This window comes from Ornithorhynchus anatinus, chromosome 1 (genome assembly GCF_004115215.2).
Source record: "Ornithorhynchus anatinus isolate Pmale09 chromosome 1, mOrnAna1.pri.v4, whole genome shotgun sequence".
In the NCBI taxonomy this organism is placed as follows: Eukaryota; Metazoa; Chordata; class Mammalia; order Monotremata; family Ornithorhynchidae; genus Ornithorhynchus; species Ornithorhynchus anatinus.
The window spans coordinates 34480866-34619428 of NC_041728.1; the positions used below are offsets into that span (position 1 = coordinate 34480866).

The following is a 138563-nucleotide window of genomic DNA, read 5'->3' on the forward strand; positions in this document are numbered from 1 at the left end:
AGTGTTTAAGGGTCTCAAATCAATCAATGGTATTTATCATTACTATACCTATACTATACTACATAGTATATACTATATACAGAGCAGTGTACTAAGGGCTTGGGAGTACAACAGAGCACATCTCTTTTATTATTAATAATAATAATAATGATGGTATTTAAAAGCCTATCTCTTCCAAGAGGCCCTTTGCGACTAAGCCCTCATTTCCTCTTCTCCCATTCCCTCTGGGTTGCCTTTGCACTTAGATTTTCACCCTTTCTTCATCCCTCCCTCAGCCCCACAGCACTTAAGTTCATAGCAGTCATTGATCTATTTCTATTAACATCTGTCTCCCCCTATAGACTGTAAGCTTGTTGTGGGCAGGGAAGGTGTCTACCAGCTGTGTTACATTGTGCTCACCCATGTGCTCAGCACAGGGCACTGCACAGAGTAAGCGCTCAATAAATGCAGTCGGCCGATGGATTGAACAGAGTTATCAGACACGTTTCCTGCCCATGACAACCTTACGGGCTAGAGGACTTTGCAGGACACGTTTCCTGCCCACGACAACCTTACGGGCTAGAGGACTTTGCAGGACACGTTTCCTGCCCACGACAACCTTACGGGCTAGAGGACTTTGCAGAGGGAATGCAGAAAAAGAGATGCGTGTGAATTCTGCCCTGAAAGCTTATCACACCTAGTCCAGAAGGAAGATGATAGCACCAAAATAGGAAAAGTGGAGGGGATTCATTCATTCATTCAATCATAATTATTGAACACTTACGGTGTGCAGAGCACTGCACTAAGCACTTGGGAATGGACAAATTAACAATAAACAGACTCATTCACTGAACTTCAAGTTTACAGTCTAGAGAGCGAGACTGACATTAATATAGATAAAAAACAATAGGCTCTGTAGGCCCCTAATTTCATTAGGAGCAGATGCCCCTAGCCAGTTGGTTTGTTTGTTTTATGGTACTTGTTAAGCATTTATTATGTGTCGAACCCTTTTCTAAGCACTGGGGCAGGTCCAGGTCATTTAGGTCTGACACAGTCCCAGTCCCACATGGGGCTCTAAGAGAGGGAGAACAGGTAAGGAATCCCCATTTTACAGTTGAGGAAAATGTGGCCCAGAGAAGTGAAGTGACTTGCCCAAAGTCAGACAAACAATTGGCAGAGCAATTGACAGAGCTGGGATTAGAACCCAGATCCTCTGACTCCCAGGCCCACGCTCTTTCCACTAGATCACGCTGCTTCTCTATAAGCTGGTGTCTTAATTGTGGTATTTGTTAATGCAGTGTGACCTAGTGGAAAGAGCCCAGGCCTGGGAGTCAGAAGGGCCTAGGTTCTAATTCTGACCGCCTCAGCCTGCTGTCTGGCCTTGGGCAAGCCACTCAACTTCTCTGGGCCTCAGTTTCCTCATCTGTAAAATGGGGATGAAGACACCTCTCCTTCCTCCCCCGTAGACAGATCTACATCTGCTCTGACTATCCCATATCTCCCACAGTGTTCGACCCATGGAAAGCACGTAACAGATACCACAGTGGTGGTCAGTCAGGTTAAATGTCCAGGAGATAGGCAAGTTGGGAGCCATGTGGCCAGGCCTGATTGGGTTTGGGTCTGGGCACTCTGAGATTTTTGCCTAGCCTCCAGGGAAGGGGTTCTGAACTGGGCTTCAAAGGCTGGGATGGTGGAGCTTCTGACTGAGGGGGCAAAGTGTGAATGAGAAGAATTTTGAGTTGTTTAGTCACTTGGAAAAGGCTGGGGTAGGTAGCTGTGGTGGAAAAAAAGACCAGGAGGAAGGGGAGGTGGAGGAAGGGAGGAGGAGAAAGACGAGGAGAAAGAGGAGAAGGGAAAGTTTACCGACTCCGTTATTTTGTACTCTCCCAAGTGCTTAATACAGTTCTCTGCACACAGTAAAGCACTCAATAAACACGACTGATTGGATTTTTTAAAATGGTATTTGTTAAGCGCTTACTATGTGCCAGGCATTGTACCAAGCACTGGGGTTGATTCAAGCTAATTGGTTTGGACACAGTCCATTCTCAGTCTTAGTCCCCATATTCCAGATGAGGTAACTGAGGCACAGAGAGGTGAAGTGACTTCCCCAAGATCACGTGGCAGGCATGTGGTGGAGCCGGGATTAGAACCCAGCTCCTCTGACTCCTAGGCCCGAGGTCGATCCACTAGTCCCTGCTGCTTCGCAATACGATCGGATTGATTGAGGAGGAGGAGAAAGAGGAGAAAAATGAGGAGGAGGAGGAAGAAAATGAGGAGAAGGAGAGGGAGAAGAAAAGAGGAGGAGGAGGAAAAGAAGGAGAAGGAGGAAAATGAGGAAATGAGGAGAAGAAGGAGGAGGAAAAGGAGGAGGAGGAAGAAGAGAAGGAAAAAGAGGAAAGGGGAGGAGGAGGAAGGGGGAGGATAGGATGGGGATAATGGGAGGATTTCTTACAGTCCTCCTCCTTTTCCTCCTCTGCAGCCACAATAGCTTCTGCTATTGCACTCAACTGCCCCAAGCTGAGGTTCAGGGGAGCATTTCATCAAGGCCAGAACAGCTTATCCCTGGAGGCTGGAGTCAGAGTGAGGTTCCCTTCCCTGTCTCTTTTTCCCTGTCTTCTCTCTTGCCTCCCCATCTTGCTCTGTTCCCCTCCCTCTCTGTCGCCAACACTCCTTCCACCCTGACCTCATTCCCTGGTTGCCTTAAATAAGAGGAACGAGGAAGGAAGTTTTAAGATTACTGACAAGGCGCTGTGAACACAGGCAGTTCTAACATGGGCAGTTCTCCTATTTCACAAGGGTCACCCTCTCCGGGTTAATTTGGTTTTCAGGAAAACCCAAGCTCTTGTATTTACCCTTTCTAGAGTGCCCGCATGGGTACAAGCATTTTTTTTCAAAGACACGGCACATCCTGAGCCTGAATAGGTTTGGACTGGGAGGAAAAACCTTCCTTAATTCCCTCAAAGCATCCTACCAAAAATGTCTAGGGAGAGGGGAGAGGGTAGGGTGGTGCAGTGGAAAGAGCCCAGCCTGGGAGACTAATCCCGGCTTTGCCACTTGCCTCCTGTGTGACCTTGGATAAAGCGCTTACTCCTCTGTGTCTGAGTTTCCTTATATGCAAAATGTGGATTCAATGCCTCTTCTCTCTCCTAGAATGTGAGCCTTCTGTTGGACGGGGATGGTGTCCAACCTCCTTATCTTGTACCTACCACAGTGCTTTGCAAATAGTGAATGCTTAGCAAATACCACAATTATTATTATTTCAGTGAGTGTACTGAGCACCCAATAAAATATGCCCAACTAGACAATAGTCATCGCTACCACCCTCTTCACGAATGTTTCTCAAGTGCATGAGTCTGTACCCTCCCCCAAGGAAGAGAAGGGGAATCAGACCTTTCAGAGGGGGGTGGGCAGTTTGCCATCTTGGGTCAGAGTAATAATAATAATTATTAGATTAATCATAGATATTATTAGATATATTTGAATATAATTAGAATTATAATATCTAACAATATTGGTAGAATAATAATAATTGTGGTATTTGTTAAGCGCTTACTATGTGCCAGGCACTGTTTTAAGCGTTGGAGTCAGTATGTCAGGTTGGACACAGTCCCTGTCCCGCATGGGTCTCACAGTCTTCATCCCCATTTTACAGGTGAGGGAACTGGGGCTCAGAGAAGTGAAGCGAGTTGCCCAAGGTCACCCCAGCAGACAAATGGTAGAGCTGGGATTAGAACCCATGATCTTCTGACTTCCAGGTCCTTGCGGTACTCTGAACTAGTCAGCGGGCTCTGACTGCTTCGGCCTAGTTACTACTACTACTACTAATAATAATAACAGTACTTGTTAAGCACTTACTATATGCCAAGTACTGTTCTAAGTGGTGGGGTAGATACAAGTTAATCAGGTTGGACATAGTCCCTGTCCCCCATGGGGCTCACACTCTTAATGCCCATTTTACAAATGAGGGAATTGAGGCCCAGAGAAGTTTTGTGACTTGCCCAAGGTCATCCAGCAGACCAGTGGCAGAGCTGGGATTAGAACCCAGGTCTTTCTGACTCCCGGGCCCGGGCTCTCTCCATTAAGCCATGCTGCTTCTCTCATTTCCAGCCTGGCTCTCAAAGACAGTGCTCGGTACATTGGAAGCATTTAATGAACACCACCCTTGTCGTTATTAGTGGAGCGATCAGGATGCCCCAAGGTCAGGTCTAGAGGAAGAGCTCAGTTCCAGTAAGAGAAATGTCATGTGGAGAGGGGAAATGCATGGAGATTTTAACAACTTATGCAAGAAGTCTTAGACTGTGAACCCCATGTGGGACAAGAACTGTGTCCAACCTGATTATCCTGTATCTACCCCAGCACACAGTACAGTGCTTGGCCTGTAGTAAGTGCCCTTTTATGGTATTTCTGAAGCCCTTACTATCGTGCCAGGCACTGTACTAAGAACTGTGGAGATTTTAGCAACTTTTGCTAGAGATCTTAGACTGTGAGCCTCATGTTGGACAGGGTCTGTGTCAAACCTAATCATCCTGTATCTAACCCAGTGCTTTGTAGAGTGCTTGGCACATAGTAAGTGCTTTCTTTTAATGGTATTTCTTAAGCTCCTACCATGGTGCCAGGCACCTTACTAAGCACGGGATAGATAGAAGCTCATCAGGTTCACGGAGGCCGCTTGTCCCTCATGGAACTCAGTCTTAATCCCCATTTTACAGATGAGAGAACTGAGGCCCAGAGAAGTGAAGGGATTTACCTAAGGTTACACAGCAGAAAAGTGGTGGAGTCAGGTTAATCTGGGTTAGTCCTCTTGATTTTCGGGCCCAGGGTCTATCCACTAAGCCACGCTGCTTCTCTAAAGTGCTTAATGAATACAATACACAGAATTGTACTTTCCAAGCACTTAGTACAGTACTCTGCACACAGTAAGCGCTCAATAAATACTATTGAGTGAGTGAGTGAATCTTTCTTCCCTCTTGTCATAGAGATGGCCATCCTCATCTATAGTTTTGGGGGCATTTATTGCTTCATCTTTGTTTGTCTGTCGCCCGTCTCCTCTTCCTGCCCTTATTCTCAGCTTGCCTATCCCTTGTGGGCCCCGGGTATCTTTAAATTATCTGTTATAAATTACTTATTTATTCATATTAATGACTGTCTCCCCCCCAGACTGTAAGCTTGTTACAGGCAGGGAAGGTGTCTGGTAATTCTGTTGTATCATGCTCTCCCAAGCGCTTAGTATAGTTCTCTGCACGTAATTGAGAGCTCAATAAATATGAATGATTGATTAATTGATATCTCATTTTCATTGGGGTATTATTAAAGTCAAGCTTTTCCCTCCTGAAACAGTAGAGGCTAAGCACCTCCAGGTGCTATTTTGAGACTCACCATGGCCTAGTGGATAGAGTCCAGCTCTGGGAGTCAGAGGACCTGGGTTCTCATCCTGACTCTGCCACTTATCTGCTATTTGACCTTGGACAAGTCCCTTCATTTCTTCTGGCCTCGGTTCCCTCATCTTTAAAATGGAAATTAAGACCGTGAACCTTATGCTGGACAGGGACTGAGTCCAAACTGACTAGCTTGTGTCTACATCAGAGCTTAGTACAGTGCCTGGCACATAGTAACCACTTAAATGCCATCATCATCATTATTATTATTATTATTACACATTTCAGTGCTGGTGTTGCTGGGTGGACAGATGGTTAGCTTTAAAGAACTGTCTCCAACCTGATTATCTTGTATCTACCCCAGTACTGAGTAAAGTAGCATGGCGAGGTGGATAGACCCCCAACCTGGGAGACAGAAAGTCATGGGTTCTAATCCCGGCTCCAGCACCTGTGTGCTGTGTGACCTTGGGCAAGTCACTTTACTAATCTGTGCCTCAGTTACCTCATCTGGAAAATGGGGATTAAGACTGTGAGCCCTGCATAGGACAGGGACTGTGTCCATACCAATTTGACTGTATCCACCTCAGCGTTTAGAACAGTGCCTGGCACATAGTAAGCTTATGTAATGTAACAAATATCACCATTATGAAGAGCTTGGCTGCAAGAGGCTTTGATTCCAAAGCAACCAGCTCCCCTCTTCTCTCTCCCTGCCCCCCTTTTCTCACCCCCAAAACTCCTGGCTTTTGCAAGCAAGCTCTGCTCAGACAGCAGAGACAGCGAAAACCCCTTTGGCCCATCAGCCCTGACCACGTTTAAAGCCCGGAGTCAGCGAGTAGAAAATTCCCCTCTCTAAATGGGATGGGATTTTATTCTATTAAAAACCACAGGCTTGGAGTTCTGGGCTAGGGTTATTAATATTTACCAGGGGAGAGGAAGCCAGAGGCCTCTGAACTGCTCCGAGAGGTGCGAAGGGGAATGTAAAATCCTCAGATCGTATAAATCATCTTACCTATCTGGAAAAAACAAACAAACCCTCAGTGCCAAAGTGGAAAGAGGACAGGCCTGGGAGTCAGAGGACCTGGGTTCTAATAGCCTTCCAACACTACTAAATGGCCGCTACTTGGGATGCCATGAAGATACACCCAAAATAGATCTCCCCCAAACAGCTGTCGTACATGTCCAACGTCAGAGGGGATGGAACTACGGTGGCATTGACCTGTCTCCTGACTGACTCCCAGCCCTTGGTTTTTATTTATTTAGCTGTTTTTACTGTATTTATTAAGCACTTACTGTATGCCAGGTAATGTATGCTTAGTACAGTGCTCTGCACACAGTAAGTGCTCACTAAATACGATTGAATGAATTGTACTGAGCACTGGGGTGGATAAAAGCCGATTGGGTTCGACACAGTCCCTTTCCTAAGTGCGGTTCCCTGTCTTAATCCTCATTTTATGGATGAGGTAGCTGAGGCCCAGAGAAGTTAAGTAATTCGCCCAGCGGACAAGGGGCAGAGCAGGGATTAGAGGAAGGGGCTGGAGGAATCACAGAGAAGCAGCGTGGCTTAGTGGAATGAGCATGGGCTTGGGAGTCAGAGGATGCGTGTTCTAATCCCCCCTCGGCCACTTGTCTGTTGTGTGACCTTGGGCAAGCCACTTAACTTCTCTGTGCCTCAGTGACCTCATCTCTAAAATGGGGATTAAGACTGTGAGCCCCACATGGGACAACCTGATTACCTTGGGGACCAATTGATCAGTCAACCAATGGTATTTATTGAGCACTTACTATGTGCAGAGCACTGTACTGAGCACTTGGGAGAGTCCAATACAACAGAACGAGCAGACACGTTCCCTGCCCGTAACAAGCTGACAGTCTAGTGATTAAGCAGGGTGTCTTCTCTTGCTAATCAGAGGGGGTCTTCTTAGCTTCAGGTCCAATTTGCGGGGTGATGATCGATTTCGGGTTGTGTCTCTGAGCCTCTGGAGGGTGCTGACTCATTACTAACTGGGGTTAACTCTTGCGAGCCCCCAGAGAAGTAAACATCATTCCTAGAAACCTCTGCTCTGCTTGGTGCCGTCCCTTCAACGGAAGTATCGGCTAAAATGTTTTTAGCTAGAGGTGCTTGCCGGAACTCGGACATCAAGTTCATTGAGGAGGGAACTGGTCAAATAATGGCAACTAGAGAAAACTGGTTTAAATAGAATAACCATATTACATCATTATATAATAGTAAGAGCTTAATTGTTACTACATAAGAGCAAACCTGTAATTTTTTTACGGTATTTGCTAAATACCTTCTAGGAACCAGGCACTGAACTAAGCGCTGGGGTAGATACAAGCTGATCAGGTTGGACACAGTCCCTGTCCCACATGGGGCTTACAGTTAGGCTCTATTTTACAGATGACGTAACTAAGACTCAGAGAAGTGAAGTTTTTTTAATCATTATTATTTTTTAATGGCATTTGTTAAGCGCTTACTATGTGCCAGGCACTGTTTTAAGCGCTGGAGGAGATACAAGGTAATCAGGTTGGACCCCATCCCACGTAGGGCTTGCAGTCTTAACCTCCATTTTAAAGATGAGGAAGCTGGGGCTCAGAGAAGTGAAGTGACTCACCCAAGATCACACAGCAGATAAGTGGCAGAGCTGGGATTAGAACCCAGGTCCTTTGGACTTCCAGGCCCCGGTTCTGTCCACTAGGCCTCACTGCTTCTCATCGTCTCATTATTCTATTTAAACCAGTAGTAGCACATAGGGATTTAATTATTATTAATTAAATAATATATAATATAATAGAGAAGCAGCGTGGCGCAGTGGAAAGAGCACGGGCTTTGGAGTCAGGGCTTATGAGTTCGAATCCCAGCTCTGCCACCTGTCAGCTGTGTGACTGTGGGCAAGTCACTTCACTTCTCTGTGCCTCAGTTCCCTCATCTGTAAAATGGGGATTAAGACTGTGAGCCCCACGTGGGACAACCTGCTTCCCCTGTGTCTACCCCAGCGCTTAGAACAGTGCTCGGCACATAGTAAGCGCTTAACAAATACCAACATTATTATTATTATTATTATTATTATATGTGCCAAGCACTGTACTAAGCACTGGGGTTGAAACAAAATAATCAGATGGTACCCAGTCCCCGTCCCACTCAAGGCTCACCATCTAAGAGGGAGGAAGAACAGGTCTTTTATTCCCATTATCTAGATGAGGGAACTGAGGCCCAGAGAAGTTGAGTGAGTTGGCCAGGGTCACACAGCGGTCATTTAATTCATTCATTCATTAAATCAATCATATTTACTGAGCGCTTACTATGTGCAGAGCACTGTACTGATCACTTGGAAGTACCATTCAGCAATAAAGAGAGACAATCCCTGCCCACACCGGGCTTGCAGTCTAGAAGCGGGGAGACAACAGACATCAAAACAAGTAAACAGGCATCAATATAAATAAATAGAATTATTATGTACACATCAAAACAAGTAAAGCGGCATTAATATAAATAAATAGAATTATAGATATGTACTTCTATACATAAGTGCTGTGGGGTTGGGGCGGGGGAGTAGAACAAAGGGAGCGAATCGGGGCGATGCGGAGAGGAGGGGGAGCTGAAGAAAAGGGGAGCTGAAGAAAAGGGGAGCTTAGTCTGGGGGCTCAAGTGACAGAGCCGGGATTAGAACCTAGGCCTCCTGACTCCAGTTCCCTGACCTTTCAGGTAAGACAATACTTTTACTGTGCCTTCCCTTTGGAGTTATTATTAGATCTGGCCCCTTTACAGTGCACAGAGAATGGAATGCACCTGCCCCATATTAAAATAATGAACCTTCTTATCTTCCTCTGCAACCTAAGGTTGTTGACAGGAGAAGTAAATAGGAAGCTGAAGTTGCCAAGTTGCAGGGCTGTGTTGGGTGGAGGTATAGCAAGGGCCTGGGAGTCAAAAGATCATGGGTTCCAATCCTGCCCTGCCACTTGTCTGCTGTACAACCTCGGGAAAGTCACTTCCCTTCTCTGGGCCTCAGTTACCTCATCTTTAAAATGGGGATGGAGACTGTGAGCCCCACGTGGAACAGGGCCTGCGTCCAACCCCGTTTGTTTGTATCCAACCCAGCTCTTAGTACAATGCTTGACGCATAGTAACTGCTTAACAAATCGTATCATTATTATTCATTCAAAAGTATTTATTGAGCGCTATGTGCAGAGCACTGTATTAAGCGCTTGATATTAGGGGTGGGGATGGAGGAATTCCTCTACAAGTTACCACTGTGGGATCCCAGATATTTTCGTGGGACTGCCCCTATACCTCGGGGGGCAGGGGGCAGAGTCATTTCCAAGCACCTATTTAACTGTGATATGGACCCTTCTTCCTGCTGATTGGACAAAGAAACGGAAAATGAAGGACTTATCCAAGTACACTGTGAGTCAGAAGTCAAATGGGTCTGGATTCTTGGCCAAGTACACAGGACCCTGAAACCGATTATAGTCCAAGTGGCTTTGATGTGCATTTAGCTCCCCGACAGACTGACTTAAGGGTAGATTGGCTTGTGTCATTCATTCAATCGGATTTACTGAGCACTTACTGTGTGGAGAGCACTGTACTAAGAGCTTGGGAGAGTACGATAGAGTGATAAGCGGACACTTTCCCTGCCCACAGCGAGTTTACATTCTAGAGACAAAGTGTCAAGAAGCAGTATGGCCTAGTGGGTAGAGTTTGGGCCTGGGAGTCATTCATTCATTCAGTCAGTCAGTCACATTTATTGAGCATTTACTATGTGCAAGCACTGTACTAAGCGCTAGGGAAAGTACGATATAACAATAAGCAGTGACATTCCCTGTAAGCCCATCAATGGGCAGGGACTGTCTCTATCTGTTGCCGATTTGTACATTCTAAGCACTTAGTACAGTGCTCTGCACATTGTAAGCGTGGCTCACCACCTGGAAACAATGGGCCAGCCGCCGCCGCCACTCACTATTGAATTCCCTGCCCACAGCGAGCTCACAGCCTAGAGTGAAGGAGACAGACATCAAAACAAATAAATAAAATGACAGATGTGTACATCAGGGCTTTGGAGCTGGGATGGGGGAAGAGCAAAGGGAGCAATGACACGTTAGGGCAGGGAATGTGTTTACTGTTATATTATTCTCTCTCTAGCACTTAGTACAGTGCTCTGCACACAGTGAGTTCTCCATAAATACGACTGAATGAATGAAGGGCTCCCAAAATGCCAGTCGCTGTATTGAGCTCTGGGGTAATTACAAGATAATCAGGTTCATTCATTCAATCATATTTATTGAGCGCTTACTGTGTGCTAAGCACTTGGAGAGTACAATTCAGCAACAAATAGAGACAATCCCTGCCCACAACGGGCTCACAGTCCCTGTCCTACATGGGGCTCCCGATTTTAATTCCCAGGGTGGGCTGGGATTAGGTCCTCAGGCTTTAGAAGAGCACTAAGGAATGGCACAATCACGTTGGGTTAAAATTAGAACATGGAAACCGGAAAGGCAATTTTGAATCTCACGAGACACAAGAGAGAACAAAAAGCATCCTTCAATTGCCTTAGGCTAAAGAAGAGAGCCGGGGAAAACATCTCCTCTGGATGGATGGAAAGGCAAAGCTAATAATTGCTTCCAGTAAAATGGCAGATCTGTTTACTGTATATTCAATCAATGGACCATATTTATTGAGCACTTAATGGATGTTGAGCACTGTACTAAGCGCTTGAAGTGTGCAGTTTGCAGCTGGTATAAGCACCGGGTTAAATTTAATGCCTTTCGGCCTATCACTTCCTGTGACCACAGGTGAGCCAGTTGGATAGACTCTGAGCCAAGATCAAACATTGACACACCCGCAAGGGTCCGGGCAAGATGACTTCTAAGAGCAGAAGGGACTGGAATTGGTAGATTAGGGCCATAACGTGGAAGAAGCTCGGTGTAACGGTCAAGAAGCATAGTATAAAGGGGAGGGGGGAATCGCCTGCCCCTGCCTTTCACCGTTATGGGAAAGGACAACCGAGTTTCCCCGGGCAGAGAGAATCTTTGGCCCCTGCTTGGCTGCTCGTTGTCCTCCGAAGGGAAGGAAGGAAGGGGGACAGCCCTGGTAGAAGACTTTTTGGCCGGGGAACGCTCGGGCCAGGCTGGCCCCTTAAGGCCCCGAACACCGAACGAGCTGATTGTCCGCAGTAGGAAATTCTTCCTTCCCCTATGTTGAGGGCTGAGATTGTCAGAGATCTCATCGCCCCTAAATTGAGGGATTAACGGAAGCAGGATCCTTTAATGTTTTTCTGTGTGTTAATGATTGTTTTCTTACTGTGATACTGAGTATCGTGGTTTATTCCTTTGGTAAAGCTCAGTCACAAACCCCCTTGTCCCTAATAGGCCTTATTGGGATGTAACAGCGCTTGAGTGAATACAACAGAGTTGGTAGACACCCTTTTTTTTTTAATATCGTATTTTTAAAGCACTTACTATGTGCCAGGTACCTTACTAAGTCCTGGAATAGATATAAGATAATAGGGAGCACAGTCTAAATTCCCATATTACGAATGAGGGAACTGAGGCTTAGAGTAGTTAAGAGACTTGACCAAGGTGCACAGCAAGTATGTGGGGAGCCAGGATTAGAACCCAGACCTGTGCTCTCTCCACTAGATCAAGCTGCCTCTCTACCTGCCCACAAGGAGCTTGCAGTCTAGAAGGGACATTCGATTGCTTTATTTGATTACTCTTCGATTCCTACTTGGATAGTGAATCTGTCAGAGGGAAGGAGGGCTTAGTCATGGAAAGTCTTTTGGAGGAGATGTGCCTTCAATAAGGTGGAATTTGAGAAGGGAAGGCATAACGCCAAGGATACGGACTCGTCAGACAGGTAGGATGGCGGTACTGTCTACAGTGATGGAAAGATGAAGGGAGGACAGGATTTGTGGGAGAGGATGAGGAGTTCTATTTTGGACATGTCAGATTTGAGATGTCAACGAGGCATTCAACTACAGAGGTTCTGAAAGCAAGAGGAGCTAAGAGATTTCAGGAGAACTACATCTCCAGAGTTGGGAATTATCCACATAGGGGTGGTAACTGAAGCCATAGGAGCGAATGAGCTCTCCAAGGGAGTAGGTACAGATGGAGAATACCGGGGGACCCAGAATTGAGACTTGAGGGACCTCCAACAGTTAGGAGAGGGAGGCAGAGGAGAAGCCAGCGAAGGATTGTGCTGTGTGACCTACGGCAAGTCTGTCAAATTCTCTGTGCCTCAGTTCCCTCATCTGTAAAATGGGGATTAAGACTGTGAGCTCCATGTGGGACAAGGACTGTGACCAACCTGATTAGTTTATATCTACCCCAGCACTTATTACAGGGCTGGGCACACAGTAAGCGCTTAACAAATACCATAAAATAGGGAGATTGAGACTAAGCGGTCACAGAGATGGGAGAAAAACCAGGAGAGGACAGTGTCAGTGAAGCCGGGATTGCACAATATTTCCAGGAGAAAGGGATGGTCGACAGGGTTGGAGGAAGCTGAATGGTCGAGGAGGATTAGGATGGAATAGTGGCCATTGAAATTGGCAAGACGGAGCTCGCTGGTGACCTTTGAAAGTGCAGTTTCTTTGGATAGAAGGGGGCAGAAGCCAGAATGGAGGGGGTCAAAGAGAGAACCGGAGGAGAGGAAGTGTAAGCAGCTGGTGTAGACAACTTGTTCGAGGAGTTTGGAGACAAACAGTAGGAGGGAAATGGAGCCATGACTGCAGGGCGATGTGGGGTGAAGGGAGGATTTATTTTAGGAAAGGAGAGACATGAGCATATTGCAAAGCAATGGGGAAGGAGCCATTGGAGAGCAAACAGTTGAAGATGGTGGTCAGAGAGGGAAGAAGGAAGGGGGCAAGTGTTTAGATAAGGAGTGAAAGAATGAGGTCAGATTTAGTATATTCATTCATTTGTACAGTCACATTTATTGAGCGCTTACTGTGTGCAAAGCTCTGTACTAAGCATAAAGAGACACATTCCCTGCCCACAACAAGTTTACAGTCTAGAGACTGAGACAGGCATTAATATAAATAAGTAAATGACAGATATGGACAAAAGTGATGTGGGGCTGGGAGAGGGATGAATAAAGGGAGCAAGTCTGGTTGACACAGAGGGAGTGGGAGGGGAGGAAGGGAGGGCTTAGTCAGGGAAGACCTCTTGGAGGAGATGTGCCTTCAATAAGGATTTGAAGGGAGGGAGAGTCGCTGTTGGAGGAGGGTGGAGGGGGTGGAATTTGAGAGGGAGCAGGATACTGCTGGGAAAGATGGGAGAGTCGAAGAGGGGGCAGGATGAGAGAGGGACTGGAGAAGAAGAGAGAAGCATCGTGGCTCAGTGGAAAGAGCCTGGGCTTGGGAGTCATAGCTCATTGGTTCGAATCCCGGCTCCGCAGCTTGTCAGCTGTGTGACCTTGGGCAAGTCACTTAACTTCTCTGTGCCTCAGTGACCTCATCTGTAAAATGGGGATTAAGATTGTGAGCCTCATGTGGGACAACCTGATGACCCTGTATCTCCCCCAGCGCTTAGAACAGTGCTCTGCACATAGTAAGCGCTTAACAAATACCAACACTATTAAGAGTGGACAAGATTGTCAGGCAATTTGATGGCGTTCAATTTATCAATAAAATATGCGGCCAGGTCATTAGGACAAAGAGCTCTGGGTTAGGGGAGGGGGCAGATGGGGATAGAGGATTTAAAGAGGGAGTCTGAAACACATGGCTGGTTCAGGCAATGAATTTGGGATCACAGGACCGTGTAGAATTTATGAGTAAAAAAACAGACTCCATTTCTTCTCTTCTGCTTGTCTTCCCCTGTTGCGTGGTAACTTCTCCTTCCAGCAAAGCGGGCAATGGCTTCTATGGCCTTCGTCCACCCATCTCCCTCCCCGACACCCAGCCTGGCCCTCGTCGGAATGGGCATCAGACTGTTGTAAATCCTGCGCTTGCTGATTTCTTCCCAAGTGCTCGACAACCGCCCCGGCTTTAGATTATTCTGTGATTGAATTAGTGCACTCTGCACTCTGGCTTTCTCTTCTCTGTTAAAAAATGCCAACCAGATCTCTATTCAAGACATATCCCTCCTGGGAATTTCCCAGCATGTTACCCCCAAACAGGATAGCAGCCAGGACCACCTTTGTTTTTTTCTCATGCTATTTGCTAAGCGCTTACAATGTGTCAGGCAATCGCATTACTGAGCACTTACTGTGTGCAGAACACTGTACTACATCCTTGGGAGAGTACAATATGATAGTGTAACAGACACATTCCCTATCCACAGAGACAAACACTGTACTCAGTGCTGGGGCAGATAAGAGCGAATCAGGTTGAACACAGTCCCAGTCCCACGTGGGGCTCACATTCTTATTCCCATTTTACAGATGAAGTCACTGAGGCCCAGAGAAGTGAAGTGACTTGCCCAAGGTCACACAGGAGACAAGTGACAGAGCTGGGATTAGAACCCAGGATCTTCTGACTCCAGGCCTGGGCTCTAAACACTAGGCCATGCTGCTTTTCACGCTTTTCCTTATGTGTTGGGAAAGACGGTCTCTAACTGTGGCAGAGGAGAATCGAGCCCCACTAGCCTTCTCTGGATTTGCTTGATCGACTCCCGATTCCTATGGCCCTGAAAAGTTCTTGGCACGCTTAACTCCGTCATTTTTCTTCCTAATGAACAGACCAAAAGCTGGTTCCCATGATGCATTAGTCAGTCCACAGCCCGCCAGCCATTTATCACTGCCTCCTCCCCCCGCCCCCCATCCCACCACCGGCTGCTCTCCTCTCTTCAGACTTCTGCTGGTGTTCCCAAACCCCAGCAATGAGCAGGACTCAGTATCCCCAAACACCGTCCCGCCTCCCAAGCCATTTAAGAACCAGTCTTATACTCCGCCACTTCCCCTCATCAAAATTTATTTTAATATCTGTCTTCTCCTCTAGTGTGTAAACTCCCTGTAGTTAGGGGTCGTGTCACCAAACCTTCTATTGTACTCTCCCCAGTGCTTAATACAGTACTCTGCACACAGTAAGCACTCAGTAAATACCACTGATTGGTAGTACTGACTCTCCCAAGTGCTTAGTACAGTGCTCCGCACACAGTAAGTGCTCAGTAGATACCATTCACTGATTGACTGTATTGTACTCTCCCACGTGCTTAGGGACCACTAGAAATCCCCTCGAAAGAGTCGCAGCTCAGAGCCAGGACAAGCCCAAGGGTTTTTTCTTTTAGAAGCAGCATGGTCTAGTGGGTAGAATACAGGCCTAGGGGTCAGAAGGTCCTGGATTCTAATTCCCAGCTCCTCCACTTGCCTGCTGTGTGACCTTGGGCGAGTCACTGTAAAAGGGAGATTAAGACTATGAGCCCCTTGGACTATGTCAAACCTGACTAGTTTATATCTACCCCACTGCTTAGTACAGTGCCTGGCACATAGTAAGTGCTTAACAAATACTATAAAAAAAGAAATATAAGAGAAGGCAAGACTCCTGAACTCCACAGAGGGGTGATCAGTGAGCATCTAGGGCTGTAGTGTGCTCTCAACTGCAGGGCCTCTCTCTTTCAACCTATCGAGACGATTCATTAAGGACCCGAGGGATTTGTCCCTGAATCCTCCCTTGCCAGATTTCTCCTTCCCATCTTGCATTGTCAGGTTTCATCCTCCTGCCCCTCCTTGCCAAATTTCTCCTTCCCATCCCTCTTTGCCAGATTTCTCCCTCTCATCCTGCATTGTCAGGTTTCACCCTCCTGGCCAGATTTCTCCTTCTCATCCCTCTTTGCCAGATTTCTCCTTCCCATCCTGAATTGTCAGGTTTCACCCTCCTGGCCCTCACTGCCAGATTTCTCCTTCCCATCTTCTTTGCCAGATTTCTCCCTTCCACCCTGGTTTCTCCCATCCTCAGCCCACGCATCCAGGATAGAAGATTTTCCTGCAAGTTAATTACCCTCCACCCCCATTAGCCCTAGGGCCTCTCCACCCCCACAAATCAGGGTGAAAGGAGGCAGGCATTTTGGGCAGCCATCTTCCTCAAGATCAGACCCGTGCACGGTTCTGGGCAGATTGCTCTCCTGTACATCCTGTCTTCACGAGATCCTCCCACCCCCATCTCTAAAACAGCCACCAGCTGCTGACAGGAAGCCAGCCAGACTAATGCCCGCAGCAAAACCCGAGCCCGGGGCCCTCAGATAAAGGGAATTTCCACAGAGGATGTGATCTTCATGATCCAAGGGCCTGGTAGAGAAAGGGAAAGAGAGGGTGGGAGAGAGGGAAAGAGAGAAAGTCAGGGAGAGAGGACGAGGGAGAGAGAAAGGGAGAAAGAGGAAGAGAGGGAGAGCTAGAGAGAAGAGGGAAAGAGAAAGGGGGAAAAGAGGAAGAGCTAGAGAGGAGAGAGAGGAAGGGGAGAGAGAAAGAGAAGGGGAGAGGGAGAGAAAGAGAAAGAAAAAGAGAAGAAAGGAAGAGTGAGAGGGAAAGATATAAAGGAAGGAGAGAGGGATGGGAAAGTGAGGGAGAGAGGGACAAGGAGAGAGGAAGAGAAAAACAATGAGAAGAGGAGAGAAGGGGGTAAAGAGAATGAGAGGGAGAGCTAAAGAGGGGAGAGAAGAAAGGGAGGGGAGAGGGAGAAAGAGAGGTGAAAAGGGGAGGAGGGAGGGAAAGGAAGAGGGAGAGGGAAAGAGACAAAAGAAGGAGGAGGAGCAGATCAAGCTGCTCCTACCTGTCAGACGAGTCTGGGGCAGTGTGGAAGCACAATGGTCACGGTTCTGCATTCGTCCATCTTCCTCTATGACCTTTCCCTCTGTCTAAACCTTGCTTGATCACTCTGGGTGTGCCTGATGGGTTGATTGATTCCAGGCTTGGTTACTTGAATCAATAAAGTCAAGCCCAGTAGTTTGATGAACCCAAATTACCTGGTTACTTGATTTACTCAAAGCCAAACCAATCAATCATTTGAATGATTCAAATAACTTGGCTATCTAATTGACTCAAATGATCTGAGTCAAGCAAATTACAACATGAAAAAACCTCTTCCTTGAACTAATCAAGCCTCTGGCCCTGCTTATCACCTTATCAGAGGAGGTCCAGGGCTAAACAGAAAACGCCCAGGGAAATACTGCTTTCTATCCTAAATTACTTCTCTTATTGCATTCTTCGGATCGTTGTGAATTCTGTACCAACGATATATAAAGAAACTCTTGAAACGCTTGAAGTTGAGCTGGCCTTGACTAGCAGGGGAATCTCTGCCCCTCAACACTTCTCCTTACTAGTGGCGGATGAAGCGCTAGTAGTAATAAAACTTGTCTCTGACTTACCCTTTTCTGAACACAACACAGAGTCTGTAAAGTTTTTCTTCCACAGAAAAACTCTCAGTGGGAAACTGAGAGGAAGGGGAAAACATGCTAACCAATGGCCTGGGGTAGTATTCTGCACACCCCGAGGAGCAGCATGGCCTGGTGGGTAGAGGCCGGGTCTGGGACTCAGAGGATCTGGATTCTAATCTTAGCTCCGTTGCTCATCTGCTGTGAGACCTTCTCTGGGCCTCAGTTTCCTCTTCTGTAAAATGGGGATTAAGACGGCGAGCCCCATGTGGGACAGGGACTGTGTCCAACCTGATCATCTTCTATCAACCCCAGCATTTAGTGCAGCTCTTGACACATTGTGAGTGCTTAACAAATACTGCAATTATTATTATTATTATACTATTAATAATAACACAATGGGGATCAAGACTGTGAGCCCCATGTATGACATGGACCCGATGAACTTGCATCTACTCCAGTAATTAGTGCAGTGACTGGGACATAGTAAGCACTTAATAAATACCATAATTATTAAAGGCCATCATTCTCATTAACATGGCTTAGTGGAAAGAGCACGGGCTTGGGAGTCAGAGGATGTGAGCTCTAATCCCAGCTCCGCTACCTGTCTGCTGTGTGACCTTGGACAAGACACTTCACTTATCTGTACCTCAGTTACCTCATCTGTAAAATGGGGATTAAGACTGTGAGCCCAACGAGGAACAACCTGATTACCTTGTAATAACCACAAAAGCTACAGTCTAGAGTGAGCATTAGCTTGTAATAACCCCAGGGCTTAGAACAGTGCTTGGCACAAAGTAAGCACTTAACAAATACTGTAATTTTTATTATTATTTCCCCACCTTTCTTGCCTGCATTTCCTGGAGTTGATATTTGTGGGGAATCAAATGAACTCAGGAATCCCCAAAGCCAGCAGCTTTCTAGCTCCATCACAGAGTTAACGGCCATGATCAGGCAGTGCTTGGTTTCCACCTGTCCTCTAAAAGATAATAATAATAATGTTGGTATTTGTTAAGCACTTACTATGTGCAAAGCACAGTTCTAAGCGCTGGAGCACTGTTCTAAGCGCTGGATGAGAAGCAGTGTGGCCTAGTGGATGGACCACAGACTTGGGAGTGAGAAGAATCTGGATCACTTGTCTGCTGCTGGAGAAGCAGCGTGGCTCAGTGGAAAGAGCATGGGCTTTGGAGTCAGGGCTCATGAGTTCAAATCCCAGCTCTGCCACTTGTCGGCTGTGTGACTGTGGGCAAGTCACTTAACTTCTCTGTGCCTCAGTTCCCTCATCTGTAAAATGGGGATTAAGACTGTGAGCCCCACGTGGGACAACCTGATTCCCCTATGTCTACCCCAGTGCTTAGAACAGTGCTCGGCACCTAGTAAGCACTTAACAAATACCAACATTATTATTATTATTATTGCTGTATAACCTTGGGCAAGTTGTTTCACTTCTCTGCTGTGTGACCTTGGGCAAGTCACTTACTCTACTTCTCTGCACCTCAACCATAAAATGGGGATTGAGACCGTGAGCCTCACGTGGACTTTGTCCAACCTGATTTTCTGTGTCCATCCCAGTGCTTCGTACAGTGCCTGGCACATAGTAAGTGCTTAACAGATACCGTAATTATTATTATTATCATGGCCCAGGAAACCCTCTCCCTTCTCCAAGGATTCTACAGACCCAAGCTGGGCCTGGCTCTGCTCTCTGACTCTCCCCCGCTTCAAAGTCGTATTGAAGACCCATCTCCTCCAAGAGGCCTTCCCGGACTAAGCCCACTTTTCCTCACCTCCCACTCCCTTTCCTCTTCCCCCCGTCCCAGCCCCAAAGCACTTAAGTCCATATCTGTCATTTTATTTACTCCTATCGATGTTGGTCTCCTCCCTCCTCTAGCGCGTAAACTCATTGTGGGCAGGGAATGTCACTGTTTATTGTTGTATTGTGCTTTCCCACACACTCTGCACACAGTAAGCGCTCAGTAAATACAACTGAACGAATGAACTGCAGGCTCGGGGAGCCCTGCTGCACATCCACCTTAATGTCCTGGAAATGGAGAGTGAGAGGGCAGAGTGGAAGGGAGGGAGTGGGTGCAGGATCCCTGTGCTGGGCCCTGACAGGAGAAGCTGCCAGGGAGAGGGGCCGCAGTGCAGGAGGATTCTGGGACTGGTAAGCCTGGCCTGAGGAGAGGCCACAGTATGGGAGGCTTCTGGGAGAGGCAGGGCTGCCTGGAGGAAGGGGTCACAGTTCAGGAGGAAGAATCTGAGAGTGGCAGGGCTGCCTAATGGAGGGGCTGCATTGCAGGAGGATTCTGAGAGTAGCAGGGCTGGCTGGAGGAGGGGCCAAAGAGCAGAAGGATTCTGGGAGAAGCAGAGGAGGGTGAATGAGTGGCAAGGACCCCTCAAAAGCCCTCAGTGTGTGCAGTGGGTCTCTCAGGCACCCCACCTGCTCCCCCCAGGCCCTGGTGGAGCAGGGGAATGAGGCAGGGAGGGACCAAAGGACAGGGGTAGATGTCCATTTGGAGACCATTGCTGCACAAGCCTGGGGAGCCCAGTTACCTCCCAGCCCAGCCAGAAGAGAAGCTTCCCGGCGCTCTGACTCTCTTAGGGCTTAGACGGGGGTTTGTCTGGGCTTGCAAATTCATCACACGAGACCAGACCATGAGGCCTCAGGATTGCAATTTCACTGCCATTAGCCACATCAACAGTGCAATCCAGCAAAGAGTTCCTCGCCTAATGATGTGCTAATGGGCCCCAGCAAAGATGAAAAAATAATGTTCTACAAGCTGTTCCTTCAAAAAAACACCAAAACAATCTGTAGCTGGTCTGCTCGGGGTGAAGTAGCTCAAAACAGGTCCTGGGAAAAAAAAATCCAATTTGCCATTCATTTACGTTGCTCGGTTGAGAGAAAATGAGCTGAATTTTTTGAATTTCTTCTGTTTCCAGTTCATCTCCCAGAATTCTCAGACACTGAATCAGGATTGCTTCTGCATTGGTCAAAACCACCACCATACATTTCCGTTTCTCCTCCTGCGAAAAGGGAGAATTTCTTCCTCTCTTAAGTCCAGGGGTGCAGAAAGCCTTCTCCAAAAAGGCTTGGAGAAACAAGCGGGGGATAAGTCAAACTACCTCATTTCACCAGCTCAGCTTCCATTTCCAGTCATTTTTTTATCCTGTGATTATCTATTAAGCACTTCCTAGGTGCCAGGCACTCTACAGAGCGCCGGTGTAGTTACAAGCTAATCAAGTTGGACATTCTTTCAAGAGAAGGACACTGTAAGAGTCTCATTTTTATCTGTGTACCTTTTCCCAGCACTTTTAAAAAAATCATATTTGTTAAGCATTTATGATGTGCCAGGCAGTGTACTAAATGCTGTGGTAGATACAAGCTAATCATGTGTAGAAGCAGCGTGGCTTAGTGGGTAGAACCTGGGCCTGGAAGTCAGAAGGACCTGGGTTGGGCAAAGGTGATACAGTAGATGGGGGGAAATAGGGTGGGGAGAAGAGAGATTAGTCAGGGAAGGCTTCCTGGAGGACATATTTCAGTAAGGTTTTGAAGACGGGAAGAACGGTGGTCTTTTGGATATAAAGGGGGAGGGAGTTCCAGCAGGGTGGAAGGGTGAGTAAGAGGTCAAGGGCAAGAGAGGAGAGTGAAACATGGTCTTTTTAGAATTATAAGTGAACGAGCATTGGGGTTGAGTGAGAGAGGTCTGGGTGAGATGGATGGGAGAATAAGGAAGAATTCAGCATGTGTCAGGAGTGCTCCTGGTGGTGATGGGATTCAGGGATTCAGGTTCTAAGAAAGGACGGGGACTTTACAAAAACTGGAAATCTGCTTATATGAAAAGTTCACAGAGAAGCAGCACCGCCAAGGAGAAAGAGCCCGGGCCTGGAAGTCAGATGACCTGCTTTCTAATGATGGCTCTGCCAGTTCTTTGCTGTGTGACCTCAGGCAAGTCACTTTGCATCTCTGGGTCTCAAGTTCCTCAACTAAAAAATGAGGGTTCAATCTCTGTTCTCACTCCAATTTAGACTGTGAGCCCCATGCGGGACATGGACTGTGTTCAATATGATTCGCTTGTATCTACCCCAATGCCTGGCATGTAGTAAGCGCTTAGAACACCGTTTGACATGAGGTAAGCCCTTAACAAATGTCATAATAATCATAATAACATTGGGTTTGCAGACCACGCAAAGACTTTTGGCATCATTTTAACACTAAATAATAGTAATTAATTAATCATTCATGGTCTGTGTCCCACCTGATTAGTTTGTAGCTACCTCAGAGCTTAGAACAGTGCAGGTAGTACGAGAGGGCGGTTTCCATGGAGCAAAAGGGACGGAAGCCAGATTGGATCCAAGTTTATCACTGTGGTCACAGTCCCTGTTCCACATGAGGCTCGCATTCTAGGTAGGAGGCAGGCCTCCTTCATATCTCTCCACACACGCATCAATCATTCAATCAATCAATCCTATTTATTGAGTGCTTTCCCTGCGCAGAGCACTGTACTAAGTAGTCAGACCTCCAACGGCCCCGACACCTCACCCGTCTGAAAGCAGATCATTCATTTCCTCCTCCCTGGCTTCTCCTTTGGGCCCAAGTGAAACAGGCGCTGGCCCAGATTCTGTGGAATTGGGGCCGCAGTAAAACCCTTCCTGGTATTCAGGATTCTCCCTTCCTCCTTAGTCCCGGATATAGCGTGGCCGTTCAGCCGGTTTAAGACTGGACAGTCTATGGCACACCACCTCCAAGAAGCCTTCCCTGACTAGGCCCTCCTTTCCTCTTCTCCCACTCCCTTCTGCGTCGTCCTGACTTGCTCCCATTATTCACCCCTCCCTAGCCCCATGGCAATTATGAACATATCTGTGATTTATTTCTTTATTTTTATTGATGTCTGTCATCCTCTAGACTACAAGCTCTGCACACAGTAAGCGCTCAATAAATACGATTGAATGAATGAATGGTCCCCCTGGGATTTGTTAAGTGCTTACTAGGTGCCAGACATCATACTAAGCGCTGGGGTGGAGACAAACCAATCGGTCAGACACAGTCCCTGTCCCGTGGGGCTCATGTCATCCCCATTTCTCCAGATGAGGGAACTGAGGCCCAGAGTGTAATAATAATGAAGATGGCATTTGTGAAGCGCTTATTATGTGCCAAGCACTATTCTAAGCACTGGGGTAGATACCAGGTCATCAGGTTGTCCCACGTGAGGCTCGCAGTCTTCATCCCCATTTGACAGATGAGGTCGCCGAGGCCCGGAGAAGCGAAGCGGCTTGCCCAAGGTCACACAGCTGACAAGTGGCAGAGCGGGGATTCGAACTCGGGTCGTCTGACTCCCAAGCTCTTTCCACTAGGCCACGCTGCTTCTCTGGAAAAGCGGGGCTTAGTCCGGGAAGGCCTCCTGGAGGAGGCGCATTCCCAAGCTCCCCGTGTCGGGGTGTGTCCGAAGAGTTTTTAATCGACAGGGCAGAGGGACTAGAAGCGGGGAGAGGGGAGAACCGGGGGTTCGAGCTCGCCCCCGGAAAGGGGCCGGGGCCGGCGGGCAGGCCCAGAAGCGGGGGGACGACGGTGACTCCCTAATAATGACGACGATGGTATCTGTTAAGCGCCTCTAGATGCCCGGCACTGTATACTGAGCGCTGGGATGGATCCAAGCAAATGGAGTTGGACACAGTCCCTGTCCCCCGTGGGGCTCACTGTTCCCATCCCCGTTTTACAGGTGAGGGAACTGAGGCCCAGAGAAATGAACCGACCCGCCCGAGGTTTTAGTTGCCCGAGGTTTTAGTTGCCATTGTTTTTACGAGATGTTCTTCCCCTCGACGCTGTTTATTGCCATTGTTCTTGTCTGTCCGTCTCCCCCGATTAGACTGTAAGCCCGTCAAACGGCAGGGACTGTCTCTATCTGTTGCCGACTTGTTCATCCCAAGCGCTTAGTACAGTGCTCTGCACATAGTAAGCGCTCAATAAATACTATTGAATGAATGAAGCTCGCTGTGGTCAGGGAATGTGTCTACCAACTCTATTATATTGACTCTCCCAAGCGCTTAGTATAGTGATCTGCACAAAATATGGGCTCGATTGATTGACTGATGATGGCTGGTGCCCAGCCTGGAACTGACACCTTTATGTCCCAGTATTTGTATATTAAGCGTCCAATCTCATTCATTCATTCAGTGGTATTTACTGAGCACTTATTGTGTACAAAGCACTGTATTAAGTGCTTGGAAGAGTACAATATAAGAATTGACACATTTCCTGCTCACAACAAGCTTACAGTCTAGAGCGGGGGACAGACATTAATAGAAATAAACAGACCATTCAATCAATCAAGCAATCTCCTCTGGTCTTGGTCTCTGTGTGGGACAGACAATAATATAAATAAACAAACCATTCAATTAATATATCTCCTCTGGTCTTGGTCTCTTTGTGACTAAGGCTCTGTTGGGTCAGAGGATTGTCTGTGGCTGGAGAGACCTGGGAAGGAAACCGGAAAGGGTGTAGGTGGGGGACCAGGAGGAGAAGGGAAGATAGAAGCTTTCTGGAGTAAGTGAATGATGGAATTATTATTATTATTACTAATTATTATGGTACATTTTAAGGACTTACTGTGTTCCAAGCTCTGTGCTAAGTGCTGGGGTGGATAAAAGCACATTGGGCTGGACACAGTCCCTGTCCCAGGCAGGGCTCAAATCTCCATTTTTCAGCTAAAGTAACTGAGGCCCAGAGATATGAAGTGGGTGGATAAAAACAAATTGGGCTAGACACAGTCTCTATCCCAGGTGAGGCTCCCCGTCTCAAACCCCATTTTACAGATGAGGGAACTGAGGCCCAAAGAAGTTAATCAACTTGCCCAAGGCCACAGAGCAGACGAGTGGAGGAGCAGGGATAAGAACTCATGACCTTCTGACTCCCAGGTTCGTGCTCTATCTGCTAAGCCACGCAGCTTCTCCCCTCCTGCTTCCCAACTTCCGGTGAAATGCTCTAAGTGGAATCGGGTGGCCTTCCCGAACACATTAACTATGATGTCATTTTTGACGGTAAGCTCCTTTCAATCAATCATATTTACTGAGCGCTTACTGTGTGCAGAGGACCGTACTAAGTGCTTGGAAAGTACAATTCGGCAACAGATAGACAATCCCTGCCCAACAACGGGAGCTCCTTGTGTCTACCCACACTACTGTATTGTCCTTGACCAAGCACTTAGCATAGTGCTCGACACACAGCAAACACTCCATAAGTACCACTGACTTCATTGTTTTATGGTATCTGTTAAGCGCTTACTATGTGCCAGCCACCATACTGGGTGCTGGAGTAGATACAAACCAATCAGGTTGGCGCAGTCCCTGTAATAATAATAATGTTGGTATTTGTTAAGCGCTTACTATGTGCCGAGCACTGTTCTAGGCGCTGGGGTAGACACAGGGGAATCAGGTTGTCCCACGTGGGGCTCACAGTCTTAATCCCCATTTTACAGATGAGGGAACTGAGGCACCGAGAAGTTAAGTGACTTGCCCAAAGTCACACAGCTGGCAAGTGGCAGAGCCGGGGTTTGAACCCATGACCTCTGACTCCAAAGCCCGTGCTCTTTCCAGTGAGCCACGCTGCTGTCCCACATGGGGCTCACAGACTTAATCCCCATTTTCCAGATGAGGTAAGTGAGGCCCAGAGAAGCGAAGTGACTCACCCAAGGTCACAGAGCAGACAAGTGGCAGAGCTGGTATTAGAACCCAGGTCCTCTGACTCCCGGGCCTGGGTCTGTCCACTGAGCCACGGTGTGATCAGGATTCATTCAATTGCATTTATTGAGTGCTTACTGGGTGCAGTGCACTGTGCCAAGCACTTGTCTGATTACTGTTGAACTGTACTCACCCAAGTGCTTAGTACAGTGCTCCGCACACAGTAAGTGCTCAGAGAAGCAGCGTGGCTTAGCGGAAAGAGCCCGGGCTTGGAAGTCAAAGCTTCTAATCCCGGGTCCTCCACTTGTCAGCTGTGGCACTTTGGCAAGTCACTTCACTTCTCTGCGCCTCAATTACCTCATCTGTAAAATGAAGATTAAGACTGTGATCACCACGGGGGACAATCTGATCACCTTGTATCTCCTTCAGAGCTTAGAACATAGTAAGCGCTTAACAAATGCCATCATTTCTAATAAATTTGATTGAACGACTATAATGATAGACAGATGCATAAACTGCACCTGACAAGCTCAAAGCCTAGAGGACCCCGTTTACGGTCTAGAGGATGGGGGACTCCATTCTGACTAAGCCCTCAAGGTGACCCCCCCCTCCCGGCGAGCTGGGGTGAGGATGGGTGAGGAGGGAGCCTCTTTCCTGCCTCCTGCCGGAACACGTTCCCCAGAGCGAGCCGGCGATGACGAGGCAGGGGTGTGCCCCCAAAGGATTCCCCAGCCCAGACTGACTATGGGGGTGCCTTTGGACACCCACCACCCTGCTCCTCCCACCGCTGCCCGGCCCGAGTGAGGCCGAGACCCAGGCAAACTTGCATCCCGGCATTCCTCACGGGGAGGAACGCGGAAGCGGGTCCGTCACCCCGTAAGGCCGCTTACTCATCCGACGCATCCGCACCCCTGCCAGACGTCTCACTGCCCCACCTCCTGTCCTAGCTCCCAACTTTTTTTTTATGGTGTCTGTTAAGCACTTACTACGTGCCGGGCACCGTACTAAGCGCTGGGGGAGATCCACGCTAATCCGGTTGGACACGGTCCGTGTCCCTCGAGGGGCTCACAGTCTTTCATCTGCATTTTACAATGAAAACTGAGGCACAGAGAAGTGAAATGACTTGCCCAAGGTCACCCAGCAGACAAGTGGTGGAATTAGGATTTTTTTTTTTAATGGGATTTGTTAAGCACTTACTCTGTGCTAGGCACTGGACTAAGCACCGGGGGAGATCCAAGCTAATTAGGTTGGCCACAGTCCATGTCCCCTCTGGGGCTCACAGTTTTTCACCCCCATTTTACAAATGAGAGAACTGAGGTACAGAGAAGTGAAATGACTTGCCCAAGGTTACACAGCTGACAAGTGGTGGAACCATGATTTTTTTTTAAATGGTATTTGTTAAGCACTCACTATGTGCTGGGCACTGTACTAAGCAGTGGGGAAGATCCAAGCTAATCAGGTGGGACACAGTCCATGTCCCTTTTGGGCTCAGTTTTTCATGCCCATTTTACAGATAAGGGAAATGAGGCACAGAGAAGGGAAGTGATTTGCCCAAGGTCACACGGCAGATGAGTGGCACGGGTCATGATTAGAACCCTGGTCCTTCTGACTCGCAGGCCCGGGCTCTAGCCACTAGGCCACACTCCTCCTCGGGCCGCTTCTAGCCCTGGATTCATGGTCGTCACCTTTGTCTTTCCTCACCAAAGGCCGGTGGGGAAGGGAAGATGGGGTGTCCTCCTTTTTCCTCGTGAAGTTCTCCGTCCCCAGGAGGGGGTGGTCTCTGGGCCTGTGCTCACTGACCTTGGGCGAGACCAGCCCCGATGGGCCTGAAAGTGCTCTGCACAGAACAAGCGCTCGATAAATCAGATCGATTAACTGACAAAAGGGGTGGAAGGTGCTAGAACGCAGCCAGTGGAGGTGATCAAATTGGACCTCGAAGTCTATTTCTTCCGTTCTCCAGCAGGAGGCTGTCGGCTCCTTAACAGCCAGCGAAAGTCCGCTCATTCTGTTGTGCTGGACTCTCCCAAGCGCTTAGTACAGAGCTCTGCACATAGAAGGCACTCAATAAATACCATTGATCGATTGACTGTCAGCTCGTTGTGGGCAGGGACTATCTCTACCGACTCTATTGTATGGTACTCTCCCAAGCACTTAGCTCCGTGCTCTGCACACTATAAGCGCTCAATATATATCATTGATTGATTGATTGATTGAGGCAGAGACCCCAGGGTCTGACCAGAGGGCCAGACAAGTCCGCCTAATTTTTGTGTTTGTTTTAATGGTATTTGTTAAACGCTCACTATGTGCCATGCCCTGTACTAAGCGTTGCGGTAGATATAAGATAATCGGGTTGGACACAGTCCCTGTCCCTCATGGGGTTTAGAGTCGTGATCCCTTTACAGAGGCCCAGAGAAGTGAAGGGACTTGCCCAAGGTCACACAGAGGAGGTGTGGTGGAGCAAGGATTAGAACCTGGTTCTTTTGACTCACCTTAGCTATGGATTCTCCCTGTCCTCCCCCTCTTCCCTTTCTCGTCCCCTCCCCTCCTCTCCTTCTCCTCTGGAAACCACCCACGCAGCGGTCATTGCCGTCACCACCAGCGTCTCCACCATCACCATCCCCAACCCCGCCACCACTACCAACACGTCACGACCACTGGTAGCGGGAGGCTGGTGGGGAGAGGGCGTATCCAGGAAGAGGGATGGGAGATCCGGGAGGAGCAGCGTGGCGTAACGGATAGAGCCCGGGCTTGGGAGTCGGGAGGTCATAGGTCCTAATTCCGGCTCGGCCACTCGTCTGCTGTGTGACCTTAGGCAAGTCACTTCACTTCCTCTGTGCTATCAGCTGTGAGACTTTGGGCGAGTCGCTTCACTTCTCTGGGCCTCAGTTACCTCAACTGTCAAATGGGGATTAAGACTGTGAGCCCCAGGTGGGATAACCTGATTACCTTGGATCTACCCCAGTGTGAAGAACAGTGCTTGGCACATAGGGCTTAACAAATACCACCATTATTATTATTCAGTTACCTCATCTGTAAAATGGGGATCAAGACTGTGAGCCTCACAAGCAAAACCCGATTTGCTGTCTCCACTCCAGCGCTCAGTACGGAGACTGGCACATAGTAAGTGCTTAACAAATACCACAGTTATTATTATTAATGATTATTAACTGGGGGAGGTGGAGCCAGTGGGCCCCGGCTCAGAAATATCTCAGGAGCCTCGGGCTGACAGGAGAGTTCAGGAGCTGGTTGAGGGGGGCCATGTTTATTCCACGGAGCATTCTCTTTCCACCCCAACCTGTCCCAGATTAATCTTTCATTTCCCCTGGCCAAGCTGCTCTCTGTAAGTGCTCAGTAAATACCACTGAAGGATGGATCGACTGACCTCCAGATACTTCTGAGACTTTCTCCCCTCCTGTTTATGCAAGGCCAATTCAGTCCCATATGAGGAGAGGACTGTGTCTTCTCTGATTCATTCAATCCATCTTATTTATTGAGCGCTTACCGTGTAAGGGCACTGTACTAAGCGCTTGGGAGAGTACAACACAACAACAGACACATTCCCTGTCCACAACGAGCTCATAGTCTAGATACAGGCCTCAAGGTTGCAAGCTCACTGTAGGCGGGGCACGTGCTGACTTACTCTGTTGTACCGTCCCCAACGCTGGGTACAGTGCTCTGCACACCGAAAGCATTAAAAAAATACCACTGATTGATTGACTGATTTTTTTTTTATTGAATGTATTCCACCGAGACGGGGAGAAGAGGTGGGGGACGGGAGCGGATTTGGCACGTGACCTGCCCACAGCGAGCTTGCAGTGGGCAGTGAGCGAGCCAACCTGAGTAGTTGCCAGTGGAATAGCCAAGTCACCCTTTCACCAGTGATACAGAACCTAGCTAGGCTAAACCAGACTCTGGGGATTTCTCCCTGAGTGGAGAGGCGATAACGGAAAACAGAAGCATCGTGGCCTGGTAGCTAGAGCCCGGGCCTGCGGGAGTCAGAAGGACCTGGCTTCTAATCCCGGCTCCGCCACTTGTGCACTGTGAGACCTTGAGCAAGTCACTCTCCTCTGGGTCTCAGTGTCCTCATCTGTAAAATGGGAATTAAGACTGTGAGTCCCCTGTGGGACAGAGACTGTGTTCAACCTGATTAGCTTGTATCTACCCCACTGCTTAGTACAGTGTCTGGTACATAGTCAGCGCTTAACTAATAGCATAAAAAAATGGATCTTGGCACATAGAAAATGCTGAATCCCCCAGTTATTGTGAGGAGCTCCCAGTGGGCTGAACCAGTAGGCTTTGGGCACTGGCAGCCAGGGAGAGAGAGTGAAGAATATAGTTGGGTTGGGGGGGTTTACAAGGTACAAGGTGTGGGGAGAGAAGATGATCCTGAGGGCAGGGCAGACCTCAGCCCCCTCTTCTCTGGACTTCCTCTGATCCTTCTCAGAAGGGGAGGGGTCTGCGGGGTCTTCTTTCCTGTCCCCCACCCCCACAACCACAAGTTGGGACAACTCTAATAATAATAGTTGTGGTATTTGTTAAGCGTTTACTATGTGCCAAGCACTGTGCTAAGCGCTGGGGTAGAAATGAGCAAATTGAGTTCATTCAATAGTATTTATTGAGCGCTTACTATGTGCAGAGCACTGTACTAAGCGCTTGGGATGAACAAGTCGGCAACAGATAGAGACAGTCCCTGCCGTTTGACGGGCTTACGGTCTAATCGGGGGAGACGGACAGACGAGAACAATGGCAATAAACAGCGTCAAGGGGAAGAACATCTCGTAAAAACAATGGCAACTAAATAGAATCGAGGCGATGTACAATTCATTAACAAAATAAATAGGGTAACGAAAATATATACAGTTGAGCGGACGAGTACAGTGCTGTGGGGATGGGAAGGGAGAGGTGGAGGAGCAGAGGGAAAAGGGGAAAATGAGGCTTTAGCTGCGGAGAGGTAAAGGGGGGATGGCAGAGGGAGTAGAGGGGGAAGAGGAGCTCAGTCTGGGAACGCCTCTTGGAGGAGGTGATTTTTAAGTAGGGTTTTGAAGAGGGAAAGAGAATCAGTTTGGCGGAGGTGAGGAGGGAGGGCGTTCCAGGACCGCGGGAGGACGTGACCCAGGGGTCGACGGCGGGATAGGCGAGACCGAGGGACGGCGAGGAGGTGGGCGGCAGAGGAGCGGAGCGTGCGGGGTGGGCGGTAGAAAGAGAGAAGGGAGGAGAGGTAGGAAGGGGCAAGGTGATGGAGAGCCTTGAAGCCTAGAGTGAGGAGATTTTGTTTGGCGCGGAGGTCGATAGGCAACCACTGGAGTTGTTTAAGAAGGGGAGTGACATGGCCAGATCGTCTCTGCAGGAAGATGAGCCGGGCAGCGGAGTGAAGAATAGACCGGAGCGGGGTGAGAGAGGAGGAAGGGAGGTCGGAGAGAAGGCCGACACGGTAGTCTAGCCGGGATATAACGAGAGCCCGTAATAGTAAGGTAGCCGTTTGGGTGGAGAGGAAAGGGCGGATCTTGGCGATATTGTAGAGGTGAAACCGGCAGGTCTTGGTAACGGATAGGATGTGTGGGGTGAACGAGAGGGATGCGTCAAGGATGACACCGAGATTGCGGGCCTGAGAGACGGGAAGGATGGTCGTGCCATCCACGGTGATAGAGAAGTCTGGGAGAGGACCGGGTTTGGGAGGGAAGATGAGGAGCTCAGTCTCGCTCATGTTGAGTTTTAGGTGGTGGGCAGACATCCAGGTGGAGACGTCCCGGAGGCAGGAGGAGATGCGAGCCCGAAGGGAGGGGGAGAGGACGGGGCGGAGATGTAGATCTGCGTGTCATCTGCGTAGAGATGGTAGTCAAAGCCGTGAGAGCGAATGAGTTCACCAAGGGAGTGAGTGTAAATGGAGAACAGAAGAGGGCCAAGAACTGACCCTTGAGGAACTCCAACAGTTAAAGTTGGACTCAGTCCCCATCTGACATGGGGCTCACAGTCTTCATCCCCATTTTACAGATGAGGGAACTGAGGCCCAGAGAAACAAAGTGACTTCTTCATGCCTTCCTCATTTCCCTTTTGCCTCCCTGGTCGGGCAGAGATGTCTGAGGGAGCTCTGCGTCTGTCAACTCCTCCCCACTCCCGTAACTTGGCCGTTTTGGTTACCTGCCTTCTCTTTCTTCCGTTTCAATCCCGAGGAAGGCGAGCGGGTTTCGGCGGCCCCAGGATGGTGGTCTGGAGGTGGAAGATGTGGCGGGAGCCCAGGTTTGAGAGGGAAAAAGCAGCTGGTTTTCTCCTCTGAGGAAAGGAGGGCCACAGTGCTCGTCGTGGGTAGGGAATGTGTCTGTTTACTGTTCTACTTGACTCTCCCAACCGTTCAGTACAGTACCCTGCACACAATAAGCGCTCAATAAATACCACTGAATGAATGATCTCTTGCAGACTCTCCTGCAGAGCCAGAACCTAGAGTGGGTCCCTATCGGTACAGGAAGCAGTGTGGCCTAGTGGATAGAGCCCGGGCCTGGGACTCAGAAGGCCCTGGGTTCTAATCCTGGCTCTGACTGCTGTGGGACTTTGGGCAAGTCACTTTGCATCCAGCCTGATGGACTTGTATCTACCCCAGTGTTTAGAACAGTGCTTGGCACATGGTAAGCACTTAAGTACCATAATTAATCTCTGAGTCTCAGCTATTTCATCTGTGCAGTGGGGATTAATTCATCTGTCAATCATGTTTTTTGAGTGCTTACTACGTGCAAAAGTGCTTACTAAGCACCTGAGAGAGTACAAGGCTGAGACCCTCATGTGAGACGGGGACTGCGTCCACCCAGATTAGCTTGTATCTACCCCAGCGCTTAGTACAGTGCCTGGCACAGTGTAAGTACTTAATAAATGCCATAAAAAAAGGGAGGGAGCATTCTGTCCCATTTTCCTCCTTCCTTAGCTCAGGGAGCTTGAGAAAACACCCAAAGAGCTAAACTTGCTGCTCTTCTGGAACCCTGAAATGGCTTAGTTTCCAGAGACAGTAGGCTGGGATTTTTTTGTTTTGTTTTTTATGGTGGTGAGGGGGAGAAACACAATCTCTTTCAAAGGGCAGAGAGCAAAGCTGATGATAAATGCTCCAGCCTGGCTCGTGCAAGCTCTTTGCGATGATTTTGTGGAATAGTTTCTCTGTGAAGTGAAGATGGAGGTGCCGGTGTCTGTCTGCCTCCTCCAAGAGACCTTCCCTGACTAAGTCCTCTTTTCCTCTTCTCCCTCTCCCTTCTGCATCACTCTGACTTACTCCCTTTATTCATCCCCCCGGTCCCAGCCTCATGACACTTATGTCCAGATCTGTCATTTATTTATTTGTATTGATGTCTGTCTCCCCCCCTACCCCCCCAGACTACAAGCACATTCTGGGCAGGGAATGTGTCTGTTTCATGGTCCTCTCCCAAGTGCTCTGCACACAGTAAACACTCAATAAATATGATTTACTGACTGACGACTGTCTGTCTTCTGGTTAGTATCACACTCCTTCAACTTTCTCCAATTAGCTTGGATTAGACAGAACTCCCCCCTCTAGACTGGAAGCTCGTTGCGAGCAGGGAACGGGTCTACCGACTTTGTTATATTGCACTCTCCCAAGCGCTTAGTACAGTGCTCTGCACACAGTAAGCGGTCAATAAATATGACTGATTGATCCTCCACCATGGAGGTCTGTGAAGAACAGAAGAAACAGTGGCAAAACCACCTTAGACTCCAAGCTCATTGGGGGCAGGGAACGCGTCGGTTATATCGCTCTATCGTACTCATTCGAGTGCTTAGTACAGTGCTATGCACCCAATAAGCGCTCAATAAATATGATTGACTAACAAGATTTCCTGGCTGGTCCAGGGCAACTTGGCATTGAGCAGGTAGAAAGGTCAATGGGTCCGGAATGCCCCGGGTTCTTGGTTTTCTTCAGGGGTGGGCAACCTGGAAAGACCCACCGGGAAAACATCAGCTCTTCGTCCCTGTCCCCCAGGAGATCCTCTCCTCCCTCCCGTAAGAGTGGCACGGAGGGCGGCAGTGGGGGGTGGCATGGAGGGTGGGGACAGACCGGACTCTGCCTCCTCCTTCCTCCCCCAGATCATGCAACTGCCCAGATAATGACATAATAAATACAGTACTTGGTAAGTGCTTACTATGTGCCCGGCACTGCCCCAAATGCTGGGGTAGATACGGTCCCTGCCCCCCATGGGGTTCACACTCTTAATCCCCATTTTACAGATGAGGTAACTGAGGCCCAGAAAAGTGAAGTAACTTACCCAAGGTCACACAGCAGACAACTGGCGGAGCCGGGATTAGAACCCAGTTCCTTCCGACTCCCAGGCCCGGCTCTCTCCATTTAGCCATACTAATAATAATGTTGGTACTTGTTAAGCCTTACTATGTGCAGAGCACTATTCTAAGCGCTGGGGTAGACACAGGGGAATCAGGTTGTCCCACGTGGGGCTCACAGTCTTCATCCCCATTTTCCAGATGAGGTAACTGAGGCACAGAGAAGTTAAGTGACTTGCCCACAGTCACACAGCTGACAAGTGGCAGAGCTGGGATTCGAACTCATGAGCCCTGACTCCAAAGCCCTTGCTCTTTCCACTGAGCCACGCTGTCTAGACTGTAAACTCATTGTGGGCAGGAAATGTGACTGTTAAAGTGTCCTCTCCCAAGCTGTTAGTACAGTGCTCTGCACATAGTAAGCACTCAATATATCCGACAGACTATCCCCCCACCCCGATACATCAATCAGTAGTTTTTACTGAGCACTCACTGTGGGCAAACACTGTACTAAGCACTTGGGAGAGTCAGATATAAGAATTGGGAGACAGATTTCCTACCCATCACAAACTTCCAGTCTAGAATATGGCTGTGGAAAAAGAGGAGCTCCTTCTAGACTGTCAGCTCATTGTGGGCAGGGAACGTGTCCCCTAAATCTGCTGTAGCCTACTCTCCCAAGTGCTTAGTACAGTGCTCCGCACATAGTAAGCGCTCCAACAATACTACCGATTGATCGATCCAACGGGCCGATCGGATTCAAGAGAGGGGTCCCACCCCAACCACGGGTGGTCCGATGCAGGAGAGGGAGAGGTCAGCGCTCCTCAGAGAGAGAAACTGAGACCCCCAGAGAGAGACAGGAAGCCAGGGAGCAGAAAAGCAGCTTCCGGCTTGGTGGCTCTGGAATCCCTTCTTCTGATCCTGGCTCTGCCGGGAGTGGCAGTGGAATGAGCCCAGGTTTGGGAATCAGAAGGTCGTGGGTTCTGATTCCACGTCTGCCGCTTGTCTGCTGTGTGACCTTGGGCGAGTCACTTCCCTTCACTGGGCCTCCGCTAGCTCATCGGCAAAATGGGGGTTGTGACTTTGAGCCCCACGTGGGACAGGGACAGTATCTGATCAGATTGGCTTGTATCCACCCCAGTGTTTAGGACAGTGACTGGGACATAGCGCTTAACAAATATCATCATCAGCATCAGTTTCCTATTCCACAGAGTGGAATTGGGAATAACTTCCCTACCTGTACGCTGCTGGGAAGAAGAGCAGGGTGGCCAAGTAGATAGAGATCAGGCCCGGGAGACCGAAGGACCTGTGTCCTAATCCCAGCTCCGCCACTTGTCTGGTGTGTGACCGTGGGCAAGTCACTTCACTTGTCTGAGCCTCAGTGGCTTCATCTGTAAAATGGGGATGAAGACTGTGAGCCCTATATGGGACAGGGACTGTGCCCAACCTGATTAATTTGCATCTACCCCAGCACTTACAACAGTGCCTCCTACATAGTAAGCACTTAACAAAATACCAAAAAAAAAAAAAAAGGCAAATCACAAAAATTCTACGCAAATACCCAGGGCAATACAGGTGTCAGCAAAGACATTCTGCTGACAAGAGACCCAAAGCAATGACCTTCGCAAAACAGCCAAGGTGACAGGGAGACACTGTTTTGACGATTTCATATGGGATTCCTCAGCGTATGATATACGAAGCCTACTTTTCCAAGTCACGGGACCTGTGTTTAAATCCCGGCTGTGCCGATTACTTGCTGAGTGACCTTGGGCAAGTCACTGAACTCCTCTGTGCCTAAATTCTCCTGTTTTCCCTCCTACTAAGACTATTAGCCCCATGTCGGACAAGGGCTCTGTCCGACCTAATTAACTTGCACCCACCCCAGCACTTAGAACAGCGTTCCACACATAGTAAGCATTTAACCAATACAATTTATATATTTATCTATGCCTGTTACCTCATCTGCAAAATAGGGATAAGACTGTGAGCCCCACGTGGGACAACTTGACTACTTTGTGTCTACCCCAGTGCTTAGAAGAGTGCTTGGCCCATATACCATCATTATTATTATTATGATATATACATATATACATATATATATACATAATTGAATATATATGTAATTGGGGTATCTATGAAGTGCTCACTATGTGCCAAGCGGTGCGCTAAACGCTGGGACAGATATCAGCTAATCTGGTCCCAGGGGGGACTCATGCTGGTATCAAATCCTCATTTTACGGTGAAGGAACTGAGGCACAGAGAAGTGAAGTAATTTGCCCAAGGACAGACAGCAGTCAGGAGGTGGAGCGGGAATTAGAAGCCAGGTCCTTGGCCTCCCAGGCCCCTTCTCCTTCCGCTAGGCCACATCGTTTCTCTAAAATATACACTTCAGAGTCTCGTTCCTCCTCCTCCTGAGTGCTCTGTGCCTAGCAACTTGGTCCCTGGGTTTCTCCCTGCTGCTTTTTTGATGGGGAGGGGAGGCCGGTGGTCTGCTCTCTAGACTGTAACCTTGTTATGGGCAGGAAACGTGTCTGTTAAATATATTCTAGTATACTCTCCCAAGGACTTAGGACAGTGCTCTGCACATAGTAAGCGCTCTATAAATACCACTGATTAAAGAAACACCATGGATTATTCTACAAGTTAGGGAAACAGAGAGTCAGGAGACTGGCTCAAGGTCACACGGAGGTTGAAGCCAGAGCTACATCCAGCAGCGGGCCTGGGGCTCAGGGGCGACGGGCGGGGGGGGGGTCCTGAGGATACAGGAAAATGGCAGCAGCAGGGGGGCCCATCTCTTGGTTTTCTCGCCATTCGGTGCTTAGAACAGTGCTTGGCACAAGGTAAGCGCTTAACGAATACGATTTTTATCATTTATCATTACGGGAGAGGGCTGAGCCGGGGTCCCCAGGGTCTGGGATGGCGGGAGATGGCAGAGGTCGGCCGTTGCACGGAAACCCACGCTTCTTTTGACCTCGCAGGCAGGGATGAGTTGAAGCGAGGGGGCGGGAGGGGGCGGGGAGGAGTCAGGAAGACGGGGCCCAGAAGCCTTCTCGCGGGCATCTTCGGAGGCCACCCCTCACCCTCCAAGATGACGCTGGGGGAGGGGCGGATGGGACTGGGAGTGGGATACACAGTCCGGGGGGGTCCCCCAAAGAGGGCAGGAGAACCGAGACCGCGTCCGTCTCCCGGCTCGCCTCGTGGCACCAGGGCCAATAGGGCAGAGGATGTCCAACTGGCCAGAGCTAGGAGAGGCAGGGCCCGGGCCAACTGTGAGGCGGAGGCGGGGGGGAGAGTCGTCCCTGATCTGGAGGCCTCCTCTCGGGAGGTGGGGGCCGACGGGAGGGGAAAGAGGGCAACGGGGCAGTCGGTGGCCAATTCGGACCCGGCGGGACCGAGGGGGCTTCTGGGAAGCTCTGGCCTCCACGGCGGGTCTTAAGGCAGGTGGGTCGGACGCTCAAGGTCGGTTCCGGGCCTCACAGGGTGGGGTCCGAGAGAGCCGACGGACGGGCGGGGAAGAGAGAGGCGAGGGAGGCGGCCGGACCCCCCCGCAAATAAGGAAATGGAGCCCCGGGAAGTTCAGCATGGACGTCTGCTTTCCTTTATGTCAGGGTCACAGCTCTACGTTCCCTGGGAAGCCGGCGTGGGGCCCCCGCCCGCCTGGGGCCGGGGCCCGCTGAGGATGAGGAGGGAGGAGCCGAGGGGGGGAACCTTCATCCCTCTCTAATACTGGCTACTGAGAGGCCGCTCCCAAAGCGCCATGCGGACAGGGTCACGCCGTTCCCGTTAGGGAGGTATCTTCGGCCCCATTTTACAGTTGAGGGAAACTGAGGCACAGGAACGCAGCGACTCGCTCCGCGTTCGGAAGGGCCGGTGGGAGGGGCGAAGGAGACCGGGATTGGGCTTGCAGGGATGGTTTCCCGACGCCGAGGCCGCTCGGGGTGAGGGGAATTTGGCAGCGTCCGCCTCCTGGTATCTCGAGTCGAGAGTCCGCAGACTTGCGGGGGGGGACGGGGAGCGGCAGAGAGGGAGAGAAGCGGGAGGGAGAGAAGACGGAACTGCCAAAAGACGGGACGGGTGTGGATCTTGTCTCCGGGCCCTGCCTTAGCACCACTGGGCATGTGGTCCCGGGCCCGGCCCGTGGGAAGGCCCGTGGGCCCGGTGGACTTGTCCTTTTACCCTGGGAGGGTCACGGTGCCCTTCCCCAGCTCCCGGAGTGTCCCCAGAGAGGAAAAGAGACCGGAGGGATCCTTTAGGCCCCTCCGCCGCTCGCCCAGACCTCTCCTCGGGGCCCACCGAGAAGGGTCACCTCACTAGGCTGGGGGCTTGGGGGAAGTCGGTGTGGCCGGGAGGGGGACGAGGCACGGGCCCTCTCACCCCCGGGCCGCCCCTGTGGCCAAGCCGCGGTCCCGGGGGGACCCCAAACGTCACGGGGTCGTCCCGAGGCCACGCGTCTCTCTGTGGTGGCGTCCCAGAGCTGGGCGGGGGGCTCCGGAGACCGCGGACGGCCGAGCCGGGGGTGCTGCCCTGTCCGCCCCGTCTGTCCTCAAAGTGCATTCTCAGTGCAAGTAGCGGGATCGGGGGGCGGGGGGCTGAGGGGCGCGGGAGGATCCCTGCCCGGGCCCCCAGGGTGGCTACGACCAGAACTCCCGCTGCAGCTCGAAGGCGGGAGGGAGGTGGGGGTCCAGCGCGGCCCGGCACAGGGGGACGGTGCCATCCTGGCTCTGCCCCTCGGCGTCCAGGTCCAGGAGGGTCCGTGCCGGGGGTACCGGCCCCCCGGGCTGCAAGCGGAGCAGGGCGGGAAGACCCCCGCCGCCTCCGCTGCTGCTGGCGAGGCAGGGGTCCCCGGGGCCGGGGGTCCCCGCGGAGGAGCTGGGGGCCGGGGAGGCGCTGCGGGCGAGGCCGGGGCCGGGCCCGGGGGAGGCGGACCACCACGGGTCGAGCCGCTGACGGTGGGCTGAGGGCCGGGGCCGGGGCGCGAACTCCAGGGTCTTGGGCCTCTCCAGCGTCGGGTCCGGCGGCGAGGTCCAGCGCCGTGGCGTCGGGGGGAAGACCAGGTTGGGGTCCGGGAGGCGGGGCACTTCGGAGGGGTCCCGGGCGGGGCTGGGGGTGGCCGCCGAGCCTGGACGGGGACACGGAGGGGCAAGGGAAGAGCGTCAGCAGGGCGACCCTCCCCTCCCACCGGGCTTCCCGGTCGTCGGGCCCCCCCAAACTGGGGCCGGGATTCCGGGCCCCAGACCCGCACCTTTTCCGGCATTGTCCGGGTTCCCCCTTCCCACCCCACACCTCTTGGGAGGCAGGAAGAGGCAGAGCTGCTGTCCTGGGTGCTCAGCACACTCCTCGGCACAGAGCAGTACGGTTTAGTGGCTAGAGCACAGCCCTCGGGAGTCACAAGGTGCTAATCTCGGCTCCGCCCCGGTCTGCTGTGTGACCTGGGGCGAGTCATTTCGCTTCCCTGGGCCTCAGTTCCCTCATCTGTCAAACGGGGGTGAGGACTGTGAGCCCCACGTGGGACAGGGACCGTGTCCAACCTGATCGGCTTGTAACCGCCCCAGTGCGCAAAACAGTGCCTGGCACACAGTGGGCGCCTAAGACAGCCCATCATCCCAGCTCATCCATCATCCCAACCCAATTACCTTGTATCCACCTCAGCGCTCAGTACAGTGCCTGGCACGTAGTAAGCATTTAACAAATACCACAGCTATTATTATTATCATTATCAATATATAATCAATGATAATAATAAATTACAAAAGGTAGATCCCGAGTCCCAGGGATGTGCCATCCCTGAGAGGGGTCTTTGAAGAGACAGGAGCATCTGATTCGATGTTCTGGAGTTCTCTCTTTAGAAGTAGGGTATAACATCCCTAATGTCCACAGTACTGTCCTCGGAAGAACCACCAAAGAACGACTTAATTGCTGCTGGAATATCTGTAATCGATTTATATATTCGTAATTGATATGTATACCTGATGTCTTTCTTTCTATTCACGTGTGTCTCCCCCCTCTAGACCGTCAGCTCATTGCGGACAGGGCAGGAGTCTGTCGTAACAAGGTGTTGGACTCTCCCGAGAGCTCGGGTCGGTGCCCGGCACGCAGTAAGCGCTCAGTAAATACGACCGACGGGACGCAAGGTACTCACCGGTTCCCGGCCCGCCGGTGGCAGGAGTCCCGTTGGCCAGGGCCGGCGACTTGAGGGCCCCGTCCGAAGGGGTCCGCCGGTGGTGGCCCCTGGGCGGGGCGGGGGCCGAGAGGGTGACGTGGGTGGGGGTCAGGGACTGGCGGGGGTCCCGCTTGAACCGCTCGACGCGGACGTTGACCAGTGGGTGGGCCGGGCGGGGGGCGCAGGGGGCGGCCGGGGCCGGCTCTTCAGCCACGGCCTCGTCGCTGTCCGAGCGCAGCAGGGAACGCGTGGAGTTGCACTCGGAGAGGGAGGCTGGTGAGAGCAGGGGCGGGGAGGGGTCCCCGGCGGCCGGGCCCCCCGCCTCCTCCTTCCCGAAGAGCCTGCGGGGCCGGGCCGCCCGCTGGAACAGGCCCTCGCGCTTCTTCCTGTCCTCACGCGGGGGCGGGCTGGGCTCCTCGGCGGGCGGGAGTTGGCACCTGCCCGCCTCCAGCAGGTCGAGGCCTAGGCCGGGGGCGGCCAACACGGCCCCGCAGCCCACCACGGCCGCCCCGCACCGCCGCCACTGGGGCCCCCCGCCCCGCTTCAGGCTGTTGGTGGGGGTCAGCTGCGGGGTGCTGCTGGCCGAGTTGACCGGGGTGGGCTCCTCGGGGACCCCGTCGGCCGGGGGGGCCGTCCCGTCCTCGCCCCGGGGGAAGGGGAGGCAGAGGTAGGCCTGGCTGGGCGAGGGGTACGGCCGATCCTCCCCGGCCTCATCCTCTGCAAAGGAAAGGGGAGGAAGAGCCGTTAATGACGCTACTAATCGGGAGGCGTTTACCACGCGCCAGGTTCCGTACTGAGCGCTGGGGGCGGGGATACAACCCGGTCGGGTTGGACACAGTCCCCTTCCCACGCGGGGCTCACGGTCTTCATCCCCATTTGACAGATGAGGGAACTGAGGCCCAGAGGAGTGAAGCGACTTGCCCGAGTCAAACGGCAGACAAGTGGCGGACCCGGGATTAGAACCCATGACCTTCTGACTCCCAGGCCTGTGCCCCACCCATTACGCCCTGCTGATTCATTCATTCAACCACTCATTCGTATTTACTGAGTGCTTACTGTGTGCAAAGTGCTGCACTAAGCACTTGGGAGAGTACATTCATTCATTCATTCAATCATATTTACTGAGCGCTTACTGCGTGCAGAGCACCATACTAAGTGCTTGGAAAGTGCACTCCCGGAACAAATAGACACAATCCCTACCTAACAACGGGGTCACAGTCTAGAAGGGGGAAGACAGACAACAGAACGTAACAAGTCGACAAGCATCAATAATAATAATGATAATGGTGGTATTTGTTAAGCGCTTACTATGTGCAAAGCACTGTTTTAAGCGCTGGGGGGGATACAAGGTGATCAGGTTGACCCACGTGGGGCTCACAGTCTTCATCCCCATTTTACAGATGAGGTAACTGAGGCCCAGAGAAGTTAAGTGACCTGCCCAAAGTCACACAGCTGACAAGTGGTGGAGCCGGAATTAGAACCCACGACCTCTGACTCCCAAGTCCGTGCTCTTTCCACTGAGCCACGCTGCTTCTCGATAGCATCAATATAAAAAAAGAATTATAGATCTATACACATCATTAATAAAATGAACAGAATAATAAATATATACCTATATACAAAATTGCTGTGGGGTGGGGAGTGGGTAGAGCAGAGGGTGGGAGTCGGGGCGACGGGGAGGGGAGGAGGAACAGAGGAAAAGGGGAGCTCAGTCTGGGAAGGCCTCCTGGAGGAGGTGAGCTCTCAATGGGGCTTTGAAGCGGGGAAGTGTGCTAGTTTGGCAGCTGTGAGGAGGGAGGGCATTCCGGGCCAGAGGGAGGATGTGGGCCAGGGGTCGGCGGCGAGACGGGTGAGATCGAAGCACAGTGAGGAGGTTAGTGGGGGAAAAGGAAGCGTAGTGTGCGGGCTGGGCTGGAGGAGAGAAGGGGGGTGAGGTAAGAGGGAGCAAGGGGATGGAGCGCTTTGAAGCCAGTAGTGAGGAGTTTTGCTTGATTTACAGTACAACAGTGGTTCGGGTGGGGGCTCAGACCCTCCCGACGGCCACGTCTCAGTGGGCTGGGCAGAGAATGAATGAATCACTACCACTGACACACTGTTCCTCAACCCTATGTTTCCCTCTGGCAACTCATTCTGTGCCTTCTCTCCACCTCTGCCCTGAAGCCTTCCGATAAATACTCTCTGCAGGCGAGTTCTGGAGGCGCCCAACCCCAAGAGGGCCAACCTCTCATACCCCATGGAAAAATGCCTTTGGGATTCTGCCGTCCCTCAGTTGGACTGGTGGGAAAAAAGAAAAAAATCACTGCAACTTCACCTTCCTGCGACTTCATTCTTGGCGCTCTCTGGCTCTCCCGGCATTTCCACAGTTCTTAACCTTTGGTTGTGAAGTCTCAATTTTCAACTCAATTTGCTTGTATCCACCGCAACAAATAGTAAGCGCTTAACTAATACCACAACTATTATTTGGAGATCAACGTCTCTACCCAGTAAACGATATTCACCCTCTGACAGTTCAACCGCCTTCCGTTTCCCCTCCCCACCACCGGCTCTCCAGGAGTCGGGTAGCGAGTCCATTATCCGTATTTCCATTTTACAGATGGGGAAACCACAGTGGAAACGATTGGCGGAGGGCCCGTCGTCAGTCTGGGCGAGATAACCCGGGTCTCCTGGCTCTGGGGCCGTGGGGATAGCGATGAGGGTGGGAGGAGAGGGGCGTCTTGCCTCAGATCTCGGCTCGGAATGATCTTCCCCTCAGCCTCACTGCATTATTCCTCCTCTGGCTCAGCCTAACTCCGGCCAAGGTCAGGGTGGATACGTGGTGAAATGTTACCTGGTGCAGTTCGAAAAGGATGGTTACGCGGTTACTAGTGTCAGGCACTGTTCTAAGCGCTGGGGTAGATACAAGCTCTTCAGGTTGGACACAGTCCCTGACCCACATGGGGCTCACAGACTTAATCCTAATTTTACAGGTGAGATAACTGAGGACCAGAAAAGTCAAGTGACTTGCCCTAAGTCACACGGTGGACATGTGGCGGAGCCGGGATTGGAACCCAGGTCATTCCGACTCCCGGGCCCGGGTTCTCTCCACTAGCCATGGAGAACCAAAAGTCGCGGGCAGAGTAGCGGGCTTCCCCGAAAGACCCCAAGAACCCAGCCAACGACAGCAAGTTGTACACGGCAGCGAGGTCTATTGGAAAGAGCACTAGCCTAGGAGTCAGAAGGAGCTGGGTTCTAGAGAAGCAGCGTGGCTCAGTGGAAAGAGCACGGGCTTTGGAGTCAGAAGTCATGAGTTCGAATCCCAGCTCTGCCACTTGTCAGCTGTGTGACTGTGGGCAAGTCACTTCACTTCTCTGTGCCTCAGTTACCTCATCTGTAAAATGGGGATGAAGACTGTGAGCCCCACGTGGGACATCCTGATTCCCCTGGGTCTACCCCAGCGCTTAGAACAGTGCTCGGCACATAGTAAGCGCTTAACAAATACCAACATTATTATTATTATTATTAATCCACATGTCTGCTGTGTGACCTGGGGCAAGTCACTTCACTTCTCTGGGACTCAGTTCCCTTATCTGTGAGTCCCACGTGGGACATGGATTAGCTTGTATATACCCCAGCGCTTAGTACAGTGCCTGGCTCAGAGTAAGCGCTTCACACAGTAAACTCTTAGTAAACCGCCCTCTCAGAGGTCACCGATGATCTCCTTCTTGCCAAAACCAATGGCTTCTACTCCATCCTAATCCTCCCCGACTGCCTTTGACACTGTGGACCACCCCTTTCTCCTGGAAACGTCATCCAAATTTGGCTTCGCTGACTCTGTCCTCTCCTGGTTCTCCTCTTATCTCTCTGGCTGTTCACTCTCAGTCTCCCTCACAGGCTCCTCCTCTGCATCCCACCCCCTAATTGTGGGGGTCCCTCAAGGTACAGTTCTGGGTCCCCTTCTAGTCTCCATCTATGCCCATTCCCTTGGAGAACTCATTCACTTCCATGGCTTCAACTACAACCTCTATATGGATGATTCCCAAATCTACATCTCCAGTCCCGATCTCTCTCCCTCTCTGCAGTCTCGCTTTTCCTCTTGACTTCGAGACATCTCTACTTGGATGTCCTCCCCTCGCCTCGAACGTGACAGGTCCAAAACAGAACTCCTTATCTTCCCATCCAAATCCTATCCCTCCTCTGACTTTCCCATCACTATAGATGGCACCACCATCCTTTCTGTCTCCCAAGTCAGTGACCTTGGTGTCAATCTTGACTTCTCTCTCCCATGCAACCCACACAGTCAATCCATCATTAAATCCTGTCAGTCCCACCTTCGCGACATCGCTAAAATCCACCTTTTCCTCTCCATCCGAACTACTACCACCTAAATACCATCGCTCATCTTATCCCAACTGGATGATTGCATCAGCCTCCTTGCTGACCTTCCAGCCTCCTGTCTCTCCCCAGTCAGTCCCTACTTCACTCCGCTGCCCGGATCATTTCCCTACAAAAACGTTCAGGACACGTCACCCAGCTCCTCAAAAAACTCCAGAGGTTGCCCATCCACCTTCAGAGTAAACAAAAATCCCTCACCATTGTCTTTAAAGCTCTCCATCACCTCACCCCCTCTTACCTCTCTTCATTAATTTCCTTCTACATCCCAGCCGGTACACTTCGCTCCTCCGGTGCTAAGCGCCATCTTGCCGCTGACCCCTCACTCACGTCCTGCCTCCGGCCTGGAACGCCTTCCCTCCTCAAGTCCAACAATTACTCTCCCCCGTTTCAAAGCCTTACTGAAGGCCCATCTCCTCCAAGAGCCCTGCCCTGACTAAGCCTCTCCTCTCCTCTCCTCCCATCCCTTCTGCGTCTCCCTGATTTACTCCCTTGGTTCTTCCTCCCTCCCAGCCTCATAGCACTTATGTCCATATCTGTCATTTATTTATTTGTATTGATGTCTGTCTCCCGCTGCAGACTGTAAGCTCACTGTGGGCAAGGAATGTGTCCCTTTATTGTTGTACTGTACTCTCCCACGTGCTTTGTACGGTCCTCTGCGTACGGTTAGCACTCGATAAGTATGATTAAATGAATGAAAGCATGAACAAATACCATCTAAAAGAAGAAGAAAACTTGGTCATTTTCCTGGAAGTGACTCCTGGAGATCCCATCTTCCCCTTTGTCTCCCCTCAGCATTCCTGTCCTAACCCCGCCCCTCCTCCCCCATCACCACTCATGCGCTCCAGGTGGAATGGCGGGATCGGACAGCCTCCTCTGGCCCAAGATTGGTAGGCACACAACCCCATCCCGTCCCGCCTATGAGAACGGCAGGAGTCCGCGAAGGAGAGGGGCCGCGTGGCTTGACCTCAGGCCGGGGAGTCAGGAAGACCTGGATTCTAATCCCAGCTCTGCCACTTGTCTGCTGAGTGATCTTGGACAAGTCACTTCACTTCTCTGCTTCCATGAGAAGCAGCATGGCTTAGTGGATAGAGCCTGGGCCTGGGAGTCGGAAGGTCATAGGATCTAATCCTGGCTCCGCCACTTGTCTGCTGCGTGGTCTTGGGCAAGTCACTTCCCTTCTCTGGGCCTCAGTGACTTCATCTGGAAAATGGGGAGTGAGACTGGGAGCCCCACGTGGGACATCCTGATTCCCCTGTGTCTACCTCAGCGCTTAGAACAGTGCTCCGCACATACTAAGCGTTTAACAAATACCAACATTATTATTATGTGGGGCAGGGACTGTGTCCACCCTGATTTGTCCGGTGATTAGTAAGCGCTTAACAAATACCACTATTACTCTCCGGGCCTCATCTGTGAAATGGGGATTCAGTCTGTGGGAATCTATCCCAGCGCTATCCTGAAACACAGTATACGCTTCACAGATACCATCGGTCAAAAGGAAACCTTGAGCCATTCTTACCCATCTCCGTTAAACTGGCGAAGCCAGGGAGAACTGGTGGCATCCTCGGACCCTTGCCCAGGTTGGGGGCACTAGAGGCCCAGTGCTTGGTCCCATCCACCAGGGACTTTGGGCTGAAGAAAGAGAGACAAGGGAGGGGAGGGTCAAAACAGCTGTCCATTCCAGCCCGGTGGGGGCCCTTCCTGACCTTCTTCTATTCATTTATTTATTCAATCGTATTTATTGAGCGCTTCCCGCGCGCAGAGCACTGTACTAAGCATTTGGAAAGTTCAATTTGGCACTCCCTACCCAACAATGGGCTCAGAGTCTAGAACGGGGGGACTGTAGACTCTAAGATCATTTTGGGGATCGGGTCTCCCAATTCTGCTGTATCGTCCTCTCTCAAACGTTTAGTACAGTGCTCTGCACCTGGGAAGCGCTCAATAAATACCACTGAGTGATTTCTATTAATGCTTGTTTCCCCTTCTAGACTGTGAGCTTCCTGTGGGCAGGGATCGTATCTGCCAATTCTGTCGTACTGTCCTCCCCCACAGCGCTTAATACAGTGCTCTGCACCCACGATGCGCTCAATAAATCAGCTCACTTCTCTGGGCCTCAATTACCTCATCTGTAAAATGGGGATGAAGACTGGGAGCTCCACATGGGACATGGACTTTGTACCTACCCCAGTGCTTTGCACACAGTAAGCGCTCAACAAATGCGATTGAATAAATGAATATTACAAGTGGATTATTTCTATTACTGTCCGTCTCCCCCTCCAGCCTGTAAGCTCACTGTGGGCAGGGACCGTGACTGCCAACTCTGTTCTACTGTTCTGGGGAAGCAGCGTGGCTCATTGGAAAGAGCCTGGGCTTCGGAGTCAGAGATCATGGGTTCGAATCCCGCCTCTGCCACTTGTCAGCTGTGTGACTGTGGACAAGTCACTTCACTTCTCTGTGCCTCAGTTACCTCATCTGTAAAATGGGGATTAACTGTGAGCCTCATTTGGGACAACCTGATTACCCTGTATCTCCCCCAGTGCTTAGAACAGTGCTCTGCACATAGTAAGCGCTTAATAAATACCAACATTATTCTACTGGACTCTCCCAAGCGCATAGTCTAGTGCTCCACTCCTAGTAAGTGCTCAATAAGTATTATTGATGATGATGAAGGTGATATAAATGATGAAGGTGATATAACAGATTTGATTACCTGGAGATAGGGAATGTGTTTTGCTTCTGTTTAAACTTTCCCAATGCATAGCACAATGTGTCGGGCGCAGTGCCTGACTGTAAGGTCCTCTAGACTGTAAACTCGTTGGGGGCAGGGAATATGCCTGTTTATTGCTCCACTGTCCTTTCCCAAGTGCTTAGTACAGTGCTTTGCACAGGGGAAGCGCTCAGTAACTACGACTGAATGAATCAATGAATGCATGCTTGACAACACTCTTACATTATATTCTTCCAAGAGGTTAGCCCAGTGCTCTGCACACGGTAAAGCCCTCAATAAATACGATTGATTGATTGATAAATTACTCTGACTTCTAGAGGGACAGACATTTTTCTAAAGTTTCCTGATCCACCAAGTTCCATCTCAGGTCCTCTAGACTTTAAGCTTGCTGTGGGCAGGGAACAAGTCTACCAACTCTGTTGTATTGTTTGATGATGATGATATTTGTTAAGTGTTTATAGTACTTAGCCAAGCACTGTTCTAAGCACTGGGGTAGATACAAGGTCATCATGTTGCCCCAGTTGGGGCTCACAGTCTTCATCCCCATTTTACAGATGAGGTAACTGAGGCAGAGAGAAGTTAAGTGACTTGCTGACAAATGGCCGAGTGGGGATTAGAACCCATGACCTCTGACTTCCAAGCTTATGCTCTTTCCACTAAGCCACGCTGCTTCTCTGTGCTCCCGACCGCTTAGTACAGTGCTCTGCACACAGTGTGCGCCCAGTAAATACCACTGATTGATTGACTGACTGTAGGCTCGTTATGGGCAGGGACTGTGTCTGTTTATTGCTCTACTGTCCTCTCCCAAGTGCTCAGGACAGTGTTCTGCACACAGTATGTGCTCAATAAATACCACTGACTGATCGACTGATTGTGATCTTATTGTGGGCAGGGACGAGTCCGTTTATTGTTCTACTGTCCTCTCCCAAGCGCTTAGCACAGTGCTCCGCCCACGGTAAGCGCTCAACGGGTATGAATGAATGAACTGTCTCTGCTGCACGTCTCCTGTTGTTTCCGACTGGTGGTGCGGCTCACCGGCCGGTGTCGCTCACCTCTCGTTGGCGGCGGTGATTTCCTTCTGACAGAGCGTGCTCGGTCCCCACGTGCGACCTTTCTTCTTGGGACCCCTCTTCTCCTCCTCCTCACCTTCCTCCTTGGGGACCCCGGAACTCTGGCCCCAGGTTTTGCTGCTCTCCCCAGGAGTCACTGCAGAAACCGACGTGAGAAGAGGGATGCCGTCACAGGTGGGAGAGAGAGACCCCTCCACCCCCCGGTCCCCCCCAAAAATCTCCAGAGCTGCATGTCTCAGTGTCACACTGAAGGACGAGCAGGAAAGACAGGAGTGGATAGAAGCCCGGGCCTGGGAGTCAGAAGGACCTGGGTTCTAGTTCCGCCCCCGCCACTTGTTATTATTAGGTTGCTCGTTAAGTGCTTACTATGTGCCAAACACTGCTCTAACTGCTGGAGAAGATACATCAGGTTGGACAGAGTCCTTATCCCACGTGAGGCTCACACTCTTTTTTCACACCCCATTTTAGAGATGAGGTAACGGAGGCCCAGAGAAGTGAAGTGACTTGCTCAAGGTCACACAGCAGACATGTGGCGGTGCCGGGATTAGAACATCGGTCCTCCTGTCTCCCAGGCCCGTGCTCTATCCACCAAGCCACGCTGCTTCTAATAAGCCACACTGCTGTGTGACTTCACTTCTCTGGGCCTCAGATCCCTCATCTGTCCAATGGGGATGAAGACTGCGAGCCCCACGTGGGACAGGGACTGTGTCCAACCCAATTAGCCAGAGCTTGACACTGAGTAAGCACTTAACAAATACCGCTATTATTATTATTCTCATTTTTATGGCTAATAAACACACAGCTTGCTTCTCTGGACTCAGTTTCTCCAACTGTAAAACAGGGATTCAATCCCTGCACTTCCTCCTGCTTAGACTGTGGGCTCAATGTGCCGCAGGGGCCATTTCTGGCATGATTAACTTGTGTCTACCCCAGCAGTTAGAACTGTGCTTGACACGTAGCGAGCGATAAACAGAAACCCCCCCAGGAAAAATGATAAACAAAAGCAAAAAAAACCACCCCAAAACCTCCTGCTCTTGAGGGCAATGTGACAGACAGGAGGACTTCGTGATCATTAAGTAAGTTGTTAGGCAGCTGGAGTGGAGGAGGAGCTGGGGTCAGGCTGAGATACTGGAGGATGTAGGAAGATGTAGGGGGTGGAGAAGAATGGGGTCGGGGGGGAGTCAAAAGAAAAAAAAATGCCAGACTAAGTCGTAAAGGGGATGCCCAGGATGGTGACTGATCGATTCATTAACCGATTCATTACCTGAGAAGCAGCATGGCCTAACGGAAAGAGCCCGGGCTGGGAGTCAGAGGCCTTGGGTTCTAATCCTGTCTCCGCTACTCGTATGCTGGATGACCTTGGACAAGCCACATCGCTTCTCTCTGCCTCAGTTGCCTTAAACTGTGAGCCAGGGACAGGCTGTGAACTGTGAACGTGGGACAGGGACTATCTCTGACCCGACTGACTTGTAGCTACCCCAGTACTCGGAACCATGCTTGACACAAAGTAAGCACTTAACAAATACTATTATTATTATTATCAATTGACTGGGAGGGTTTTGATGCTCCAGCAAATGGCATTGGGCTCTGGTCTCAGAGACTTGCCTCTCTGATCTTCTATAATAATAATAATGGCATTTGTTAAGTGCTTACTATGTGCAAAGCACTGTTCTAAGATCTGGAACTGTCAGTTCGTTGTGGGCAGGGAATGACTCTACCAACTTTGGCATACTGCACTCTCCTAAGTGCTTACAATGCTCTGACACAGTAAGCGCTTAATAATAATAATAATAATAATCATGTTGGTATTTGTTAAGCACTATGTGCAGAGCACTGTTCTAAGCGCTGGGGGAGATACAGGCTAATCAGGTTGTCCCACGTGAGGCTCACAGTTAATCCCCATTTTACAGATGAGGTAACTGAGGCACAGAGAAGTTAAGTGACTTGCCCACAGTCACACAGCTGACAAGTGGCAGAGCCGGGATTCGAAGAAATACCATGACTGACAGATTGGAACAGGTCTACCAGCTGTGTTCTACTGTCCTCTCCCAAGAGTTTAGTACAGTGCTCTGCACACGGTCAGTGTTCAATCAATACCACTGATTGATTGGAGGTTGTCTACCCACTCTGTTGTACTGTACCCTCCCAAGCACTTAGTCTGCACACAGTAAGCGCCCAATAAATACCGTTATTATTAATAATAATATTATGGTATTGGTTAAGTGCTTACTATGTGCCAAGCACTGTACTAAACACTGGTGTGGATACAAGCAAATGGGGTTGGACACAGTCCCTGTCCCACGCTGGGCTCACAGTTTTGATCCCCAGTTTACAGATGAGGTAACTGAGGTACAGAGAAGTAAAATGACTTGCCCAAAGTCACACAGCAGACAAGTGGTGGAGCCTGGATTAGAACCCATGACCTTCTGACTCCCAAGTCCGGGCTCTTTCCTTTAGGCCATGCTGCTTCTCAGTTAATGAATCAATCACTTACCACCATGGCATCCCTTTTATGACTTACTCTGGTGGGTAGCAGGATTACCCCATGCTGCTTCTCACTGTTTGAGAAGCCAATCTCAGTTAATGGATCGACTGAATGTGTCTACCAATGCTGCAGTATTATCCTCTCCCAAGCACCTAGCACAGTGCTGTGCAAATAGTAAGCGCACAATAAATACCACACGGATTGATCGATTGATTTGATCGGGCGGGGAGATCGTGAAGGTGCCCGCCGAGAGCCAGAGAAAGAAGCAGAGAGAAAAACGTTTCAAGGTCCTCGTCACTGCGGCCTCCTACTGGGCCACTCTGCTCGGGGGGTGCCGGGGTGGGGGGGACCCTGAGTCCTTTCCCCCGGGAGGCTTACGTTGGATGGCTCGGAGCCGGGGGAGGACGGTGGGGCTCACGGGGGGGCTGGACCCGTCGGGGAGACTCTTCCTCTTGTCCAGCGTGGGGGACGCCTGCACCGTGAACTTGTGCTGGAAATCTGTTAAAGACACGCACAGACACAGACACACACAGTGCGTCAGGGGAAAATACTCCGTGACTCAACAAGTCGTGCAAGAGCGCAGATTCCTCCCACACTCACTCCGTTGCTCTGCACTCAGGAAGTGCTCAATACACAGCACTGATAGATGGATGGAGTGGAAAACCGCGGCAGGACCTCCACCTTCCTCAAAGAAACAACACTTACTCTTTGCAATAGAGAGACAGGAAATCGAATTCCATCTGTCTCCAAAGCAGCAATAAATACATACACACAAACCCACACACACAAACACACTGAGTGTGTCAGGGGAAAATACTCTGTAACAAAACAGGTTGCCCTAGAGCATGGATTTCTTCAGGCAAAGACTAGGCTGGTGTCCTGAAGACCGCTGTCTGAGAAATGCCTCTTGCAGCCTCACTGTCCAGGCCTGAGAGAAGCTAATTGTCAGTGGGTTGGAGTGGAAACTCATTAAGGGCAGGGCACATGTCTGTTCATTCTGTCGTACTGTCCTCTCCCGAGCGCTCGGTACGGTGCCCTGCACGCATTAAGCACTCAGTAAATACCATTCATTTCATTCAGTTGTATTTACTGAGCACTTATTGCGTGCAGGACACTATACTGAGTGCTTGGGAGAGTACAACAATAAACAGACACATTCCCCTCCCACAATGAACTTACACTCTAGAGAAGGGGAGAGAGACATCAAGACAAAAAAATAAATGACAGAAATGGGCATAAGTGCTGTGGGGTTGGGAGGGGGGAAGAACCAAGGGAGCAAGTCAGGGCGACACAGAAGGGAGTGGGAGGAGAGGAAAGGAGGAGCTTATAATAGTCACAATCGTAACTATCATTATTGGGAAGGGAAAATATCACCGAATGATTGATGGAGTGGAAAACTGTAGTAACGCCTACACCTTCCTCAAAGAAACAGCCTTTACTCTTCGCTGTAGAAAAGCACTAAATTGAAATCCGTCTGTCTCCATAGAAGCTACACACACACACACTCTCCCCCTCTCTCTCTCTCTCACACATACACAGACACATACACTCTGTCAAGGGAAAATACTCCATAACCAAATAGGTCATGCTAGAGCACGGTCTCCTTCGGGCAAGGAAGGGGCTGGTGTCCAGCAGATCTCCGAGACTACCTGAGAGATGCTTCTTGAAGCCTCCCTGTCCAGACCTAGGGAGTCAGTGGATTGGGGTGGAAAACCGTAGCGGCGTCTTCCTCAGAGAAGCAACGTTTTTCTTTGTTGTAGAGAGGCACTATATTGAATTTTGTCCGTCTCCATAGGAGCTTCCCCCCCTTCCCCATTCTCTCTCTCTCTCTCTCCCTTTCTGTCTCTCTGTCTCTGAGTGTGTCAGGGGAAGATACTCTGTAACCAAACAGGTCACGCTAGAGCACGGATTCCTGCGGGCAAGAGGCCAGTGTCCAGAAGATCTCCAGGGAGGTCTGAGAGACGCCCTGTTCAGATTTAGGGGCCCATGAGGAACCGATCAATTGTCAATGGGAAGGGGTGGAGAACCACAGCATCATCTACACCTTCCCCAGAGAAACAACACTTTCTCTTCATTGTGGAGTGACACTAAATATCATTCGGCCTGTCTCTATAGGAGCTATAAACACACACACACACACACACGGGAATCAGAGGACACGGTTCTAATCCCGGCTCCGCCACTTGTCTGCTGTGCGACCTTGGGCAAGTCGCTCCACTTCTCTGAGCCTCAGTTCCCTCATCTGTAAAATGGGGATGAAGACCGTAAGCCCCACGTGGGGCAGGGACCGTGTCCAACCTGATTACCTCATCACTACCCCAGCACTTAGAACAGCGCGTGGCACCTAGTAAGTGCTTAACAAATACTATCATTATTATTATTACTCCCTCGCAGCGACGCACCTACAGACACAATGTATTTACATTTGCGCAGTTGCCTCAGAGGGAGAGAGCCTCTGTCTGCAATGACGTAGTGGGCTGGGGGCGAGCAGGGCACCACCGCCCCAGACATAGCCCAGAATGCAAAGCTCCTTGTCGGCTGACCATCTGTGCTCCGCCGTAAGAAAGCGGTGGTCTCTGTTCCTCATACTCACCTAGGTTGCCAAGATACCTAGTGACATCATGGTCTGAAGGCATTTTTCTCCCTCTCCACCTACAATGCTAGTTCCCCATTTATTATCTGACCTGGACATCAGAGACCTCTCTCTCTTTCTCTCTTTCCCTGCCTCCTTTCATTCCTCCCCACCTTCAAAGCCTTACTAGGGTCCCATCTCCTCCAAGAGGCCTTCCCCGATTAAGCCCCTTTTCCCCGACTCCCTCTCCCTTCTGCGTCATCTCTGTGCTTGAATCCGTGACCTTTGTACATTTGATCTTCACCCCACTCCCAACCCCTCAGCACCTGTGTACATAACTTTGAATTATTTATTACAAACCACTGATTTCTCCATATTAATGTCTGTCTCCCCCTCTAGACTGTCGGCTCATTACGGGTAGGGAAGGGGTCTGCTAATTCTGGACTTTGTTCGCCCAAGCGCTTAGTCCAGTGCTCTGCACATAGTAAGCGCTCGATAGATACCTCACTGGCTGGTTGATTGGAGTGGCTGGATTGACTAACCTCACTTGGGTTTCTCAGATTGACCTTTTCCACGTGCATTTGAGACTGAGGATATAAAGATCCCCTTGTTGGCAGCTCTGACTTCCCACCACCTTTACCTGTTAGGCTGACACCTTGCCTAAAACTCCCAGAAAAGGGTTTTATTTGTCATTTATACCTATCTTCTCGGCCCTTACTAAATTCACTTCTTGAGTGAACCTCTTGATACTATGAGAGAGGAGAGATTAGTCTAGACTGGAGAGGATGTTTACATTGATTATGCCTCCTGCAAAATGTGAATAAATAATAATAATAATAATAATAATAATAATAAAAACGTGGTATCTAACTGCTTACCATGTGCCAAGCACTGTACTAAACGCTGGGATAGGTACCAAATAATCAGGTCGGACACTGTCCCTATCCCACATTGGCCTCACAGGTAAAGAATCTCCACCTCCCGCAAACAGATGAGTAAATGGAGCCTCAGAAAAGCAAAGTGACTTGCCCAAAGTCACGCGGCACTGAAGGGCTGGAGATAGGATTAGAACCCAGGTCCTCTGACTCCCAGGCCTGTGTTCTTTCCACTAGGCCTTAGCTGCCCACATATGCGTGATGCTGTGTTTCGCTCTCTGTACATCTGTTAATATCGATCTTGAGTCCTCTCCCTCTAAGCCCCTAGGTATAAATGACAAATCAATAATTACGATATTTGTTAAATGCTTACTATGTGCCAGGCACTGTATGAAGCGCTGGGGTGGATACGAGCAAATCGGGTTGGACACAGTCCCGGTCCTATGTGGGGTTCCCAATCTCAATCCCCATTTTACAGATGAGGTCACTGAGGCCCAGAGAAGTGAAGCGACTTGTCCAAGCTCACACAGCAGACAGGTGGTGGAGCCGGCATTAGAACCCGAGACCTTCTGACTCCCAGGCTCGTGCTCTATCCGCTGAGTCGCACTGCTTCTCACGTCCTTTGCTGACATCTTTAAACTCCTCTGTTGCTTTCTTGATGAATAATTTTTCCTAGGAGCTGGTCTCCCTGCTAGATTATAAACTCCTTGAGGGCAGGGATTGAGTCTGCTGATTCTTCTGTACTCTTCCGAGTGCTTTCTACAGCACTTTACACAAAGTTAAGTGCATAATAAATGCTAGTAGCAAGAGTATTGATTAAATGCTTACTATGTGCCAAGCACACAGACTGACCGATATTATCGGTGGACTGATGGATACTATCGCTGGATTGCTGTGTAGCACCGATCGATGGCTGACCCACTGAAAACAGACTCTGTTTAATTTAATGAGGCACCTGGGAAATCGATATTGGATAGGGCACGGGCCTGGGAGTCAGAGGACCTGGGTTCCAGTCCTGGCTCTGCCATTTGGCTGCTGAGAGACCTCAGGCAAGTCACTTCACTTCTCTGGGTCTCATCTTCCTCTTTTTCTAAAATAGGGATCCATTATCTGTTCTCCCTCCTTCTTAGACCAGGAGCCCCACGTGGGCCAGGGACTGTGTCCAACCTGATCATCTTCTATCTACTCCAGTCCTTCGAACAGCGGGATCTAGGAGAGAAGAGGAGAGGCGGTATGGTTGAGTGGATAGAGCCCGGTTCTGAGAGTCAGAGGGAGCTGGGTTCTAATCCTGGCTCTGCCACGCATCTGCTGTGTGACCTTGGGCCAGTCACTTCAGCTCTCTGGGCCTCAGTCGCCTCATCTGTAAAATGGAGACTAAGACTGGGAACCCGAGGTGGGATGGGGTCCGGGTCCAACCTAATTACCTTCCATCTACCTACCCCAGCGCAGAAAACAATGCCTGGTACATAAACGTCACTTCTCTGAGCCTCAGTTACGTCGTCTGCAAAATGGAGCCGAAGGCTGTGAACCTCACGTGGGACGGGGGAAAGCAGCAGAGGAGTTTCAAGATGTCAGGAAAGGGGGTAAGGAGCAGCATGGCTTAGTGGATAGAGCAAGGGGCCTAGGCATCAGAAGGTCATGGGTTCTAATCCCGGCTCTGCCACTTGTCTGCTGTGGGACCTTGGGCAAGTCGCTTCACTTCTTATTGTTACTGCCATTGTTCTTGTCTGTCCGTCTCCCCCGATGAGACTGTAAGCCCGTCAAAGGGCAGGGACTGTCTCTATCTGTTACCGATTTGTACATTCCAAGCACTTAGTACAGTGCTCTGCACATAGTAAGCGTTCAATAAATACTACTGAATGAATGAACCTCTCTACGCCTCGGTTCCCTCCTCTGTAAAATGGGGATGAAGTCTGTGAGCCCCGGGAGGGACAAGGACTGTGTCCAAGTTGATGAGCTTGGATCTACCCCAGCGCTTAGTTCAGTTCCTGGAACATAGTAAGCAGTTAAGTACCATTTAAAAAAAAGAAAATAAAACAGGGTGGGACACATAGTAAGCACTTAACAAATACCATTATTCTTAGAGTCCTCTAGACTGTCAGCTTGTTGTGGGCAGGGAATGTTTCCGCTCTACTACTATGGTACAGTCTCTCAACCGTTTAGTTCAGTGCCCTTATAGACTGTGAACCCGTTATTGGGTAGGGACTGTATCTGTTGCCGAACTCTACTTTCCAAGCGCTTAGCAGAGTGCTCTGCACACAGTAAGCGCTCAATAAATACGACTGAATGCATGAATGCTCTGCACACGGTAAGCGCTAAATCAATACGACTGATTAATATTACTGCTTTACACAGTGAGCGCTCAATAAATAAAATCGATCGATTATCATTACTGTTGTCATTATTATTATTATATAGAGTCGCCCGCCAAGTAATTAATCCAGTGCTTTGCACTCAATAAATATTCAATAAATATGACTGATCGGTCGACGTTATTGCTCTGCACACGGCAAGCGCTCGATAAACCCGATCGACGGACGGATAGCGCTGCTCTGAGCGCAGAAAGCGCTCGATAAATAGGGTTGATGCGTTTTTGTCATACATTGCACGCAGGAAGGACTCCATGAATGCGATGGATATTATGATTCTTATTCTTATCACCCCGCTGGTAGCGGTGGTTTCGGTTAGTACTGTACCCACGGACCCGAGGGGAGGCTGATGCGGTTTCCATCCTTGAGCTTGAGGCGGCTTTTGGTGAAGTGACCCTTGCGCTTGTGGACGGGGGGCTGGTGGTGGGCCAGCTGGTGGATGAAGACGTGCAGCTCGCGCTCCAGGACGTGGATCTCGCGCTCGGCCAGCTCCTGCTCCCGCCGACGCAGCTCTTCCTCCTGCAGCTTCTGCTGCAGCGCCGCCTCACTCAGCTCCTCCTCCCACGTGCGCAGCTCCTGCACCCCGCCGTCGGGGGGGGAAGCCCCCGGGAGATGTGGGGGGAGCCCCGCGACAGAGCCGGGGGCTCGGGACGGCGGGACGGGGACGGGAGAGAGGAGGACGAGGGAGAGCCCGACGGCGGGGGAGGTCACCCCGGGGCGGGCCGTGGGACGCGGCGGCCTGTTCGGTCAGCTCCTGCGGGGCCGCTAACTCTGGAGCCTCAGACTTGCCCCAGCGCTTCGTACAGTGCTCTGCACCCAGCAGGCGCTCAATACATACCGCTGATCGGCTGACTGATGGGCAGAGGAGGACACGGGGGAGTGGGGAAGGAGAGAACACGTTGGGGAGAGAGAGAGGGAGACACGGCGGTGGTGGGAAAAGGAGGAGATCACGGGTGGGGGAAGGAAGGATTTGGGGAACGGGGGAGAGAAAGCCACGGAAAGGCAGGGAAGGGTACACCTGTGCGCTTGAGTCGTACCCCCTTAAGCCCATCTGTCCCCCCTCAGCACTCACATCCACATCTCCTTGCTCTGCCACCTCTCCAGCCTGCGATTTATTTGAATGTCTTCCTCCCCCGCCCCCGACTAGACTGCACAGCTCCTTGAGGGCAGAGAATGCGTCTACCGACTCTGTTGGCTCAAACTCTCCCAAGCTCTATAAACGTCCTATAAAGAACACTGATCGGTCGGTCGTTCGATATAGGGGCGGGGGGTCAAAACGGCCCCTTTGGGATGGCTCCCCCGATAATAATAATAATTATTATGGTAATCGTTAAGCCCTGACTACGTGCCGAGCCCCATTCTACGCGCTGGGGTAGATAAATGGTTGCCCCCCGTGGGGCTCACGGTCTCAATCCCCACTGTACCGACGAGGTAACTAAGGCACAGAGAAGTTAAGCGGCTTGCCCAAGGTCACTCAGCAGGCAAGCGGCGGAACCGGGATTAGAACCCACGTCCTCTGACTCCCAAACCCGGGCTCCTGCCACTGAGCCACGCTGATAGCATCTTAACAAGCCTCAGGACTCTTCACAGAGCTGGGATTCAGCTTCAGCCCCCGCCTCGAGGCTTCTGCTGGGTCCAGCCAGACCAGAGCGGGAATCTCCCTGAGTCGGCAAATCCGTTTTTTTAATGGTATCCAATAAGGGCCCGCTAGGGGCCGGGCACTGTGCTAAGCGCTGCCATCGAGGCAAGCTGATCAGGTTGGTCACAGCCCATGTCCCATATGGGGCTCACAGTCTTCATCCCCATTTTCCAGAGGAGGGAACTAAGGCACAGAGAAGTGAAGGGACTCTCCTGAGGCCACACAGCAGGCGAATGGCGGAGTTGGGATCAGGAGCCGGATCCTTCTTACTCCCAGCCCCGGGCTCTGCTCACTGGGCCACGCTGCTTCCCTAATCTCTAGAAGGACTCAGACCAGGGAGAGATCAAAGTCGAGAGGAGATTCCAGCTTGGGTGGACTCTTCCACCCTGGTGCTCTGCCTGTGGGCCCAGCTACCTCAAAAAAGTCTTCACCTCCCTATTATTTCACGCAGGCTCCCGGACATTGATAATCAGAAATAAGGAAGAGCCCGGGACTTGTAAAATCCAACTCTTGAAGTTTTCTAATGTTTCTGTCCATCTGGGGGTCCCCACGCTGACCAGAGCCTAGACTGTAAGCTCGTTCTAGACTGTAAACTCGCTGTGGGCAGGGAATCTATCAGTTTATTGTTATATTCTACTCTCCCAAGTACAGTGCTGTGCACACAGTAAGCGCTCACTAAATACGACTGATCCTGAAGTTGCTCGGAAAACCGAGTCGCGGTTTCCGAGTCTACTGTCTGAGGGACCGGGGTTCTGAGGGAAGGATATCACTAATGATAATAATAGGAATAATGATGATAACTGAGGTATTTGTTATGCGCTTACTACGTGCCAAGCACTGCTCTGAGCACCTCCATGCTCATAATGAAAAGTTGGAGGCCCTTCTGTTTGGAGGATGTGTCTAGTCACAGTCAGCAATGGAGAATCCGTACTGAGTAATGATGATAACAACTGTGGTGTTTGTTAAGCGCTTACTCTGTGCCAGGCACTGTACTAAGCGTGGGGTAGACACAAGGTAATCAGGCTAGATGCAGACCTGTCCCACGTGGGGCTCACAGTCTTAATCTCCATTTGACAGATGGGGGAATCGAGGCCCAGAAAAGTGAAGTGACTTGCCCAAGGTCACACAGCAGGCAAATGGCAGCACCAGGATTATTATTATTACGCCATTATATACGCCACTGCGCTTCTGTACCTATCTCTAAATTATATTTGATAAATTACTTATTTATTCATATTAGGGCCCATCTCCCCGCCTAAACTCTCAGCTCATTACGGGCAGGGAACGTATATGCTAATTCTGCTGTTTTGCATTCTCCCAAGCGCTCAGTACGGCACTCTGCACGTAGTCAGCGCTCGACAAACACCACCGCTCCATCGACTGTGGGGTTGATTTACCTTTTCTTTGGCCCTGAGTTGGTCAAACATCTCCTGCACCTCGTGCTTCCAGTCGTCCTGCAGACAGTGGAAGGAATCCTTGGGCATCTCGAAGAAGCCGGACTCCTCTATGGTGGTCAGCCGGTCCAGGATACTGGTAAAAGATGGCCTAGAGTGGGGGTCAGGCTTCCAGCAATCTACCCGCGACAAAAGGATAGGGGAGAGTCAAACCTCTGAATATCGTCCCTCTCACCACCCCACAATCCTTCTCTCTTCCCGAGGTGGTTCGCAGAGAAATAGCTCCCGGGCAAAAAGAGTTGGCTTCGGGAAGTCAGACACAAACCATTATCCCCTCACAACGAGGAGCCTCAGGGGCGGAGAGGAATTCCCAGAGGCAAAGCAGGACATCAAGGGCTTCTATTACAGGAACCCATTTAGGCTGACAATGGGAGCCGGTTGCTGGCAACAGGGAAAGAAGTAATGGGCTGTGAGGCAGACGTGCAGAGTTCTGATTATCGCCATATCACCCACCCCCGGGACCTGAGTCCTCTCATCAGCTCTATTCAGGTCAATTCTCTGCTCTCCTCCTCCAATCTGGCCCGCACACACCTCTCCTCTCACACCAACCTGCTCGCTGTACTTCCATCTCGTCTACCTCACCGTCGACCGTCTCTGGCCCAGGTCGCCCTCCTTCCTCATATCCGACAGACAGTGACTCTCCTCTGCTTCAAAGCCTTATTTCAGGCACATCTCCTCCAAGAGGCCTTCCCCGACTAAGCCCTCGTTTCCTCTTCTCCCACTTGGTCACCCTTGCACTTTGATTTGCTCCCTTTCTTCACCCCTCCCTCGGCTCCACAGCATATCCGTCCGGATCCGTCATCTATTTATTTCTATTAACCTCTGTCTTCCCTTTTAGACTGTAGGCTCGTAGTGGGCAGGGATCCTGTCTACCAACTCTGTTCTACTGTAGTCTCCCAAGCGCTTAGTACCGTGCTCTGCACAGAGTCGGCGCTCAAGAAATACCATCGATCCATCGACTGATTGAAATCACGCTAGGAGAATGAGTCGAGAGAAGCCTCATTCATTCATCCGTTCATTCGTTCGTTCATCGACTCGTAAACTGTTAAGTCGTTCACTCCCGTGTGTTTTCGATACATATCTTTGCTAGACATGTCTTTGCTTTGTTGGAGAAGGAGCATGGCTTGGTGGAAAGAGCACGGGCTTGGGAGTCAGAGGTCGTGGGTTCTAATCCCGTATCTGCCACTTGTTAGCTCTGTGACTTTGGGCAAGTCATTTAACTTCTCTGTGCTTCAGTTACCTCATCTGTAAAATGGAGATTAAGACTGTGAGCCCCATATGGGACCACCTGATTACCTTGTTTCTACCCTAGTGCTTAGAAGAGTGCTTGGCACATAGTAAGCACTTAATAAATACTATCATTATTATTATTATTATTAGAACTTTGTCGAGGAGCTGTTATCCAACCACGTGAGCCTAGTCGGACATGCAGGCACCCCGATGTCCGACGCTGACTGTTTTCCTTGACAGAAAGTTTTCCACAAACGCATTCTTCACCTTCCTGGAGAACAAATCAACCTGGCTGAGGGCAAATCAATCAGTGGTATTTATTGAGCGTTGACTTTGTGTAGAGCACTGTACTAAGCCTTCTAGGAGCAGAGCACTGTACGAGGCACTTGGGAGAGGACAATCCAACAGAATTAACAGATATGTTCCCTGCCCACAACGAGCTTATAGTCTGGGGAGGCAAATACAAGAAAGTAGGCAGAGGAAACCCCTGAGGAGGGAGTGGGAAGAAATACCGGTTCAGGAGGCCGAGATCATGAGTTCTGATACTAACTGCGTCGCCCCCTGGGGCCCCAGAAATGTCCTAACTTCTCAATTTCCCCATTTATTCATTTGATCGAATTTACTGAATGCTTACTGTGTGCAGAGCACTGTTCTAAGCACTTGGGAGAGTACACTACATCAGACACATTCCTTGGCCACCACAAGCTTACAGTCTAGAGCTACAAAATGGCGGACCAATGACCCACACCGTACCGGGAAGCAGAACGGCCCAGTGGCTAGAGCCCTGGCCCGGGGGATCCTAATCCCGGCTCTGCAGCTTCTCTGCTGTGTGACCTTGGGTGAGTCACTTCACTTCTCTGCTCCTCACTTCCCTCATCCGTCAAGCGGGGATTAAGACTGTGAGCCCCTTGTGGGACAGGGTTTGGGTCCAACCTGATTAGCTTGTATCTGCCCCAGAGCTTAGTACAGTGCTTGACACATAGCGCTTAATGAATATCATTATTATTATTATCACTAGCTGTAAGCTCACTAAGGGCAGAGATCATGCCTACCCACTCTACTGAACTGTCCTCGCTCAAATGCTTAGTACAGTGTTCTGCACCCAGTAAGCGCTCAATAAATGCCATTGATTGATGTGCCCGGCCCAGGACTTCCGTGTGAAGATGGGAGGAAGCTTGAGGTGATGGACTTAGGGTACCGAGAGCTTGGAAGCAAGATATGCTGACCCTGGGTGCTTAGCCAACCCACTGGACAACCAATTCCCACAGCCCCTGGGAAGGGAATTTATTTGTCCAGTCTGCAGCAGTGGACATTATCGCTGCCCACTGGATTTCAACCAGGAGGGACTGAACCTTAGTTCAGTGCTTAGAACAGTGCTTGCTTGGCACACAGCAAAGGGCTTAACGAGTACCAGAAGGATTAACGTCTGCCTTCTACGTTCCAGAAAAGCCTTCATCATCAATGGTATAGTATATCAGTGTACATACATACATACATACATATATATATATATATATACACACACTATAGTGATATATCATCAGTGTGGGCTAGTGGTTAAAGCCTGGGCTCAGGAGTCAGAAGGACCTGGGTTCTAATCTTGGCTCCATCACTTGGCTGCTGGGTGACCTTAGGTGAGTCACTTCACTTCTCTGGGTGTCAGTTCCCTCATCTGGAAAATGGGGATGAAGACCGTAAGCCCCATGTGAGACACGGTTTGGGTTCCACCTGATTAGCTTGTGTCGACCCCAGCGCTTGCTAAAGTGCTAGGCATACAGTAAGCGCTTAACAGATACTACTTAAAAACAAACAAAGAAAAAAACAAAACCAATAGCAAAGATTCTCTGTGGGACCTGGGAAAGAAGAGCCCCGGCTGGACAACGAAAGGGGGAGTATTTCAATACCAACGAGTGGCTTTGCTCCTCAAATGCCCCCTTGCCCCCACCCAACGGGACGCCCCTCCGCACCTCGCCCACCCTCCAATCCCCCAGTGAACGTGATCTGCCTAGAGCCAATCCCGACGGGGAAGGCGAGCTCCCCGACTGCCTGATCGCCACCCCGTCCGGACCCGGACTTGGAACCCACCTACCTTCCATGAGTTGGGCAAAGGGCTGGGGGCACGTGGAAGGGATGGGGAGGGCCAGCTTGTTCATGGCCACGCCGTAGGCCACCGCCAGCCCATCGATGCCTCGGAAAGGGACCTCTCCAGTTAGCAGCTCCCATAGAAGCACCCCGTAGCTGGAGAAAAAGAGGGAGATGGAGGGAGAAAGGGAGAGAGAGAGAGAGAAGGATGGAGAGACAGAAGGGGGAAAGAAAGGGGGGGAAGAGAGAGATGGAGAGAGACAGGAGGGGGGAGAGAGAAGAAGAGAGAGGGAACGGGAGAGAGAGAGGGAGAGAGAGATGGAGAGAGACAGAAGGGGGGAGAAACAGAGAGGGAGAGAGAGAAGGAGAGACAAAGAGAGAGGGAAGGAGAGAGGGAGAAAAAGGGAGAGAGGGAAGGAGAGAGAGAAGGAGAAAGAAGGAGAAGGAGGCAGAGGGAGAGGTAGAGAGAGAGGGAGACAGAGAGAGACGGGGAGAGAGGGAGAGAGAGAGAGATAGGGAGAGGGAGAGGAGAGGAGAGAGAGGGAAGGATGGGAAGAGAGAGAGAGAGCATGTCACACACCACCAATAAAACTCCCACATCAGGAAGGCTTTGTTGATAATATCTCCAGGCACCCAGCCTGCTGGTATTATTTTTTTATGGTATTTGTTTTGTTTGGAATGGTATTTGTTCAACAATCAATCCATGGTACTGAATGTTTGCTCTGTGCTAAGTAGTTGGGAGAGTACTATACAACAGAATTAGCAGACCTGTTAAATGCTTACTATGAGCCCGGTACTGTATTCATTCTTTCTTTTCATTTAGTTGCATTTATTGAGTGCTTACTATGGGGAAAGCACTGTACTAAGCGCTTAACTGTACTAAGCATCGGAGTAAATTCGAGTTAATTACGTTAAACACAGACTCTATTCCACGTGCGGCTCACAGTCTTCATCCCCATTTTACAGATGAGGAAGCTGATGCCAGAGAAGTGAAGTGATATAATAATAATGATAATGTCGGTATTTGTTAAGCGCTTACTATGTGCACAGCACTGTTCTAAGCGCTGGGGTAGACACAGGGTAATCAGGTTGTCCCACATGAGGCTCACAGTTTTCATCCCCACTTTACAGATGAGGTGACTGAGGCACCGAGAAGTGAAGTGACTTGCCCACAGTCACAGCTGCCAAGTGGCAGATCTGGGATTCGAACCCATGACCTCTGACTCCCAAGCCCGGGCTCTTTCCACTGAGCCACGCTGCTTCTCACTCTATTTCTCATTATGCCGAATGTCACCCAGGGATATGTGGTGGAACTAGAATTCAAACCCAGGTCCTTCTGACTCTTGGCTCATACCACGGGGCAGGTCATCACCACGAGAATACAGTTCCAACCTGATTTGCTTGATCCACTCCAGCGCTTAGTACAGCGCTTGGCAGATAGTAAGTGCTTAACAAATGCAACAATCATTATTATTATTATTATTATTATTAATAGTGCCCTCTAGGCCATAAGCCTGTTGTGGGCAGAGAACGTGTCTACCAATTCTGTGATTTGTACTCTCCCAAGTGCTCTGCACCAGTAATAGCTCAATAAATACCACGGGTTGATTGATTTATAACTCTAATTTAGTTATATTAATGTATGTCTCCTCCTTCAGACTGTGAACTCATTGTGGGCAAGGAACGGGTCTACCAACTGTGTGATATTGTACTCTCCCAAGTGCTCAGTACAGTGCTCTGCACACAGCAAGTTCTCAATCAATATCGATCGATTGAAGAATAGCTCCAGAGGAGCAGCGGGGCCCGGTGGATAGAGCCTGGGCCTGGGCCTCGAAAGGTTTTAGGTTCTAATCCCGGCTCGGCTTGTCTGTTGTGTGACCTCGGGCGAGTCACTTTGATTTTCTGCACCTCAGTTGCCTCATCTGGAAAATGGGGGTGAAGACTTTGAGCCACATGTGGGACAACAGGGGCTGGGTCGAACTTGATTAGCTTGGGTCCACCCCAGTGCTTAGTACAGTATCTGGCACAGCAAGTGTTTAACAAATACCATTAAAAGAAAAAAGGCATTGACAGTAGCAGCTTGAAACTACGGTGGCCACCCAGGGCTCACAAATCATTGTGGACTCTAGCCCTTGTGGTGGCTGAGCTAGGGTGAGAGGTCTTTTTCATGGTTTGATTTAAAAAGGAAAAAAGCAAGGTTAGTTTAGCAACTGAAAAAAAGAACGAAAATCCCCTTATCCGCTCTAAGGAAATAGTTTAAAATATACTCTACCGTGAGTGGGGACTTTCTGAATGGGTAAGTTTTAGGCCCAACTTTGTGAACCATAAATAAATACCATTATTGATCGGAGAGGGACCTGACTCAATTCACTGGGATATCAACGAGGGCTCGGGAGGGTGTTCACCCCAAGAATGCCCGACTTCAACTGTGAGCCACATGAGGGACAGGGACTGTGTCCAACCTGACTTATGCTTACCCCAGCACTTAGTGCAGGGCTTGGCACACAGTAAGTGCTTAACAAACACGCTGAGAAGCAGCGTGGCTTGGTGGAAAGAGCCCGGGCTTGGGAGTCACAGGTCGTGGGTTCTAAACCCGGCTCCACCATTTATCAGCTGTGTGAGTTAGGACAAGTCACGTAGCTTCTCTGTGCCTCGGGTACCTCATCTGTAAAATGGGGATGAAGACCGTGAGCCCCATGTGGGACAACCTGATGACCTTGTATCTACCCCAGCCATTAGAACAGTGCTTGGCAGATAGTAAGTGTTTAACAAATACCATCATTATTATTATTGTTATTTAATAGCATAAATTTTTAAAAAATAAAACGACCTGCTGAAGGATATGTACCCTGGGGCATTTCATAACATTTGATTGCTTCCTCCTCCCTGTAATTGATTTAGCATCTACCTGTCTGCTAAAAAGTAAGGTCATCCAGGGCAAGGAGGCAGCAGAGCCTAAAGGATAGTGCAAGGGCCTGGGAGTCAGAGGACCTGGGCTGGGTTTTTGTTTTCAATGGCATTTTTTAAGCATTTACTATGTGCCAGACATTGTTCTAAGCGCCGGGGTCGATAGAAGACAATCGGTTTGGACACAGTCCCTGTGCTGCATGGGGCTCACTGGCTTCATCCCATTGTACAGATAAGGTAACCGAGGCCTAGGGAAGTGAAGTGACTTGCTTGAGGTCTCGTAGCAGACAAGTAGCAGAACTGGGATTAGAACCCAGATCCTTGTAACTCCCAGGCCTGGGGCTCTAGCCACTGGGCCCTGCTGCTTCCTTGCCCTTGTGTGCCATTTACTGTGTGACCTCAGGCAAATCACTTCACTTCTCTGTGCCTCAATTTCCTCATTTTCTAAAATGGGGCTTCAATGTCTGTTCTCCCTCCTACTTAAGACCGTGAGCCCTATGTGGGACAGGGACTGTGTCCAACTTGATTACCTTGTATCTACTCCACCCCATTACGCAGTGCTTGGCACAAAGTAAGTGTTGGACAAGTACTGTTAAAAAAAAAAATGGGTCATCATGTCTACTAATTCTATTATAGTCTCTCAGTCTCTTAGTACAGCCCTCAGCACAGAGTTAGCACTCAATAAATGCTACTGTTTGATCACGGGAGATGCCATGTTCTTGTTGTGGGCTGGGAATGTGTCTTTTTATTGTTATATTCCATGCTCCCAAAGACTTAGTAAAGTGCTTGGCGCACAATAAGTGCTCAATAAGTACAACTGAATGAATTGTAATGGAAGGAGAAATATCAAAAATGAATATTCTCCGATTCCACTCCACATACTCCTGAACCACAGACTAAGAGAGGGGTGGTGGAGAACTGCGGGCTCACAGTCTTCCTCCCGATTTTACAGATGAGGGAACTGAGGCCCAGAGAAGTGAAGTGGCATGTCCAAGGTCACATAGCAAACAAAGGGTGGAGCTGGGATTAGAACCCAGGCCCTGTGACGCCCAGCCTCTTTCCACTAGTCCACGCTGTATCCGCTGTTCCTGACGGAAGAATCGCCTGGGTTGTCTCAGGAGGCGGAAAGATTCGGCAGGAATTTTGCAAAATGGCTGTCTAGCAAAAGTGGCAAAAACTACTGGGAGAAGCAGCGCAGCGTAGTAGATAGAGCCCGGGCCTGGGAGTCAGAAGGTCATTAGTTCTAATCCCAGCTCCACCACTTGTCTGCTGTGTGACCTTGGGCAAGTCATTTCTTCTCTGGGCCTCAGTTCCCTCATCTGTAAAATCGGGAGGAAGACTGTGAGCCCGCTGTGGGACAGGGACTGTGTCCAACCTGATTATCTTGTTTCTACCCCAGTGTTTAGAACAGTGCTCGGCACATAATAAGCGCTTAACAAATACCATATTTAGTATGATTGCTTACCACCCCTAGTAGGGGAGTTTGACAGTGGGAAGCAGTGGTGTACAAAGATACGAATATAACTTCACCTCTAGAACGCAAGCTCTTTTTGGGCAGGGAACAGATCTGTCGACCCTGCCATATTGTTCTCTCCCGGGCGTTTAGTACCGTGCTCTGCACCCAGTGAATGTTCAATAAATATGACTGCGTGATAGACTGCATCTGGGGATGGGAGGAAGAAGTGAGCAGCCAAGTGCTTAGACGATGCAGAAGTGAAGCTCCGCCACTTGTCTGCTGTGGGACCTCGAGCAAGTCACCTCCCTTCTCAACTGCCTCATCTGTGAAATAGCGACGAAGACTGTGAGCCCTGTGTGGGAGAGGGTCTCACCTGATTAGCTGGAATTTACCCCAGCGCTTAGTACACATAGTAAGCACTTAAAAAAATACCACAAAAAAGTGCCTACATGGTAACTGGGGGGGAAGGAGGGTGGGGAGGCGAGAGATCAATCAGGGAAGGCCTCCTGGAGGAGATGTAATTTCAGAAAGGCCTGGAAGGAGGTGAGACCAGTGGTCTGATGGATGGGAAGGGGAGGAAGAGGTCAAAGGCAAGAAAGCGAGGCATGGTGAGCCGGCTGATTCTGGGGAACGGGGGTGAAGTGTGCAAGCTAGTTGGTCGTGGGAGAGGAGAGAAGCGCTTAGTCCAATGCTCCGCACACAGTTAGCACTCGGTAAGTACGACTGAATGAAAGAAGAAGGGGGAGAGGGCCGACGGGGGTCTTAATGTCGTCGCTGAGGAGTTTCTGCTTGATATGGAGGACGGCCAACCACTGGAGGTTCTCGAGGAGTGGGGAGACGTGCAAAGAACCGTGCTTTCGGGAAAATGGTTTGGGCAGCGGAGTGAAGGATGAATTGGAGAGGGGAGAAGCTGGAGGCAAGGAGGTCAGAGAGGAGGTTGACGCAGTCATTGAGGCGGGATGTGACTAGTGTTTTGAAAAGTATGGTGGTGGTTTGGATGGCGAAGAAAGAGCCTATCAGTAGAGACAGTATTTGGAGAGCATTCTGGAGCATTTGGAGGTGCAGCATAGCACAGTGGGTAGAGCCCAGGCCTGGGAGTCAGACGGTCATGGGCTCTAATCCCAGCCCTGCCACTTGTCTGCTGTGTGAACGTGGGCAAGTCAATTCGCTTCTCTGGGCCTCAGTTCCCTCATCTGGAGAGTGGGGACTGAGACTGTGAGTCCCAAGTGAGAGGGGAACTGTGTCCAACCCCATTTGCCTGTATCCACCCAGTGCTTAGACCAGCGCCTAGCACATAGTAAGCGCTTAACAGATACCACAGTTATTCTTCTTCTTATTAATGTTAGAAGCTTAGTCGGCCAGTCATCGAAGCAGAGGCCTCGCTATCTTCTCCCCGACCCCCACGACTTCCGAGTCCCCTCCTCTCCCTTCTTCTTCTCGAGAAATTCCCCAAGAGTCTGGACAAGTCCGTACAAACCCCCGGTTACTGATCGCAGCTCCCATGGACTAGCCCGACTTCCTGTTTCCCAGAACACCCTTCCTGAGGCCATTTTGGAATGCGTGGGCCAAGAGGGAGCAGGACATTTCGGGGGCAAATGGCAGGTAAGCTTGGAAGCGTTCACTCACGCTTAAGAAGGCCCTGACTTGAGATCTCTGCAGCCCTGTTAGAAGTCCGCAGGCCTTACCCTAGGCTTAAGATGGGCAGGAGTGGGGGTCCCCCAGAGCAGTCAATCCATCGTTGCTATTTATTGAGCACTTGCTACTGAGCACTGGACTAAGCACCTGAGTAAGATCAATATAACGGAGTTGGTAGACATGCTCCCTGTCTTCAAGGGGCTCACAATCTGGTGGGGGAGAAAATGATAATAATAAAATAATAATAATAATGATAGTAATAACGGCATTTGTTAAGCACTTACTATGTCCCGGGAACTGTATTAAGCGTTGGGATGGAGACAGGCAAATTGGGTGGGTCACGGTCCCTTTTCCCACAGGGGGCTCACAGTCTCAATCCCCATTTTCTAGATGAGGTAACTGAGGCCCAGAGAAGTGAAGTGACTTGCCCAAGGTCACACATGACCTTCTGACTCCCAGGCCCGTGCTCTAGCCACCACGCCATGCTGCTTCATGAATTCCAGAGAAGGGAAGGCTGCAGAATAGATTGGGCTTGAGGGGTATAGTTCTCGGTCACCTTCATGGACTTGACCCTTGAAGCAGCGTGGCCTGGTGGACAGAGCCCGGGCCTAGGAGTCAGAAGGACCTGGGTTCCAATTCGGGCTCTGCCACCTACCTGCTGCGTGGCCTTGGGCAAGTCACATCACTTCTCTGGGCCTCAGTTCTCTCGCCTGTAAAATGGGGAGTATATATCCTACTCCCTAACTGAGCCGTGAGCCCCATGTGGGACTGGAACTGAATCCAACCTGATAACCTTGTATCTCCCTCAGAACAGTGCTTGGCGCATAGTAAGCACTTAACAAAAAACATTATTACTGCGGCCTAAGGACAGACCACGGGCCTGTGAATCAGAAGGACCTGGGTTCCAATTCCGACTACGTGACCTTGGGCAGATGACTTCACTTCTCTGAGCCTCAGTTCCCTCATCTGTCAAATGGGGATGAAGACTGTGATCCCCAAGTGGGACAGAGACTGCATCCAACCCCATTAGCTTGTACCCATCCCAGTGCTTAGTACTATGTGCCTGGCACATAGTAAGCACTTAAATGCCACAAGGGAAAAAATAAAGCACTTCACTTCTCCATGCCTCAATTTTCTCGTCTGTAAAGTAGGGTTGAAGACGGTGAGCCCCATGTGGGACAAGGACTGTGTCCAACCCGAATTTCTTCTATCTCCCCCAGCAGTGAGTTATTCATTCTATCGCATTTATTGAGTGCTTACTGTGTGCAGAGCAATGTACTTAACGCTTGGGAGAGTCCAATATGAAAATTGACAGACCCATTCCCTGCCCACAGCAAGCTTACAGACTGCGGACTGTGTAGCTCGGTACAGTGCCTGACACCTAGCAAGCTCGTCTCTAGACTGTAAGCTCATTATGGGCAGGGAATGTGTCGGTCTGTGGTGGTACTACCCTCTCCCAAGCGCTCAGTACAGTGCTTGGCACACAGGAAGCGCTCAACAAATACGACTGAAGGAATCTTTCCTTCGTGAAATGACCGAATCCCTTCCTTACTCTCCCTTCCGTCCCTCTCCTCAGGGCAATGGTTCTCACCTCCAGACGTCACTGCCCTTGGAGAACAGGGAGGAGCGGATGACTTCCGGGGCCATCCAGGCGTAGGTGCCCGCCGCGCTCATCTTGGTGGTCTTGTGCCACTCCCGGGCCAGGCCGAAGTCCGTGATCTTCAGCGTCTTGTTGCCCAGGTGGTTGCTGTCCACCTTCTCCAGGATGAGGACTGGAAACGGACCCGCGGCAGGAGAAGGAGGAGGAGGAGGAAATCGCAGAGGACAGAACACAGTCAGCCCTGGAATCTGCCTCTTCCGATGTTCCACTGTCCTCTTCCCAGTGCTCACTACAGTGCTCTGCACACGGTAAGCGCTCAAAAAATACCACTGACTGACTGATGCAGCCCTCTAGACTGTTAGCTCGTTGTGGGCAGGGAATGTATCACTTCTATTGTTCTGTAGTCCTCTCTCAGATGTACAGTGTTCTGCACACAGTAAGCGCTCAATAGATACCACTGATTGATTGATTTATATTAATGTCCATCTCCCGCTTTAGAGCAGAAGCTCACTGTGGGCAGGGAACATGTCTACCAACTGTGATTTTTTGTACTTGCCCAAGTGCTCAGTTTAGTGCTCTGAGCAATGTAAACCCTCAATAACTACCATTGACTGATGGATTTGTATTACTGTCCATCTCCCCATCTGGACCGTAAACTTGTGGCCAGGGAATGTGTCTACCAACTATGTTATACTGTCCTCCACCAAGCACTTAGTACAGTGTTCCGCACACAGAAAGTGCTCACTAAATATCACTGACTGATTTATATTAATTAATTTATATTAATAAGGAGCAGCGTGGCTCAGTGGAAAGAGCCTGGACTTTGGAGTCAGAGGTCATGAGTTCGAATCCCAGCTCTGCCACTTGTCAGCTGTGTGACTGTGGGCAAGTCACTTAACTTCTCTGGGCCTCAGTTACCTCATCTGTAAAATGGGGATTAAGACTGTGAGCCCCACGTGGGACAACCTGATTCCCCTGTGTCTACCCCAGTGCTTAGAACAGTGCTCTGCACATAGTAAGCGCTTAACAAATACCAACATTATTATTATTATTATTAATGGTATTTGTTAAGCACTTACTATGTTCTAAGAGCTGGGGTAGATACAGGGTAATCAGGTTGTCCCTGTGGGGCTCACAGGTTTAATCCCCATTTTCCAGCGGAGGTAACTGAGGTAGAGAGAAGTTAAGTGGCTTGCCCAAGGTCACACAGCGGACAAGTGGCGGAGCCAGGATTAGAACACACGACCTCTGACTCCCAAGCCCGTGCTCTTGCCAATAAGCCATGCAATGTCTTTGTCCCCCTCTAGACTGTAAGCTTGTTGTGGGCAGTGAATATGTCTAATAATAATAATAATAATGTTGGTATTTGTTAAGCGCTTATTATGTGCAGAGCACTGTTCTAAGCGCTGGAGTAGATGCAGGGTAATCAGGTTGTCCCACGTGACGCTCACAGCTAATCCCCATTTTACAGATGAGGTAACGAGGCACAGAGAAGTTAAGTGACTTGCCCACAGTCACACAGCTGACAAGTGGCAGAGCCGGAATTCAAACCCATGACCTCTGACTCCCAAGCCCCGGCTCTTTCCATTGAGCCACGCTGCTTCTCTACCAACTCTACCAATGTCTACCAACTCAGTTGTATTGTGCTCTCCCAAGTGCTTAGTACAGTGCTCGGCATATGGTAAGTGCTCAGTAAATACAACAGGTTGATTGGCATGGGAGAGAAAGCACTAGCCATGTGGCCAAGTGGAAAGAGCACGGGCCTTGGGAGCCAGAAGACCTAAGTCTTCTCATCCAGGCTCTGCCATTCGCGTGCTGTGGGACCCTGGGCAAGTCATCTCATTTTTCTGATGTCTTCCTTTCCTCATCTGTGGGCAAGAAACGTGTCTACCGTCATCTCTGTTTTACTGTAAATTAGTACAGTAAAACAGAGTACAGTTAGTACAGTACAGTGGTCTGTACACAGTGCTCATAAATGCCATTGTGGACAGGGGAATATGACTACCAAATGTGTTATTTTGGAGTCTTCCAAGTGCTTAGCAGAGTGCTCTGCACACAGTAAGTGCTCATTAAATGTGATGGATTGCTTGGTCAATCTGGAAAATGGGGATTAAATACCTGTTCTTCCACCCCCTCAGACCGTGAGTCCCACACTGACACGGGGGCTGTGTCCGATCTGCTTATGTTGTTTCTACCCCAGCGCTTAGTATGATGCTGAGGATGTATTAAGAGCTTAATGCACACCACAGAGACAGTTTTACTTTTTCTGGTATCTAAGTGCTTACTTTGTGTCAGCCACTGTATTAGGCGCTGGGGGAGATACAAGCTTATCACGCCCCCCCCAATCCACGCCCCTCACGGGCTCATGGTCTTAATCCCCATTCTACTGATGAGAGAACCGAGGCTCAGAGGAGTGAAGGGGCTTGCCCAAGGTCAACCAATCGTATCTATTGGGCAGAACTTACTGTGTGCAGAACACTGTACTAAGCGCTTGCGACCGAGTTGGTAGACATGTTCCCTGCCCGCAGTCTGGGAGGGGCGGGGCAGACATGAACAGAAATGAATATTTATATATGGCCATTCATTCATTCAATCGTACTTATTGGGCACTGGCTGTGTGCAGAGCACTGTACTAAGCACTTGGGAGAGGTCGAGAGAACAGTAAACAGACATATTCCCTGCCCACAGTGAGCTTACATAAGTGCTGAGGGAAGGATGGATAAAGGGAGCCAATCCAAGGGCCTTTCCCTTTCTTAGACCCCCCCCAGGAACCCCCTGCTACGCGGGAGAAAGGCTGACCGCCCCCATAGCAGTGGGCTTCCGTCGCGGAGGGTCGCAAGAGGCCCTCTATCGTACTTCCGAAGCGCTTACTATGTGCCGAGCGCTGCACTGAGCACTGGAGTAGATATACGCTAATCAGGTTGGACCCAGTCCCTGTCCCACATGGGGCTTACGGTCTTCATTCCCACTTTCCAGATGAGGGAACTGAGGCCCCAGAGAAGGGAAATGAGTTGCCCAAGGTCACACAGCAGACAAGCGGCAGAGATGGGATCAGAATCCAGGGCCTCCCGACTCCAAGGTCTGGGCTCCCATGCTCTATCCACTAGCCCACACCGCTTCATTGTATATTGTATTGTATTGTATTGCATTATTATTATTATTATTACCATTACCACGGCCGTTACTGTATTTGGCTTAGGAAAGAAAGTCTTCAAGGTATAACAGCATATGAAAGGCATAATAGCCAGTATTTATTGAGCGCTTACTGAGTGTAGAGCACCGTACTAAGCACTGAGTTATAAAATCATTATGGCCAGGGAACATGGCTACTAATTACTTTGGCTTATACACTCCCAAGCGCTTAGTACAGTGCTCCGCACAGAGTAAGTGCTCAATAAATACGACCGATGGAGTGATTTGATTTTAATGGTAATTGTTAGGCACCCGTTATGTGTCGAACACTGTTCTGAGCGCTGGGGTAGATACAATTTAATTAGGACAGACACCGAGAAGCGGCAGGGTTTAGCGGAAAGAGCCCGGGTTTGGGAGTCAGAGGTCGTGGGTTCTAATCCCAGTTCCGCCACCTGTCAGCTGTGTGACCTTGGGCAAGGCACTTTGCTTCTCTGAGCCTCAGTTACCTCATCTGTAAAATGGGGATGAAGACTGTGAGCCCCATGTGGGACAACCTGATCACCTTGTAACTACCCCAGTGCTTAGAACAGTGCTTGGCACATAGTAAGTGCTTAACAAATACCATCATTATTATTATTACAGCCCCGTCCCGTACGGGGCTCGCAGTCTAAGTAGGAGGGAGACCAGGTATTGAAACCCCATTTTACAGTTGAGGAAACTGAAGCACAGAGAAATGAAGTGACTTGTCCAAGATCACACAGCAAACTGTTGGCAGAGCCGCGATTGGAAGCCTTGTCCTCTGACTCCCAGGCCCGGGCTCTGTCCACTAGGCCACCCCGCTTCTGAGACGAGTACGATATGATAGAGTTGATAGGTTCAAACCCTGCCCTTGAGGAGCTTATATTTTAGCTGGGGTGACAGATATTAAAATAGATTAGAGGTAGGGGAAATGACTGAGCATAAAGGTATGAACGTAATTGCTACAGGGGCGGGGACAGAAAGAGTACAGGACTGGGAATCAGGACACTTGGGTTCTAATCCTGGCTCAGCCACTTAATAATCTTAATTGTGGGTTTTTTTTTTTTTTGATTAAGTGTCTATTTGCCTACTGGGCGGTTAAGTGCCTATTTACCTACTGTGGCCTTGGGCAAATTGCTTAATGTCTCTGTGGTTCAGTGACCTCATCTGCAAAATGGGGATGAAGACTGTGAGCCTCACGTGGGGCAGGGACGTGATTAGCTGGTATCTACCCGAGGGCTCTGGACCGTGTCTGGCTGGTGGTAAGGGCTTAACAAATACCATTAAAGAAACCGCAGCTCAGTTTCTTGTTCTGTGAAATGGGGCTTCAGTACCTGTTCAGTACCTCTTTGGAAGGTCAGGGACTGTCCTCGATTTGATTTTCCTGCACCCACCTCGGCGGACTTGGGTTCTAATGCCGGCTCCGCCACTTACCTGCCGTGTGACCTTGGACAGGTCACTTCATTTCTCGGGCCCTCAGTTCTCTCATCTGTAAAACGGGGATGAGGAGTGTGAGCCCCATGTGGGGCAGGGGCTGAGCCCAGCATGATTAGCTTTGGATCTACCCCAGAGCTTTGAACAGTGCCTGGCACATAGTTAACGCTTAACAAATACGGTGATTATAATATTGAGCTCTTAGAATGAGCCATTCGTTATTAAGTATACTTTATTTGTCATCAGGTCAGCTTGCGGTAAGGAGAACTTAACTAAATAAAACCAGATGGTGAGAGATGAGGTGTTTTCCCACTGTTTTCTTCCCACGCTCCTCCTCTTTTGGCTCGCATTCCCCCTTGTTCGTCCAAGGTCTATTTCTGTTTTGTTCAAGCAAACTGTGGGTCAACGGGATTCCGGAAAAATCCCTGGGATGGTAGCAGAAGTGTTTGGCACCTGAGTGACCCACTCCTGCCTCTGAGCAACGAGCGGGAATTTACGTGGAGTCTCCCAGATGGGAGTGGATGGCGCCCCAGCCTGGGAGTCGGAAAGACCCGGGGTCTAATCCCACCTCCGCCGCTTGTCTGCTGCGTGACCTTGGGCCAGCCACTTCACTTCTCTAGGCCTCAGTTACCTCATCGGTAAAATGGAGGTTAAAACTGTGAGCCCTGCGTGGGACCAGGACTGTGTCCAACCCGATTTGTTTGTGTCCACCTCAGCGCTTAATTACTTTGCCTGGCACATAGTAAGCGCTTAACCGATACCACAATCATATGATTATTATATTTTATTATTATTACCTTTATGTGTGTCTCCTTCCTTACACTGTAAAGTTCCTTGCCGGCAGGGAATGTGTCTGCTGACTCTGGCTTTCTTTTGTTTGTTTGTTTTCTTATGGTATTTGTTGAATGCTTACTATGAGTCAAATACTATTTTAAGAGTTGGGGTAGGTAATCAGGTCAGACACAGTTCCTGTCCCACATGGGGATACAGTCTAAAGAAAGAGGGACAGCAGGTATCCCCATTTTACAAACTGTAAAGGAGTTTACAGCCTAGGGGAGGCCTGGAGAGTACTAAATAGCACTGACTGACTGATCGGTCAGGTGGGAAGGAGAGGCGATTCGATGGAGCTCGTCTCTAGACCGTAAGCTCCTTGCAGGCAGGGAATGTCCGTTTATTGTATCGTCCTCTCCCAAGTGCTGAATATGATGCTTGGCGCACAGAAAGTGCTCAATAAATACAACTGAATGAACGAATAAGGGCTCAATAAATACAACTGAATGAATGAATGACTTGGCCGCCCAGATTTCTTATCGTTCCCGGGAGCCTGGTCGGCCAGACAGAGTGGAAGAGGAAGTTTCTAGGAACCTGTGACCAACGGCGGGGCCGGCTGGACCACCCCGGGGGCAGGATCTAGTGAGAGTCTGGGGCTGTGCGCAGGTGCCTGGTGGAAGGGGCAGGAGGGGTCCCAGGACCTCGGGTGCACTGAGGGCTCTGGATTCGGGCCCCCGAGCTGGGGCTGAGGATCTCGGCCTGCTCTTGCGGGGGTCAGAGTCCGAGCAGAGCCTGGGGCCTCATTCCCCTCGCTCCCTCCTACCTCACCTCACTTCTCTCTTACTCCGACCCGGCCCACACACATTGATCCTCTAACGCCAACCTACTCAGCGTGCCTCGACCTGGTCTACCTTGCCGCCGCCCCCTTGCCCGCGTCCTGCCTTTGGCCTGGAATGCTCTCCCTCCTCAAATCTGACAGAAAATTACTCTTCTCCCCTTCCAAAGCCTTATCAAAGGCCATCCCCTCCAAGAGGCCATCCCTGACTAAGCCATCATTTCCTTTTCACCCACTCCCTTCTGCATCGCCCTTGCTCTTGGATTTGCATCCTTCCTTCACGTCTCCCTCAGCCCAACTCCACTTATGTTCATATTCGTCATATTCATATTTATTTATATAAATGTCTGTCTCTCCCTTTAGACTGTACACTCAATGTGGCAGGGAACACTCATTCATTCAATCCATCGTATTTACTGAGCGCTTACTATGTGCAGAGCACTGTACTAAGCACTCAGAACATGAGAAGCAGCGTGGCCTAGTGGATAGAGCCCAGGGCTGGGAGTCAGAAGGACTTGGGTTCTCATCCCAGCTCCCCAACTCGTCTGCTGTGGGACCTAGGAAAAGTCACTTTCCTTCTCTGTGCCTCAGTTATGCCATCTAAAAAATGAGGATTAATACTACGAACCCCATGTGGGACAGGGACTGAGTCTAACCTGATTACTCTGTATCTACTCCAGTGCTTAGAACAGTGCCTGACAAATAGTAAGCCCTTAAAAAACACCATTTTAAAAAAGGAGTCTACCGACTCTCTTGTATTGTACTCTCCTAAGTGTTTAGTACAGTGCTCTGCACACAGTAAGTGCTCAATAAACACCAGTGATGGATGGATTGATTGACTCATCTTGGTGCTGTGCACTGCCCTCTCAGAAGAGGCTGAAGGGAAAACAAAATTCTGCAAGCTCAGGCTGGCCCGGCCCCTCGAAATTCCACACCGTCGGAAGAAAATCCAGCCTTAGAATGCACTAACTCGGGGCTGGGGGAGGCGGGGGTTGGCAGCTGGGGGAGGCAGGGGTCAGGGGTTGGGGTGCTGGACCACCGTCACCATCAGCCCTCAGGCAGGAGAAAGGGGAGGCAGTGGAAAACTGCCACAGGCTAGGGCCAAAGACACTTTCATTTCTTTTTTTATGGTGCTTATTAAGCACTTACTACGTGCCAGGCACTGTACTGAGCCCTGGATTAGATCCAAGCTAATGAGGTTGCACACAGTCTCTGGCCCGTGTGGGGCTCACAGTCTTTAAACCCCACTTCACAGCTGAGGGAACTGAGGCCAGAGACATTAAGGGACTCACTCAAGGTGGCACGGCAGACAAGTGGCGGAGCTGGGATTAGAATCCAGGCCTGGGCCCTATCCACTAAACCTCACTGTTTCTAGTGGAGGAAAGCCAGAACTCTGCTCTGGCCAGGAGGGGCAGGAAGGGGGGAATCTCGTGAGGGTGAATTCCCACAGCCTGGAAGGCCGGGGAAGGGGCAACTCAAGAGGGGCGGAGCATCCCAGTGCTTGGAACAGAGCTTGACACATAGTAAGCGCTTAACAAATATCATCATTATTACTATTATTATTATTATTTCCAAGCCAATCTGCTCCTGCCTGACCTGGGCCTGAAATGAATCTTCCCACTTCCGAGTAGCGGGATGTAAAGATTCCGGCTTTGGAGAGGATGGCTCGGGACTAGCAGGGAAAACCAAGAGTTCGCACCGAAAAAATCCACAACCCCACACTGCATGTCTCTCAGGAAGCTAGCATACAAAGGAAGTTCTTTATCCTTCCCGGACCTGTGTAGCAGCATGGCCTAGTGACTAGAGCATGGGCCAGGGTGTCAGAAGGACCTGGGTTCTAATCCCAGCTCCCCCATATGTCTGTTGTGTGACTTTGGGCAAGTCACATCCCTTCTCTGTGCCTCAGTTACTTCCTCTGGAAAACGGGGGTTAAAAGTGTGAGCCCCACTTGGGACAGGGACTGTGTCCAACCCGATTCGATTGTATCTACCCGGCCTGGCACCTAGTGAGCACTTAACAAATACCACAATTATTATTACTATTACCCCCTGCCTGTCGTAGTGACCTGCCCCTGGTGGTCTTCACAGCTGCCTAAATGCCTCAGTAAAGTCCAGCCAGGGGTCCGCTTCCGTTGGCCAGGGGTCTGGGTCCCCGCCCAGAGTCCTGGGTTATACGGAGCGGTGGGGTGGGAGAAGCAGGACGGCAGAGGGGACGGAGGACTGGGTGGGCTGCAGAGGGCAGATAGGGGCCTAGGGAGCCACAGACAGCACCAGGCAGTCCTGGGTTTGTTCTCAGGCATTGCTAATATGGCGGCAGGAGGAAGTGAGAAGCAGCGGCGCCTAATGGTTAGAGCCTGGGCTTGGGAGCCAGAGGACCTGGGCTCCAATCCCATCTCTGCTACTTCATTCAGTGCATTCAATCGAATTTATGAAGTGCTTGCTGTGTGCAGGGCACTGTACTAAGCACTTGGGAAAGTACGATACAACAATAAACAGTCACATTCCCTGCCCACAACGAGCTTACGGCTAGAGTGGGGGAGAGAGACATCAATATAATTCAATAAAATGACGGATATGTACATAAGTGCTGTGGGGCCGGGAGCAGGGAAGAGCAAATGGAGCAAGCCAGGGTGACGCCGAAGGGAGTGGAAGATGAGGAAAAGTGCGGCTTAGTCTGGGACGGCCTCTTGGAGGAGATGGGCCTTCAAGAAGGGTGAGAGTAATTGTCAGATTTGAGGAGGGAAGGTGTTCCAGGCTAGAGGCAGGACTTGCTTGCTCTGTGATCTTGGGCAAGTCAGTTCAGCTCTCTGGTGCAGCTGCAAAATAAGGATTCAATTCTACGCCCTTAATAACAATCATAATAATAACGATGGCATTTGTTAAGCACTGACTATGTGCCCGGCACTGTGCCAGGCACTGGGGTACGTACAAGATAATCGGGTTGGACACAGTCCCTGTCATACGCAGAGCTCACAGTCTCAATCCCCATCTTACAGATGAGGTAACTGAGGGCCAGAGAAGAGAAGTGACTTGCCCAAGGTCGCATAGCAGACAAGTGGCAGAGCTGGGATTAGAACCCATGACCTTCGGACTCCCAGGCCCAGGGTCTTTCTCTTTACCATATTCCCTCTATTCAAACTGTGAGCCCCATGTGGGACAAAGGCTGAGTCCAGCCTGATGAACTTATATCTGCCCCGGCGCTTAGTACAGTGCCTGCTACATAGTCTTAACAAATATCATAAACTACTAATGATAAAGGAGAGACCTTCTCTCCTAACACAGGCAGACTCCTGTCATTTTTGTTGGTTTGTACGATACTCGATAAGAGATTACTCTATGTCAAGCACTTCATTTTTCTGTGCCTCGGTTACCTCATCTGTAAAATGGAGATTAAGACTGTGAGCCCTGAGTGGGACAGGGACTGCGTCCAACCCGATTTGCTTGTATCCATCCCAGCACTTAGTAAAGTTCCTGGCACGTAGTAAGTGCTTAACAAAAACCACAATTATTATTATTCACTGTATTAAGCCCTGGAGTAGACATAAATCCATCAGGTGGGATACAGTCTCTGTCCCACATGGGACTCACTGTCTGAGTAGGAGAGAGAACGGGTATTGAATCCCCATTTTAGAGTTGAAGAAACTGAGGTGCAAGCAAGCAGCAGGCAAGCTGCAGAGCCGGGATTAGAACCCAGGCTCTCTGACAGATAGGCTCTATCCACTAGCCCACGCTATTTCCGCTGTTCACCCCGGTCCACAGACAGGCTCCCCATCCTCCAACCCAGAAAGCGGGCACTACACTCCCGGCATGGACTGGGAAATGTATGCGGTGGGGGGAAATGGGGAGTTCTTACTCCTCCTTGAATCTGCAATTCACCGACCTTACCGCCCCCCCCCCACACACCTCACCTCACTCCTCTCCTTCTACAACTCAACCTGCACACTTCTCTCCTCTAATGCCAACCTACTCACTGTATCTCCATCTCGCCTATCTGGCCGCCGACCTCCCGCTCACATCCCCCCTCTGGCCTGGAACACCCTCCCTCCTCAGATCCGACAGACAACTACTCTCCTCCGCTTCAGAGCCTTATTGAAGGCACATCTCCTCCAAGGAGTCTTCCCAGACTAAGCTCGGCCACTCGGCCACTTGTCAGCTGTGTGACTTTGGGCAAGTCACTTAACTTCTCGGTGCCTCAGTTACCTCATCTGTAAAATGGGGATTAAGATTGTGAGCCCCACTGGGACAACCTGATTTCCCTGTGTCTACCCCAGCGCTTAGAACAGTGCTCGGCACATAGTAAGCGCTTAACAAATACCAACCAACAACAATAAGCTCCGCCTTCCCTCTTTTCCCACTCCCTTCTGTGTCGCCCTGACTTGCTCTCTATGCTCTTCCCCCCTCCCAGCCCACAGCACTTATGTATATATCTGCCATTTACTGATTTGTATTGATGTCCATTTCCCCCCTATAAACTGTAAGCTCACTGTGGGCAGGGAATGTGTCTTTATTGTTGTATTGTCCTCTCCTAAGCTCTTAGTACAGTGCTCAGCACACAGTAAGCACTCAATAAACGCAACTGAATGAATGAATGAATGAACACCTGACCCCGAGCTGCCTTGAGGCAGGGGAGGGGCTGGGGGGACAGCCCTAAGAGCTAAGCCGCTGTTATCCCTACCCATCTGTGTCATGACCACGGATTTCTTTCAGCTACCTACTCTGAATACATTTGGGCTCTCGAGAACTAAGCATTGTGGCCTGGTGGATAGAGCCTGGGCCTGGGAGTCAGAAGGACCTGGGTTCTAATCCCTGCTCCTCCATTGGCTGGAGGACAGGGAACCTGTTTGTGGATCGGGGTGAACAGCGGAAGCAGCGTGGCCTAGTGGATAGAGCCCGGGCCTGGGTGTCAGAGAGCCTGGGCTCTAATCCCGGCTCTGCAGCTTGCCTGCTGCTTGCTTGCGCCTCAGTATCTTCAACCATAAAATGGGGATTCAATACCTGTTCTCTCTCCTACTTAGACAGTGAGTCCCATGTGGGACAGGGACTGTATCCCACCTGATGGATTTGTGTCTACTCCAGGGCTTAAGACAGTGAATAATAATAATAATTGCGGTTTCTGTTAAGCACTTACTACGTGCCAGGAACTGTACTAAGTGCTGGGATGGATACAAGCAAATCGGGTTGGACACAGTCCCTGTCCCGCACGGGGCTCACGGTCTTAATCTCCCTCACTTCTGTGGGCCTCAGTTACCTCATCTGGAAAATGGGGATTGAGACTCTGAGCCCCACATGGGACAGCTCGATTTTCTCATATCCTCCCCAGAACTTAGTTCCATGTCTGGCACATAGTAAGCACTTAACAAATATCATTATTATTACTTTCCCAAGCGCTTAGTATAGTGCTCTGCACACAGTAAGGGCCCAATAAATACGACTGACTAACTCACCCTGAGTAGCTCCCTTTATTTCACCCCGCCGTCCCCCAGCCCCAGAGGACTTATATGTCCATATCCATAATCTATTTCTATTAATGTCTGTCTCCTCCTCTAGACTTTAAGCTAGCTGTTGGCGGGGAATGTGACCGTTAGGTTGTTGTGTTGTATTCTTCCAAGCACTTAGTACAGTGTTCTGCACACGGTAAGCACTCAGTAAATACGATTGACTGACTGACCCTGACTTGCTCCCTTTATTCTGCCCACCTCCCAGCTCCAGCCCCATAGCACTTATATGTACTTACCCTTAATCTACTTATTCATATTAATGCTTACTGTGGGCAGGGAATGTGTCTGCCAACTCCGTTGCGTCATACCCTCCAAAACGCTTAGTACAGTGCTCTGCATACATTAAGTGCTCAATAAATACCATTTTTTTTATGGTCCTTGTTAAAAGCTTACTATATGCCAGGCACTGTCCTAAGCACTGGGGAAAGTACAATACAGCACTATAACAGACACATACTCTGCCCACAGTGAACTTGGAGGGAGAGACAGATATTTATAGAAATAAATAAAATTACAGGAACGGACATAAATTCTGTGGAGCCGGAGGGGAGACGAATAAAGGGAGTGAGTCAGTGTGATGCAAAAGGGAGTGGGAGAAGAAGAAATGAGAGCTTAGTCAGGGAAGGCTTCTTGGAGGAGATGTGTCTACGATAAGGCTTTGAAAGGCCGGGAGAGCGATCGTCTGTCGACTGTGAAGAAGGAGGGACTTCCAGGCCAGAGGCGGGACGTGGGCGAGAGGTCGGCCATGAGGCAGATCAGATCGAGGTGCAGAGAGTAGGTTGGCATTAGAGGAGCGAAGTGTGCAGGCTGGGTTGTAGTAGGAGAGTAGCGAGGTGAGGTAGGAGGGGGCGAGGTGATGGGGCGAGGTCAACACATGAACCAGGTGTAAGCATGGATTAAAGACAAATGGCAACTCGAATGCCAATGTAGATTCATCTGGGTGCCCGGTGGAGGAGGGAGACCACAGATCACGAACACCGAGGAAGGCCCCGGGCCCACAGAACAAGACAGGATGTAAGGAATTCCCGGCTCCGCCACTTGTCTGCTGTGTGACCTGCTGAGGCAAGTCACTTCATTTCTCCGGGCCTAGGTTCCCTCATCTGTAAAATGGGCGTGAAGACTGCGAGCCCCATGTGAGACGGGGACCACGTCCAACCTGATTACCTGGTATCTATCCCAGCGCTTAGTACAGTGCCTGGCACAGAGAAAACGCTTAACAAACACCATTAAAAAAAGCAGAAGAATAAAAAAACAACTCTGTGTCCTGAGTCAAACCAATTATTGCACGGTGGTGAAGTTTTTCCCTGATGACAGCTTTAAGATTCATCAGGGACTCAAAAGAAAGGAATCTTGAAGTCACACGTGAGGCATTCGGCTGCAATTTGACTTGAGAGATTCCAGGAAGTTCTGGTACCTTTGCATACAGAGGTGATTTCTTCTTTCCTGGAGCTGAGCCTCCCAAGCCCAGATTGCAACTAATTACACTTGGACTTTGAAACAATCCAGAACTACAAAGCTCAGCCATAAACCACTCAGCAGGCTTAACCCTTCAGGAGCAGCGTGGTCTAGGGGAAAGAGCCCAGGAGTCAGAGAACCTGGGTTCTAATACCAGCTCCAGCTCCTGCCTACTGTGCGAACTTGGGCGAGTCACTTTGCTTCTCTGGGCCTCTGTGGCTGCATCTGTAAAATGGGGACTCAATAGCTGTTCTCTTTCCGTCTTTAACTGTGAGCCCCAATCAGGACAGGGACTGTGTCCGACCTGATTAACTTGGATCTACCCCTGGAAGTCATAGAACCCCACGTGGCTCCGTGGCAAGAGCCCGGGCTTGGGAGTCGGAGGTCGTGGGTTCTGCCGGGAAGCAGCGTGGCTCAGTGGAAAGAGCACAGGCTTTGGAGTCAGAGGTCATGGGTTCGAATCCCGGCTCGGCCACTTGTCAGCTGTGTGACTTTGGGCAAGTCACTTAACTTCTCGGTGCCTCAGTTACCTCATCTGTAAAATGGGGATTAAGACTGTGAGCCCCACGTGGGACAATCTGATTCCCCTGTGTCTACCCCAGCGCTTAGAACAGTGCTCGGCACCTAGTAAGCGCTTAACAAATACCAACATTATTATTATTATTATGATCCCGACTTTGTCGCTTGCCAGCTGTGTGACTTTGGGCAAGTCGCTTCACTTCTCTGGGCCTCAGTGACCTCATCTGTAAAATGGGGATTAAAACTGTGAGCCCCCCGTGGGACAACCCGATCACCTTGTATCCCTCCCAGCGCTTAGAACAGTGCTTTGCACATAGTAAGTGCTTAACAAATATCACCATTATTATTATTATTATTACTTCTTCTCAATTTCTCAAAGCAGTCGTCCCCAACCTCCTTCCCTCCCTGACTGTCACTTCAACTGTTTGCTTGCCAGTGGCTTCTTCCCCACTGTTTTCAAACAAGGTAATGTCTCCCCAGCCTAAAAAAACCCTTCCTTGACTCCAGGTCTCCCTCCAGCTATCGCCCCATCTCCCTCCTACCATTCCTCTCCAAACCCTTTGAACGAGTTGTCCATACCTGCTACCTCAAGTTCCTCTCCGGTTCTCTCCTTGATCCCCTCCAATCTAGCTTCCGTCCCCTTCGCTCCATAGAAACTGCCTTCTCAAAAGTCACCGATGACCTCCTTTTTGCCAAATCCAACGGCCTCTGCTCCGTCCTGATCCTCCTCGACTCTCAGCCGCCTTTGACACTGTCGACCACCCCCTTCTCCCAGAAACATTATCCAACCTCGGCTTCGCTGACGCAGAACTCTCCTGGTTCTCATCTCATCCCTCTGGCTGTTCATTCTCAGTCTACTTCAGGGGCTCCTTCTCTGCCTCCCAAACCCTAACTGTTGGGGTCCCTCAACGTTCAGTTCTGGGTCCCTTTTTCTATTCTCCATCTCCACCCGCTCCCTTGGAAAACTCATTCGTTCCCATGGCTTCAACTACCATCTCTATACGATGACTCCCTTATCTCCATCTCCAGCCCTGATCTCTCTTCTTCACTGAAATCAATGAATGGTATTTGCCGAGCAGTTACCACGTGCAGGGCGCTATATCGTTTCCTCCGGCTTTCAGGACATCTCTACCTGGATGTCTCACTGATACCTCAAATTTAACATATCCAAAACAGAACTCTTCATCTTCCCACCCGAACCCTGTCCTGCCGCAGATTTCCCGTCACGACAGATAGCACCACTACCCTCTCCGTCTCACAAGCCCATAACCTTGACGCGATCCTCGACTCATCTCTCTCAGTCAACCCACATATTCAATCTGTCACCAAATCCCGCAAATTCAACCTTCACGACATCACTAAAACCCATCCTTTCCTCTCCATCCAAACTGATTCCATGATGATCCAAGTTCTTGTCCTATCCCATCTTGATTACTGCATCAGCCTTTTTTTTCTTAAATAACATTTGTTAATCGCTTACTGTATGTCAGGCACTGTACTAAACACTTGGGTAGATTCAAGACTATCCGCTTGGACACAGTCCATGTCCCACACAGGGCCTTATGGTCTTAATCCTCATTTTAGTAATGAGGAAGCTGAGGCACAGAGAAGATAAGTGATTTGCCCAAGGTCACAGAGTAGATGAGCAGCGGAGCTGGGACTGGAATCCAGGTCCTTCTGGCTCCCAGGCCCGTGCTCTTTCCACTAAACCATGCTGCTTCTTGCCTCCTTGCTGACCTCCCTGCCTCCTGTCTCTCTCCACTCCAGTCAATACTTCACTCGGAAGCCTGGATCCTTTTCGGATAAAAACGTTCAGTCCACGTTTTCCCTCTTCTCAAGAACCTCCAGCGGTTGCCCATCCACCTCCACATCAACCAGAAACTCCTCACCGTAGGCCTTAAAACAGTCAATCCCCTCGTCCCCTCCTACCACCACCTCACTCCTCTCCTACTGCAACCCACGACGCACACTTCGCTCCTCTAATGCCAACGTGCTCACCGTACCTTCATCTCGTCTTTCTCACCGTCGACCTCTCACCCACATCCCGCCTCTGACTTGGAACGCCCTCCCCTTTCACATCCTACAGACGATCACTCGCACCCCCCTTCGAAGTCTTATTAAAATGACATCTCCTCCAAGGGGCCTTCCCCGACTAAGCCCTCATTTCCCCTGCTCCCTCTCCCTCCTGTGTCAGCCCCGCACTTGGATTTGTACCCTTTACTCACCCAATCCTCGGCCCCAAGGCCCTGAACGTACAACGATGTCATTTATTTTAATGTCTGTGTCCCCCTCTAGACTGTAAGCTCACTGTGGGCAGAGAATGCATCTACCAACTCTGTTGGACTGTACTCTCCCGACCACTCAGTTCAGGGCTCTGCACCCAGTAGTTGCTCAATAAATATTCAGCCCCCTGCCCGGTGGGTGACTTTGGGTCAGCCACCTCACTCCCCTGGGCCTCCCTTTTCTCATCTACAGATGGGGATTCAATATTTGTCCTCCCAAGAGGGACAGGAACTGTGTTTGACCTGATTATCTTCTACCTACCCCAGTACTTAGTGCCATGCTGGATGTGAAGTAAGGTCTAAACAAAGATCGTCGCAGTTATCATTATTATTATTATTAATAATGGTATTTGTCCAGTGTTTGTTATTTGCCGGGCACTGTATTAAGCACTGGGGAAGATACCAAATAATCAGTTGGACACCGTCTGTATCCCACAGTGGGGCTCAGTTTATCCATTCCCATTTTACAGATGAGGAAACTGAGGCCCAGAGAAGTGAAATGACTTGCCCAAGGTCACCCAGCAGACAGATGGCACAGCCAGGATTAGAAATCAGGTCCTCTTGGCTCTATCTGCTAGGTCATGCTGATTCTTCTTCTTATTATTTCCTTCCTACTTTCCATAACACAAAACATCTTAGCACCAAGGGAGAGGGGCTAACTTTTTCATTACCGTCCTCTAGCTAGGCAACTTTCAGCGCTCACCGATCAATCAATAGGTGTTGTTTACTGAGTTCTTACTAGGTGCAGAGCACTGCGGCATAGCCTAGTGGATAGAATCCAGGCCTGGGAGTCAGAAGGACCTGGGTTCTAATCCCGGCTCTGTCACGTCTGCCGTGTGACCGTCAGCATTTCACTTCTTTCTCTGGGCCTCAGTTACCTCATCTGTAAAATGGGGATTGCAACTGGGAGCCCGACGTAGGACAGGGACCGTATCCAAACTGATTTTCTTGTCTCCACCCCAGAGCTTAGTTTAATGCCTGGCATAGAGTAAGCGCTTAACAAATACCACAATTATTATCATTACTATTATTATCAAGTGCCTCTCAATTTGTGAATTCTGAGAGCTCGAAGAACAGTTACTCTTAAATTCCTAGTTGCCAACCACTGGGAAATTGTAGTAATTAGTTACGCCACCCACATGGAAATACGTTCCACGTGTGTTGATCGGACGCAACGATTCCCTTACTGAACAATAAGCCGAACAATGAACTTCACACCCTCCAATCACAGTATTAATGTTTTATGAATGTGTCTGTGGCAGCGCAGGTCTATTTTATACATAGTTTGGAAAAGGGAGGGATGGCTCGAAAAGCCAGCAATCTGAACTCTGTCACCCGAATGGCCGAGTATCCGAACTGCGGGGGAGTAAGGGTTCGGGGGGTCATTCTGGTCATCGAAAAGCGAGGTCGGAAGACCCCCCCCCCCCAAATGGGGCACATGCCGGTGGTTGAAGCAGCTTTGGCCTAGCGGATATAGCACGGGCCTGGGAGTCTGAAGGACCTGGGTTCTAATCCTGGCTCTGCCACTTGTCTGCTGTGTGACCTCGGGCAAGTCACTTCACTTCTCTGGGCCTTAGTCACCTCATCTGTAAAATGGGGATTAAGACTGCGAGCCCCATGTGGGACAGGGACGGTGTCCAACACAATTTGCTTGTATCCACCCCAGTAGAGCTTAATACAGTGACCGGCACACGGTAAGCGTTTAACAAATACCGTAGTTACTATCATTATTATTGTCACTGGAGTTGAAAATTCGTTTAGCAAGACGGAACTGAGTTTAGCTGTGTGACCGCTGGGTCCCAATTAATTCAGACGATGTCCTTTCTTCTCTACAGATGGCCGATGCCAATAATAATGATAATAAGAAGAATAATAACAACAGTATTTGTTAAATGCTTACTATGTACCAAACACTGTTCTAAGCTCTAGGGTAGATACAAACTAATTAGGTTGGACAAAGTCCATGTCCCACATGAGGCTCATAGTCCTAATCCCCTTTATACAGAATAGGCAACTGAGGCCCAGAGGAGTCACGTGACTTTCCCGAGATCATCGAGCAGGCAAGGGCCGGAGCTGGGATTAGAACCCGGGCCCTTCTGACTCCCGAGTCCGTGCTTTATCTGCTGGGCCACACTGCTGGCAGCGTGGCTCAGTGGAAAGAGCACCGGCTTGGGAGTCAGAGGTCATGAGCTCAAATCCCGACTCAGCCGCTTGTCGGCTATGTGACTTTGGGCAAGTCACTTCAATTCTCTGGGCCTCAGGTACCTCATCTGTAAAATGGAGATTAAGACTACGAGCCCCTCGTGGGACAACCTGATCACCTGTATCCTCTCCCGGGCTTAGCACAGTGTTTTGCACATAGTCAGCGCTTAACAAATACCATCATTATTATTATTATTACGCTTCCATTTTCTTCCCGTGTGACCCACCTGAATCTGTCCCCCTCCCCTGACATCTGGCCATGACCCCCCACCTTAACTTTTCTCTGGCTGTCTGCTGAAAAAGTACGCCCATCAACCCTCTACTTAGAACCCAAGAAAGCAAGTCATCTCTAGATTGTATGCTCGCTGTGGGCGGGGAATGTGTCTGCTCTGTTGTTACAATGCACTCTCCCAAGCAGTTAGTACAGTGCTCTGCACACAGTACGCGCTCAATAAATGCGACCGAATGAACGAATGAAAAAATCTAGGAGAAGGGGCCCTTTCTTTTGCCACGGTCACCAACGGGCCACTCCACACTCCTGGGGATAGCCCCGAGACTGGATGCCTCCACAGTGCTCTGTACCCGGTAAGCGCTCAATAAATCCGACTGAATGAATATAAAAGCAACACCTTGACTTCATCCGAAGCTCCCAGCTCTAAAGACATCCACTTGGAATAATAATAATAACAATAATGATAATAAGCATAATAATATGGCATTTGTTAAGCGCTTACTGTGTGCCGAGCACTGTTCCACAGCTTAGTATGGTGTCTGGCACATAGTAAGTCCTTTACATTGACTCTCCTCCCATTTCAAAGCCCTTATTGAAGGCACACCTCCTCCAAGAAGACTTCCCAGATGAAGCCCCCCCCTTTCCTCTTCTCCCACTCCTTTCTGCATTGCCCTGACTTGCTCCCTTTATTCTCTCCCCCCCCCCCCCAGCCTCACAGCACTTAGGTCCATAACTGTCCTTTATTTATTTGTACTGGTGTTTGTCTCCCCCCCAGACAGGAAGCTCGTTGTGGGCAGGGAATGTGTCTGTTTATTGTTGTACTGTCCTCTCCCAAGCACTCAGTATGGTGCTCTGCACAAAGTAAGCGCTCAATAAATATAACTGAATGAATGAACAAATATCACCATTATCATTATTATTATTACTACAACTATACGGAACTGAAATCCACCCACCGGAGGGGCAGCGTGGTCTACTGGCTAGAGCCCGGGCCAGGGAGTCAGGAAGATCTGGGTTCTCATCCCGGCTCTGCCACTCATCTGCAGTGGGAACTTGGGCAAGTCACTTCCCCATGCCCTTGTTACCTCATCTTTAAATGGGGATTAAGACTCTGAGCCTCATGTGGGACAGGGACCGTGTCCAACCTGATTAGCTTGGATCTACCGTAGGGTTCAGTACAGTCTAGAGCGAGTCGATCCGAAGGGGGTTCGTTGTGGGCAGGGAACGTGTTCATTTGTTGTTGCATTGAACTCTCCCTAATGCTTAGTACAGTGCTCTGCGCATTGTAAACAATAAATACGAATGAATGAATGAATGAATGAATGAATGAATGGGGACTCTGGGGTGTCAGTCTACTACTCCAAGCAAGGCCTCCAATCAATCAACCAACCAATCAGTGGTATTTATTGAGCACCTACTGTGTGCAGAGCACTGTGGTAGGCGTTTGCAAGAGTACCTTATAACAGACACATTCCCTATCCACGCACAGAAGTCGCGTGGCCCAGTGGACAGAGCAGGGGCCTGGGAGTGAGAATGACCTGGGTTCTAATGCTGGCTCCGCCACTCGTCAGCTGTGCGACCCTGGACAAGTCACTTCATTTATCTGGGCCTCAGGCATCTCAACAGTAAAACGGGGATTACGACTGTGAGCCCCACGCGGGACAGGGACTGTGTCCAACCTTTTATCTACCTCAACACTTAGTACAGCGCCTGACGCACAGTAAGTCCTGGACCTGGGTTCTAATCCCAGCTCTGCCATGTACCCGCTGTGTGACTCTGGGGAAGACGCTTCACTTCTCTGTGCCTCGGTTCGCTCATCTGAAAACTGAGTCCATACCTGTTCTCCCTCCCACTAAGACTCTGAGCCTTATGTGGGACCTGATTATCGTGTGTCTACCCTAGAGCTTAGTACAGTGCTTGGCACAGAGTACGCACTTATCAAATACCACATTTTTATTATTATTATTACCATTGAAAAAGCGATGACTGCCATATTGCTCACTGCCTCTTGGAACCCCCTAAATTTCCTTCTCAGATCAACCCACGGTGAACAAGACACCTTAATAAATTGATCAGTCAATCGATGGCATTTATTGAGGGTTTCCTGTGTGGAGAGCACTGTACTAAACACTTGGGAGAGTCCAGTATAAAAGAGTTGGTAAACACGCTCCCTGCCCACAGTGAGCTGACAGTGGGAGACAGTCCGTACTATAGATTACTCCCACATTTGAGCCGGGGGGTGGGGGGGTGTCTGGGAGTACCAATCAATCGGTGGTACTTATTGAGCGCTTACTGTGTGCAGATCACTATACTAAGCGCTTCGGAGAGTGCAGTACAACCGAGACGGTAGACACATTCCCCTCCCATGAACAGCTGACAGCCTAGAGTTGGACATTAATAGAAATAAATCACTCCCACCTTCGAGCAGGCGGGAACCCGCGAGGATCAATCGATCGGTGGTATTGACCGGGCGCATACCGCGTGCGGAGGCCGGTACCGAGCGCCCGGGAGAGTCCGCCCCAGCAGAATGAGCAGACACGTTCCCCTCCCGCACCGAGGTAGGATGAGACGTCAGAAGCCGGACCCGCGGCCCGCCGGGTCCCCTCCCCGACCCTCCCCCGACCCGAGCTCACTGTTGCTGGACTTGAGGTCCCGGTGGATGATGGGAACGACGGCCTCGTCGTGCAGGTAGTTCATGCCCCCGGCGATCTGCACGGCCCAGTTGACCAGGATGTTGGGCGGGATCCTCTTCCCCGACAAGACGCGGTTCAGCGAGCCCCCCCGGGCGAATTCCATGACCAGGCAGAGGTTGGGCTCCTTGAGGCACACGCCCCTCAGGGCGATGATGTTGGGGTGCTTCAGCATGGCGAACAGCTTGGCCTCCTGGCGGACGTTCTCGATGGTCTGGCGGAGGTCCTCGTCGGGGTCGTGGCGGGCCGCTTTCACGGCCACCTCCTCCCCGGCCCAGAAGGCGCGGTACACTTTCCCAAAGCCCCCGATGCCGATGATCTCCTCCAGAGCCAGCTCCGCGAAGTCAATCTCTAACACTGGGCGGAGGACGGGGGAGGGAAGCGGGGGGGGCGCGGGAGGGGAAGCGGGCGGAGAGAGAGAGAAACGGAGTCAAATATCCTTGGGAAGACTATTGGACGAGGCCGAAAGAGGAGCTGCTTGGCCAAGTGGGAAGAGCACGGGCCTAGGGGGTCAGAGGACCTGGGTTCTAATCCCACTCCGCCACGTGCCTGCTGGGTGACCTTGGGCAAATCGCTTCGCTTCTCTGCGCCTCAGTTCCGTCATCTGGAGAATGGAGATTCACACCATCTGGTCTCCCTCTTATTTAGACTGTGAGCCCCGTGTGGGACAGGCACTGCGTCTGACCTGATAATCTCGTATCTTCCCCGGGGCTTAGAACAGCGCTTGATGCAAATATCATTATTATTATTAAAATCAATCCATTAATACATTCAATAATAACGTCAAGTGCTTACTATGTGCCAGGCACTGCACTGAGAAGTGGGGTGGATACAAAAAATCAAGTTGGACAGAGTCCCCGTCCCCCGTGGGGCTCACAGTCTCAATCCCCCTTTTACAGATGAGGTAACGGAGGTCCAGAGAAGTGAAGTGACTTGCCCAGGGTCACACAGCAGGCGAGTGGAGGAGCTGGGATTAGAACCCATGACCTTCTGATGCTCAAGTCCGGGCTCGAGCCACTACGAATGCGTATTCTGTGTGTAGAGCACCGTGCCAAGCACTTGATAAAACAGAATTGCTAAGCACGTGCCCTGCCCACGGTGAGCTTACAATGTAGAGGAGGAGACAGACACTAATAGAAATAAATAAAGGACGGGAAGGTCCCTAAGTACCGTAGGGCTGAGGGAGAGGCGAAGAAAGGGAGCAGGTTCAAGTTCAAATTCAAAGCAGATTTAAATGAATTTGCATCGCATTTTGCGTAAAGATCCTTCAGACTTGTGCAAGGATGACTACCTCGACTCGAGCCACCGATCAATCAGTGGTATTTGAGTGCTCACTCTGTGCAGAGCGCTGTAATAATAATCTGAATCATCGTCACGGTATTTGGGAAGCCTATACTATATGCCAAGCGCTGTACCAAGCACTGGGGTAGGTACAAGGTCATCGGATCCTCTGACTCCCAGGCCCACGCTCCGAAAGCTAAGCCACCGGCCCACTAAAAGCTGGAGGGAAATCAGCAGGGAAATGCCGAAAAATTCAGCAAACAATGGCCAAGCGTCCCCGTGTCCTAAAGGACCCTCTCTCGACACAGCATCCCACTCTGAGAAGCCCCTCCCTATCCAGCTGTCGGCCCTCCAAAACCAGGCTAAATTCCTGAAATGGGATTATACACTCACTGCTTCTGCTTCCTCTCCTCCAACTCCTTCGTGGACACGCTTCGATCCAGCTCTTGCCCCCTCCATTCGCTTTTTTTAATGGTATCTGTCAGGTGCTGGCTTGGTGTCAAATGCTGTGCTGAGCACTGGGGTAAATGCCAGTCAATTAGGCGGGACGCAGTCCCCGTTGCGTGTGAGGCTCCCGGTCTGAGTACGAGGGAGAACAGGAGAACTGAGGTATGGAGAAGTGAAGTGACCCACTCCCTTGGAGAACTCATTCGCTCTCGTGGCTTCAACTCCCACCACCCTGCAGATGATTCCCAAATCAATCCGGCCCATTCTCTGCAATCCCTCATCTCCTCCTGACTCCTGGGTACCTCAAAATGGAGGTCCCTCTGGCACCTCAAGCTCAACGCGCTTTAACTGAGAAGCACTGTGGTCTAATGGACAGAACCCGGGCCTGGGAGTCAAAAGGACCTGGGTTCTAATCCCGGCTCCCCGACTTGTCTGCTGCACAACCTCGAGCGAGTCACGTCACTTCTCTGGGCCTCAGTTACCGCATCTGGAAATTGGGGATTAAGACTGTGTGCCCCACGTGGGATAGGGACCGTGTCCAACCTGATGGCCTTCTGTCTTCTGTCCTCTCCAGCCTGGCACATAGTAAGTGCTTAACAAATACCATAAAAAAAACCCCAAAATTGAACTTCTCATCTCCCCTCCCAAATCCTTTCCTAACTTCTCCATAGCTGCTGACAATACCACCATTCTTTCTCTCTCGATCCAGCTACCCTGTCACGAATGATCCTTGACTCCTCCCTTTCGAGGAATCTGCCTCTTCCTCACCACCCGGTCAGCCTGTTGGTCAGTCACATTTATTGGGCCTCTTACCACGTGCAGAGCACTGGACTGAGCACTTGGAAGACTATGAGACATCAATCTAACAGACATTCCCAGCCAGCAACGAGCTTACAGTCCAAACTCCACCACGCCGATCCAAACATCATCACTTCCCCCCTTGACTGCTATACAGCGCAGTCCTCCCTGTCATCAGCTTCTCCTTTCCCCAATCTATATACTACTCTCCGCTGCCCGGATCATTTTTCTAAAATGTTGTTTAGGGCAGGCCTGCCCGCTCCTGAAAACATCTCCAACTCTCATCCCTTCGTCTCCGCATCACGCAGAATCTCCTGACGGTTGGCTTTATAAGGGACTCGAATGGCTCTCCCGCCTACTTATCCTCCCTCCTCTCTCTTACCGCGCTCCCCTCCCCCAGCCCGCTAGCTTTCTTCCTCTCAAGCCAAACTTCTCTCTGGGCCTCATTATTCGTCTTTCTCGCCCTTTCATTCATTCGATCGTGTTTATTGAGCACTTACTGTGTGCACAGCGCTGTACCGAACGCTTGGGAGAGTATGAGAAGATAATAAACAGACACAATCCTGAACTCCTGCTCAACTCTTCCCTTCTGTCTGTGGAACTCCTTTCACCTCTGGCAGGCCAAGGCTCTCCCCATCCTCAAGGCCCTTCTGAAATCACATCTCATCCAGAAGGCCTTTCCATCTCCTCCAAGAGGCCTTCCCGGACTAAGCCCCACTTTTCCTCCTTCCCCACTCCCTTCTGCATCACCCTGACTTGCTCCCTTTGCTCTCCCCGTCACCCCACCAGCCTCACAGCACTTACGTACATATCTGTCATTTTATCTATTTGTATTCACGTCTGTCTCCGCCCTGCCCCCCGGACTGTTGGCTCCTGGTGGGCAGGGAATGTCACTGATTATTGTTGCATTGTGCTTTCCCAAGTGCTCAGTATAGTGCTCAGCATACAGTAAGCACTTAATAAATATGACAATGACTGAATGAATGATCATCCCCTCTTCTCCCCAACTCTATTTCCCTTCCTTCTCCCACACGGTCAATCTGTCACTAAATCCCGGCGGTTCAATTTGCACAACATGGCTAAAATCCGCCTTTTTCTCCCCATCCAAATGGCCACCACGTTAATCGAAGCACTTATCCTATCCCGCCTGGATTATTGCATCAGTCTCCCGGCTGACCTCCCCCCCCCTCCTGCCTCTCCCCACTCCAGTATCGTACTTCACTCTGCTGCCCGGATTGGTTTTCTACAAAAACGTTCAGTCCACGTTTCCGCACTCCTCAAGAGCCTCCAGGGTTGCCCATCCACCTCTACGTCAAACAGAGACTCCTCACCGTTGGCTTCAGAGCAGTCGATCCCCTTACCCCCTTACTTCACCTCGCTGCTCCCCTACTACAACCCAGCCTGCACACTTCGTTCCGCTGGTGCCAACCTACGCCTTGTATCTAGATGTCGTCTATCTCACTACAGTTTCTTGCCCACATCCTGCCTCGGGCCTGGAACGCCCTTCCCTCTTTCTACCCAACAGACGATCACTCTCCCCACCTTCAGAGCCTTACTCAAGGCACTCCTCCTCCCGGAAGTCTTCCCTGGCTAGGCCCTTATTTTCTCCTCCCCCGCTCCCTTCTGCACCACGCTTGCGCTCGGATTTGCACTCAAGTACCTGTCTTTAAACTCTTTTCCCTCTCCCTACCGGCAACTTATTTTAGTGTCTCTCTCTTCCACTAGTCAGTCGCATTTAAGGAGCGCTTATTGTGTCCACAGCACTGTACTCTTGGGAGAGTATACTACGACAATACTCTACACTGTCAGCTCCTCGAGGGCAGGGATCGTGTCTATTATCAGGTAAGCAGCGGGGCCTGGATACAGCACGGGCCCGGGAGTCAGAAGAACCCAGGCTCTAAACCCGACTCTGCCACTTGTCTGCCGTGGGACTTTGGGCAAATCGCTTCACTTCTCTGTGCCTCAATTCCCTCAGCTGAGAAAAGGAATTCAATGCCTGTTTTCCCTCATGCCTAGACTGTGAGCATCATGAGGGACCTAATGATCCTGTATCTATCCTAGGGCTTAGTACGGTGCTTAGCACATAGTAAGCGCTTAACAAAATACCACAATTACTAATAATAATAATAATGTTGGTATTTGTTAAGCGCTTACTATGTGCTGAGCACTGTTCTAAGCGCTGGGGTTGACACAGGGGAATCAGGTTGTCCCACGTGGGGCTCACAGTCTTAATCCCCATTTTACAGATGAGGTAACTGAGGCACCGAGAAGTAAAGTGACTTGCCCAAAGTCACACAGCTGACAAGTGGCCGAGCCGGGATTCGAACCCATGACCTTTGACTCCAAAGCCCGTGCTCTTTCCACTGAGCCACGCTGCTTCTCTTGCTATCTCCATTACTATCTCCATCGTACTCACCCCAGTGCTTAGTAGAGTGTTCTGCAAGAGTCGGCACTTAATAAATACTACTGATCGATTCTTGACTTCAGCCAGTACCACGTTACATCATTCCCCTTCGTAAAAATGAAATCGGATTTTCAGGACCCTTTCAGAATATTGATTTAGGATGGATTCCATTGTTCCTACCACTGAAAGCACAATGGCATGTGGCTATCTGGTTTCACACACAGGCTTCTCTCTGTTCTTTTTTGTTTTGTGGCATCTGTTAAGCACTTATTATGCGCCAGACACCATATTGAGCTCTGGGGTAGGTACAAGTTCATCAGGTTGGACACGACCCTATCCCGCGTCGGGCTCCCAGTCCTAATCCCCATTTTACAGATGAGGAAGCCGTGGCGCAGAGAAGTGAAGTGACACGCCCAGGGTCACCCAGCAGACCAGTGGCAGAGCCGGAATTAGAACTCATGTCCTTCTGCCTCCCGAGCGTTTTCCAACTGAGCACTCTGCATCTCCCAGTGTAAATCCAGAGGCCAACAGGCCACGACTGGGGCCACTGATCATGGAATCCGATAAGTCCCCGGCAATGGAAGAACTAGAATCGCCTCAACCCAACCCCGCCAGGAAGTACAAAACACATTTCCCAGCCCACTCTCCCTTCTGATGGCTACTGATTTCCTTTCTACATGCCTCACATTAACCCTCACTCACCCTAGGCAAGCGGGTGGATATTAAGGGAGCGGTAAAGCCACACTTTTCAAAGGTCTGGTTAAGTAGTCAATTAACCGCTTAATGTACAATCCAACATACGTCCCCCACAGCTCTAAATTCAGGAAACCGAATTATCAGGTACTAGATAGAGCGGAACATCTTCTTCTGTTTAAACTCTCTCAGTTTTCACAGTCGTCGAATACAGTTCCAAATATGTTTGTTTAAGCTACCTATGATGGCCAGAGTTAATTGCATGCTGCTGTCTTTTTATGGAATTGGGGGGGTGGGGGGGCATTAACGAGGCAGGGATTATGGGCTAAGTCGATTCATTAAGGCTCCTTACTCAATAAGACTTAATGGAGGTGAACATTTTCTGTTAGGTTAATGGGACAAAATAATGAATCGATGGCATTTATTGAGCACTTATAGCAGGCAGAACACTGTACTAAGCAGTCTGGAGGGTACAGTTCATTCGTTCATTCAATCGTATTTATCAAGCGCTTACTGTGTGCAGAGCAAGGTACTAAACACTTGAGAAAATACACTACGACAATAAACGGTGACCTTCCCTGCCCACGACAAGCTCACAGTCTGTCATCATTGTTAATATTAACATTATTTGAGATCCCATGGGAACCCGGTGAGTTCAAAGCTCAGACCGCAGGGCACTTCTTGACTCAGATTTTTTTTAGCAAATTAGTTGGAGAGCTATTAATATTCATTCATTCAATCTCATTTATTGAGCACTTACTGTGTACAGAGCACTGTGCTAAGCGCTTGGAAAGTACAATTCAGCAACTAGGCGAGGCAATCCTCGCCCACAACGGGCTACAGTCTAGAAGGGGGGAGACAGATATCAAAAGAAGTAAACAGACGCCAATAACATCAATAGAAATAAATAGAATTATAGATATATATGCACATCAAAACAAGTAAACGGGCATTAATATACTGTCTCTATCTGTTACCGATTTGTACATTCCAAGCGCTTAGTACAGTGCTCTGCACATAGTAAGCGCTCAATAAATACTTTTGAATGAACGAATAATATAAACTCAGCTGTCTTGACGGCCTCACCCAGGGCTCTATTCACTGAGACAAGAAAATGTGGATGGTCCAGTTCTGAAGGAAAGCAGCAGGGCAATCAATCAAACGAGGAGCAGTTTGGCCTAATGGATAGAGTGGTGGGCCTGGGAGTCAGAAGGAGCTGGGTTCTAATCCCGGTTTTGCCACTTGTCTGCTGGGTGACCTGGGGCAAGTGACTTCATTTCTCCGGGCCTCAGTTCCCTCATCTGTAAAATGGGGATAAAGGCGGTGAGCTCCACGTGGGACAGGGACTGTGAACAGCCCAAGGTCACAGGGAGCAGACAAATGGTGCAGCCGGGATTAGAACCCGACCCCGTCGCCGAGAGAGTGCTTAAAAGCCAGAGGCCAGGAGTTTCTACTTGATGCGAGATGGAACGGGCAACCATTAGAGAAGTCTCTGAGGAGAGCAGAGATGTGAGCAGGAGGATGTTTTCAGAAAAACGATGCAGGAGGCAGATTGAAGCCTGGCCTGGCGCTGGGAAGCTGAGGGAGGAGGCTCCGGCAAAAGTCAAACCGGAATATGACAAGTGCCTGGACCAGAACAGTGGCTGTTTGGATGGAGTGGAAGGGGAGGATCCCAGAAACATTACAGAGGAAAACCTGACAGGATTTGGGAGCGGACAGGGATCGAACGAGAGGGAGGCATCCGGATTCTTAATCCCAGCTCTGCCGTCTGTCTGCCGTGTGACCTTGGGAGAGTCACTTGGCTTCCCTGGGCTTCAGTTCCTTCATCTGTAAAATGGGGATTAAGACGGTGAGCCCTGAGCGGGACAGGGACTCTCTCCAACCTGATCTTCTTGTATCTACCTCAGCGCTTAGTACAGTGCCTGGCACATAGTAAGTGCTTAACAAACACCGTAAAAAAGGGCCCCAATCCCAGCTCTGCCACTTGTCTACTGTTGCGACCTTGGGCGGGTCACTTCACTACTCGGTTCCCTGATCTGTAAAATGAGGATTAAGACTGCGAGCCTCAAGTGCGTGAAGACTGCTTCACTCCTCTAGGGAAGCAGAGTGGCCTAGTGGAGAGAGCACGGGCCTGGGAGTCAGAAGGTCACGAGTTCTAACCCTCCCTCCACCACTAGTGTGACCTTGGGCAAGTCACTTCACTCCTCTGTCCCTCAATTCCCTCACCTGTAAAATGAGAATTAAGACTGTGAGCCCCAAGTGGGACGGGGACTGTGTCCACCTGAATTATCTTGTATCTACCCCAGAGCTTTGAACGGCTCCCGGCACACGGTAAATGCTTTAACAAACGCCATAATAATAATAATTATTATTATTCTCCGTGCCTCAGATACCTTATCTTTAAATTGGGGATGAAGGCTATGAGCCCTATGAGGAACACTGCCCGGGTCCAACCTGATCAGCTCGTACCTACCCCAGTGCTTAGTACAGTACCCGGAGCATAGTAGACACTTAACAGATACTATTTTAAAAAAATGGGAGGGAAATAGACGAATATAGGTAGGTGGGGCAGTGGGAGGCAGATAGCTTTTTTTTTTTTTTAAGGGTAGGAAAGGTGTGGGCGTGTTTGAAAGCGGTGGGGAAACAGCCAGCGGAAAGTTGGCACAGAGAAGGAAGACGGTAAATGTGCGCTTCTGAATTTAGAAGGTGGGAAGGGAGGGGGCAGACCGCCTAGAAGGAGGGTAAGCGTGGACGGGAGGATGTTGGGAAGACAGGGAGAAGGCTTCGAGTAGCTTCTCCCCCTGTAGACTATAAGCACTTTGAGGACAGGGATCGTGCCTACCCACTCTGGTTGCGCTGTACCCTCCCGAGCGCTTAGCACGGTGCTCTGCACACGGTAAGCGCTCGGTAAGTACCTCGATCGATTGATTATGCCTGATGGTTTTGCTTTTATCTACAATGTGGGGGGAGCGGGGGTTGCCTCGGGAAGGAATGAAAGGACTTCGGCATAGCTGGCAGAGGAACGGAGAGAGGAAAGCTGACGGCGCCAAGCCGAAGGGCGGGGAGGGTAGCGGCACGGATGACCATCGACCGAGGTGACCCGGAGCTGGGGTCGGATAGCCTAGAGTCCCACGGAGGGCCAGGGGAGTGAGTCTCTGGAGTTCGGCAGAGGGGTGGTGCTCATCTCCCAGGGTAAAAACGGCCACCACGAAAAAGCCGTTGGGCCTAACGGAAAGGCTTGGGAGTCCGAGGACCTGGGTTCTAATCCTGATTCTAATCCCGATTCACTTCTTTGTACCTCCTCTGTAAAATGGGGATTCGATGTCCGCTCTCTCCCCTTCAGAGGGTGATTCCCTCTGTGGGGCAGGGGCTGGGTCTGACCTGATTATCTTGTATGAAGTACGGTGCTCTGCACACAGTAAGCGCTCAATAAATGCAGTTAAATGAATGAACCCCAAGGCTCAGAACAGCGCTTGGCATATAGTAAGTCCCGAACAAACACAATTATCTCCCCTTAGGTCAACGAAACGGTAGATTATGTGTTCCAGTCCAGCAGGCAAACCTTTCGATATAACCCATCCTGCCCATCTAACCCTCATGCGAGGAGAGGAGAAGTTTCTCTCCTGGGGGCCACCATCTCTCTACCCTCTCTAGGGAAGCAGGGTGGCCTAGCGGATAGAGCCCGGGCCTGAGAGTCAGAAGGACCTGGTTTCGAATCCCGCCTCGGCCGCTTGCGCGACCCTGGGTAAGTCACTAAAGTTCTCTGTGCCTCAGTTACCTCATCTGGAAAATGGGGATTAAGACTGTGAGCCCCCCGTGGGACAGGGACTGTGTCCAACCCAATCACCTGGTACCTAACCAGCACTCGGTACAGTATCTGGCCCAACCTCTGGTGGGTAAACTAGCTGTGGGCAGGGAATGTGCCTGTTTGGTATTGGATTGTACTCTCCCAAGTGCTTAGTACGGTGCCCTGCACAGAGGAAGTACTCAATAAATACGATTAATGTACGAATGAATAGTAAGCACGTAAAAAAATACCATCGTTATTATTATTACTCCACGTCTACGGGGTGTCTCTCTCCTTTCATGCCGACGCTATTCAAAGCTCGGCTAAAACCCGTCTTCCTGACTCTCACCCTCCTCTCTGCGGCGCTACTCCTATCCGTTATGGGTCTACGCAGTAGCTACTCAAAAGAATGCCAAGTGATTTTTTTTTTTATGGTAGTTGTAAAGCGCTTACTACGTGTCAAACACCGTTCTGAGCACTGGGGTAGGCGCAGGTCAATCGGGTCAGACACAGTCCCGCCCACAGTCTAAGTAGGAGGGAGAACAAGTGGTCAACACCCATTTTATAACCGAGGAAACTGAGGCCCAAAGAAGCAGAGCGTCTCGCCCAAGATCACGCAGCAGACAAGCGTCGGAGCGGGGATCGGAACCCGGGTCCTCCGATTCCCAGGTCCTACACTCTTTCCACTAGGCCACGCTCCTTCCCTAGGTCAGTTTGAATCGACCTGGGAGGGTCGAACTCATTCTGGCACCAAAAAATGTCCCTCTACTAGCAGTTTTCACAGAATCCACCTGAGGAAAATAGGTTAAAGCAAAGGATCCGGTGTGGAATGGGCTGAGAGAGCAGATGAATGAAAAATCCGATCTTGAATTCTTCGAACATATGACGACGATGACGACGACGGCATCCGTTAAGCGCTTACTATGTGCGGAGCACTGTTCTAAGCGCTGGGGGAGATACAGGGTCGTCAGGTGGGGCTCACAGTCTTCATCCCCATTTGACAGATGAGGTCGCTGAGGCCCACAGAAGTTAAGCGACCCGCCCAAAGTCACCCGGCTGACAGACGGCGGAGCCAGGGTTATCCTCGGGGATATTTAGCAAGGGTTGCTGGGAGTTTGGGGGGTTTTGTTTTTGTTTTCTGGTTTTGACGGTCCCCCTGGGTGAGAAGGGAGGATTGGGGCCTCAGCTAAGGGGAGGAAGAAGGCAGATCTGAGCAGAGGAGTGCTGAAGGACAGCTCCACGGGCAGCCTGGCTCCGCGGGACACATTTCGGCCAGGGATGCCGCGAAAACAAAATACCGTCCGGACCGGCCGGGAAACTTCAGCTTTGTCGGCCCGGAAGATCTCTTCCAAAGACCCGACGACACAACCATCTCCCTCTCCCAAGAGACGGCCAGAGAAGATCACGGTGTAGCGGACAGAGCCCCGGGGTGGGAGTCGGAAGGTCACGGGTTCTAATCCCGCCTCCGCCACCCGTCTCCTCTGGGTCTCAGTCACCTCATCTGTCAAATGGCGATCACGACTGGGAGTCCCACGTGGGAAAACCTGACTACCCTGTATCTACCCCAGTGCTTAGAACAGTGCCCGGCACACAGTAAACACCGTAATTATCATCACGGCGCACGGGCCTGGGAGTCAGAAGGTCACGGGTTGTAATCCCGGCTCCGCTCCTCGTCTGCTGGGTGACCCCGGGCAAGTCGTTTCACTTCTCTGTGCCCCCCTCGGTTACCTCGTCGGTAAAAGGGGGACTGAGACCGTGAGCCCGACCTCGGACGGGGACCGTGTCCGACTCCGCTCGCTCGCTCGCTTAGAGAAGCAGCGTGGCGCAGTGGAAAGAGCATGGGCTTTGGAGTCAGGGCTCATGAGTTCGAATCCCGGCTCTGCTACTTGTCAGCTGTGTGACTGTGGGCAAGTCACTTAACTTCTCTGTGCCTCAGTTCCCTCATCTGTAAAATGGGGATTAAGACTGTGAGCCCCACGTGGGACAACCTGATTCCCCTGTGTTTACCCCAGCGCTTAGAACAGTGCTCTGCACATAGTAAGCGCTTAACAAATACCAACATTATTATTATTATTATTGTATCCACCCTGGCGCCTGGCCCAGTGCCTGGCACATAGTAAGCGCTTAACAGATACCGTCATCGTTATAATTAAAGATCTCAAGACCTCCGTCGAAATAGCGGGTTGGCTTTTTAATCCACGGTATTTATTGCCCATTTATTTTGTGCGCGGCACTGTGGTAAGCTCTTGGGAGAGCGCATTACCACTGGTAGACTTCCCCTTCCTATCCAGGCCAACTTCACTCCGGATTTAAAAAAAAAAAAAACCAGGTTAAGAAAAGTCTCATAAACTCATGAAGCCAAAAGGAAAGTGACCATCTTGGGTGCATGTCTGGAATTAATACTTTAGCTGGGCGGGGTGGGGCGAGGGAGGGGTTCTTCTGTTCTTTAAACAAGCCCACAGATCAAAACGAGTGTGGGCACGAATCAATCGAGCTCCAAATACGCAAAGGGCAGATCATCCTGGATTCCCAAGAAGCCACGGACTGATGACCGAGGTCACGAGAAAGGAGAGGCTTTGAGCATATTTTAACGGTGGTTCAGAAGGGCCTCCTTTTGCAGATGAAGAAGAAGGTAAAACATGTTGGAAAGGCAAACGGGGATGACTGTTCTTTAGCAAAGACATGTCTTAAGTCTCAAAATCCTATCTTTCCACGAGGAAAGATTCTGGTTTTCATCTCTGGTTACACCTCAGACTCGGAGGAGAGTTAAACAGTTCCATCTAGCCCGTCAATTAATTTAGAGGCTTATCCTGGGAAATTTCTTCGGTGGAGAGCCCTGGATTTGAAGGGCATTTTGAGAGAATAAGGTTTGAAAATGAGTGTTTACCAGATGGATGCTTTAGCAAAGATGAAATTTCAAAACGATTCTCCCTTCCCTTGAAGACCAGGGAACCAAGGTTTGGCCTAGACTAAAACACTACTCCAGACCAACGAACTGGACGTTCCGTGCCCCTTCAAATGGTCGGTCAGGCAATCGTACTTACCGAGCGCCTTACTGTGTGCAGAGCACTGTACCAAGCGATTGGGAGAGCACAATACGACGACAAACAGACGCATCCCCAAACAGGAAAGGGGTGCGTTCGATGTGTTTGAAACCTGACCTAAAACTTGACAGGTACACAGACACCCACAGAGTCCATCGAGAAGCGTTGGTTATAGATCGTTTCAACTCTATTTCCCGGGAGTCTGGGTTTCTAAAGGGCAAGATGTAAAGCTTCTGGAAGCCTCAAGGGGAGGCCGGAATTAAATCTAGGTCAAACTCGGAACACCCCCGAGGAGCCGAAAAAACTCTGCCGAGCTAGAGGATTTTGGCCTCCAAACGGGGCTCTCCGAATGGCGTGATTTCTATCTGGTTAAGCTCGATTGAGCCAAGTCCCCTCTCTTCCTGCCCTCTATGCTCTGTGCTCCCTCTCTGCCCCGAGAAGTCAAGAAATCACCTCTAGCCAGGCAACGTTGGGCAGTGCCAACCCTGGGTCTCTGAGGTTAGTCGTGGAGGGCTTCCAGGATTGTCTCCTTGGAGGGCACGATGGGGAGTGTCAAATCTCCAAATGTAGGCTTCCGCGGAGGAAACCAAGCATCTCCCTACACCGTTGGCCGTGAAGGACTGGGATAACAATAACGATGGTATTTGTTGAGCGCTTCCTCTGTGCAAAGCACCGTTCTAAGCACGGGGATAGACACAAGGCAATCAGGTTGACCCAGGCGGGGCTCACAGTAAAATCTCCATTTTACAGATGAGGTCACTGAGGCACAGAGAAGTGAAATGGCTTGCCCAAAGTCACACAGCTGATGAGTGGCGGATCCGGGATTAGAACCCACGACCTCTACCTCCCAAGCCCGGGTTCTTGCCACGAAGCCACTCTGCTCCTCGGCCTCACGCTGAAAGCTGCCTCTCCCGCCATCCCTTCCCCCGCCCCCCCACATCCCGTTCTGCATCACTGAGAGAAGCCCACCGTTAAACTTTCCAGCGGTATCCGCTGAAGCGCTTACTATGCGCCAGGCCCTGTTTTAAGCGCTGGCGCAGAGACAACCTAAACAGATTGGACACAGTCCCTGTCCCACGTGAGGCTACCCGTCTTAATCCCCGTTTGGCGGATGAGGTCACCGAGGCGCAGACAAGTGAAGTGACTTGCCCAAGGTCGCGCACATCAGAGACGAGGCGGGGCCGGGATTGGATCCCGGCCTCTGCTCTTCCCATTAGGTCACGTCGCTTCTCTAGACACAGACACTCCATTCCTATCACCGACACTAAATTCTTACCAGACGGTATCATCAACCTGCCATCTTCAAGTATTGCTCTCTAGACCTTCAGCTCCTTGTGGGCAGGGGACGTGTCCGCCAACTCTGTCGCACCGCACCCTCCCGAGCGCTCGGTACAGTGCTCGGCACCCAGCAAGTGCCCAATAAATACCACCCATCGACCCATTGAGGCAGTAAGACCTAGGGGTGAGAGCACCAGAAGGGAAGTCAGGACACCTGGGTTCCGGTCCTGGCTCCACCACTTGCCTGCTGCGTGACCTTGGGCAAGCCACCTGAACTCTCTTGGGCCTCGGTTTCTTCATCTCTAAAACCTGAGCTCCTTCTCTTAGGGAAGGGACTACGTCCAGTCTGATGACTTGGCGTGCGCTCGGTACACAGTAAGCATTTAATAAACGCCGTCAAGATTATTATAATATCATTACTGTTCAAGAGACTTTTCTAGTGTCCCAGAGTAAAGGAGACAAAAGAAGGGCCCCATTCAATTTTACAGAGCAAGAGGAGTCATCTGGTATTGTTCCGAATCCCGAGCGTCATACAGAAAAGGGATGATCTAAAACGAACGTTTTAATAGTTACATCGGAATTAATAAGGTGCAATCCCAGCTCTGCCGCTTGCCTGCTGGGTGACCTTGGGCCAGTCACTTGACTTCTCTGGGCCTCAGTTCCCTCATCTGTAAAACGGGGATTTGACCACCTGAACTCTCTAAGTCTCAGTTTCCTCACCTCCAAAATACGGATCCGATACCTGATCTCCTTCTCTTAGACTGAGAGCCCCATGCGGGACGGGGCCTGTGTTCAACCTGATTAGCCTGGATCTACCTCAGCGCTTAAGCCCGGCACATACTCGGCGCTTAAACCAACGCCATAAGAAGAGAAAAAAAATCATGAGTTATTGGCAGAGAAGGGGGCAGTTCCGACAGTGTAGACGAAGTTAAACACGGAGGGCGGTTTAAGAGCTGCTGGGAACGTCTGGAGAGAGAATTTGTGATTTCGGCCCTTAATCGAAGAGATGATTTGGGATGCGGAGTGAAGGGTAAACGCTGTCGCTCGGAGAAAGGAATCAATCGCTTTCCAAAAGGCTTATCCATATTCTAAACCCTACCCTTAAAAATATCGTGTGTCGGCTGAGAGGCGCCGACCATTCAGGTTCTTTAGGGGAGAGGAGACCCTCGTGCGGAGGGGAGGGTGTCTGCGGGGAAGTCGGGACAGAGAGCGGAGAAGAGAAAGAGTGCAGACGCGAACCAAGACAAAAATCAGGTGTTGGGACAAGGTCCCGGAGGTAAGTCGGCAAAAGAGAAAAGTCTAGCTCTAAAAACAGGAGACGGAACGGACAGAGAAAGGACAGAATCTGATCCTTGGTCTTCTAAAGGGAAGGGAGGGGAAATGGTATCCGTTCTGGGGATTCGCCGTGCCAAGCACTAGGCCAAGCGCGAGGAACGACACGAGTCAATGTAGGGAAATGAGACGCATCGTTCACCCAACGGAGGGCCCGCGGGTCAACCTTTTAGAGGTAAGGACCGAAGCGGGGACTCCGGGCCGGGAATTCAAAGGAGGCTCGGCTCCGAGGTGCCGGAGAGGTCACCCGGTGGGTCAACCCGGCCCCGTCCGGGGCTCTTTCGGATCCTCACGGCCGGTTCGGCCGAAGCCTCGGCGACGACGCTGATGATGGGCGATATCTCCCAAGAGCTCAGCGGGCGCCTAACCTCGCACCGACCGGGGAAGGGACGAGACGATCGCGTCCGGCGGCCCGTCGGACGTCTCCGCCCGACGCGGGGCTTCCCGTCTGGCGCGGGGGGGATATTCCCTCCCCCTTTTACGGATGAGGAAACCGAGGCACGGGGAGGTCGCGAGCTCCGGCCAAGGTCACGCCGAGGACCCCGGCTCTCCCCGCAAGGCCACCCCGCTCGTGGGAGGTGGGGGAGACCGGCAAGATGCTTAGGTCTGGAGATGGAGGTCGTTGGGAGATGACCCAGGCCCCTGGAAACCGGGAAGAGAAATCCTGTAGGGGGGAAGGGGTTTGGGGGGCCAGAGGGTTGTGTGTGGGGGGGGTCTTTTCCGGGGTGTTGGGTTTAGGTGAGGACCCCCCCCCCCCCGGAGGGCCGAGCCCTCCGACCGGGCCTGCGGTAGCCCGGGGCATCCTTGGAGGCCGGTGGCCCCGACTCCGGGACCTCCAACCGCTCCGCCCTCCACTAGTGACCCCCTCCCGGTGGATGGCTGCGGGGGGACCCCCTCCCACATCCCCCCTCCTTACGGTGGCCGGCTGGGGGGACCCCCAGAGCCCCCATGTAGTGGCCGGCCGGGGAGACCCCCCCCACCCCCGGTCCCCCGGGGCACCTCCTTGTAGGGGCCGGCTGGGGGGACGCCGGCCCACCACGCCCTCCCAGCGGCTGGCTGGCGGGGGGCCCCCCACCCTAAACCGGGACCCCCGTCACCCCCTTGTAGGGGTCGGCTGGGGGACCCCCGGCCCTCCGCCCGTCAGCCCCTTAGAGTGGACGGTCGGGGGGCCCCCCGGCTCCCCGCCCGTCAGCCCCCGGCCGCGTCCGCTCACAGTGGACGTCCGTGTTCCGTGCCAGGCCGTCGGCGGCGTTGGGGGTCCCGTAGTGGCTGGGGAAGAGGGGCGGCCTGCGGGGCAGCGGGCCCGGCCACCAGCCCCGCGAGCGGGGGGGGCAGCGCCGCCCGCTCCTCGCCGCCGTCTCCTTCTTCTTCTTCTTCTTCTTCTTCTTCTTCCTCCTCCTCCTCCTCCTCCTCCCCGTCCTCCCCGCCGCCCTCCTCCGCCGCCCCTCCCGCCCCGGGCCCGGGCCCGGCGGAGCCCGGCTGGCGGCCGAGCAGCGCTCTGGAGGGCTCCATGGAGGAGGAGGAGGAGGAGGAGGCCGGGCCGGCGGGGGCACCGGGAGGGGGGAGCGCGGCGGGGGCTCCGCGGGGCGGGGGGGGGGGGGGGCGGCACCGGGACCCGCCGCCGCCGCCGCCGCCGCCGCCGCCTATTGTTCGCCCCGCTCGGAGGGCGCGGCGCCCCCTGGCGGCCCTGCCGGGCGCGGCGGGCGGCGCGGGGAGGGGCGGGGCCCCGGCTCCGGCCCCGCCCCCGGCCCCGCCTCCCCTCCCCATCGGCCGGCTCCCCCCCGGGGCGGCGAGACGCGCGCTCTGATTGGCTCTCCGCCCCCCGGGCCCCGCCCCCCGGACCCCGCCCCGCCTGCCCGTTGGCCGCCGGCCCCGTCGATCACCGCCGCGGGGGCGGGGGAGGGAGGGGCGAGGGAGGAAGCCGCTCCTCGGCTGGGCCGGGTGAGAAGGGCGCGCCCCGGGGGACCGCACCCACTGACCCTTTTTTATCATTAATAATCATCATAATAATAATGGTATTTGTTAAGCGCTTACTCTGTGCCGAGCACTGTTCCGAACGCCAGGGTGGATCCAAGGTCATCAGACCTGTCCCACGTGGGGCTGACAGGCTCCATCCCCCCCTTTTCTCCAGAGGAGGCCACCGAGGCCCAGAGAAGGGAAGTCATGATAATAATAATAATGTTGGTATCTGTTAAGCGCTTACTACGTGCAGAGCACTGTTCTAAGCGCTGGGGGAGATACAGGGTCATCCGGTTGGCCCCCGTGAGGCGCACAGGCTTCATCCCCATTTTACAGATGAGGGAACTGAGGCACGGAGAAGTGAAGTGACTCGCCCGGAGTCACCCGGCTGACAAGGGGCGGAGGCGGGATTAGAACCCACGACCTCTGACCCCAAGCCCAGGTTCTTTCCACTAAGCCACACTGCTTTTCTTTTTTTTTTTTTTTTTACTGGGCTCGGGTAAAGGCCAGGCCCTCCGATCAAGCGGTCGGGCAACCATCGTGGCCTACTGGGGTTGGAGCCGGTCTCCGGCCCACACGGGGCTCACGGTGTTAAATCCCCCATTTTACAGGTGAGGGAACTGAGTCGGGGACATGTGAGATGACTTGCCCAGGGTCACGCGGCAGACAAGCGGCAGAGCCAAGATTAGAACCCGGGTCCTCTGACTCCCAGGCCCGTGCTCTTTCCCCTAGGCCGGGCTACTTCTTCTACTCTCCCAAGCTTTTAGTACAGTGCCCTGCCCCCAGTAAGCGCTCAGTAAATACCACCGGTGGATCGATTGGTAGATACGGTATCATACCACTGGTTGAAGTGTACGTACGAGAGCTCTCCCTGATGCAGTGCTTGTCAAGAGCTTAATCCTCGTGTTTTGGGAGATATGGAAAAAGGGAGAGAAGGAATAAAATCCCTCATCGCCGTCTAATCGAAAAGAACCCTAAACACCTTCAGTCTCGGGAATTGCTTCTTGATCCGGATGTTCTAATAATTCAAAGTTAGGGAATTCATTAAGCACTTACTGAATGACAAGCATTGGGCTAAATTCATCCCCTTGATTCTATTTATTGCTATAGTTTTTGTCTATCTCCCCCGATTAGACTGTAAGCCCGTCAGTGAGCAGGGATTGTCTCTATCTGTTGCCGATTTGTACATTCCAAGCGCTTAGTACAGTGCTCTGCACATAGTAAGCGCTCAATAAATACTATTGAATGAATGAATGAATGAATGAACGCTGTCTCTCAATTTGAGTCTGATTGATTGCAGCAATAGGAGCGATTTGGGTTTGCCGTAAATGAGAATTTTCTGACCGTTTTATGCCCAGAATTTATTCTTAGTGTCTGTGTCTTTGGCTAGATGGTCAGCTTCTTAAGGGCAGGGACTGTGACTACGGCGTGGCTTAGTGGAAAGAGCCCGGGCTTGGAAGTTAGAGGTCGCGGGTTCTCATCCCGGCTCCCCGCTTGTTAGCTGTGTGACTTTGGGCAAGTCACTTCACTTCTCGGTGCCTCAGTTATCTCATCCGTAAAATGGGGATTAAGACTGTGAGCCCCATGTGGGACAATCTGAATACCTTGTATCTCCCCCGGCGCTTAGTACGGTGCTTGGCTCATAGTAAGCGCTTAACCAGTACCATTATTATTATCATTAATAATAACTATGCAGTGCTCTGTTTTATCCCCATTGTACAGACGAGGAAACGGAGGCCAAGAGAGGTGAACTGACTTAACCAAGTTCACGCAGCAGGCTAGCGTCAGAGCTGGGACTAGAACCCACCTCTCCTTTTGGAAGGGGGTATTTTATTCATTCATTCATTCATTCATTCAATCATACTGATTGAGCGCTTACTCTGTGCAGAGCACTGTACTAAGCACTTGGAAAGTACAATCCGGCAACAAATAGAGACAATCCCTACTTAACAACGGGCTCACAGTCTAGAAGGGGGAAGACAGACAACGAAACAAAACAAGTAGGCAGGCATCAATAGCATCGATATAAAGAAATAGAATTATAGATATATACACATCATTAATAAAATCAGCGTGGCTCAGTGGAAGGAGCATGGGCTTTGGAGTCAGGGCTCATGAGTTCGAATCCCAGCTCTGCCACTTAGCTGTGTGACTGTGGGCAAGTCACTTAACTTCTCTGTGCCTCAGTTCTCTCATCTGTAAAATGGGGATTAAGACTGTGAGCCCCACGTGGGACAACCTGATTCCCCTGTGTCTACCCCAGCGCTTAGAACAGTGCTCGGCACATAGTAAGCGCTTAACAAATACCAACATTATTATTATTATTATTATTAAAATAAATAGCATCATAAATATGTACATATATACACAAGTGCTGTTAAGCGCTTATTATTTGCCAGGTACCGGACTAAATGCCGGGGGTAGATACAAGCTAATTAGTTTGGACACAATCCGTGTCCCGACTGGGGCTCAAAGTCTTAATCCCCATTTGACAGATGAGGTAACCGAGGCCCAGAGAAGTGAGGTCACTTGCCCAAGGCCACACAGTGGACAAGTGGCAGAGCCGGGATCAGAACCCAGGTCCTTCTGACTCCCAGGCCCGGGCTCTATCCACTAGGCAACGCTGCTTCTCTCCTGACTCTCAGATCCACTAGGAAATGGTTCCGTCTTCAGAAACTATTTCCTAGTGGGTCTGAGAGTCAGGACCCTCAGTCTGGCAAATGACCATAAAGAACTGGGAAGCGTCACTGGGGACATTCCCCTGCCTTCAGGCTGAATCAGACCGAAAGGACACCAAGCGCATGAGTATGTAGTCTGGCTTCCTCTAGGCCGTAAGCTTGTTGGGGGCAGGGGACACTTCTACCAACTCCGTCGTATTATATTCTCCAAGGAACCCCTGCGCCCTCATGAGGAAGGTGCCCTTCGTCCTGGACCTGATCCTGACCCATTCCCTGCTCCTCCTCGCCGTCAACTGAAACCTGGCTCCCCCCAGTGACACGGTCTCCCCTGCTGCTCTCTTCAGAGGGGGCCTCCGCTTCTCCCACTCCCCAAGGGGTAAGGGGGGAGAGTCGGATTCCTTCTCTTTCCCCCGTTCCGCCTTCCCGCCATTCCACCTTCCCCCGTCCCTCTCTTTCCCTTCCTTCGAGGTCCCTATCGTCCGCCTCTACCACCCGTTCCAGATTCTAGTCTCGGTCATCTACCGCCCCCCAGGCCCCACCCCAACTTTTAGATCCACTGTGATCCCTTTCTTATATTCCTTCTCTCCTTCTCCATCCCTGAATTGCTCCTTGGGGACTTCAATATCCAAATAAACGGTCCCGATGACCTTTTCGCCCCACGCTTTCTATCACTCCTCGACTCCACTGAGCTCCTGCCCCGCCCCAGCTCGCCTACTCACCAACTTGGATGCAGACTCGATCTCATCAAATCTAGTCACTGAACAATCTCTACCCTCCTCAGCTCTGAAATTCCTCTATCTGACCACCAACTCCTCACCTGCCTTCTCTCCCACACACCAGCGATCTATGCTGTTCCCCCACAGAAACCTCCGATTTTTTTGACCCTGTCCAATTTTCTCTAGTCATCATGCCCCATTTAGTCTCCATACTCGAACGATCTTCCCTCGACACCCAAAGGGACCCCCTCAACACAACCCTCTCTACTGAACTCAACTCACTCACTCACCTGTATCTTTGTCGATCTCGTACCCCTAACCCACAGCCCCAGATCACCCCTCCACAGACTGCTTTTTTCGCTCCTGTGCATGAGCTGCAGATAAATATAATAATAATCATGGTATTTGTTATTCGTTCATTCGATCGTATTTATTGACCGTTTTCTGTGTGGCGAGCACTGTACTAAGCACTTGGAAAGTACAGTTCAACAACAAAGAGAGACGGTCCCTGCCCACAACGGGCTCACAGTCTGGAAGGGGGGAGCACTTATTTGTTAAGCACTTACTATGTAGTGGGCACTGTTCTAACCGCTGGAGTGGTTACAAGCAAATCAGGTTGAATGCAGTCCCTGGCTCACGTGGGACTCACAGTCTTGATCCCCATTTTACAGATGAGGTAAATGAGGGACAGAGAATGACTTGGCCAAGGTCACACAGCTGACGAGAGGCAGAACCAGGATTAGAACCCCTGACCTTCTGACTCCCAGGCCTGAGGCTCCATCCGCTACACCATGCTGCTTCTCTAGATATCGAGCTGACCCCGGCCCCCTCAGGTTCATCCTTGTGTCCTTTATGTCTGCCCTCTCCTCTGGCCGGCAGCATTATTTCTCCATCCTTATTGGCACCCTTGCCACTTGCCCTCTCCAGTTGTTCCAGACATTCAACTCCCTCCTCGGGCCTCCTGTCCCTCTGCCTCCCCCCCTCCCTTGCCCCCGGTGATCTGGCCACCTACTTGATTAAGAAAATTGACACCATCAGGTGTAAGCTCCCCCAAATCTCCCCTACCCCTCCTCAGTCCCTCCCCTTTCTGGTCCCGTCTTCAACTCTCCCATCCTTCCTAGCAGTTTCTCCAGAGAAGATTTTCTGCCTCCTCTCGAAAGTCCCTCCACCTGCGGAATGGGATACCATTTCTTCACACCTTATCAAAACTCTCGCTGCCTCCCTTCTTTCCTCCCTAATAGCCATCTTCAACCCTTTGCTCTCCAATGGTTTCTTCCCCACTGCTTTCAAAATGCCCATGTCTCCCCTATCCTAAAAAAAAAACCTTCCCTCGACCCCATGGCTCCGCCACCTATTTGCCCCATCTCCCCCCTACCATTTCTCTCCAGACTCCTTGAACGAGTTGTCTACGGGCTCTGTCTCAAGTCTCTCTCCACAATTCTCTCCTTGACCCCCTTCAATCTGGCTTCTGTCCCCTTCATGCCACAGAAATGACACCCTCGAAGGTCACAGAGGATCTTCTTCTTGTCAAATCCAACGGCCTCTACTCCATCCTAATCCCCCTCCTCGACCTCACAACTGCCTTTAACACTGGACCACCCTCGTCTTCTGAAAACGTTTTCCAACCTTGACTTCACTGACTCTGTCCTCTCCTGGTTCTCCTCTTCACTCTCTGGCCACTCGGTCTCAGTTTCTTTGGCGGGTTCCTCCGCTGCCTCCCACCCCCTTACTGTGGGGGGTCCCTCAAGGCTCAGTTCTGGATCCCCTTCTATTGTCCATCTACACCAACTCCCTTGGAGAAACAGCATGGCATAGGGAGAAGCAGCACGGCATAGTGGATAAAGCACGAGCCTGGGAGACAGAAAGTCATGGGTTCTATCCCCTGCTCCGCCACTTGTCTCCTGGGTGACCTCGGTCCAGTCATTTCACTTCTCTGTGCCTCGGTTAATCCACCTGTAAAATGGGGAGTGAGACCGTGAGCCCTACTTGGGAGAGGGAATGTGTCCAACTCAATTTGCTTGTATCCATCCCAGGGGTTAGTACAGTGCCTGACACAGAGTAAGTGCTTAACAAATACAACCATTATTATTTTTATTACTATCATTATTCACCTCCCATGGTTTCAAATCTCCACCTCCAGCCCTGATCTCTCTCTCCCCCGCTGCAGTCTCGCATCTCCTCCTGCCTTCACGACATCCCTACTTGTACGTTCTCCCATCACCTCAAGCTTAACATGTCCAAAACAGAATTCCTCATCGTCCCACCCGAACCTTATCCTCCCCCTGATTTTCCCGTCACTGTAAGACAGTACCAACATCCTTCCTGTCTCACGGGCCCATAACCTTAGTGTTATCCTTGACTCATCTCTCTCATTCAACCCACATACTCAATCTGTCACTAAATCCCGTCGGTTCAACTTTCACAATATTGCTAAAATCCGCCCTTTCCTCTCCATCCAAAGTGCTACCGTGTTAATCCAATCACTTATCCTAGCCCACTGATTACTGTATCGGCCTCCTCGCTGATCTCTCAGCCTCCCGTCTCCCCTCATGCCAGTCCATATTTTACTCGGCTGCCAGGATCATTTTTCTATAAAAACATTCAGTCGATGTTTTCACACTCCTCAAGGACCTCCAGGGTTTGCCCAGCCATCTCCACATCCAACGGAAACTCCTTACCGTCAGCTTTGAAGAACTCAATCCCCTTGCCCCTTCCTACCTCACCTCACTACTCTCCTACAGTGGACAAGTGGCAGAGCCGGGATCAGAACCCAGGTCCTTTTGACTCCCAGGCCCAGGCTCTATCCACTAGGCAACGCTGCTTCTCTCCTGACTCTCAGACCCACTAGGAAATGGTTCCGTCTTCAGAAACTATTATTTTCTGGCAAATGACCATAAAGAACTGGGAAGCGTCACTGGGGATATTCCCCTGCCTTCAGGCTGAATCAGACCTAAAGGACACCAAGCGCATGAGTATGTAGTCTGGCTTCCTCTAGGCCGTAAGCTTGTTGGGGGCAGGGGACACTTCTACCAACTCCGTCGTATTATATTCTCCAAGGAACCCCTGCTCCATCATGGGGAAGGTGCCCTTCGTCCTGGACCTGATCCTGACCCCTCCCAGCCCGCACGTTGCTCTCCTCTAATGCAACCTACTCGCTGTATCCCAGTCTCTCCCATCTCGCCGCTGAGCTCTCGCCCACATCCCGCCTCTGGTCTGAACAGCCTCCCTCTTTGTATCCGACAGACGACTCCTCTCCTCACCTTCAAAGCCTTATTGCAGGCACGTCTCCTCCAAGGGGCCTTCCCTGACTAAGCCCTCATTTCCTCTTTTCCCACTTCCTTCTGCGTCACCCTGACTTGCTCCCTTTACTCACCAACCCTTCCAGGCCTACAACACTTACGTACATTTCCATAATTCAATTATTTATCTTATTGCCTATCTCCCCCTTCAGACTGCGAGCTCACTGCGGGCAGGGAATGTGTCTTTTCACATTAAGCGCTCGATAAATATGATCGATCGAAAGAGCGTAGGCCCGAGAGTCAGAGGAACCGGGTCCTAATCCCTGATCTGCCACTTGTCTGCTGTGTGACCTCGGACAAGTCACTTTACTCATCCGTTAAGTTTCCTCAGCTACAAAATGGGGATACATTCCTTTTCTCCCTCCCGCTAGACTGTGAGCCCCCTTTGGGCCAGGGTCTGTGGCCGACCTGATTATTCTCTCTGACTGCCCCAGAGCTAAGAACAGCTCTTGCCACATAGCAAGCATTTAACCATTAGCCCAATTATCATTATTATGGGTGCCGAGGATACAGAAAAATGAACGTTTAAGTGTTAGAGATGACTGGTGTGTCGGATGCAATTTAGGGTGCTAGGAATTAACTGTAGAAGTCTTTCAGAAGAGGTGGGATTTTAGGGGGCCTTTGCATATGGGGTGAGCTATGACCTCTCCGATTTGGTAAGGAAAGGAGGATATTCTAAGATGAAGGACTGATGGTGAATTGCGTGATTGATTGGTTGAATGATTATTGTGTAATAGTAATTGTATTTATTAAGCGCTTACTGTGTGCCAAGCATTGTTCAAAGCGCTGGAGTTAGATACAAGACAATCAGGTTGTCCCATGTGGGGCTTACGACCTTAATCCCCATTTTACAGATGAGGTAACAGAGCCACAGAGAAGTTAAGCGGCTTGCCCGAGGTCACACAGCAGACAAGTGGTGGAGCCCCGGTTAGAATTTATTAAGCACTTACAAAGTGTCATACAGTGTTCTTAGCACTGTTTGAGTACGAGTTAATTAGGTCAGACCCAGTCCCTGTCCTGCATGGGGCTCACAGTCTAGTGGAGGAAACCGAGGCACAGAGAGTGAAGTGATTTGCCCAAAGTCAGCCAGTAAGCAATTGACAGAGCCGGGATTGAACCCAGTTTCTTCTGACTCCCAGGCCTGTGCTCTCTCCACTAGTGAGCAGGTGGAGGCTGGAAAGCCGGGAGAGAGAGCTGGGAGGACGTCTTCTGTGGAATGAAGAGAGCGAGTTGAGGAAGAGTGGGTGAAGACAGCAGATCAGTGAGGTAGAGTGAGTTGATGGACAACTTGAAAATTGAATGCGAGAAGCAGCGTGTACCAGTGGAAAGAGCCTGGGCCTGGGAGTCAGAGGGCCTGGGTTCTTATCCTGGCTCTGCCCCGTATCTGCTCTGTGACCTTGGGCAGATCGCTTAACTTCTCCGGGCCTCAATTCTCTAATCTGTAAAATGGGGATTAAGACTGTAAATCCCAAGTAGGACATGGACTGTGCCCAACCTGTTTAGCTCGTACATTCCCAAGCGCTTAGTACAGTGCTTGGCACATAATGAGTGCTTAACAAATATCATTTTTTTTTCAAAAAAAGGGGGACACAGAGAGCCAGTAGAAGGTTCTGAGGAGCGAAGAGATGTGAGTGTGAAGCAGCCTGTGGCATAGTTTGAAAGGGGTGAGAGTCTGGGGGCAGGGAGAGCAGTGCGGAGGCTTATGCCATAAGATATCCATGATATGACTAGACCGTAGATCAGAGAAGAGACCCCAGTATAAAGAAACAGCGTGGCCTAGTGGATCAAGCAAAGGAGACAGAAGGACCTGGGTTCTAATCCCCACTCTGCTACTCATCTGCTGCTTGACCTTGGTCAAGTCGCTTCACTTCTCTGGGCCCTGGCTCCCTCATCTGTACAATGGGGATGAAGTCTATGAGCCCCACGGGGGACAGGGACTGTGTCCAATATGATGATCTTGTATCTACCCCATAGAGCTTAATACAGTGCCTGGCACATAGTAAGCACCTAAGGAAAAAAAGAGGGGAAGGGTGTTTGGGTGGAGAAGAAGGGATGGATCTGGGAGATGTCACGCAGGGGGAACCGGCAGGATTTGGTGGTCGATTGGATGTGAGAGATGAAAAACAGCCAGGAAGCAAAAACAGCATTCAGGATGTGGGTTTCTGGTTCAGGGAGGATGCTGGTGTTATCACTTGAGATGAGGAAAGTAAGGAGGAGAATCGGTCTAGACTGTAAACTCGTTGTGGGCAGAGAATGTGTCTACCAATTCTGCCTATTATACTCATCCACACGCTTAGTACAGTGCTCTGCACACGCGTTCAGTAAATACCTCTGATTGAGGAGGAGTAGGCTTGTGGAAAAAGATGGGGAATTCCGTTTTGGATATTTTGAGTTTGAGGAGCCGGGGAACATCCAGACAGAATGATGGGGTTTGCATAATTCGGGGCTTAGAGAGGTAATAATAATAATGCTACTTGTTAAGCACGTACTATGTGCCAAGCACTGTTCTAAGCACTGAGGTAGATACGAGTTAGGTCGGACACAGTCCCTGTCCCTCATAGGACACACAGTCTCAATCCTCATTTTACGGATGAGGTCCAGAGAAGTGAAGTGACTTGCCTAAGGTCACACAGCAGACAAATGGCAGAGTCAGGATTAGAACCCAACGCCTTCTGGCTCCTAGGCCCGTGCTCAATCCACTAAGCCAAGTTGCTTCTAGATTTTAGGTAGATTTTAGGAACTTCCTCATGCTAATGGTGACTGAGCTTTGCTAGTGGAGGAGTTCCCACCGAGTTTAGAGCGAATAGCGTTTAAAGCACCGTGCTAGGCGCTGGGGTAGGTAGCAGGTCACCAGATGGGACACAATCCCTCACAGTCTAAGAGGGAGGGGCTCACGGGTATAGCCTCAATCGGTGGGTGAGAAGACCGAAGCACAGAGGCGTAAAATGACTTACCCAAGGTCACCCGGAGGGAGTGTAGAAATGCTGAGCATCCGGTCCTCACAGCCACGGGGGTTTCCTAAACATCCTTGCCATCTCGTGGACTTTGACGGAACCGCGGCAAGTGCCCCTTTCAGTGGAGCAATCGTACTGGAGCACTTACTGTGCACAGAGCACTGTGCTGAGCGCTTGGGAGAGTACAACCCAGCAGAGTTCGTAGACATGTTTGCTGCCCACCACGAGCTTGATAATAACACCGATAATAATGATAATAATAATGGTACTCGTTAAGTGCTTATTATGTGCCCAGCTCTGTCCTAAGCGCTGGGGTACTCAGCAGCTAATCGGGTCCGACACAGTCCCTGTCCCACTCTTTATCCCCGGTTTACAAATGTGGTAACTAATACTCAGAGAAGTTAGGGGACTCGCCCAAGGTCACACAGCAGACGTGTGTTGGAGCTGGGATTACAACTCAGGTCCTACTGACTCACAGGCCTGCGCTCTATCCGCTAATCCCCACTGTTTCCCCTAAAGTCTTCTCCTCTCTTGCAACCTGGGGGGGAAAGAGACACTAATATAAATAAATGAATAAATGACGGGAAAGGACAGAAGTGTTGCGGGACTGAGGGGGGGGGGAAGAAGAAATGAAGGCTTAGTCGGGGAAGGCCTCTTGGAGGAGGTGGGCCTTCGATAAGGCTTTGAGATTGGAGAGAGTCACTGTCGGATATGAAGACGGAGGGCGTTCCAGGCCAGAGGCAAGATGTGGGTGAGAGGGTGGTGGCGAGGTAGATAGATGGTGCAGAGAGCAGGTTGGCATTAGAGGAGCGGAGCGTGCGGGCTGAGTTGTAGCAGGAGCGCAGCGAAGCGAGGTAGGTATCACCAGATCTCAGTTCAACTCGGAATTTTGCCCTTTCAGCGACATGCCAGTCTGTCGGGTTATTGCCCGTCGCCACGCTTTGCAACATATTGCAAACCAACACGATATAAAACAATGCCCCACAACCCAGTATTACAGCGTGGCTCAATGGAAAGAGCCCGGGCTTGGGAGTCAGAGGTCATGGGTTCTAATCCCGGCTCTGCCACTTGTCAGCTGGGTCACTTCACTGCTCTGTGCCTCAGTTACCTCATCTGGAAAAGGGGGATTAAAGACTGTGAGCCCCACGTGGGACAACCTGATTACCTTGCATCTACCCCAGTGCTTAGAACAGTGCTTGGCACATAGTAAGCGCTTAACAAATACCATCATCGTTATTGTTATTAGACGATGCTTTACAATGCAATACAGAAAGACAGCGACCTACAATACCGTATTAGACAATACTCTACAACGCAGTGCAATTCAGTGCGGTACAAGACAGAGGTCTACGACGCAATCTTTGACAATGCTGTGCAACACAGTATAATTCAATGCAATGTATTATGGAATCTCCAATCGTAAACAAGGTTCCAGTCCCGAAGACGAGAGTGAGGGCTCTAACGTGAGTTACGAAGGCCACAGTGACTACACAGTTGGCTTCCTTGGCCACAGCCTGCTGGTCTGCGGACCTACAGCCCAACATCTCACGTCCTCCAGGGAGTCTTCCCTGACTAATCTCTCATCTCGCCAACTCATTTTACCTCCCTTCTGCATCACCTATGGACTTTAGTCTAAGACATAGATGCTAACCCCACCCTCATCCCCACAGCATTCTTATATATACATATATATATGAATATCATAATAAGATATGTATATATTATGGTATTTAAGATCATCAGGTCCAACACAGTCCTTGCCCCACATGGGGCTTCCAGTCTAAGGAGGAGGGAGAACAAAGATTGAATCCCTATATTGCAGGATCATTTTACAATCTTGCTTCTCCTTCATTATTATTAAGTGCCGTCGAGTCGTTTCCAATTCACAGCGACTCCGTGGATATACTTTAACCAGAACGTCCCGTCCTCTGCCCTAATCCGCAACCTCTGTAACGGTTTTTCCGTCACCGTTGTTATGGTCTCTATCCGTCTAGCCGCCGGCCTGCCTCTTTCACGTTTTCCCTGGACTTTTCCTAGCATTAGTTTCTTCTCCGGAGAATTAGTCCTCCTGATGATGTGTCCAAAATTTGTTAATCTAAGTCGAGTCATTGGCCTTCCAAAGACCACTTTGGTTTAATTTGCTCTAAAATCCATTTGTTTGTCTTTCAGGCAGTCTGTGGTATTGGCAAAAGCCTTCTCCAACACCTCTTCTACTTGTAATTATATTGTCGTTTGTTTCCCAGTTGATTATGGGATCCTTGAACGCAGGTTAAGTGTCTGCCAGAGGTATACTCTCCCAAGTGCTTAGTACAATGCTCTGCACACAGTAGCCCCTCCATAATTGATTGATTGATGGATTGATTGAGAAGCAGCGTGGCCTAGTGGATATAGTATAGCCCTGGGAGTCAAAAGGACCTAAATTCTAATCCTGGCTCCACCGCTTGTCTGCTGTGTGACCTTGGGCAAGTCACTTCGCTTCGCTGGGCCTCGGTTCCCTCATCTGTAAACTGGGGATGAAGACTGTGAGCCCCATGTGGGAGAGGGACTGAATCCAGCCTGATTTTCTCATATCTTCTCCAGCGCATTGTTCAGGGCCTGGCACACAGTAGGCGCTAGGGGAAATCTGCACCCAAGGAGACGCCCATCAAGTAAGGAAAAAGAAAAACACAGACATGAAATAGAAGGTCTGATCCAGTGGCTTCTGCTGGCCCCTAGTGGCTCAACTGAGTCCTCATTTAAAAAAAATAATGGTATTTGTTAAGCACTTACCACAGCAGACACTGTACTAAGCGCCGGGGAAGATACAGGCTGATCGGCTTGGACACAGTCCATGTCCCACGTGGGGCTAACAGTCTTAATCCCCATTTTTTGAAGGAATGTACTGAAGGAAGAACAGGCAGGATTTGGTGATGGACTGACTTTGCGGGTTGAAAGCGGGAGATGAATAGAAGCTAAAGCCAAGGCTGTGGGCTTTTGAGATGGCGGATGGTGGTATTGTCTAGAGTGATGGGAAAGTCTCGGGAAGACAGGGTTTCGGTGGGAAGATGAGGAGTTCTTTCTGGGACATACTAAACTTGATTTCTACTGTCCTTCTGGGAGACCCGTGCCTGTAACACCTCTGTCCTTCCGTCTTCTCACCCGCTAATTAAAGCTATACCCGAGAGCCCCTCCCTATTAGACTGTGAGGGATTGTGTCCCATCTGGTGACCTTCTATCTACCCCAGCGCCTATCACAGTGGCTCTTTGCTCTACACTATTTGCTCTACACTCACTCTCTTGGGAACTCCTCCACTAGCAAAGCTCAGTACCATTGGCATGAGGAAGTTCCTAAAATTTATCTAGAGTCTAGAAGCAGTTTGGCTCGGTGGATTTAGCACGGGCCTAGGAGCCAGAAGGCCTTGGGGTCTAATCCTGGCTCCACCATAAGTCTACTGTGTGACCTTGGGCAAGTCACTTCACTTCTCTGGGCCTCAGTGACCTCATCTGTAAAACGGGGATTGAGACTGTGAGCCTTACGTGGGACAGGGACTGTGTCAAACCTGACTAACTTGTATCTCCCCCAGCGGTTGGAACAGTGCTTGGCAAATAGTAAGCGCTTAACAAGTACCATAATAATTAATATTACCTAAGTCCTGAATTATGCAAACCCCATCATTCTGCCTGGATGTTCCCCAGCTCCTCAAACTCAATATATCCAAAACAGAACTCCTCTTCTTTCTCCCTAAGCGCACTCCTTCGTCAGTTGTAAAATGGGGATTCAATACCTGTACTCCATCCTACTAAGACTGCGAGCCCCCTGTGAGACAGGGACTGTGCCAACCTGATTAACTTCCATCTACCCCAGCGATTAGTACAGTGCTAATTAGAGAAGCAGTGTGGCTCAGTGGAAAGAGCACGGGCTTGGGAGTCAGAGGTCATGAGTTCGAATCCCAGCTCTGCCACTTGACAGCTGTGTGACTGTGGGCAAGTCACTTAACTTCTCTGGGCCTCAGTTACCTCATCTGTAAAATGGGGATTAACTGTGAGCCTCACGTGGGACAACCTGATTACCCTGTATCTACCCCAGCGCTTAGAACAGTGCTCGGCACATAGTAAAGCGCTTAACAAATACCAACATTATTATTATTACAGTGCATGACACATAGTAAGCACTTAACAAATACCGTGATAATAATAATAATGATACCGCCCCCGTATCGCCTATCGTAAAAAAACCCCTCCCTTGACCCCCCGGCTCCCTCCGGAAATCACCCCATCTTCCTTCAACCATTTGCCTCCGAACTCCCTGAGCGAGTTGTCTACACGACCTGCCTCTGCTTCCCCTTCTCCTATTCTCTCCTTGATCCCCCCATTCTGGCTTCCGTTCCCTTCCCTCCAAGGAAACCGCCCTCTCGAAGGTCACCGATGATCTCCTTCTCGCCAAATCCAACGGCCTTTACTCCATCCTAATCCTCCTTGACCTCGCAGCCGCCTTCAACACTGTGGACCACCTCCTTCTCCACAAAACCTTAATCAATCTCAATTTCACTGACACCGTCTTCCTGGTTCTCCTCATCTTTCTGCCATTCATTCTCCGACTCCTTCGCTGTCTCCTCCTCTGCTTCCCACTCCCTGACTGTGGGGGTCCCTCAAGATTCAGTTCTGAGTCTCCTTCTATTCATCAACATTCCCTCCCATGGCTTCACCTAGATGCAGGTGATTTCCAAATCTACATCTCCAGTCCTGACCTCCCTCCTCTGTCATCTCACATTTCCTCCTCCCTTCAGGACATCTGTACTTAACATGTCCAAGACAAAAAGTCCTCATCTTCTCCCCCAAGCCCCTGTCCTTCCCCTGACTTTCCCATCACTATAAACAACACTACTATCCTCTTTAACCTGTCTCACAAACCCGTAACCTTGACAATTTCCCCGATTCATCTCTCTCACTGAACGCATATAGTCAGTCTATCATCAGATCCTGCCGGTTCTACCTTCTCCATTGCTAAAATCCACCCTTTCCTCCCCATCCAAGCCGCTATCACACTGACCCAAGAAATTCTCCTTTACCATCTTGATTACTGCATCGGCCTCCTCTCTGACCTCCCTCCCTCCTGCCTCTCCTCACTCAGGTCCTTACTTCACTCTGCTGCCCGGATCATTTTTTTAAAGAAACGTTCAGGCCACGTCTCTCCTCTCCTCAAGACACTCCAGTGGTTGCCTATCCACTTCCGCATCAAACAGAAACTCCTCACCATCGGCTTTAAAGTGCTCAATCACCTCACCCCCTCTACCTCACCTCCCTGTAGCTCAACCCACACTTTCCATTCCTGCAACACCCACCTTCTCACTGTATCTCGATCTCATCTGTCTCCCTGCCGACGCTTTGCCCTCTTCCTCCTTCTGGCCTGGAACTTCCTCCCCCTTCATATATGAAAGACCCCAGCTTTTCCACCTTCAAAGCCTCACTATTCATTCATTCATCCATTTGTATTTATTGAGCACTTACTGTACAGAAGAGTACAATATAACGATAAACTGACACATTCCTATTAAAATCCCATCTTCTCCATGAGGCCTTCCCCAACTAAGCCCTCATTTCCTTCTCCCGTCTGCGTCACTCTCGCCCTTGGATTCGCACCCCTTATTCGCCCCACTCTTCACCCCAGAGCCCTTCTAGACATCCATACTTTATTTATATTAATGTATCTCTCCCCTGTAAACTGTAAACTCCTTGTGGGCAGGGGATGTGTCTACCAACTCTGTTGGACTATACTCTCCCAAGCACTTGGTTCAGTGTTCTGCACACGGTAAGTGCCCAATACATACCACTGATTGATGGGTGGATTGATCTTTCTTTGCATCTGTAAATCTGAAAGAGAATAGTCCTTTAAATAGCAGGAAATAATGTTTTGATTGTCGGATGGTGGCATCTATTTATGGAGGATTTTATTTATAATTGGCTAGGAAGAGCACATTAGGGGCAAAAACTTTGGAAGGCTAACGAGAAGAGTATGAGTTAATGAGGGAGTAAGCTCTCTCTCAACTGTAATCTCATTATGGGCAGGGAACGTACAACTGATTCTTTTGTATCGAACTCTCCCTAGCACTTAGAACAGTGCTCTGCACGTAATAGCCTCTCAATAAATACCATGGATCGATTGATTAAGTAGAACAGACTGCTGTATTGCTCATGGATGACAAAGACCCAGTGGTCTCTTGGAAACTCGTGGATACAAAAAAAACCTCAAAGGATTTGCAACGTGTCTCAGAATAATCCCTAATCAAATAGGCTCATCCTCCGTATATATCCCATGGGGGATTTGATTTCTCCAGTAACCATTCTGCTCACAGCCATTAAGCCCTGGACACAGCTGGGGTCCGAACACGTCACCCCACAGATCTGACGTTTCCAGAAATCTCCCCGCATTTGGAGAGGAAGCAGAGCAGGATTCTGTGCTGTTGTCTGTGCTATTCCCAGGTTTGCCAATTACCACAGCAGTCGAGGAGGCCTTTGGGTTTTCCAGGAAGATAGAGTGGGGTAGGAGATTAAAGCCCTGATCTTTCACCTTCTAAAGAATTAACTCAAGGCCGGCCCTACCACCACCTCATTGTTCCGCTCCATCTATTTGCATCTCATTTTCCACCTCCAGCCGGGCCAAAAGTCTGAAGGCTTTTTCCTAATTCAGTGCCACGGATAGGTTCGAGTGGAAAGGGATCTCAAACACAAGGCAGTTAGTGTGCAGATAACACAGGCATGTGGCTGGCAGAGATAAGGGCAGGGGAGGATTGTATGTTTTCGGGAGGATTTGTTTCATTCACTATTTCTCCCTAAAAAAAAATCAATCTGTCCTCTCTGCTCAGTCAGTATCCTCTATAGGGGTCCAACAGACTTCTCTCAGCAACATTTATTTAGCACCTACTCTCTGTACCGCACTGTGTTCTAAAGGGGGAGAGAGACATTAATATAAATAAAATAAATTATGGATAGGTACGTAAGTGCTGCGGAGCTTTAGGCGTATACAAAACAACGAAAAGACATGATTCCCTGCCTGTCCTCAAGAAGCTTATCATCTCAGGGTAACCTTTTTTTTTTAAGTGGCGTTTGTTAAGCATTTACTATGTGCCAAGCAGTGTACTAAGCACGGGGTAGATACAAACTGACCAGGTTGGACACAGTCCCTGCCCCACCCGGGCTCCCAATCTTAATCCCTATTTTACAGGTGAGGTAACTGAGGCCTAGAGAAGTGACTTGCCAAAGGTCCAACCCGATTTGCTTGTATCCCCCGCCTCCCCCCCCCCCCCACTGGCACAACTTAGTACAGTGCCTGGCACATAGTAAGCGCTTAACATATACCACAGTTCTTATTAGTATTATTCCAGGGACTAAAGCGGCCATCCTTTGAAGATCAACTACTTCACCATCAACCAATCAATCAATCAATGGTATTTACAGAGCATTTACTGTGTGCGGAGCACTGCACTGAGTGTTTGGGAGAGTACAATATAAAAGAGCTGGTAGACACATTCCCTGCCCCCAAGGAATTAACAGTCAATCGGTCAATCAATCAATCGTCTTTATTGAGCACTTACTCTGTGCAGAGCATTGTACTGAGCGCTCGGGAAAGTACAACCCAACAGAGTTGGGAGACACACTCCCTCACATACCCTGCCCACAAGAAGCTTACAGTCTACAAGAGGAGGCAGATATTACAGTGAATTAGAGCCAGAGGAGATGGCTGAGTGCTGCTATTATCTATCAGTGACATTTACTGAGCTCTTACTATGTGCCACAAGTGGCACAGCCAGAATTAGAACCCAGGTCCTTCTAACTCCCAGGCCTGTGCTCTAACCACTAGGACACACTGCTTCTCATTTCTGCTTCGAATTTCTGTCTCCCCCTCCATACTGTAATTTCCTTGTGGGCAGGGAATGTGTCTCCCAACTTTGTTCTATTGTACTTTCCCAAGTGCTTACTACAGTGCTCTGCACATAGTAAGCGCTCAATAAATATGACTGAAGGATATTGATTGTGGTCACTGGCAAAGGACTCTGATATGAGGCTTGACCTTTCTGGAAACCTGAATTTACACCCACAGCCTTCATTTCCCTTAGGCTGAAGGCTTCTTAGCCCCCAAAGTATGTCAGATGTTTCGATCAGATCGTGCCTACCCACTCTGTTGTGGTTTCCCAAACTTTCATTCATTCAATAGTATTTATTGAGCGCTTACTATGTGCAGAGCACTGTACTAAGCGCTTGGGATGAACAAGTCGGCAACAGATAGAGACAGTCCCTGCCGTTTGACGGGCTTACAGTCTAATCGGGGGAGACGGATAGACAAGAACAATGGCACTAAACAGCGTCAAGGGGAAGAACATCTCGTAAAAACAATGGCAACTAAATAGAATCAAGGCGATGTACAATTCATTAACAAAATAAATAGGGTAACGAAAATATATACAGTTGAGCGGACGGGTACAGTGCTGTGGGGATGGGAAGGGAGAGGTGGAGGAGCAGAGGGAAAAGGGGAAAATGAGGCTTTAGCTGCGGAGAGGTGAAGGGGGGATGGCAGAGGGAGTAGAGGGGGAAGAGGAGCTCAGTCTGGGAAGGCCTCTTGGAGGAGGTGATTTTTAAGTAAGGTTTTGAAGAGGGAAAGAGAATCAGTTTGGCGGAGGTGAGGAGGGAGGGCGTTCCAGGACCGCGGGAGGACGTGACCCAGGGGTCGACGGCGGGATAGGCGAGACCGAGGGACGGCGAGGAGGTGGGCGGCAGAGGAGCGGAGCGTGCGGGGTGGGCGGTAGAAAGAGAGAAGGGAGGAGAGGTAGGAAGGGGCAAGGTGATGGAGAGCCTTGAAGCCTAGAGTGAGGAGTTTTTGTTTGGAGCGGAGGTCGATAGGCAACCACTGGAGTTGTTTAAGAAGGGGAGTGACATGCCCAGATCGTTTCTGCAGGAAGATGAGCCGGGCAGCGGAGTGAAGACTAGACCGGAGCGGGGCGAGAGAGGAGGAAGGGAGGTCAGAGAGAAGGCTGACACAGTAGTCTAGCCGGGATATAACGAGAGCCCGTAATAGTAAGGTAGCCGTTTGGGTGGAGAGGAAAGGGCGGATCTTGGCGATATTGTAGAGGTGAAACCGGCAGGTCTTGGTAACGGATAGGATGTGTGGGGTGAACGAGAGGGACGAGTCAAGGATGACACCGAGATTGCGGGCCTGCGGGACGGGAAGGATGGTCGTGCCATCCACGGTGATGGAGAAGTCTGGGAGCGGACCAGGTTTGGGAGGGAAGATGAGGAGCTCAGTCTTGCTCATGTTGAGTTTTAGGTGGCGGGCAGACATCCAGGTGGAGACGTCCCGGAGGCAGGAGGAGATGCGAGCCTGAAGGAGGGGGAGAGGACAGGGGCGGAGATGTAGATCTGCGTGTCATCTGCGTAGAGATGGTAGTCAAAGCCGTGAGAGCGGATGAGTTCACCGAGGGAGTGAGTGTAAATGGAGAACAGAAGAGGGCCAAGAACTGACCCTTGAGGAACTCCAACAGTTAAAGGATGGGAGGGGGAGGAGGCTCCAGCGTAGGAGACCGAGAATGATCGGCCAGAGAGGTAAGAGGAGAACCAGGAGAGGACAGAGTCCGTGAAGCCAAGGTGAGATAAGGTACGGAGGAGGAGGGGATGGTCGACAGTGTCAAAGGCAGCAGAGAGGTCAAGGAGGATCAGAATGGAGTAGGAGCCATTGGATTTGGCAAGAAGGAGGTCATGGGTGACCTTAGAGAGAGCAGTCTCGGTAGAGTGGAGGGGACGGAAGCCAGATTGGAGGGGGTCTAGGAGAGAATGGGAGTTAAGGAATTCTAGGCATCGATTGTAGACGACTCGTTCTAAGATTTTGGAAAGGAAGGGTAGTAGGGAGATAGGACGATAACTGGAGGGGGAAGTGGGGTCAAGAGCGGGTTTTTTTAGGATGGGGGAGACGTGGGCGTGTTTGAAGGCAGAGGGGAAGGAGCCCTTGGAGATTGAGTGGTTAAAAATAGAAGTTAAGGAAGGGAGGAGGGCAGGGGCGATGGTTTTAAGAAGGTGAGAGGGAATGGGGTCCGAGGCGCAGGTGGAGGGGGTGGCACTTGCGAGGAGGGAGGAGATCTCCTCTGAGGATACTGCAGGGAAGGATGGGAAAGTAGGGGAGGGGGTTGTTGGGGGGGAAGGGAGAGGCGGAGGGGTGACTTTGGGGAGCTCAGACCTGATCGTGTTGATTTTCGTGAGGAAATAGGTGGCCAGATCATTAGGGGTGAGAGATGGGGGAGGGGAGGAACAGGGGGCCTAAGGAGAGAGTTAAAGGTCCGGAACAATCGGCGGGGGTGACGGGCATGGGTGTCGATGAGGGAGGAGAAGAAGCTTTGCCTGGCGGAGGAGAGGGCAGAGTTAAGGCAGGAAAGGATAAATTTGAAGTGTGTGAGGTCGGCTTGGTGCTTGGACTTTCGCCAGCGGCGCTCAGCAGCTCGAGCATAGGAGCGTAGGAGGCGGACGGAGGAGGTGATCCAGGGCTGTGGGTTAGTGGCGCGAGAGCGGCGGAGGGAAAGGGGGGCGAGAGAGTCGAGATGAGTAGTGAGGGTGGAGTTGAGAGCGGAGACCTGATCGTCGAGAGTGGGAAGAGAGGACAGGGCGGCAAGGTGAGGCGAGATGCTATTGGAAAGACGGATGGGATCGAGAGAGCGGAGGTCTCTGTGGGGCAGTAGCGAAGATTTGCAGGGGGAGGGAGTGTGAGAGATGAGGCAGGTGAGAAGGTTATGGTCCGAGAGAGGGATTTCAGAGTTGGTGAGTGAGGAGATAGTGCAGCGGTAGGAGATGACAAGATCGAGGGTGTGACCGAGTCGGTGAGTGGGCGCGGTATGGTGGAGGAGGAGGTCGGCAGAGTCGAGGAGGGATAGCAGGCGGGCGGCAGAGGAGTCGTCGGGTACATCCGTATGGATGTTGAAGTCTCCAAGGATCAGAGTGGGCAGAGAGAAGGAGAGAAGGAAGGTGAGAAAGGGGTCAAGGTGGTTGAAGAAGTCGGAGGTGGGACCGGGAGGGCGGTAGATGACGGCGACAAGTAACTGGAGTGGGTGGTAGAGGCGAATGATATGGGCTTCGAAGGAGGGGAAGGAGAGGGAGGGGGGAGGAGGGATAGTGCAGAAGCGGCAACGGGGCGAGAGGAGGAAGCCGACGCCTCCTCCCTTACCGGTGAGTCTGGGGGAGTGGGAGAAGGAGAGGCCTCCGCTGGAGAGAGCGTAATACAGTGCTCTGCACCCATTAAGCGCTCAATAAATACCACCGATTGATTCATTCATTCATCAGCCATTTCCATAGATCAGCAAAGTGGTCAGGAGACCAAAGTGGAGGCTTATATTCCTAGTGAATTTGAACTCAACCCCAACTGGTTGTGAAGTTCTGTTGAGCATGGGATGGTTTTTTTTCCATGTGTTTTTTTTTTTAATTTAAAGCACTTTTTGCTTTTTTCCCCATTTCAGTTCCTTCAGATTCTGGACAATGTTAGATACAAGCAAATGACTGTGGTTCCCCAGATCGGTATTCTTGACAGTGCCCAAGCAGTGTGAGAAGCGGAGTGGCCTACTGGGAAGAAACTGGGCCTGGGAGTCAGAGGACCTGGACTCCAATCCTGGCTCTGCCACTTGGCTGCTCTGTGACCTAGGGCAAATCACTTCACTTCTCTGTGACTCTGTTCCCTCATCTGCAAACCAGAGAATCGATTTTCAGCATTTAGAACAGCACATAGTAAGCGCTTGGCACATAGCAAGTGCTTAACAAATACCGTTATCATTTTGTCCTCCCTTCTACTCAATCTGTGAGCCTTATGGGAGACCTGATGACCTTCAGCTTAGAGCCTAGATCTTGAGCCTAGGGCTTAGAACAGTGCTTGCCACCTAGTAAACGCAAAACAGATTCATTCGATCGTATTTATTGAGTGCTTACTGTGTGCAGAGTACTGTACTAAGCGCTTGGAAAGAACAGTTCAGCAACAGGTAGAGACAATGCCTACCCAAAGCGGGCTCACAGTCTAGAAACCACAGATACCACAATTATGCCCCCCCCCAAAAAAATTGGTACTTGTTAGGCGCATACTTTGTGCCAGGCATCGGACTAAGCACTGGGTTGGATACAAGCAAATCGGGTTGGACTCGGTCCCTGTCCCACTGGGCCTCATGGTTTTTTTGCAGATGAAGTAACTGAGGCACAGAGAAGTGAAGTGACTTGCCCCAGGCCACCCAGCAGAGCCAGGATTAGAACCTCGCTCTTTCTGACTCCCAGACCCGGGCTCCATCCACTGGACCACACTGCCGGGAGCCCAGTAGGTAATCCTGCAGCGTTCTGCAGACCCACTTGCCTTATATTTATCCGAGCTGGAAGCTCGGCCCTCCGAGTCTCCGCACAGCGACCGAGGTTCGGACGTTGCGATCGCCGTAACGACGTCCGGCGCTATTGATTTTCTTCAGCCCCCACAAGGGGCTCAGCATTTAATCAACTCACTCCCAAATGAGATTGCACAGAGCCATCTGGCAGAGCCATCTGAAGAATCAGTCGGTTGGTGGGTCACGGAAGGTCACTGGGGAGGGGTCACCAAAGGTCACTTGAGAGGTCACTTTAAGCATCCTGCTAAACCTTTTCCTCAGTAGCGTAACAGCTTTGTTTAAATCTGCCTCAGTCTGGCTGTCTACAAGATGTGAGGTACAGGTGACGTTTTTCCCCTTCATCTCTCCTGAGGCCATTACAATAACGGTCTTGCCTAACAAGACTTCAGGGTGCATGAATAATAATAGTATTTGTTGAGGGTTTACTATGTGTCAGATATTAGTCTTTTTCTGTTGTTTATTTAGATTAATGTCTGCCTTCCCCTCTAGACTGCGAGCTGGTTATGGGCAGAGAATGCGTCCGTTGGTTGTTGAATTTTCCTCTCCCAAGCCGTCAGTGCTCTGCCCACAGTAAGTGCTCAATGAATCCGATCGAGTGAATGAACGTAAGTGCTTAACCGATACCAGGATTATTATTGCTATTATTAACGAATGAGTGAAAGTCAAGCGCTGTTCTAAGCTCCGAGGCAGATACACATTAATCAGCTTGGACACAGTCTCTCTGCCGTGTGGGCTCAGTCAAGTAGGTGGGAGAACAGATATTGAATAACCATTTTACAGATGAAGAAATTAAGGCACAGAGGAAGCGAAATGATTTGCCCAAGGTCTCACAGCAGGCAAGACGTGGAGCTGAGATTAGAACCCAGGTCCTCTGACTCTCAGGCCCGTGCTCCGTCCTTATGGCCACGCTGCTTCCCTAGTATGTGAGAATGTAGGAGCTACTCGTTATTTTTGACAGTGTGTGGACAGGTTTGTTTCTAGATCTGCATATACAGCTGCAAACATCCCAAAAGGCAATAAATCAATCAGTCCATGGTAATTAGAGAAGCAGTGTGGTTTAGTGGAAAGAGCCCGGGCTTGGGAGTCAGAGGACGTAAATTCTAATCCCGCCTCTGCCACTTGTCTGCTGTGTGACCTTGGGCCACTCACTTAACTTCTCTGTGCCTCAGTTACCTCATTTGTAAAATGGGGATTAAGACTGTGAGCCCTGAGTGGGACAACCTGATTACCTTGTATCTACCCCAGTGCTTAGAACAGTGCTTGGCACATAGTAAGCCCTTAACAGATACCATAATAATTATTATTATTATTATTATTTATTGAGCACTGGCAGCGCACTGTACTGGGTGCTTGGAAGTCTACAGTCCAATAGAATTAGTAGATCCGACCCCTGCTCACAAGGAGTTTATAATGTAGATACAGATGCCAAACACATCCATCCATCCAACCATCCATCAGTGGAATTTATTGATCTGAGCAATGAAGTAAACTCTTGGGAGAGTACAGGATAAAAAATAGAGTTAGTAGGAATGATCCCTGTCCACAGAGAACTTATTATTTGGTTGACAAAACACCAACATAGTCAATCAATCAGTCAGTCAATCCTTCAGTGGCATTTACGGAACCCGAGGACTGTACTAAGCACCTAGGAGAGAACAGTACAATAGAGTTGGTAGACGCCCTCCCTGACCGCCCCGAGAAGCAGCATGGCTTAGTGGATAGAGCACGGCCCTGGGAGTCAGAAGGACCTGGGTTCTAATCCTGACTTGTCTGCTGTGTGACCTTGGGCAAGTCACTTCAGTTTTCTGGGCCTCAGTTACCTCATCTGTAAAACAGGGATTAAGTTTGTTGGCCCCATGTGGGACAGCGACGCTGTCCAACCTGATCAGCTTGTATCTCTCCCAGCGCTAAGTACAGTGCTTGGCACATAGTAAGCACTAACAAATACCCTAAAAAATGGTTTAAAATGAAAACCCAGGACTACAGCCCAAATATTTTCAGATGAAAATAGCAATTATTGTAGAATGTCAGTTATCAAGTTACTGTAGAATGTCAAGCAGAAGCTATTGATTCCTTTTCCTCCATTCCTTTTCATCGGAGGAATCACTCATATGGAGGAAAGAAAGCACAGCGATTACTCATCCTTCCTTTTATGTAGGTTTACGGACCTGTTATTAAAGGGGAGGCCTTAATAATAGTAATAATGATGATGGTATTTGCTAAGCTCTATGTGCAAAGCACTGTTCTAAGCACTGGTGGGGGAGACAAGGTGATCAGGCTGTGCCAGGTGGGCTCACGGTCTTAATCCCCATTTTACAGATGAGGTAACTGAGGCACAGAGACACAGCTGACAAGCGGCAAATCCGGGATTAGAACCCGTGACCTCTGACTCCCAAGCCCGGACTCTTTCCACTGAGCCACGCTGCTTAATATGTGGGCTGAACTCTGAGGCTTGCTTCTAAAGCCAGTACTATCTAACTTAAGCAAATAAAAAGTGCTACACGGGCTTGACCTTTGACGCTTTCTTAAATGGCATTCCTTAAGTGCCTACTATATGCCAGGCACTATACTAAACACTGGGGTAGATGCAGGACAGACTGGACACAGTCCAGGTCCCCCATAGAGCTGGCAGTTAATTGCCATTTTACAGATGAGGTAAGCGAGGCCCAGAGAAGTGAAATGACTTCTCCAAGGTCAGACAGCAGGCAAGTGGCCGAACCAGGACTAGACCCAGGTCCTTCTGACTCCCAGACATGTGCTCTATCCACTAAGCCATGCTGCTTCTTAGCTTTGTGCCTAAAATCAGTACTATTCATTCATCCATTTAGTCATATTTATTGAGCGCTTACTATGTGCAGAGCACAGCGCTGAGCGCTCGGGCAAGCCCGTTACAACAATAAACAGACACATTTCCTGTCTTCAACGAGCTTGCAGTCTAGAGGTGGGGAGATTGACATTAATATAAATAAATGAATGACAGATATGGACATGGGTGCCGTGGGGCTGGAAGGGGGGAGAACAAAGGGAGCAAGTCAGGGCGACGCAGAAAGGAACGGGAGATGAGGAAAAGTGGAGCTTAGTCTGGGAAGGCCTCTTGGAGGAGTTGTGCCTTCAGTAAGGCTTTGAAGAAGGGATAGTAATTGTCTGGTGGATTACGAGAAGCAGCATGGCTTAGTGGATAGAGCACATGTCTGGGAGTCAGAGGTTATAGGTTCGAATCCCAGCTCTGCCACTTGTCAGCTGTGTGACTCTGGGCAAGTCACTTAACTTCTCTGTGCCTCAGTGACCTCAACTGTAAAATGGGGATTAACTGTGAGCCTCATGTGGGACAACCCGATTACTCTGTATCTACCCCAGCGCTTAGAACAGTGCTCTGCACATAGTAAGTGCTTAACAAATACCAACATTATTATTATTATTATTTGAGGAGGGAGGAAGTTCCAGGCCAGAGGCAGGACGTGGGCAAGGGGTCGACGGCGGGACAGGTGAGAACGAGGCACAGTGAGAAGGTTAGGAGACGCAGAGGAGAGGAGTGTGCGGGCTGGGCTGGAGAAGGAGCCAAGGGAGGTGAGGTCGGCGGGGGGCAAGGGGACGGAGAGCTTTAAAGCCAACGGGGAGGAGTTTTTGTTTGAAGTGGAGGTGGATGGACAACCACTGGAGTTTCTTGAAGAGTGGGGAGATGTGTCCTGAATGTTTTGGCAGAAAGGCAGCCGAATGAAGTATGGACTGGAGTGGGGAGATAAAGGAGGTTGGGAGGTCAGCGAGGAGGCTGATCCGGTAATCCAGGCGGGGTAAAATGGGTGATTGTTTTAACATGGTAGCAGTTTGGATGGAGAAAAAGGCGGATTTTAGCCACGTTGCGAAGGTGGGGATGACAGGATTTAGTGATGGATTGAATATGTGGGTTGAACGAGAAAGAGGAGTCAAGGATAATGCCAATTACGGCCTGATATTTTGTGTCTACACCAGTGCTTGGTACAGTGGTTGGCAAATAGCAAGTGTTTAACTAATACCGTTCATTCAATCGTATTTATTGAATGCTTTCTCTGTGCAGAGCACTGAACTATGTGCTAGGGAGAGAGCAATATAGCAATAAACAGGCATTACCTGCCCACAACGAGCTTACAATCTAGGGGGCGGAGATGGATGTTAATAGAAATAAATAAAATTACAGGTACGTGCATAAATGCTATGGGGATGGGAGGGGGGACGACTAAAGGGAGCAAGTCAAGCAAGCAGAAGGGAGTGGGAGAAGAGGAAAGGAGGGCTTAGTCAGGGAAGGCCTCTTGGAGGAGGTGTGCCTTCAGTAAGGCTCTGAAGGGGGGAGGAGTAATCGTCTATCGGGTATGAAGAGGGAGGGCGTTCCAGGCCAGAGGCAGGATGCGGACGAGAGGTCGGCAACGAGATAGACGAGATGGAGGTACAGTGAGAAGGTTGGCATTAGAGGAGCGAAGTGTGCGGGCTTTGTAGTAGGAGAGGAGCGAGGTGAGGTAGGAAGGGGTCAAGGGGATCGAGTGCTTTAAAGCCGATGGTGAGGAGTTTCTGTTTGATATGGAGGTGGATGGGCAACCACTGGAGTTTCTTGAGGAGTGGGGAAACCTGGCCTGAACGTGTCTATAGAAAAATGATCTGGGTGGCCGAGCGACTATCCTAACTTCCCAGATGCTGTGACGAGGTACTCTGTACGTTCAGTAATCTGCACCTGAAACAGAATCGTTTTCCTCCTCCTCCTCGTATTCAAAGATAGTCTTAGAGCCACCCGAGTGAGCCCCAGAGCAGGCCACTCCGCCTAGGCCACCGGCAGTGCTTAGGACTCTTTTTTCTCTCCGGAAGAACTTGTTCCGAACAACCACGGCGCGAAGAATCCTGAGACACGTCGTGTTGACGTAGCGCCACATCGGTAAGCCCCCGCTCAACCGTTGCGTCCAATCGCTACGGGGAAGTGCCCTCCCTTCTCCTTCCTGCCCTCGCCCTTCCGCCACGATGCCACGTCCCCCCATCAGTCATCTGCAGGCCAGGTTCTCTCATGATGATGACGATGGTATTTGCGAAGCGCTTACCGTGTCCCAGGCGCTGTACTCCACACTGGGGTGGATTCAAGCGAATCAAGTTGGACGCAGCCCCTGTCCCGTGAGCTGCTCACAGTCCCAATCCCCATTTTACAGATGAGGTGACCGAGGCCCGGAGAAGTAAAGCGACTTGCCCAAGGTCACCCAGTAGACAAGTGGCGGAGGTGGGATTAGAATCCATGACCTTCTGACTGCCGGCCCGGGCTCTAGCCACCGGGCTGCTTCTCTGTGTGCCTTGGAGGAGGATAGCAAAGACAGAGGGGAGCGGAAAGGGTGGAAATCTCCTACCTCCCACCCTGATTCCGTTGCGGCTTCCCTGAAACGCGGAAGAACCTGTCCTGTTGCTTTTCCCCCAAGCCCCCGCCCTCCTCCCCATTCCTGAACTGCTGTCTCTTATATCCCAGCTGGAAATTCCCTGTGGGCTAAAGCAATGCCCGGTCTCCATGGTGATGAGGGCTGACAGGAAGGGAGCAGTAGGGAGGTCTAGAGGGGAGGATCTAGTGTCTGAGCCCACAGAGAGGAAGGAGATGGAGCTGAACTGGGAGAAACCCATCCAGAGAAGCAGCAGAAGCAGAGTATTGTTTTTACGAGATGTTCTTCCCCTCGACTCTATTTATTGCCATTGTTCTCGTCTGTCCGTCTCCCCCGATTAGACCGTAAGCCCGTCAAACGGCAGGGACTGTCTCTATCTGTTGCCGACTTGTTCATTCCAAGCGCTTAGTACAGTGCTCTGCACATAGTAAGCGCTCAATAAATACTATTGAATGAATGAATGAATGAATGAATGAATGAATGAATGAATGAATGAAGGAGAAGCGGGTTGGCCTCGTGGAGAGAGGCCCGGCCCGGAAGTCCCAAGGATCTGGGTTCTTCTGCTCACTTAGACTGTGAGCCCCAAGTAGGACAAGGAACTGCATACACCCTGATTAATTTGTATGACCAGTGATGAGAAAAATGCTCGACACATACTGGAAAGAGCCGGGCTTGGGATTCAGAGGCCGTGGGTTCTAATCCCGGCTCTGCCACTCGTCAGCTGTGTGACCTTGGGCAAGTCACTTGATTTCTCTGTGCCTCAGTCACCTCATCTGTAAAATGGGGATGAAGACTGTGAGCCCTATGTGGGACAGCCTGATTGCCTTGTATCTACCCCAGCGCTTAGAACAGTGCTTGGCACACAGTAAGCGCTTAACAAATACCAACATTAAATTAATCCTGGCTCCGTCACTGATCTGCTGAGACACTTCATTTCTCTGGGCCTCACTTCCCTCATCTGTAAAACAGGGATGAATACTATGAGCACCATGTGGGAGAGGAAATGTGTCCAACCAGATTAGTTATTGTCTCTCCCAGCGCTTGGTACTGTGACCGGAACATAGTAAGCGCTTAACGAGCTCCCCTCTAGACTATAAGCTCCCTCTGTTCTGGGAACATGGATTCCAACTCTGTGACACTGTAGTTTCCCAAGCACTTTTGTACAGTGCCCTGCACACAGTAAGCACTCAATAAATACGACACTGATTGAGGGAGAACGGGTATTGAATCCCCGTGTGTGGATGAGGGAACTGAAGCACAGAGAAGTAAAGTGACTCACCCAAGTTCACACAGCAAAATGGCAGAGACAGGATTGAAACCCAGGTCCTCTGACTCCCAGGCTTGTGCTCTGTTCACTAGGCCACACTGCTACTCCTATAAAACTCTATAAAAACAAGACACTGATGGTATTCCCCCAACAGGTCATCTTACTTTCTCTGTTTTGCCCTCCTTAATAATAATAATAATAATAATGGTATTTGTTAAACTCTTACTATGTGCCAAGCACTGTACTAAGCACTGGGGTGGTTACAAGCAAATCAGGTTGGAGACAGTTCCTGTCCCAAATGGGACTCATAGTTTTATCCCCATTTTACACATGAGGTAACTGAGGCCCTGAGAAGTGAGGTGACTTACCCAAGGTCACACAGCAGACAAGTGATGGAGCCTGGATTAGAACCCACGTCTTTCTGACTCCCAGCCCCGAGCTCTATCCACTAGGCTATCCAGGTCCTACTTATTCGGGTCTCTGATTTCTTTGAACGATTTTGCATCTGGTTGTGCTAAGGTAGCGGAGTTCCCCAGGCACCATTTTGTATCATCCTTTAGTGGAGTGTGAGCCAAGATTACTAGAATCCATTTGCCGCTCCTGGCCCTGCCATCAGTGATGTGCTAACCTGATTATTAACTTGTTGGCCCTCTGGCACTGTAGCCATTTCTCCATTTTAGAACCCATTTACTTATCACTATACTATCTGGACTTTCCTATATCTAGGTCACGGTGTGCTTCTTTTTCAGTGTTATTTTTAAGCCTCTACTATATGTCAAACACTGTTCTGAGCACTGGGGTAGATAAAAGTGAATTCGGATGGACACAGTCCCTGTCCCGCGTGGGGTTCGCAGTCTAAGTAGGAAGGAGAACGCAAGAACTGAGGCAGAGAGAATAATAATGATAATAATTATTGTACTTGTCAAACGCTTACTCTGTGCCACACACTATACTAAATACCGGGGTAGATGCAACTTAATCAGGTGGGACACACCTGGGGCTCACACTCTTATTCCCCGCTTTACAGATGAGGTAATAGAAGCTCAGAGAAATGAAGTGACTTGCCCAAGGTCACCCAGCAAGCACTTGGCAGGGCCGAGACCAGAACCTGGGTCCTCTGACTCCCAGGCCCGTGCTCTTTCCTCTAGGCGACGCTGCTTCTCACAGTTCACGGTGGTTCTGATAGCTCCAGGTAAATTAAAGCCGGGCTGCGATCGTATCGACCATCTTACATTTCAGTCAACCTAGCGGAATCGTCCGGGCTCGGCCTCCGGCCTGGAGCGAATCTCGTCTCTTTGAGAGGACACGAGGGATCCCACCTCTTTTGAAGGGTAACCGCGGTTCCCGGTCGGATCTCGTTAGCTAAGCGAGGCTGGGCTTGGAGGCCCGTGTCTTCAACGTTGGGTTTGGTGATTCGGGGCGATGTTGTTCAGTTTCTGGCTCGAGCCGAGCTATGACTGTCCCAGCCAGGGAGCCTGATGTCCAAGGGAATGCTTGTCGAGTGACAAAATATCAGGGTCGTGGAGTCAGAAGGACCTGGGTTCTAATCCCGGCTCTGCCACTTGTCTGCTGTGTGACCTCGGGCAA

General features: G+C 50.5%; 1 protein-coding gene across 3 annotated transcripts; it reads right to left on the reverse strand.

The window, feature by feature from the left end:
* Window positions 1-37161: 37161 nt before the first annotated feature.
* Window positions 37162-107751, reverse strand: MAP3K9 (mitogen-activated protein kinase kinase kinase 9). Of its 3 annotated transcripts, XM_029072505.1 has the most exons (12): window positions 107568-107654; window positions 92965-93150; window positions 91234-91647; window positions 70215-70395; window positions 62633-62781; window positions 59257-59432; window positions 56556-56796; window positions 50783-50902; window positions 47902-48055; window positions 45641-45753; window positions 39730-40467; window positions 37162-38709 (listed from the first exon to the last, which is right to left on the reverse strand). In XM_029072505.1, coding segments are annotated over exons 2-12 (2775 nt in total). In that variant the 5' UTR covers window positions 92966-93150; window positions 107568-107654; the 3' UTR covers window positions 37162-38221. The 3 variants fall into 3 exon arrangements, with proteins under 3 accessions (XP_028928338.1, XP_028928355.1, XP_028928363.1); XM_029072522.2 differs by lacking the exon at window positions 92965-93150 and having other exon boundaries at window positions 107568-107751; XM_029072530.1 differs by lacking the exons at window positions 91234-91647; window positions 92965-93150; window positions 107568-107654 and having other exon boundaries at window positions 59257-59389; window positions 70215-70298.
* Window positions 107752-138563: the final 30812 nt, after the last annotated feature.

Coding starts and splice junctions, on each gene's coding strand:
- MAP3K9 (XM_029072505.1), bottom strand. Junction 56,797..59,256: donor AACTCAGGGCCAAAGAAAAG/GTAAATCAACCC, acceptor GGCGGGGTGCAG/GAGCTGCGCACGTGGGAGGA. Junction 50,903..56,555: donor CCGCATCAGCCTCCCCTCGG/GTCCGTGGGTAC, acceptor TGTCTTTAACAG/ATTTCCAGCACAAGTTCACG.